At 51.6% G+C, this 132419-nt stretch overlaps 1 pseudogene; it reads right to left on the bottom strand.

Moving 5' to 3' along the window:
• Window positions 1–33251: 33251 nt before the first annotated feature.
• On the bottom strand, window positions 33252–114365 carry LOC132532257 (proton-coupled zinc antiporter SLC30A9, mitochondrial-like; annotated as a pseudogene).
• Between the last annotated feature and the right edge of the window lie 18054 nt (window positions 114366–132419).

The raw sequence follows: 132419 nt of genomic DNA, 5'->3' as shown, positions 1-132419 counted from the left end.
TACCCTGGACTGGTAACAAAGGCGTAGGAAGAGCTGAAGACAGGAGTAGGTGGGGCAACCCTGAGACAAACAAGAGCTGGCGCCCCAACCATCCTGGATGCTGGCTGAGCACGGGGAAGGTGGCCCCGTCAGACCTGGGGTTGTGAAGGAGGTGCTGTGCAGAGCCCTGGAATCAGGAAGAAGATACAGATAGAACAGGAGATGCCTTTCAAAACAGAGAAGCGGGGCTTCCCTGGTGGCGCAGTGGCTAAGAGTCCGCCTGCCGATGCAGGGGACATGGGTTCGTGCCCCGGTCCGGGAAGATCCCACATGCCGCGGAGCAGCTGGGCCCGTGAGCCACGGCCACTGAGCCTGCGCGACCGGAGCCTGTGTCCTGCAATGGGAGAGGCCACAACAGTGAAAGGCCCGCTTACGGCAACAAACAAACAAACAAACAAACAAACAACAGAGAAGCAGAGAGATACACAGGCTTCTCCCCTCACACCCTCCAACACCCAAACTGTCAGCATTTGCTGGACGGAGGTGACGCCAGTGGGCAAGGGAGCCTGGAGGCTCCGCCTGCAGGCCAAGCCCCTCGTGACACTGGGCAGAAGGACCATAGTGGACATGAGGGCAGATAGGTGCCCTTCTGAGCACGTGTATTATCCAATTGGTCCTCACGAGGCCTGGCTAAAAACAAGACGACCGTCCCCAAATGGAGTTGATTATGCTAAGCCCCACATCACCAAACTAAGACCTAATTTATTAATGGCTTTTGCTCTCCAGAAATGGGACCTTAAACCTGTGAACCAGGAATCACCAGATCAGCACCAGTTAGGTCACCTGCCTCTTAGACGCCTGTCACCTGCACAGGAAAGTAACCTTGCAGTAACCAGCCCATGTTCGGTCTAGTATGACTTCCTCGTTCCTCTTCCCTTCTGTCTATAAAAGTCTTTCATTTTGTACAGCTTCTTGGTGCTTCTTTCTCTCTGTTAGACTGGATGCTGCCTGATTCATGAACCACTGCAGAAAGCCAGTAAGATCTTTTTTTTTTTTTTTTTTTGCGGTACGCAGGCCTCTCACTGTTGTGGCCTCTCCCGTTGCAGAGCACAGGCTCCGGGCGCGCAGGCTCAGCGGCCATGGCTCACGGGCCCAGCCGCTCCGCGGCATGTGGGATCCTCCCGGACCGGGGCACGAACCCATGTCCCCTGCATCGGCAGGCGGACTCTCAACCGCTGCACCACCAGGGAAGCCCAAGCCAGTAAGATCTTTCAGGTTTGCTCAGTTGAATTTTCTTCTTTTATGGCCCCTTCATGAAGGTGCTCTGTGATCTCAGTCTTACCTGGAGATGTTTGGTAACTTGTCCGAGGTCACAGATCCCTGGCTGCCTGCCCCCCGGGCCTGTACTCCTGCCCACCAAGGAGCTTCATCTTTCCGTATAGACGTGTCTGGGTGTCAGTACCCACACGTTCACTGTCGACATGGCCTCGTATGGCCAGAGGGACTTTGCAGATGGGATTAAGTTAAGGGTCTGGAGTTGGGAGATTATCCCGGATCATTTGCGTGGGCTCAACGTGGTCACAAGGATCCTTGTAAGACGGAGGTGGGAGTTTGGGGAGCCGGCCTTGAATACAGAAGCAGATTGGAGGGACGCAGGCGCCTCTAGAAGCTGAAAGAGGTGAGAAACAGACCCTCCCCTGGAGCCTCCACATGGAACCAGCCCTGCCGACACCTTGATTTTAGCTCCTTTGAGACTCCTGACCTCCAGAGTGAAAGAAAATAAATGTGTTGTTTCAAGCCACTAAATTTGTGGCATTTGTTACAGCAGCAGTAGGAAGTTAATACATATGGTAACTCTGTATTTAACTTTTGGGGAGCTGCCACGCTGTTTTCCAGATGGCTGCAGCATTTTCCATTCCCACCAGTACTTGGCATGGTCCATCCCTTTGATCTTAGCCATTCTAGGGGGTGCGTACTTCACTGTGGCTTTAGTTTGCTTTTCCCTAACGATGAGTGTCTTTTCACGTGCTTATTAGCCATTCAGATATATTCTCTGGTGAAGTGTCTATTAAAATCTTTTGCCCATTGAAAAATCATGGTCTTGGGATTTCCCTGGCGGTGCAGGGGTTAAGAATACTCCTGCCAATGCAGGGGACATGGGTTCGAGCCCTGGTCCGGGAGGATCCCACATGCCACGGAGCAACTAAGCCAGTGCACCACAACTACTGAGCCTGCGCTCTAGAGCCCGTGAGCCACAACTACTGAGCCCGCGTGCCACAACTACTGAAGCCCGTGTGCCTAGAGCCCATGCTCCGCAACAAGAGAAGCCACCGCAATGAGAAGCCTGTGCACCGCAATGAAGAGTAGCCCTCGCTCACCACAACTAGAGAAAGCCCATGCACAGCAACGAAGATCCAACACAGCCAAAAATAAATAAATTTATTTATTTAAAAAAAATCATGGTCTTTTCCATATATCATGATACGCTGATTTGTTTCCTCCTTAAAGGTAGCTGTTCCCTGACTTTTATCATGGTAGATCAGTTTTGCCTATTTTTATGTTTTAGGTGAATGGGATGACGTTGCATGTGCTCTTATGTATTCAGTGTCTCACTCGTCATGTTTGCAAGTCCTCCATATCATGGTGTATGATTTCTAGATTTTTCATTCTTAGTGCTGAATAATTTCCCATTGTGAAAAGCCACCAGTAATCTATCCATTCTACTGTTTATGGCATTTGAGCAGTTTCAGTTTGGGTCAGTGCTGCTATGACCATGCTTGTGTGTGCCTTTTAGGACGCAGGGTTACACGCTTTTGCGCTGAAATCGACAGGTATATACCTAGGAGTGGAATTGATGTGTTACAGCGCTCAGCTTGAGAAGATGCCACCAAGCTTTCCCGCTGGGGGTGTACAGATCCAGACCAGGTTGCTTTTGTCATTGGACATTTTCACTGTGGGGACCACACCCAGGTGACACTGTTGTTGATCAGTGTGGCCCGCACTGTCATCTTGGAGCTGTGGAAGCACAGGTGAGTGTACAGATTGGAAACTAGGACTGGGCTGGGGAGAGACCAAGGTTGGTGTAGAGATGGGTTAGTAAAGGTCTATTCAGTGCCTACTCTGAGCCCAGCACCCCTGCAGGAAGCATCCAGCCCCTCATGTTGGGGGATTTAACTTAGGGACATGTATGATCTAAGTGTGTGCGGGTATACTGGTGATCTGTGAAACAGGTGCGAGAGCATTTAGTATTTTCTGCTGTTGCCAAGTTACATCCTTTGCCATCTGTCAAATGAGCCCAGAAAGAACAGAAATGGTGGCGTCAAACTGCCGTCACCCGGGGGCATCCGAGAACGACCCTGTCCTCCACCCAAGGCGCTCCTCCAAATCAGCGGCAGAAACAAAGTTGGAAAGCATCTCCTTTCCACTGAGACCAACTCTTGGTGGATTTCCTTCCACAAGGAGCAGGTGGTCTATGGAGTAGCTGACTTACCCTGTATTAAATCTCCCTTTTCTAAGCCTCGAAATTCTTACATCCCTCTAAAAAACAACCTGGTTCTTTACAAGTCTGCAAATAGTCTTTTCCTCTACATCGGGAACATGAAAGGGCTCAGGCATGTAACACCGATGAGGACGCCCCAGCGGGGAAGCGGACCCCAGCCCAGGGGAAAGGGACACTGGCCACACCCTGCTCGGACCTCAGCCCAGGGCCACCGAGGTGCAGGTGAAAGTCTGGGTTTTTATGTGAACGTCTGTTCCCCCTTTTTAAAGTGGGAAGAAGCAGGCCCCAATAAAACATTTTTCAATCTCTGCTTTACTTGCTTTTATTTATTTACTTATTTTTTGGCCTCGGCCCGCGGCATGTGGGATCTTAACTCCCCAACCAGGGATGGAACCCGCGCCCCCTGCATTGGAAGCGCGGCGTCTTAACCACTGGACCGCCAGGGAAGTCCCTACATGATTTTACATGTGATTTGAACCAGCAAAATCATACTTTAACGAAGGGGCTCCGGTAGGGGGGACCTTGCGGAGCTCAGCACTTCTCAGACCCCTGGAAAAGCCCGAGCGTCTGCCCTATAACCAGTCCCTCGGGCATGTCCCACAGGGATCCACTTCCTCAGGAACTGGGACTGCTCCAGCTACTGCGGCCGCCTCCCCAGGGGCTCCGGGAAGTGAGATGTCCTCCCGCCGTGCTCGCTGGGTGATGCATCCCCTGGGGTGTGTCCACATTTGAATGCACGGCTCTCTCTAAATTTAGCTCTCCGATCCCACTGAGACTCACTGTGGGCACCATCCTTCCTCTGCTCACCTGCCAGAGCTGTGTCATTTTGTCATTAGGAGAACCCAGTAGGGAGGCACGCATGCAGAGAAGGCCACGGGCCACCACAGGCACGGACAGCCTCTACAATCTGGGCCCAGTCCACAGAGAGCTGGCCTCTGCCTCCTGCTTCCCAGAGCCTGGGGTCGGTGGGAACCGCCTGCCTCCTGCCTACGAGGCTGGCAGCCAGGCGTGCGGCAGAGCATCCGGCCTGGCCGACCTGGAGGTGGGAAAGAGCAGCGGGGTGGCTGACCCCAGCAGGTTGGGTTTAGGAGGCCCAGAGGCGCGACTTCAGTGCTGGGACCGGTGCTCGGGAATCTACTGGGCTGGGCAGGCTGATTAGCCTACAGACGCGGCTGGTGAGTGAGCAGCGTGGAAATGATGATGGGCTGATTGCTGTTTCCTGTGCGGGGGTGGGGTGGGGAACGGGTTTGTTCCCAGAGAGTTAAATCTCAGGGATCACATTCACTGTCGAAGTGCTGGATAAACCTGTCTGGGCTCTCAGAGCCCTGCCCATGGCCCCGGGAGGCCGAATCAGGGTCGTCTGAGTGAGTGGGCCGGGGGAGGGCGGGTTCACAGGGACAAAACCCACCTGAGCTCTCCCTGGGCAACGCCCCCAAATGCCCCAGCTCCACTCAGCTTCTAGGTCTGAATTCCCCGTGTAAATAAATGAAAATTGGTGGATTTAGGGGACCTGAAGATTTGCAGAATTTGGGATATGTGGACATAGGTGGGTTTTGGACTAGAAAGGTCTCCCTGCCGCCTGCGGTCTGCATTCTGTCTGGAATGGGTCACGTTTGGTCCACAGAGGGTTTTCTTAAAAATCTGAAGCAATATTTATGTATTTGGAAACTTCTCTTGAAGAACTGGAATGTCTGCAACTCTGGGCCGCGATTCCGGGATTCTGGCATGTACATGCTGTCCTGGGGCTGGGGAGTGGCTGTCCCTGTGGACTCAGTGTGTCCCTCCCCTGCCCCTCCCCGACTCAGCCTTGCCAGGCGTTAACCACTCAGTCACCAGGTCCTGAGGAGGCTGGCAGAGAGCCGGGCGCTTGCGGGGCTTGGGGCAGTGCCTGTTCACCACGGTTAGAGACGTGTTCCCATATTTCAACACTAACAATTGTTAGGGCCCGTGAACTCAAAGCCACACGGTGGGGAGGTGGTGTCCTGACTGTCCCAGGCCTCTCCAGCTGCTCTGGCCTCTCCCTGAGTGAGTCTAACACTGATCTCGGAGGGGCAGCAGTGAGTGGTGGTGTAAAGTGAGATCTTAATTCCCTGCCCGGGAGTTGAACCTGGGGAGCCTGGATGAAAACCAGGAATCCCAGCCAGCACACCCCCTGGCTCTTGCCCCCCAGTGAAAAACGCATTTCTCACCGAGGCAAAACTGTAAAAACAGGTGCAAAGTTTATTGTTAGGGACACAGCACAACAACAAGTGGGAGACCACACCGAGAAACAGCTTGTTTAGTTAAGACAGAAGCAGGGCAGAGATGCACACCTGGAGAGCAAGGGTGTGGTCGTCCCCCCTAACGAGGAGGACCCCAGTAAAGAGGCAGTTAAGTCACTTATATAGGGCAGGTCTTCCGGGTCTCTGTTCACCTCTGGCCAATTATCTGGTTTCCTTCTCCACACCTGCCCTGCCCTAGGACCCTCCCTAACACGCGTGGGCAGCTTCTTTCCAAGATGGATCCCAGCCCAGAGGCCTATGGGACGGCCTTAGCATTACCTATTATGGGGTGGTGCCCCCTCCTTTTTGACCCCCAAGGAGCCTTTCTGCGCATGTGCAGTGTCTCCCTTGCCCCAAGGATGGGAGATGTATGGCCTCTTGATCTTTTAACAGGATTTAGTCCCACTCTGTTCCTGCCACAAAAATGTCCAATGTCCGATTATTTACCCTATTTCTCTTACTGGTTTTTATATCGAGGTGCAGATCTCGAAATACAGACAGGAGTCTAGTCATAAATATGTAGTCCTAGAGTCCGTTTACCTCTTGCTTCAGGAAATGTAAACAGGGGGCTGGTAATGAATGTCCACCCTGGAGCCCATCTTCTTCTCCCCCCAGGAAGTGTGAACAGGAGGCCGGTTGTAAATGTCTAGCCTGGAGCCCATCTTCTGCCTCAGTACCATCACGTGGACCCACGGACGTGCCCGTTGGGATCAGTGCTTCCTGTCTCTGGAGCAGACACGTGGTGCTTCTCCTCCTCTCTCTCCCCCATCCTCTGGCTCTGGTTCCACGTCTCTTTGCAGAGGAAGGAAAGAGGAAAACCCCAAATCACCGCCCTGCCCAGACCCTACCTCACAGGACTGGGGAGTAGGGTCCCGGCAGGGCCACCCTGCACCCCCAGAAGACACTCCTAATGCCTTTCCTCTCTGTCTCTGTCTCTCTTTCTGTCTCTGTCTGTCTCCCTGTCTCTGTCTCTCTTTGTCTCCCTGTCTTTGTCTCTCTATCTCTCTGTCTCTATCTGTCTTTGTCTCTCTCTGTCTCTCCATCTCTCTGTCTCCGTCTCTCTGTCTATCTGTCTCTGTCTGTCTCTGTCTCTCTTTGTCTCCCTGTCTCTGTCTCTCTATCTCTCTGTCTCTATCTGTCTTTGTCTCTCTCTGTCTCTTTCTCCATCTCTCTGCCTCCCTGTCTCTGTCTCTCCCGTAGAATAGTCACTGAGCTGACAGGGTCAAAGGTGATCATTAAAAGCCCATCATCTCAAAAGCGCCACTTCTGCACCCAAACGGGGGCTTGAAGTTGCACAAGGTCAGTGCATTAAGTCCGCAATCAAAGTGGCTGGAGCTCCCAGACCCCCGCGGCTGCCTCTGCGGTGAAGATGGTCCTGACTCTCCCATCGCAGGTCCCCTCGAGGGGCCGTTTCCGTTCAGACGGGCAAAGCCCTGCCTGGAAGGTTGTCGTAGGGGTTACTCTAAGTGTGTTTTCACCCACTAAGACCCGCGCTATCGCTCCGAGGTGACCGCTGCCACTAGTGTGGACGGAGGCGGGCGCTCTGCCGGGATTTCCCCATGAAGTGTAATTGTGAAAACCTTGAGAGATTTCAGCTGGGACACCCACCCCCGCGGCGGAGGCGCTGGGTGGCCCAGGAGGAGAGACCCTCTTTGCGCAGCCCCAGGCCGGCCCCTGGGGACAGAGCTGGCTCCCGAGTCTGGGGACTGGGGTCTTCACAGGGACGGCGTCCGTCTGCAGGGCCCCCGCGGGGCTGTGAGCTCCCTCAGCTGGGACAGCTCCCTCAGGCCGCGTCTCCCCTCGCACAGCTCTCTGTCCAGACGCCAGCACCCTTCCCTGTGCTGGGCGTGACCGGGGGGGGCCCAGGCACTGGGCTCAGAGGGAGAGCCCAGCTCAGTCCATCCGACCCCCCTCGTCGGGGGCAGGAACTTCCTCACGGTCCCCACCAGCATCCCGGCTGCTGCCCAGGCCCCATCCTCCGTTCTGGAATCCACAGGCCCCCAGGCGCACGGGGCATGTCTGGTCCACGTGGGGTGACTTGTGGGGTTAGGCAAACCCTCAGGACGCAGACGGGCATCACTCAGCTGGCGGCCAGTGGGGGAATCCGTGCCTGATGTGGACGGACAGGCCCAGGGGCTGCGGGCAGAAGGGAGAGGGCTCTGCACCTCACCCTGGGCAATGCTCAGGGTCACCTGGATGAGACTGGACAGTCGCTGGCCCCGACCCCACCCCCTGGGGCCCCTTGTGGGTGGTTTCAGTCAGGGGACTCCTCTGACCTCAGACTCTTTGACAATTCAGCCAGGGCTCTGCTAGCAATTTCTGTGCCTCTGTGCAGACTAGAAAAAGTTACCTGCTCCAGGGGACACCTGGATACCTGCGGAGTGGACCACAGGCTCCTCCTCAGCCCCTTCCTGCCCCTTCTGGGACCTCTGAGCAGTGTGCAACCTGCACCACCAGGCGGGGCAGCCCTGACGCGGCCTTGGGAAATGGGCTTGAAGCAGCTTCAAGGTTAAAATGTGTTTACCCAGCAGCTCCTTCTAGAAATTCATCCCAAGGAAGTATTCAGGGATGCGTGTGAAGATTTATGCTCATAGCGATGCTACTTATAATGGTGGAAAAATTGGAGACAATCAAAAGGTTTAAACACAGGGATCCACTAAATAAATTATTGTGCAGTATTCTCACAGCTCTCGAAGCAGCCATTAAAAATAGTGCTGGGCCTTCCCTGGTGGCGCAGTGGTTGGGAGTCCGCCTGCTGATGCAGGGGACACGGGTTCGTGCCCCGGTCCGGGAAGATCCCACATACCGCGGAGCGGCTGCGCGTCCGGAGCCTGTGCTCCGCAACGGGAGAGGCCACAGCAGGGAGGGGCCCGCGTACCTCAAAAAAAAAACCCAAAAAAACCCAAAAAAAAACATGAGGCAAGATGTCCCGTCCCACTCATCACCAGGCCTTGAATGCAGAGGTCTGTGACGTTTCTGCCCTCCCGATCCAGGCTAATGTGCTGTGGAGTGCGGACACCAGCCCGGGGACGCCAGCCCCACTGCTTTGCAGGGGCAGCCCCGACGCCTCTCCTGGAAACTCCCCAGGAGGTGGGCACATCAGCCTCGCCAACAAAGTGGCCCAGCGCCTGCCCGCTGGTGTCCACTCCTGATTCCCCCCAGCCAAGCACAACGGGAGCCGCTATCTCGGTGCCACTGCAGGAAGCAGGGTCTGCGACGTTAATGCGCCTTCCAGGATACCAGGCCCAGTGGGGCCCTTGGTACAGGGCTGGGGGACGGCCTGTGTCCCCTGCTTGCCTGCGGGACATTCATGCCTTCTGTAGAGGACTCCTGCTGAGGACAAGCTGGGAAAGGAGGTTTTCTAAAGGGGAGCTCGTTTCCTGCCTTCTAACCAGGGGCCCAGGACAGGAGGGGAAAGTCCACTTCACCAAGAACATGAGGTATTAGTAAGAATGCTATTAGTAACAGCAGGTACAGGGCCTGCTCCAAGCCCTGCCATTGCCGCGTCACCTTTCCTCCTCTCCCTGGAAATAAGGCACCATCTTCACCACCACCATCACCATCACCGTCATCATCCCTATTGCGCAGCTGCGGAAGCCCAGCCACAGGAAGCTCAGTGATCGGCACATGATAAAGAGATTAAATTTCTCCAAATCTCACGAGACCCCCTTTTCCCTTGGGGCCTCCTGGGCCCAGATAAGAAGCTGACCCAAGCAGACCGGGCCTCATTCAGCCAGTGGATGGGAAAAGTGGGAGGGGAGGGCTCCCCTGCATCCCCTCAGGGCGCGACCCGCCAGCCGCTCCCATCACCCCCCGCGTCCCCTCAGGGCGCGACCCGCCAGCCGCTCCCATCACCTCTGCTCACAGTGCATTGGGCAGAACTCGAATCCACTGGTCAGATGATCCCTGATTCTGCAAAGGCGGCCGGGAAATGCAGTGTGTGCCCTGGGGATGCTCGGGGTTCTGATGCACCGGAGGGGCCGATGCGGAGGAAAGAGCCTGGGAATCTGCATTTATAACGAGCTCCAATGATGCTGCTGCTGCAGGTCCAGGGACCCCAGTCTGAGTAGCAAAGCTTTAGGGGCTCAAACACCCCTGCGTCTTTCCCCGTGGGAGGCACCTGCTCAAGGATCCTAGAGGTCCCCACTCAGCCCTGTAACCCATCATCCCTCGGGGTCCTCTCCGCTGTGCCTCCTGATGGACCCGTGAGGACAGACCCCCGCGGTCTCCTCCACTAATTAGTGCTGCATTTCCTGCGATGGATTCTCCCCCAGAACGCGTCCCCGGGATACCTGGCGCCTGTGTTTGTTTTCCAGCATTGATCCGATGCATGTAATGAAAGCACAGAGCTGGCTTAGCAGAGGGCTAATTTCTCCTGTGGACATCAGACATACTCAGTGCATCGCCAATATTGCTCATTAAAATTCCACCTGCTTGCACAGAGGGAAACCTAAAAACACTCACCAGTCTCTCGCCGCCTCAAACTTCAGAGGGGAAGGCGTGTGCGGCCTTGGACCGGCGTGAGGAGACCCTGAGACTCCAGACAAGGGGAGAGGACCCCTGCGGCCTCCTGGGCGGGGAGGCTTGTCTTCAATGTGCAGAAGATGTGGGAGGGAAGGGGCCACGGTGCACCGGGCTGCAGCTCCCACTGGGCAGGACACACGCTCATCAGGGACCCTGAGCCGCATCTCCAAGGCCTCCAGCCCGTGTCCCTCGCTCATACCTGAGGTCCAGCGTCAGCTAATGCCCGTGAAAGATGAGAGAGTCCCACAAACCTAACTCCACAGGAATCAGCGTGGCGCAAACACTGACAAGTCAGGGTGCTGCCCACTAAGGTTCACCGTCCGCCCTGCGGTGACTGCCTTGTAGGACTTACAGACCCCTTGACCCAGCCTCACTGCATCACAGTTGGGGGGGGCAGCCGCACACCCCTCCTCCCAACCACAGTCTTCTACGCACCACTTTATGGCAAAGGGGTCAGCCCGGAACTCCCTCCCCCAGGCTTCCAAAGTCCAAGAACTGAAGCACCAGATTCCTCTGCATTGAACCAAGTCTCCATTGCAGGACGTTTCATTTTTTTCCTCCGAGCTCTCACGCCTTCAGGGAACATCGTGGTGGGTGTTCTCTTTCTCGCCTCCTTTGCACACGAGTGGGTGTTTCTCCAGGTAGATCTGGGAAGCGGAGAAGCCAGGGCCTGTGCGGTCTTTGCGCCAATAGATGCGCCCAGATCCCTCTCCGCAGAAGGCCCTTCAAAGTACGTTCTCACCAACAGCACGTAGGAATCCTGTTTCCGCACGTCTCTGCTGATACCCGCTATTGTCCGTCGTGCTCGTGTTTGCCAATCAAACAGGTGAGAGAGGACGTCTTGTTTTAACGAGTTTTCCCCTCATTCCTACCGAATCGAGCATTTCCACGCTTACTGGCATTTGTAATTTCTCCCCCATGAATCGTGTTTATATCCTTTGCCTGAATTTCCACCGTTGTTTCTTTTTCATATTATTATACGGAGATGATGGCATATTGTATCTGTGAATCCCTTGCTATGTATGGTGTGAATGTTTTCTCCAAGTCTGTGGGTAATATTTTACTGTACCGTGAGTCGTATAGGAATTTTAAATCTTGAGGTAGTCAAGCTTATGTGTTCTTTAGTTTAGCCTTTTGCATTTTCTGTGTCTTGTTTGAGGTCTTTTGTCTCTCCAGGTTCCATTGTCTTATATTTTTGTCCAATGTTTTTACAGTTCTGTTTTACACTGATGTCTGAAATGCACCTGAAATTACTTCGGGAAATGATGTGAGGTTGAAGATTAATTCTGTTTTTCTTCCGCAGCAGTAGAGAAGTGTCTCCGCACCATTTAGTGCCATCAATCCCTGTGGATGTGAAATGCGTCCTTTCCTGTGTATTAATTTCACATACGCTAAAGTCTCTGTGTCTGGACTTTTCATTACGTTCGATTGATCTATTTGCTCACGTCAGCTGCCCTCCCCGTTTTATACCCATTTGTTTTGTGCCCAACATGGGGAGAGAATCACCACCCCCCTTCCTCCTTTTCTTCCTTTCTTATCTTTTCTGGTCTTGCCCTTTCTCTTCAAGATGAATTTTAGATTCCGTTTGTCAATATCTCTAAAAATCTATTTTGAGCTTTTGATTGTTGTCTCACTGAACGTGTAGAGTAAAATGGAAGAAAGTCAGCCACGCACTCCTGAGGCTTCCTGTTTAGGAAGGTAGCAAACCTCTGCTCCCTCTGTCAGGGCGTCGCAATGTCTTGCAAGGATGTCGTACTGTCATCTTTGTACGGATCTCACACGTTAATTAGGGTCACTAACGTATGTTAAAGTCCTGCTGCCGTTGTAAATGGAAAATTACTTTTCTATTGAATCTTCTAAGCAGTTACTGCTGATAATTAGAACAATTTTGAATTTTTATTAAAAGTTTTTCTTTTGATTTGAATCTGTCCTTTTGATTTGTGATGTTGGTTTTGGGGTTTCTACTTAGACAATTATAAGTAGAATATACTTATATTCTACTAAACATGTAATTTCCACCTTCTCAATTGACTCCCTTTCCTAGCCATGGTAACTGGTCTAAGGCTGGACTGTTGACACCCACTGGACCAAATAATCAGGGAGGGAAGGATCTCGTCTATTATATATCGAGTCTCTGTAGTAGTCAGTGTGTGGGGGTCTGTGGGGAAAGTCACTGTGAGGTAAAGGAGTTCAACGTTTGCACACAGACAGAAACAGAAGATGGAGAGAGAGAGACGTGGCTATTTGAAAGTAAAACTGAGCGTTGACTAACACAATTGCCTTATTTTCTTGAGATTTCTTATTATTTCTCATTTATTTTTATTGAAGTATAATTGACTTATAATATTATACTAGTTTCAGGTGTACAACATAGTGATCTGATACTTTTATACACTACAAAGTGTTCACCTTTTAAATTCTATTTATAATCTGTCACCATACAAGTTATCACATTATTATCGACTTTACTCCTATGCTATACATCACATCCCTGTGACTCATTTATTGATATTTTATGACTGGAAGTTTATACCTCTTAATCTCCCTCACCTATTTCACTCATCCCCCCGTCACCCTCCCCTCCGGCAACCTCAAGTTTGTTCTCTGTGTCTGTTTCTGTTTTGTTGCATTTGTTCTTTTTTTAGTTTGTTTTTTAGATTCCACATATAGTCAAAATCATATGATTCTTTCTCTGTCCGACTTAATCCACTTAGCATAACACCCTACAGGTCCATCCATATTGTTGCAGATGGCAAGATTTCATTCCTTTTTTATGGCCAAGTAATATTCTACTGTACATATGTACCATATCTTCTTTATCCATTCATCAGTTGATGGACACTTTCGTTGCTTCCATATATTGGCTATTGTAAATAGTGTTGCTATTAACATTGGGGTGTATGTATCTTTTGACCTAGAGTTTTTGTTTCTTTGGAAAAAATACCCAGAAGTGGAATTGGTGGATCATATAGCAGTTCTACTTTTAATTTTTTGAGGAACCTCCATACTGTTTTCCATAGTGGCAGCACCAATTTACATCCCCACCAACAGTGCATGAGGGTTCCCTTTTCTCCAAGTCCTTGCCAACATTGTTATTTGTTGTCTTTTTGATGACGGCCATTCTGACAAGCCTGAAGGCGATAGTAGCTCATTGGGGTTTTGATTTGTATTTGCCTGGTGTGGAGCATCTGTTCATGGGTCTGTTGGCCATATTTATGTCTTATTTGGAAAAATATTTATTCAGGTCCTTTGCCCAATTTTTTTTTTTTTTTGCGGTACGCGGGCCTCTCACTGTTGTGGCCTCTCCCGTTGCGGAGCAGAGGCTCCGGCCGCGCAGGCTCAGCGGCCATGGCTCACGGGCCCAGCCGCTCTGCGGCACGTGGGATCTTCCCAGACCGGGGCCCGAACCCACGTCCCCTGCATCGGCAGGCGGACTCTCAACCACTGTGCCACCAGGGAAGCCCCTTTGCCCATTTTTAAATTGGGTTTTTTTGATGCTGAGTTGTACAAGTTCTTTGTATATTTTGGATATTAACCCCTTATGTGATGTATTATTTGCAAATATCTTCTCCTATTCAGTTGTCTGTCTTTTCGTCCTGTTGATAGTTTCCTTCACTGTGCAAAAGCTTTTTAGTTTGATGTAGTCTCATTTATTTTGCTTTTATTTCTCTTGCCTGAGGAGACATAGCCAAAAAAAAAATTACTGCTAAGGCCAATGTCAAAGGGCATACTGCATGTTTACGTCTAGGAGTTTTATGGTTTCAGGTCATATATTTAAATCTTCAATCCATTTAGAGCTTTCTTTCTCTTTTGCATATGGTATAAGAAAGTAGTTCAGTTTCATTCTTTTGAATGCAGCTGTCCAGTTTTCCCAGTACCGTTTATTGAAGAGGATGTCTTTTCCCTACTGTATATTCTTGCCTCCTTTGTCATAGATTAATTGACCATATGCGCCTGGGGGGATTTCTATTCTGTTCCATTCATCTGTGTGTCTGCTTTTGTGCCAGTACTATACTGTTCTGATTACTGTACATTTGTAATATACTTTGAAATCAGGGAACGTGATACCTCCAGCTTTGTTCTTCTTTCTCGAGATTGTTTTGGCTATTCAGGGTCTTTTGTGTTTCCATCCAACTTTTTGAATTATTTGTTGTGGTTCTGTGAAAAATGCTGTTGGTATTTTGATAATCATTGTGTTGAATCTGCAGGTTGCCTTCAGTAGTATAGTCATTTTAACAGTATTAATTCTTCCAATCCACGATCAGGGTATATTTTTCCATTTGTTTGTGTTGTCTTCATTCTTTTTCATCAATGTCTTATAGTTTTCTGAGTATCGGTCTTTTACCTCTTTGGTTAGATTTATTCCTAGGTATTTTATTCTTTTTGATGCAATTGTAAATGAGGTTGTTTTCTTAATTTCTCTTTCTGCTAGTTCGTTATTACTGTATAGAAACACAACAGATTTCTGTATATTGATTTTGTATCCTACAACTTCACTGAGTTCATTTATTAGTTCTAATAGATTTTTTTGTGTGGCATCTTTAGGATTTTCTCTAAATAGTATCATCATCTGAAAACAGTGACAGTTTCACTTCTTTCTTTCAAATTTGGATTCCTTTTATTTCTTTTTCTTTTCTTATTTCCGTGGCTAGGGCTTCCAATACTATGCTGAATAAAAGTGGCAAAGGTGGGCATCCTTGTCTTGTTCCTGATCTTAGAGGAAATGTTTTTCCTCTTGAGTATGCTTTTCACCCTTGAGTATGATGTTGGTTGTAGGTTTGTCATATGTGACCTTTATTATGTTGAGGTATGTTCCCCCACGCCCACTTTGTTAGGAGTTTTGTCATAAATGGATGTTGACTTTTGTCAAAAGTTTTCTTCCTGCATCTATTGAGATAATCATATGAGTTTACTTTTCAGTCTATTAATGTGCTGTATCACATCGATTGATTTGTGGATATTGAACAACCCTTGCATCCCTAGGATAAATCCAGCCTGATCATGGTGTATGAGCCTTTTACTATATTGTTGAATTTGGTTTGCTAATATTTTGTTGAAGATTTTTGCATCTATGTTCATCAGTGATATTGGTCTCTAATTTTCCTTTTTTGTGATATCTTCGTCTGATTTTGGTATCAGGGTGATGCTGCCCTGGTAGAATGAGTTCAGAAGCATTCCTTCCTCTTATATTTTTTTGGAATAGTTTGAGAAGGATGCATGTGAACTCTTCTTTAAGTGTTTGGTAGAATTCACCCATGAAGCCATGTGGTCCTAGGTTTTTGTTTGTTGGGAGTTTTTTTTTTTTTTTCAAACTGATTCAATTTCATTCCTGAGAATTGGTCTGTTCGTATTTTCTATGTTTTCCTGATTCAGTCTTGGGAGATCATACATTTCTAGGAATTTATCCATTTCTTCTAGGTTGTCCATTTTATTGGCATATAGTTGTTCATAGTACTCTGTTATGATCCTTTGTATTTCTGTGGTGTCAATTGTACCTTCTCCTCTTTCATTTCCCCTATTTTTTCCCCCTCTCTTTTTCTTGATGAGTCTGGCTAAAGGTTTATAATTTCCTTGAGATTTATACTGCTCATGGATGATCCTATTCCAAAGCTCCAGTACACTCTGGGAACAAAAGTAAATCTTAGATTAAACTTAACAGAGATATTGGATCATGATAGGAAACCATGCCCCACGTGAAGGTCTCCTGCTAACACTCTTCAATCACAAACTCTGCTCCAATAGGGGGATGATAGTGAGCTCTCAAAAAGCTGGTTTCTGACCACACCATTTATTTCCTAAATGTACCAGCTAGTTGGTGGCAGTTCTACAATACATGTTATTTCATCTTTAATATTCTTTTTTTTTTTGGCGGTGCCACACAGCATGTGGGATCTTAGTTTCCCTACCGGGGATCGAACCCATGCCCCCTGCAGTGGAAGCACAGAGTCTTAACCACTGGACCACCAGGGAAGTCCCTCATCTTTAATATTATTATATTGAATGTTGACTCCTTATAGATCTAGAACTCTTCAGATTTAAAACCTCTCCTTCTATCTCTTTATAAGCACCCAGATGCCCAGCACAGTGGGCACAGTGAATGTTGACTCCTTATAGATGTAGAACTCTTCAGATTTAAAACCACTCCTTCTATCTCTTTATAAGCACCCAGATGCCCAGCACAGTGGGTGATCAGAAGGGGTTTGGTAAACATTTGCTGAGTTGACTGATAACCCCTTAGCATTATTTCTACTGACATCTGTCTTATAGTCTGCAGACATCTGAATGGATTTAGAGACGTATGTGTCTCAGAATCTGTATTTCTGAGGATATTCAAGATAAAGCCACCATCTCCCCAGGCTTCAGCCCAGAAGCATCTTTTCAGACAGAAAATCTTTCAATTATGTATTTTTAAGCTGTTACCTGTTGGAGTTAAGGCATGAAGGAAATATTAAAATAACATTTAGTACTGCCACTGAATCCTCACATGTGTTCACCGTGGAACAGAAACACCAGCTCCATCCTGGCGTCCCAGCAGGTTTCAGAACCTTGGATAGGGCCAATGCCCAACTTGGTTTGGGAAGCTCTTCAGTCTTGGAGGGAGTTGCTAAGGACGATTCCACCTGGTGAGGTGAGGGGGAAACAGAGGAATGAAGTCGGCAGCTGAGGGACAGGAATATGGGAGAGAGATGGGAGGACAGAAGGGGTTGTGGGGGAGGAGTGTCTAAAGGCCACCACCTGGGGAAACGTGTCACACATGCTTTGGATGGCTTGTTCTTTTTTTTTTTTTTTCGATTAAAGATCTGATTTATTCAAGCATCTGAAAACATTCTACAATGAAACCTGCTATTAGCTGCTGCTTGTACTGTGCTAGGGACCACGCACATACTGCCATACTGTTTTCAGAAGACTTGAAATGCCAGTGATTGATAGTTTAAAAACTGTACACCTGATGGAGAAGGAAGACAGTTTAATGCTTCACCCGGATCCAGAGGTGCACAGATGAAAGGACAGCTCCAATCGGCAAACGGGTGTTTCATGATCGTATCCGAGAAGAATCGACTGGTGATGGACAATTCAGAAATGCTTCCCCAAAAGGTGTATGGTTCCTTAAAAAGTTTCAGGTCACAACCCTTGCAGAAAACACTGACGCCCAACACACTGATTCTCGGTCCAGGAAACCTTCCAGGTTCTACGTGGCTGGGTGCCCCTCATAATCACGTTTCTGTGGTGTAACTAAGAGGGTCCTTTGGACCGGACAGGGCGCAGGTGGGGACTGTGCACCAACAGTCATAGTGGATGGCAGTGAACAAGGCAAACGATGTCATAAACCCTTCCTTTGTGAGCTCCAACGTGCTGCCATATTTTTTGCGGTACGCGGGCCTCTCACTGCTGTGGCGTCTCCCGTTGCGGAGCACAGGCTCTGGACGCGCAGGCTCAGCGGCCATGGCTCACGGGCCCAGCCGCTCTGCAGCATGTGGGATCTTCCCGGACCGGGGCACGAACCCGCGTCCCCTGCATCGGCAGGCGGACTCTCAACCGCTGCGCCACCAGGAAAGCCCTACCACACTCTTCCTCATCGATCTGTAGGTAGTTGCTGAAGTAGAGGGTACAGGACACCGGCGCTGAGCAGGCAGAGTCCTGCTCGTCCCAAGAAACCTCGCCATGGTAACTCGCCCCGGATGACACCTAGGCCCACAGCAATGATCTGTCGGGACCAGTAGATCACATCTAAAATTTCATCCCTGTCCTCCCGGGCCGCGTTGCCCCGCAGCACCTTGCTCCAGACAGAGACTTTGAGGGCCCCGTTGGCCAGCTGCGGCTGAGAGGTCGCCTCCTTCCGCCGCGCCGCGCGGGCCGGGCCTGGGGCGCGCGGGCGGATCGAAAACAGGTCCGGGTCTGGGGTCGCGGGTCCCGGCGCACGGGGCGGGGCGGCGGCAGCGACAGCTCAGCAGATCGGTTCGGCGGCGCGCATGCGGCTGCCCACACTTAACCTAACACTCCGGCTCTGCCAGCTCTGCCGAGACCAGGAGCGCGCAGGGCGGAGCATCCCTGGATGGCTTGTTCTCGGGTACCAGGAGACAACTTGCCTGAGGTCAGGGATCCATCCACATTTGGGCAGATTTTCTCCACTGTCACTACCCACGCTCCTTGGTGGCCATCTCACACTCAGGCCCTACAGAGTCCCGTACACTAGACCTAAAACGTACACTGACTGAGCCATTGTGACACGTGGTCTGCGTTCTGACGCACGCCAGACCCTTATTACAGGAAGGAAAAGAAAGAGGACAGAGAAGAAATGTTAGCTCCCAACACCGGGCAGAAAGAATTTGTTAAACAAACAAACGAACGAACCTATCTCCCCTCTTCATTCCCCCCTCCGGGCAGTGATACGAACCTAGCTTCCCTCCCTGCAACCTCACTGCTTCTGGGACCTGGACCCTGTGCTCAGTTCACGGCTGCCAATTGCTCTGCTGGGTCTCATTTTACCTCCGGCTTTTCCTCTCTGAACATATGTGCACACACATTTATTATTTATTTACTTTTGTTTGGTGATCCAACTGCAGTTTACTTTAATTAGAAAGTTAGCCTCGGGCCAAGCATAATATACATTTGTTTTGTTTGACTACTTTTGAAAACAAAAACCCACCTAAGATCCCCCATAGCTAATTAGCTTGACAAGATTTGTTTGATAACAAAGACAGTGAAATGTTTCAAATGCATCCACCCAGCTTGGCAAGAAGGTGGAGGGAATGCCTTCCAGCTCTATGTTGGCCCAGGTGTGGAGAAAGATGGATACCCTGAGGCTCAGAACGTTCCTGTGCCCTTCCCGGGACAGGGGTGTCCACCCTGAAACCATGAGCGCTGGCTGCTTCGCCCCCTCCTACGACCCTTCCTTCTGATAGGCTCTGCTTCTGCTGAGCCGTGGACAGCCACAGCCAGTCAGAGGGGCATGGCTTAGCCTGCAGAGACAGAGCCTTGGTGCCTGCACCCCTCCTCCTGGCTCCTGCAGAGACAGAAAATATGCACCACGAGAGGCAAAGGGAACTCTGCTCCAGCCTCAGAAGTGGCCCCAGTCCCTGAATTATTTACAGGGACATGTGATTAGATAATTCCTGCCATCACATCCCTACCATCCCTGCTGCTGGCTCATCAGTCACAGGTGGTTACGGGTAATTAGGGAAGTCTTCACCAGGGAGGTCTATTTACTGTCACAGATGATTCATAAATTAACACTTCATCCTCAAATCTAAATCATTAAAATAAAAAACTAAATTTGACTACATCCAATTAAGATAATAATCATCTTACCTTGGAGTTATCTCATGCCTTATCCTGGCTAAGCCTCCAAGTCTTTCTGTGTTATTTCTTCTTATATCCCTAAAAAGTTCCAACTAGAGGAAAAGGGTCAGGAATTATTCTGCCCATTTTGCAGATGGATAACCTGAGGCTCAGAATGTTCCTGTGCCCTTCCCGGGACAGGGGTGTCCACCCTGAAACCATGAGCGCTGGCTGCTCAGCCCCCTCCTACGACCCTTCCTTCTGATAGGCTCTGCTTCTCCTGAGCTGTGGACATCCACCGCCAAGGCTCTGCCTGATGCTCATGGGTTGCGATGTGATTTCATCTGAAGTCCGCTCACCCACGTTCTTTGCCATCCAAGAGAAGGACATCTCCACTCTTCCAGCTGGTTACGCCCAAGCCTTGAACTGTGTATGCAATCTTTCAGAAAATCCTCACGGTTCTACCTTTAGAATATCTTTACCATCCAGCCACCTCCCTGCCCCACATGGCAATTCTCATACAGGACCATCACCTCTTGTCTGGATCCTGCATGAGGTCCACCAGCCTCTGCTTCCACCGAGACCCCTGCAGTCGGCTCCCCACGCAGCAGCCTGGGGGTCCCTTGCCCCCATATGTCAGACCATGACCCCCTCTGCTCAAACCCTCCAGGGTCTCCACCCATGCTGTGCTGTCCAAAATGGTAGTCACAGGCACATGTGCTGCTGAGAAATTAAAATGTGGCTGTGCGACTGAGGAACTCAATTTGCATATTACATAATGTAACTGATTTAAATTTACATAGTGACCCGTGCTTCCATGTTGTAGAGTGAAGATCTAGGCCCTGCCCACCTCTCCACCTCCCTCTTCCTCTGCTCCTGGCCACCCACCCATCTATCCACCAAACATCACTGTGCCTCTCTGGGCCTCAGTGTCTCCACGTGACCAGCGGGGGAGCAGTTCTACTTCCACATCCTCACAGGGAACGCTGGGAACGCTGGGAGAGTGACACGTCCCTACACACAAGTAGGGAAGCTGTGCAGCCGCCAGGGTGACAGGACGGATAGTCTGCGAAGTGGCAGCTCAGTCCAGCCTCCTTCCCACCCCCTCCCTGCTGCGAATCCCAGCATCCCTCACGCTCCCCTGGGCTCTGTGTCCCCCCACTTCCATTCTGAGTGCCCAGCTTAGTCTGTGAGCTCCCCACATGGTGAGTGGGAGGGTGAGGGCCCTGGAGCAGCTGGCCTGTGTGCAAATCCCAGCTCTGTCCATGCGCCGGGTGCCCTCGGGAGGGACACTTAACCTCTCTGGGCCTCAGTTTCCTGAGGACTCTCCTGGCGGGTCCCCTCATGGTGTCCTCTGGCCCCATCACAGTGGCCCCTCCCCATATCCCCCACTGCATCACAGTGACACCTCCTCATGTCCTCAGGACACATCACAGTGACGTCAGCATCACCAAGACGTGCAACGGGCAGTGCAGTGGCAGCCACCTGTGTGTGAAATGACAGCTCTCGCCTCTCCGGACGGTCGGGGAGTTTATTCTGGGCGGGGGGAGCAGGCAGAGGCCACACTGAAAGGTTCTGTGGCACATCCAGGGATGCGGCTCTCCCTGGGGCGGTCCCGCCCCAGCCTGCGGGCTGACAGGCGCTCACGGCTGCCCTCGTCCTCACGCATTCCTGCCTCTTTCTGCTTCTGTTTTCTGCTCCCTGCTCCGACTTCCCTGGGACCCACCTCTCTGCTCTGAGACGCCGCAGCTGTAAACGCCAGATGCACGAACGGGCCTGGGGACCAGTCTAGCCGGTGTCAGCGCATTTTCCACTGAGACCTTCCTGACTCGTGTTACCTGGGCCACGGGGACGATTTGAAAACACTTTCTGTTCAGTTCTGCGGCCGGCTGTTCTAATTCCAGATCCCCATGTAAGTTCACAGGTGTTTTTTCTTTGCTTTTTGCTGGAAGCATCGGAGCAATTTCCTCTCTGCGTGTTTCCCTCACCCGCCGGGCAGGTTTACACACCGAATATAAACCGTGAGCGTAAAAGTCAGGAGTCTGCAGGCCCCGTTCCTCTCAAACTGGAGCCGTGAGGTTTAACAGAGGAGAGAGGGCCTGGGGAACCACGGGCGACCACCGTTAGAATTGAATTCCCTTCTGGCATCGGACCCACCCCTGCGCCCAGCACCCCGCAGGGACAGGGAAGGCGGGGAAACCCGAGGTCCCCGCACGTGTGGACCCCGCGTTCCCCGGCTCTGGACGGGTCCTCGGTGGGCGTCTCTGCCCCGGACCCGGTGGCCGTCCGCTGTGTCCCGCACGAGCCCCTCCCGGCGTCCCCGGCCGTGCTCAGCTGCATGTGGAGGGATCGGCAGGTCAGGACCTGAGTTCCCGCCGCCAGCTGAGGGTGATGACGAGCGCGTCAGCACCTGCCGGGCCGTCGGTGCCTCGTGTGGTCACGACGTGTCTGTCCACAGACAGGCCGGACCGACTCAAGCCCAAAGGGGCCTCTATCGCTGTGGGCCTTGAAGGGCCGGGGGAGCTGGGGATTCAGGCGGCATTTGGACAGGGGAGGGCGCGTGCCGGGCCAGGGGTCAGGGCCTTGGGGTGTCCTCGGATGACCTGGTCACACACTGAGGGATGTCGGGAGGGTCCGAGCACAGCGCCTGAGGGTCCCCAGTGCCCCGGGTACGGTCCACCTCCCCACCACCCAGCATCGTTACACATGTGAGTGTGTTCCATCTCGGCTTCCTCTTCTTGAGAAGCGCTGCTCCATGTAGCTGGGGAGGTGTGGGGCTTTCTCATCCCACGGCTGCTGTCCCGATGCCCAGAGCCCATGCAGCACTGGGTGAGGTGTGAGTGTTCTGGGTCCTGGAATGGGGACTGTCCACCCAGGGTACGTCGGACTCGAGGGCTGAGACGAGCACCCAGGGTGTGCTCAGTGCAAGGGCACACGTGAGCTGGGGCACAGAGGAGTCGTGCTGGAGGCCGCTCTCTACTGGAGCGCTGTCAGGGTGCCAGGGCGCAACGCTGCTGAGCCCTCACCGTTCACAGTCCCCACGTAGACTTTGGTGGAAGAAGCCTCCCGCCCCCCCCCTTTTTTTTGGCTGCACCTCCCATGTGGGCTCTTAGTTCCCTGAGCAGGGATGGAACCTGTGCCCCTGCAGTGAGAGCACAGAGTCTAAACGGCACCCCGCCCCCTTCCTGATCGTCTCTCCGTGCCCCCGCCTCCCTCCCCCCCAGCCAGCGGGGGTCCTTGGTGGAGATGGGAGGGGGCAGGAAACTGTCTCTGAAGTGCACGTCTGACTCTTCCTGTTATACACACACACACACACACACACGCACACGCACACACACACACTCATGGTTTCTGAAATTAATAGCTGCTGTTTTCAGTTGTCTTGCTGTCTGTGCACAGAGGTGGGAACGGGGGAGACCCCCAGAGGGGCACTGGAGGAATTTATGAGCCCCCAAGTCATACTCAGAAGACACCCTGTCTTGTGCTGTGAAGAAGCTCTGCCCACGACTGGCCTTGGAGAGGGTGACCCAGTGACACAGCTCTGGGCCACGTCAGGGGTCACACAGAACTGTGTCGTCTCGCACATGTGCTGGGTGTCCCTGGGGCTGTGCACGGCTCCCCCCCGCACTGGCTGTCAGGTCAGTGCACAGGAGGGAAATGGGGCCCTGGGTGTGGGTGGGCAGGTCTGGTACTCGGCTTCCCCTGGGCTTCACTCTCCCCACACGTGCACGCCCTGTGTCCGTGTCCCTGTGATGAGCCATGGGTCACCTGTCCCTCTGGGTTACATCCTTCCCGGGCTCACAGCTCCCCAGGGAGCCTGAGAGGAGCAGCTGCTCAGGCCCCGTGTGGAACCTCCCACCAGACAGATGTTTATGAGTTGCCGTGACTGGTACAGCCTCCCCAGGCTGATGGGCAGATGGGCAGAGACAGGCCCCGAAGGCTCAGGCAGGGCCTCGTAGGGGGGCTGCCCACCCGGGCCCTGACCAAGCCCACCCCTGGGGAGCCGTGCCCTAAAGCAGAATGTCCGAAGCTCTCCGTGGATGAGCTCTCCGTGGATGAGCTCTCCGTGGATGAGCTCTCCGTGGGTGTCCCCGTGAGGGCATCAGCGTCTGAAAATGCCAGCCCAGGGTGGATGCACTGAGTGCAGGTGAGGGCTCAGCACTGCCAAAGTGTCTGGAGACTGAGTCTCAGCTCAGGCTCTGCAGCCATTATTCTAGAACATTCTTGCCCCCCGGCTCCCGGAGTGCTGGTGGCTGCAGGGTGTTCTGGGTCCCTCATGTCTGATGTCATTTACCTCCTATGCTCAGGTGGCATCATGTCCTTGTGTGACAGTGACCGTGAGCCTGGATGACCAGAGCTTCCGCCTCTGGATCCATTACACACGGAGAACTAAAGACCAAGCTGTCTTCCTCTGTGACGTGGGTGGGTCTGCTGGGTGGTGGGAGTGGGCAGAAGGGGGCAAAAGTTCAGCAGGAAGCGCGTTTGTGAGAGGGTAGGGGAGAGGGAGGACGTAAAGTGGTTCAATCCACAAGTTTAAAGAAATGAAGTCACAGAGTTATTTATGATTAAATGTAACTCTCCAAATCTGTCACCACTCAATGTAGGTGACACCAGATTTAGACAGTCTGTGGGCGTCTGCATGGAAGCAAATCACATCTGTTCGTTGCCAGGAAAGGTTGATCTGAAAACGGATTGAAGTTATCCGTGCTAAAAATGAACATTTCATGAAGAGTCATGTGAGCGAGTGGCAGCCCGAGCACATGCCCACCTCTCAGCTAGGGGTGGGGACACCATGAGGACAGCATCTATCCCCACCCCGCCTGGCTGTGTCCGGGAGAGGGTGGTCAGGTCTCCCAAAGGAAATCCAGAGGAGGGGGGAAAAAACAAAGAGAACAGGGAGGCAGGGTTGAGCCCCAGGCAAGGGGCAGCTGGTCCTAGGAGGCCACTCGGTGCTGGGACCTCAGAGACAAGGACTGTGTGTATTTGATATCTGTGCTTAATGACCAAACGGAAGTTTTGTGACTCCAAACAGGAAACCGAGGTATCAAGTACACATTTTTATCCTGAGAATTAGCAGACTGCTGAATATTGTAAGCATAGGACTTGGTGTATCCACCACAAATCATGCTGTCCCTGGATTTGAAACTGAGCAGGACACTGTGGGGCCTTCCTGGGGACAGATCCCCTGCCCTGTGTCCCCTCTCTCTTGTTTGTAGAAGAACTTTAGCCTCCTAGGCCTTCCCCAAGTTCCAAAGAGCAAATTTAATCCGAGAAGTGAGAAAATGCAGAAACAAAGGAAAAGAGTCAAGTAAGACAAGTTAATAATAGTTCAGCCATAAAGTCAAGGACCTTTTGTTCCTCCTCAAGGGCTGTAGATACTGTGCTGAGCCGTATCCTTGAGGTGTTTTGCAGATACCGAGACCCTCACCAGGTGGAGAAACTAAATGCATGCCGACCACCACCACGTAGACCCCAGACCAGCTGGAACCAGAAGGTTCATGATGTTGACTCCCAGAATACCACCTGTTACCTCACCACCAACCAATCAGAAGGATGTCCACAAGCTGATCACACACCTGCGACCCTCTCCCTCACTTTGCCTTTAAAAACTCTTCCTGAAAGCCATCAGGGAGTCCTGGTCTTTCGAGCATTAGCAGACCCACTGGTCTCCTCGCTTGGCCCTGCAGTAACTGCTGTACTTTCCGCCGTCACCACAACCTGGTGCTTTGCTAGCAGACCCAGGTTTGGTACAGTAATAGGTTTCTGTCTTTAATGCTTTTCTTTATTTTTTTCTCCTTTGAAAAGATCTCCTCCTTCCTCCCTCCCGTCACCTTCCCATCCCCTTCCATCTCCAGTTCTCCTCCCAGGCCGTGCCCCTCTCCGGGTCCCATGGGGACACATGCGTGGTGCCTGGGCATTCTCCCCCTCTCCTCACATCAGTGCCCTCGCTCAGGTCTAAACCAAACAGGGGCACTCCACACCTGCTGTGAGCTGGCGTCCTGGTGGGCCTGCCGTGCCTTCTCCACTGATGGCTTCTGGCTCTGCCGGTGGGTGCCCAGCCCGGGTGTCTCCAAAGCCTCAGCCTCGCTCACTGGCTCCCTGGCAGCTCTGCCCACCTCAGAACCCACTCCAGTGGACCAGGAGGGTCACGTGCACCCTCCCCAGCCAATCCTGCTTCAGGGATGGGGATATTTATGCTGATTGGCCAGGCCTGATTCCCTGCTCTCTCCTGAACCAATCACCGTGCTTGGTGGGGGAGGGGGGCATGCAGTGATTGGCAACTTCCTGAGTCACGTGCCCCATCTACATCACTCCATCTAGAAAGGCAAGATGTGACTCCCCAGAAAGAAAATGAGGCCACCTGACCAGAAGGCGCCCCCCAGAAAATGGGTGCAGGGACGTTGAGACAACAGCACCCACCCACTGCTCACACCCGAGAGAGCTTACCCTCCCTGCCGTTGCTTTGGTCCTAGGCCCCGTGCCAGGTGCTGGCCGTGCTCCTGCACTACCTCTTCCTGAGCGTCTTTGCGTGGATGCTGGTGGAAGGGCTGCATCTCTACAGCATGGTGATCAAGGTCTTTGGATCAGAGGACAGAAAACACCGCTACTACTATGGGATAGGATGGGGTAGGTGGGGATGGGATGGGATAGGGTAGGGTGGGATGGGATGGGGTAGGGAGGGCTGGAACAAGTTAGGTGGGGATAGGATGGGGTAGGGCAGGTGTACCTTCATTGTCAGGTCCTTCTTCCGACCCCTCTGCCCCCAGAAGGGCAGGAGAGGAAGGAGAGTTGGACAATTGATGGCAAAGACCTGTCGGTTTGTTTGTCTCTCTTTGTTCTTGTCCATCCTGAGGAGTCCTGGTGAGGACCTGAGGCCTCGTTTCCTGCGGGAGGGTCGGGCTATGTAACTGACACCTGGCCTTCCGGCATTTGCCGTAAGGAATCTACCAGCCGCTGGAGACCTGCGATTTCTTTCTGATTGTCTCTCAGTAGTTTTAATTTTCACAGTCCTCGTTATGCGAAGATAACACGTTTGTTTTATGCTTCGAGCTGGCAAATACTTCTTTGGTGAGGAATTGGAGGGAAAATACACACACACCCTGTAAGGCCAACGGGCCGAGGCAGGGGAACACAAGCAGATTCACAGGTTGCATCAGACCGAATTCTCCGGACCACCCAGTTCCAGGAACTGACCTGGGGACTTTGAACCCAGCCCAGCCTTCCCGCCTTTCGAGGGGCGGGACTAACGGTCCCCCAGGATACCCGAAAAGACCACCAAATAAGGAATACCCTGCGCCCTTCCAGATTCACCACACCCCTTTCCCTTCTTCCCCTATAAAGTCTTGCCCAACCCCCCCCCCCCCCCCCCCCGGCGCGACTTCTCTGGCCCCTTTCTCTCGGACCAGTGCACCCCGCCCGGGAGCGCTCCCTAATCTCTCAGACCAGTGCACCTCGCCCGGGAGCGCTCCCTAATGAAGCTCACTTGAAGCTTTCCTCTGTTCCGCGGTGCCGTTTGTTAAGATCCGACCTTACACACCCCACTGGTTTTCCTGGAGTGAATAGCTTCATTATTCCCCTGGGAGGATAGAAGAGGGAGAATTTGGACTTTGAAGGGCAGCTGTTGGGGGGGGGCGTTCCTGGAGGAGGGGCCACTAGAGAGAGAGGGAAACTCCTGGGAAGAAAGAAGGGGAGAATGGATGCAGGTAGATGAACTGTCTCTGCCTCATTCTGCATTATCTTATTGCTTAGAATTTTTATATCTTTTATTGAAAATTTGAATCTTCCTTTTGCAATAGATGTGCTCCTGACAAGGAAGGGGTTACTATGTTTTTTAGCAGTTGTATGATAGCCAGGACGGAGCAGGGTTATGAAGACGAGGGCCTTCTACGACCCTCCCGCTGGTCGCTTCAGCTGAGGACTCACTCTCAGTCAGGGGTTGCAAGCCCCCATGTCCACTGAGACCAGACACGGAATCGGCACCCTGTAAGACCTGGCACCCTGGACTCTGTCCCTTCCTGCTGGTACTTGGCTGGAGCTGGACAGCGCATGTCTCCTCCCCAGCCCCTGGAGGACCCCAAGCCTGCGGGCCTGGATGTGAGCTCCCTGCAGACAGAGCGCTAGGCTGGTTTCTAGCAGCCTCCATCCATCTTCCTGCCAGCTTCCCCTTAATGAATTTCATCAGCGGCTCAGGAGCTGTGTTCTTCGCTCTGAGTGGGCTAGACTTGGCTCTGGACCTAAGAACAGACAATCTGCAGGTGGCTGGCCTCTCTCTACCTGCAGTTATTAATTAGGAAGGAGGTGGAGGCTGACCCAGGGCCCCAGGAGGTCACCCTGCAGGGAGGGCCCCTCAGAGAGGCCGCTTCTCCGCGGATTTCCTCCCTGCTCTTACCCCGACCCTCAAACCACCTGAAGCTGGCGGGAGTGGCATCTTCAGGTGCCAGGCCCCGAGCAGGCGAGTATGCGGTGGGTGGAGGTGGATGACAAATACACCCTGTCTTCTAGAAAGTTCACGAGGAATCCAGGAGAGGACGGCAGTGGTGAGCACACAAGAGTTTCAATACCAGCACAGTGTACACCAGCCTCAGCTCCCACACTCAGGAGCGGAAGAGACGTGTGTGCTGTATTTTCTCGTGATGCTACCTTATTTCTTTCAGAAGCTCCCGTTCAGCTGGAAGGTGGAATTAAATCAGCCAATTCTGGATCCTACCAGGAAGACTCATTACACAGCGCCAAGGTAGCTGAAGGCGCGTCCCAGGCTGTATTGTGCTGCAATAGCGAATAACCCACAAAATCCTGGTAGCTTGAAACAGCCAGTTTTTTTCTCGCTCACACTTCATGTCTTTCATGAGAATCAGGAGGTTCCACTTACGACAGCAAAAATCTCAATGAAGAAAGCACAGCCTGATCCCTTTGAAAAGTTTCTATTTTCAAAGGTGGAAGCTTGAACCCCCCAAAATATATTTCATTAAGGTGGGACCAGGATTCTGAAATTTTATCAACTGTCTTGTTGGTATCTCACAGTTCAGAAGCTGGTAATAGAGAAAAAGGAAATGGGAACGCGAGGTAGTTAATAATAGTAGATTATTGTAGGGATTAGCTTCATGCCTTGAGTGACTTATTTTACATCCTGGAGACACCTCATTAAGTCCTCACAATAGCCTAATGGGGAAGGTATTCATTACCAGTTTTCACAATGAGAACATGAAGGCTCAGAGGGGTTTAATGAGTTCCCTAAGGCTGCACAGCTGGTCTGGGGCTGGGAAAGGAGCCAGGTGTTGCTTGGCTCCAAACCCACTCACTGTTTTCTCCATCCTGCTCCCACGTTCCTCATTCTGCCATCTGTGAACTTTTTCTTAACACACACACACTCATCTAGTCTCTGTAGCTTGTTCTGCAGCTGTGAGTTCGAGGAAAGATCATCCCAGTCTCTACTTTCTATTGAGTGTTTGCGCCAGTATTTTGCTGCTACCCTCAAAGCTGCAGAGAATATCTTCGTACTTAAGTAGGACAAATTTCAAGCACAATACCTGGTACTTGGTCCTCGATAAACATTCATTACATTGATATGTTTATCTAGGTCCAGGTGTCATTAGCAGTGCTACACATGCAGTTACATATTTTAGATGCTCTGTTAGTTTCTCCTTATTCTCATCCATCACCCTCCACATCCGTCACTTCATCACATCACCATCATCATCACCATCATCATTACCTTCGCTATCACCGTCATCACGTTTACAGCTAACATCTGTTGGGCACTGCTGTTTAGTTGTGTGCGTACTGGGCTGAGTTAAGAACTTTGCGTGTATTTTCTTATTGAGTCTTCCCCCATGATCACTTGTTGAATGAGTGAGTTCATTGACTCACCAATGATCAGTAGGGATCTTAAGACTTGGCTTACTTATCTTAAATACGATACATCTGATAATTCTTCCCCCTCCGTCATCCTCCCGCTAGCATTCACTGAGTGCTTATTTACCAAGAATGATAAACTACTTATTAGTTCTTATAGTGACATTTCGTGGTTAAGGACTGTTGTCACCCCCATTTTACAAACGAGGCAGCTGAGCCTCAGAGAGGTAAACTGACTGCCCAACGTCACCAGCTCTGGATCAGCAGAACCTGGGTTTCAACCAGGGAGTCTGGTCCCACATTTGGGATCAGATAGGACCATCCCACGGCCTCCCAGACACACAGGCCACCGACGTGCTGACCTGGCCTCTCATCCTTACACAGATTATCTTCCACGTATCCGGAGACACAGGAAGTAGGAGGGTAGTGGGACAAATTCATGGTCATCAGATCCTACTATGGAAGAATCTTGCATTTGTATGTGGTCAGAACTAGGGAAAATGTGTCTGGGCTGCAGACACACTCTGACTTGGCACAAAGCTGGCTGTTACTCAGAAGAGTCTGTGAGGCATCAGCTCCAGGCATTCGGCGCCTTGCCAGGAAGCTCTGTTTTCCGTTTCCCTTTCATTGCAATTTAAAATTTTTAATCAAGGTAGACTTGTGAGAGTCTAAAATTGTCCTCACTACAAAGGATGGGTGGTGTTCTAGACAGAGAGAACAGGAGGGACTGAATTCCAGGTAGAGGTAAAAGAAAGCTACATGTGAGATGCTCAGGCTGACCCTATAATCATTCTCAGCTTCCAGCAGCTCCAGCGGAAGCCCGAAGAGCAGCTGCAGTTGGTGCGAGTGGGGTCCTGACCTTCCCCTGCGGGTCCCGATGCCCTGATGCTCTGGAGCGCCCTGGGCTTCGTCTACGCAGGGTTTCTACCCCGCAGGAGCCAAACTAGGTGGATCAGTGAATGCCCAGCGTCAATGCTCAGCAAGAACAGGCGCTGGCTCCTCCAGGCTCCTGTGCTTTGCTCCAGAGGTGGAGGTCTCAGCACACTCAAGGCCTAGTCACAGTATTTCCAGAACCTGTAGCTGGGTCTGTGCTGCACCCATGGAATCCAGCAGCATCCACGTGATGGAGTCCTCAGGTTATGTTCCCCAGGAGCAGGGCCTCAGGGACATCCGCTTCCTCATGCAGAGGAAACTGTGGTCTCGGCTCTTTGCACCTGGTCAGGCACCAGCCCTGCCCCTGGATCCAGTCTCTTCACACTAGCCTGTGAATGCAGATGCACACCAGCTCTAGACCCTGGGCTGGGCTCCTGAGCCCTTCACTGGCAGAGGGAGCAGAGGAAGAGGCTGCTGTGCTCAGGGCGGCTGCGTCATTTATAGACCTTGGAGGAGGCACGACTTTCTGAGTAACTAGTGTGGGTTGTTTTCAGAAGTAAAGTCCGATTCTCAAGTCAAGATCCTCAGAATTCACCTGTGTGTGTGGAAGTGGAGAAAGTCCTATTTTCGATGTGTGCTCTCCAGGACAAACTCCCCAGATAACTGGGGTGGGGAATGCTGCGTATCTGCCTCCCTGTTTGAGGTCCATAGACATATTAGCTTATAAATGCCTCTAAGCTACACAGTGTCATCTGGAAGAGAAAGAGAAAGAGGAAGGTTCCCTATGGTCAGGCCAGATTTCCCAAAGCTCTTCTTGAACACAGGGCCCTTTCTTTGCGGAATGACTGGTAGCTGATCCAGAGTAGGTTTTAAAAACTTTATTCTCGGTATGAGAGCTTTCTTCCAACTCCCAATCCCCAAACAGACTGTGACATGGCATTGTAAATACCAGGCAGATTTATTCTGTCTTAATTCAATGTCAAGTGGCAGAAACTCAACTGAAAGTAGCTCATAGAACAAAAACACCAGGGCGATGTCTTCAGGCACGCTCGCTCTAGGGACTCGAGTGACATTATCAAGATTTTTTCCCTTTTTTCCATCCTGCAGATCTGACTCCTCCATTTGTGCCTTGGCTCTCCCTATGTAGTCTCAAGATAGCTGCTTGGATCTGAGTCTCACTAATATTTGCATCTTCTTAGAAAGCTCAGCTGCTTCTTTCTCAATCATTTAAATGAAAAACCCAGGACTGAGTCTCATTGGTCCATCCAGTGCTACACGTCCATTTTCGGGTCAATCTCTGGCAAGAGGTTTAATGATTTAGTAAGCTGGGTTTGGGTAACATAGCCATCTTAGACCCATGACAGGAGTCAGATAACCTGACCACATAGAACGATGATGGCTCTGAGGACTTCCCTGGTGGTCCAGTGGTAAAGAATCCGCCTTACAATGCGGACGCGGGTTCCATCCCTGGTCAGGGAACTAAGGTCCCACATGCCGCAGGGCAGCTAAGCCCACATGCCACAACTACTGAGCTCTCACGCCTCAACGAGAGAGCCTGCGTGCCGCAAACTACGGAGCCCACGCCCCCTGGAACCCACGTGCCACAACTAGAGAAGAGAAAACCTGCACGCCGCAGCTAGAGAGAAGCCCAAGCGCCGCAGCTAGAGAGAAGCCCGAGCACTGCATCGAAGAGCTGTGCACCCATGCGCCGCAACTGAAATCCGACGCAGCCAAAAATAAATCTTTGAAAAACAAAGCAAAAAAACAAAATAAAAAAGGATACAGTCTTCTTAAAAAAAAAAGAATGATGATGGCTCATCAAGGAAAATGCAGGCTCAGTTACTTGAAGAAAGTGGACCCATGGAGCAGATCTGTAACGGTGCCTGCAGACCCAGCAACACTGACAAATACCCATCATCCTTCAAGTTCCAGGTGACCTCACCTGCTCCACCTGTCCCCCTTCCCCCACAAGCCATGGCTCTAGACTGGCAGATTGCTTCCCATCACTGCAGGACCACACCTTTTCCAGGTCATCCATTTTGACATGGAATCATTCACTTCTTTATCCTCGCGCGCGCGCGCGTGCGTGCACAAGCATGTGAACACAGGCACCTACCTGTTTAGTTGCACCTAAGCTCTTAGGAGACTTGTATCTCATCTCACATCTGCCCTATGACCCCCACCTGTCAGATTAACCAGGGAGATGGTTTTGCACATATTTTCTCCCGTTCCATAGGCTGCCTTTGCATTTTGCTGCTTGTTTCGCTGTTCAGAGCTTTTTAGTTTGATGTAAGTCCACTCACTTATTTTTGATTACGTTGCTTGTGCTTTAGGGGTCATATTCAAGAGCTCATTGCCAAGACCCATGTCAAGGAGTTTTTGCCTGTTTTCTTCTAGTTTTATGGTTTCAGTTCTCATATTAAGTCGTTATTTATTTTGAGTTAATTTTTGTGAGCACTATAAGAGATGGGTCTAGTTTCATTCTTTTACACGTGAATATCCAAATTTCCCAGCACCATTTATTGAATAGACTGGCTTTTCTCCACTGAGTATTCTTGGCTCCAGCTTTGTCCTTTTTTTTCAGGATTGCTTTGGCTATTTGGGGTCTTTTGTGGTTTCAAATAAATTTATGATTTTTTTCTACTTCTGTAAAAAATGCCGTTGGAATCTTGTTAGACATTACATTGAATCTAAATGTAATTAAGATGAGAATTTAATTACATTACTAAAATGAGAAATTATGAATGATATAAGTAACCAAAATATTTCCTGTTGAAACATGAAAACATGATTTCCAAATAGATTCAACTTGTAATATGTCTCTGAGAAGTAAGAAGTGGTTTTAGTTTCTGTGGACTGTTGAATTGCTCTTTACATAAATATTTCCTCTATCTTAAAACAAACCGGAACGGCTTCTGAATGACATTGACCCCTTCAGCGTGGGAAGGTAGTCTTGACAAACTTGCTTCCAAGGCTGCCTCCAAGGTGATTCATTCCGTCAAGTCTATAGTATCTCCAAATCTACATGTCGAACTTCAGGATTTCGTTTTTTCAGTTCCTTCTCAAGTCTATCTACTTCATCTCCTAAAGTATCAATAATATTTTCTCCATGTTTAAGCGTAAAGGTCTCTAGTTCTTCAGGAGTCTTCACTTCTTGAACTTCTTGTAGCATTTAGTCAAAATCTTGTTTTTCCAAATATGATCTTGTAACAACTCGTCCATCGAAATCTACTCCTGCCTTAAATCTTACGTTCCCTAATCCTAGATCTGTGTCTTTAACATCACGAATTGCGCTTACTCATGGGTCGTTCTCCAGGAGTTCAAGTAAGAACAAGTTGTACTTGTTCTGGCTGGCTGGATCGCCCTAAGAGTGCTTCCCTGTTAGTGTAGATGAGGAACGCTGAGACCACACCTAATAAGGTGCCCACACCCAAAGAACCTAGGCTGTCGTACAGTGGATTGCCTGTTATAGAAGCAAGGCCCATACAAGTGGCTGCTTTGTCACTCCCAACGCTGCTGCAGTGTTCTCCAATAATATAACATTTGTACTAGGATCATGACTTTCCATTACACAATTGCAAAATGACATTTCTTTGGCCCGAGCGCACTTACGAAGCTCATTTGCAGCAACAAGGCTGGGGCAGGGGAAGCAGATGCTGAGAATCCTGGTTCCTGCTGAGGGGAGCCTCTGTCTGGGGGGAGGTCGTGGCTTTACTGCTCTGTGGGGTTAACTCCCTGTTCATTAAAATTAACCAGCTACGGTGAGGATGTGGGGAAAAGGGAACCTCCTACACTGTTGGTGGGAATGTAAATTGGTGCAGTCACTGTGGAAAACAGTATGTTATTGAATTTCTTGTTTCGGTACTTTGCATGGTATTTTTCATAAAATGACTGGTAATTTTTTTGTTTAAAGTCTGAGCCTACTGATAGGAATGATGATCTGAGTTTGAACCTTTCAGGTGATGACATGGGAAGCTTGACAATGACTTTAATCAAGAAGGCAGAACTATGTGCTAGAGACTGTGGTCCTGATGATGCTACGGAGCCCTGACTGCAGCTCTGCCTGGAATTGGTACTAACTAGTCTTTTCAAAAACGCAAGCAAAACAAAAACAAAAACAAAAACAAAAATGCTGTTTGCTGCTTAAGCGAGAAAGAATCAGGTTTAAGTCACTGGCAGCCAGGAGTGACCTAGAAAACTATCTTCTCCAAGCCTTTTGGAATTTTTGCCTCCTGTCTGGCACCTGTTACCATGACAACCGTGCATACTGTAATGAGCTGGTCCCACGAGTAAAGGAGGTGAAGAGGCAGCTTATGGTGTTCATCTCCTGAAGCTTTATCAACTGCAGTGTTTTGAGATTAGCTTCTCTAGCCATGACAGACTTCCAGATGTTTCAAAGATCCCGAATGACCAGATGTTACCCTTAAAAAGGACAGCCTATCTGAGGAGAATTTAAACCCCATGTGCACAGGGAGCAGTACAGGAAGAATCAGCAAAAGCGTGTGCACACTGTCCTGGGACATCTTCCTTATTTCCTAGGTGTGAAGACTCTGCTTTGGGATTTCCCCCTTATTCCTGAGGTGTCCGCTCTAGCCTGGGATGTCTCCCTGATTACCCATGTGTGTCTACCCTGACCTGTGGCCTCTGCCCTAATTCCCCACTTTGTCTGCTTTGATCTGGGATGTCACCCTAATATCACCCTTTGTCTCCCCTGAATAAGATTTCTCCCAAATCACCCAAGCATGTCTAAGCTTACCTGGGACGCCTCCCTATTTCCCCAGAAGCGTCTACTCTAACCTGAAATTTCTCCTTAATTCCCCAACTGCTTTACTCTTTCCGGGATGCCGCTCTAGTTCCCCAGGTGTGTCAACCCAACCTAGGGTGTTTCCCTAATTCCCCAGGTGTGACTACTTCAACCTGGGCTCTTTCTCTAATTTCCTAGTTGTGTCTACACTGACCTGATATGTCTCCCTAATTTCCCGGGTTCTTGCCCCATTTGAAAAATGCATTTCTCAAAGAGGCAAAAGAGGCAAAAACTGCAAAAAAAACAGGTACAAAATTTATTATCAGAGACATAGCACAACATGTGGGAGAGCACACAGAGAAACAGTTTATGCAGGACAGAAGCAGGGCAGGGAAGTGGTGTGGGCGTCCTCCCTAATGAGGAGGAGTGCAGTAGAGAGGTGGCTAAGTCACTCATATAGGGGCAGTTCTTCTGGGTCTTCGTGTACCTGTGACCAGTTATCCTGTTTCTTTTCCACACCTGACATGTCCTAGGCTCTCCCAATATGTGTGTGCGTGTTTTTGCCAAGATGGTCCAGCATAGAGGCCTGTGGGAGGCTTGACAACGCCTATTACGGGATGGCGCTCGCTCTCTTTTCGACCCCGAGGACCCTTCCTACGCATGTACAGTCAGGGAGGTTTCCTTGACCTCAGGAGTGGTAGATGTGGTCGTCTTATCTCTTTACTCCAGCAGGGCTCAGCTCCTGCCATTAGCCTTGTTCTTGGAGTGTCCGGGGGAAACAAAGCTCCAGTTCACTCTGCTTGACCAACACCAGCTTCTCTGCCCCGGGGCCCACTTACCTCTTACCTCAATTCTGGTTCCTCTCTCTAATTACCCTGGCGTGTCTATACTCACCTGGGATAGCTAATATCTGTCTGACCTAGAATGTGTCATTAATGCCCTAGGTATGTCTACAGTGACAAGGAAGACTCTAATTCCCCAGGTGCTTCTGCCCTGGCCTGCAATGGCTCCCTAATTCTTCAGGTGTGTCTACACAGAACTAGGATGTTTCACCAAATTGTCAGGTGCATCTATCCTAATTTTGATGCCTGCCTAAACATGCTTGTGTGTCAGCAGTAATCTAGGATGTCTGATTCCACAGATTTGCCTTCTATGAACTGTGATGCCTTTCTATTTCCCCAAGTGTGTCTTCCCCAACAAGGAATGTCTCTTCTGTTCCACTGAAATGTCAGTCATAACCAGGGGTGTCACCCTAACTCCCCAAGTGTAACTATTCTGAGCTGGATTATCTCTCTAGTTCACCAGGTGTGTCTACCCTTACCTGGCATGTGTCATTTTTTTTCTTCCCCGTGTCTCTATTCTAACCTCACACGTCTCTCTAAATCCCCAGATGTGTCTACACTGGCCTGGGAAGTCTCCTTTATTCCCCAGTTGTATTATCAATAATGTCTCACCTAATTCCTCAGGTAGGTCTATACTGAACTGGTATATCTCCCTATTTCCCAAGATGCGTTTACACTGATGTGGGATGTCTCCCTTATTCCATATGAGTTTCCATCTTGACCTGGGATGTCACGGTAATTTCCCAGGTGTGTCTCCCCTAACCTTTAATGTCTTGCTAATTCTCCCAGCTTGTCAACCCTGACTTGAGACCTCTCCGTTATTCCCCAGTTATGTCTACTCTGACCTGAGTTGTTCCCTTAATTCCCTTGGTGTGCCTACCTTGACCTTAGATGTCTCTCTATGTCCTCTGTGTCTTACCTCTCACCTGTGATGTCTCCCTAGCTCCTCAGGGATGTCCACCTTATTGTAGGATGTCTCCTTTGTTCTGCATGTTTAACTGCCCTGATCTGTGGTGTCTCCCTCCTTCACCTGATGTGTCTACACTAACCTGAGATGTCTTTCTAATCCCAGGTATGTCTACTATCAAAAGTAAATTTAGTGAATTTTTCTTTATATGAATATTTTATTGAGTGAGAAGCAAAGTTTTTGGAAACAGGGAAACATCCCAATTGAAATGGCTAAGAAACTTGACTCTCAGTAGCTCCAGGTAGCTTATAAAGCACGAACCTGCAAGTACATTCATTGTTTTCTGTTGTGCTTTGCTTACCAGACACTTAACATCTCTTTTCATCACATGAGCTTACTTGACTGTAGCTGATTAGCTTGAAAGCTGTAATGTCGTTCTGACATGAATAAGCTTGAGTTTTGTTCAAGATCAGAGTCAGAATTTCTGGACTCAGGACAGTTTTAAATTTTGGTTACATAACTATGGGTCTTTTTTAAAAATTGAAGTATAGTTGATTTAAATATTGCACTAGTTTCAGATGTACAACATGGTGATTCATTATTTTTATAGATTATAATTCATTTGAAGTTATTATAAAATAATGGCAATATTTCCCTGCACTGTACAATATACCCTTGTAGCTTATTTATTTAACACAGTAGTTTGTACCTCTTAATCCCCTACCCCTATCTTGCCCCTCCACCATTCCCTCTCCCCACTGGTAACCACTAGCTTGTTCTCTGTATCTGTGAGTCTCTTTCTGTTTTATTATATTAATTTGTTTTATTTTTTAGTTTCCAGATATAAGTCATAACATACAGTATTTGTCTTTCTCTGTTTGACTTATTTCACTAAGCATAATACCCTCTAGGTCCATTCATGTTGTTGTAAATGACATCATTTCATTCTTTTTTATGGCAGAGTAATATTCCATGCTATATATTTATCTATATACACGTATATATGTATATATATATATATACTCTACACTAGATATATATAATAAGTACTATAAATACCATATACATATATATATATCACATCTTTTTTATCTATTCATCTGTTAATAGACATTTAGGTTGCTTTCATATCTTGGCTATTGTAAATAATGCTGCTATGAACATTGGGGTGCATATATCTTTTTAAATTAGTGTTTTCATTTTCTTCAGATATATACCCAGGAGTGGAATTGCTGGGTCACATGGTAGTTCTATTTTTAGTTTTTGAGAAACCTCCATACTGTTTTCCATAGTGGTTGCACCAACTTACATTCACACCAACAGTGTACTGGGCTTCCCTTTTCTCCACATCCTTGCCAGCATTTGTGATTTGTAGACTTTTTGATGACAGCCATTCTGACAGGTGTGAGGTGGTAGCCACTGTGGGTTTGATTTTTCTTGCTCTGATGATTAGCAATATTGGCCATCTGTGTAGCTTCTTTGGAAAAATGTCTATTAGGTCTTCTGCCCATTTTTAAGTTGGGTTGTTTGTTGTTTTGATATTAAGTTGTATGAGCTGTTTATATATTTTTGGATATTAGCCTCTTATCAGTCATATCATTTGCAAATACTTTTTCCCATTCAGTAAGATGTCTTTCATTTTGCCAATGGCTTCCTTTCCTGTGCAAAAGATTTTAAGTTTAATTAGGTCCCATTTGTTTATTTGTACTTTTGTTTCCTTTGCCTTAGGGGACATATCCAAAAATATTGCTATGATTTATGTCAAAGAGTGTTCCGCCTTGTTTTCTTCTAGGAGTTTTATGGTTTCTATCTCACATTTAAGTCTTCAACCATTCTGAATTTATTTTTGTATATGGTGTAGAAAATGTTCTAATTTCATTCTTTTACATGTAGCTGTCCAATTTTCTCAGCACCGCTTATTGAAGGGACTGTCTCAAGGTATTTTCTGATTTCTTTGATTGTTTTCATTGACCCACTGATTTTTTAGTAGTATGTCGTTTAGTCTCCACATGTTGTGTTTTTCCCATTTTTCTTCCTGTAATGATTTCTAGTTTCATACCATTGTGGTCGGAAAAAAATGCTTGTTATAATTTCTCTCCTCTTAAATTTGTTGAGACTTCTTTTGTGGCCTAGCATGTGATCTATCTTGGAGATCATTCCATGTGTACTTGAAAAGAATGTGTATCTGCTCTCTTTGGGTGGAACGTTTGTAGATATCTATTAAGTCCTAGTGGTCTAATGTGTCATTCAAGACCACAGTTTCCTTATCGATTTTCTATCTGGATGATCTGCCCATTGAAGTAAGTGGGGTGTTTTTTTAAAAAAATTATTTATTTATTTATTTATTTTTGTCTATGTTGGGTCTTCATTGCTGCACGTGGGGTTTCTCTAGTTGTGGCAAGCCGGGGCTACTATTTGTTGGTGTGTGGGCTTCTCATTGAGGTGGCTTCTCTTGTTGCAGAGTATGGGGTCTAGGCATGTGGGCTTCAGTAGTTGTGGCACGTGGGCTCAGTAGTTGTGGCTTGCAGGCTCTAGAGTGCAGGCTCAGTAGCTGTGGTGCACAGGCTTTGTTGCTCCACAGCATGTGGGATCTTCTTGGACCAGGGCTCAAACCTGTGTCCCTTGCATTGGCAGGTGGATTCTTAACCACTGTGCCACCAGAGAAGTCCCATAAGTGGGGTGTTAAAGTCCCCTACTATTATTGTACTACTGGCAATTTCTCCCTTTATGTCTGTCAATGTTTGCTTTATATTTAGGTGCTCCTATATTAGGTGCAAATATATTAATAAGTGTTATATCCTCTTCTTATAAGGACCCCTCTATCATTTTATAATGCCCTTCTTTGTGTTTTGTTAGAGACTTTGTTTTAAAGTCTATTTTGTCTTATATGAATATTGCTCTCCCCACTTTCTTGTCGTTTCCATTTGAATAAGATAATTTTTCCCATCCCTTCACTTTTAGTCTGTGTGTGTCTTTAGTTCTTAAGTGAGTCTCTTGTAAGCAGCCTATAGATGGGTTTTGGTTTTTATCCAATCATCAACTCTATGTCTTTTGATTGGAATATTTAGTCCATTGACATTTAGAGTGATTACTGTTAGGTATGTACTTATTGCAGTTTTGTTACTTGTGTTTTAGTTGTTTCTGTAGTTCTTTAATGACCTTTTCTTCTTCTTTTAGCTTCTTCCCTTGTGGTTTGATTATTTTCTTTAGTAGGAGTATGCTTGAGTTCCTTTCTCTCTAGTTTTTGAGTATCTATTGTAGGCTTTTGATTTGTGGTAACCATGTGATTCATATATATTGCCCTAAACCTACTTGTTTTAAACTGGTAGTCAATTGAGTTCAAAAACATTCTAAAACATTCTAAAATAGCTACACTTTTTAAATTTAACTTCTTACACTTTTTTTTTTTAACTTGTTACACTTTTTTTTTTTAACTTCCCTCTCTGGACATCTGAAGATCATGAACCAGAATCTCAGTAGGTTCTTCTGATGATTCTTGTTCATGTAGTTTTTGTTGTTCAATTCACATGGAGATCATTTGATTAGTCAATGACTGCTGAAAAGCACTGAGGACACATGAGAAAATACAACACAAAAGGGATATTATTAATATGATTAATAGGAGGATAATATCAAGTGTTTTAAAAAATACTCCAAAGCCAAGATGTACATTTGCCCAAATTTAAACAACTAAAGTATCAAATGGGGAACTACCATACGACCCAGCAATCCCACTACTGGGCATATACCCTGAGAAAACCATAATTCAAAGAGAGTCATGTACCACAATGTTCATTGCAGTTCTATTTACGATAGCCAGGACATGGAAACAACCTATGTGTCCATCAACAGATGAATGGATACAGAAGATGTGGCACATATATACAATGGAATATTACTCAGCTATAAAAAGAAACGAAATTGAGTTATTTGTAGTGAGGTGGATGGACCTAGAGTCTGTCATACAGAGTGAAGTAAGTCAGAAAGAGAAAAACAAATACTGTATGCTAACACATATATATGAATCTAAAAGAAAAAATGGTTATGAAGAACCTAGGGGCAGGACAGGAATAAAGACGCAGACATAGAGAATGGACTTGAAGACATGGAGAGGGGGAAGGGTAACCTGGGATGAAGTGAGAGAATGGCATGGACTTATATATACTACCAAATGTAAAATGGATAGCTAGTGGGAAGCAGCTGCATAGCTCAGGGAGATCTGCTTGGTGCTTTGTGACCACCTAGAGGGGTGGGATGGGGAAGGTGGGAGCGAGACGTAAGAGGGAGGAGATATGGAGATATATGTAAGTGTATAGCTGATTCACTATCTTATAAAGCAGAAACTAACACACCATTGTAAAACAATTATACTCCAATAAAGATGTTAAAAAATATATCAAGTGGGTTATAATTGGATTCATTTTTTACTTTTCAAAGTCAATCTGCATTGTTTTGCATAATTTTTAATTGGCTCCTGATTTTTCTGAGTTATTTATATCAGCAAAACATGATGTATTAACAATAATGTATATTTCTTCCTGTTCAGATAGTAAATAGTCTGAGGCTATGCAATTATTTAATATATAACTCTGGTAAAGAGTTTATAGATTCTCATTGTAATTTTAGATATTTTGAAACATATAAGGTCACCCCTAATGAGTTTCAAGTCTTTAGTTAAATACACCTGGGGAATTCTGGAGAAATAATTTTTAAGTTTAGGCATTCCTGGGCAACTAGATCAAAACCCCAGTTTATAATAGAAACATCTTGGGAATTAGAGAGACATCCTCATCAGTATAGACACACTTGGGGAATTAGGCAGATATACCAGGTCAAAGTAACACACCCATGTTACAGGAAAACCTCACTGGTCAAAGTAGACACACCAGGGGAACCAGGTACATCTCCTAGGTAGGAATAGTAGTTTTGGGGTTTAGAGAGAGATTCTAAGTCAGGGTAGACATATATGGGATGTAGGGATCACACTGGGTCATATTAAACTCACCTTGGGATTATGGAGACTCCCCATGTGAGTGTAGACATACCTGGGGAATAAGGAATACAACCAAGGTCAGAGTAGACACACCTGAAAAACTAGGTAGACTAGGAATTAGAGACAATCCAATTCAGTAGAGACACACCTGTGAAACTGGAGTGACACCCAGGTCAGAATAGACACTCCTGGGTAGAGACAATCCAGGTAAGAGTAGTCAGATGTGGAGAAGAAAAAAGACATTCTTTGTAAATGTACACACAATTGTTTATTAATTAAGGAGACATATATGTTCAGGTTATACACACCAGAGTAAGTATGGAGGCATCCCTGATCAGAGTATAGAGAGCTGGGGAATTAGAAAGACATACAAGTTAAAAGTACTCACACCAGAGGAAACACAGACATTCTCAAGGTCAGTGTGGAAATACTTCTTTCTCCAAAGAAGACATACAGTTGGCCAATAGGCACATTAAAAGATGCTCAACTTTGCTAATTATTAGAGAAATGCAAATCAAAACCACAATGAGGAAAACCTCCCACCCATCAGAATAACCATCATTAAAAAGTCTACAAATAACAAATGCTAGAGAGGGTGTGGAGAGAAGGGAACCCTCCTACACTGTTGGTGGGAATGTAAATTGGTGCAGCCACTATGGAGAACAGTATGGAGGTTCCTCAAAAATCTAAAAAACAGAGTTGCCGTATGATCCATAAATCCTATCCTGGGCATATATCCGACGATATAGAAAAGATATATGCACGCCCATGTTCACAGCAGCACTATTTACAATAGCCAAGACATGAAACAACCTAAAAGTCAATCAACAGAGGAATGGATGAAGAAGATGTGGTACATATATACGGAGTGGAATACTACTGAGCCATAAAAAGAATGAGATAATGCCATTTGCAGCAACATGGATGGACCTGGAGATTATCACACTAAGTCAGAGAAAGGCAAACATCACATGATATCAGCTCTATGTGGAACCTGAAATATGATACACGTGAACTTATTTACAAAACAGAAACAGACTCACAGACATAGAAAACAAACTTATGGTTACCAAGGGGGAGGGGTGGCGGGAGGGATAAATTAGGAGTTTGGGACTAGCAGGTATGAGCTACGGTGTATAAAATAAACAACACGGACCTACTGCATGGCACAGGGAACTATAGTCAATAGCTTGTAATAACCTAGAATGGAAAAGAATCTGAAAAAGAACATATATATATATATATAAAACGGAACCATTTTTCTGTACACCAGGAACTAACACAACATTGTAAATCAACTATACTTCAATTTAAAAAAATTCATCTAATGAGTAAGGTGTGGGCTCCAAGCAGAACCCCATGTTGATACCCAGTGAAGGGAAAGCAAGTAACAACAGACGTCCCCCAGAGCCCTCTCCCAGCCTCAGCCCACCTCCTCTGCACTCCTGGGAACATGGGAGCTCACGGCAGCCTGGGGGCAGGTCTGTGACTCTGCAGGCAGGAACCAGGGAAGAGCAGAATGCAGCATGTGGGCAGTCGTGCTGGGACCCAGCATGGCTGATGCCCGGGGATGAGGGGTGCAGAGCTCTGAGGTCCCCACCCTTCCTGTGGCTCACCTCAGGAGTCTGACCCTCGTCCATTCCCTCCTCCCAAGTTGCTGCAGCGAAAATAACTGTGTGTTTCCCGCACGCTCACGGCTGCTTCCTGCTCATCTGCAGAACATGGTGCACCAAGATTCTAGCGCCCCTCAACCTCCACGGGGGCTGAGAAGCCCCTGCAGTTTGGAACTCGGGGGAATAGGCTCAGTTTGGGCGTTTACGCACCTGCCACGTTGTTTCAGAACCACTGAAAACAGCCCAGGAAAATCCACCACCAAGAACACAAAAGCTTCCACAGAGACCATTCTGTTACCAAGAGGAGCATTTGGGCGAGGAATCTATCCAGTGAGTGAAGGCTTTCGAGTGTAGGTTCCTTCTCTTCTGAAGGATGGTTCCGACCCACAGGGCCTGGGGCTGTTTCTCCTTGAAGTCTGGGCAGCCAGGATCTCGGGTGATGGGTCACTCTGAGCTTGAACTTGAGACTTTGATGAAACTTGTCCCATCTCCAGCCCATGGCGCCCTTCCTCCTTCACTTGTCTTGATCTCAGCTGGAAGAAGGGAGACTTGAGACATTCTGAAAACTGCAGTGTTTGCTTTGCTCATTCCCAAGAAAAGGGAGCCAGAAAAACTCATTTTGGGGGAATTTAGGAAGCTTGGCTGTTGGCTCCATCTAATGCCCAAAGCTCATTGTGAGTCTGATGAGGTGACAGGTTCGCACAGGTGACCACGGACCAGCCGCTCCAACCCTCCCCTGGCGCCCCGTCCCTCCTGCCCTGCAGAGACCTGGGTCTCTGCCTCCCCTCCGTGGGCTTCTCATCAGCAGTGCCTGAGAAAAGTCCATCCACACTGAACACGTTATTTCTCTGCCACACCCCTTAGCTACAGGCTACACTTCGTTCTCCACCCACAGAGGACCTTCCAGGGAAATGCGTGCGCAGGAGAAGGGTTTCACGTGGCATCTGAAGTGTGTCTCCTCCTGGTGTTCCTGTCGCTGTGGTCACCCCACCCGCCCAGGTGGGCTGCGTGCAGGGGCTCAGGGGAGCATCGCAAGCGGTGCCCCGTCCACGTGCCCAACCTCCTCCTAATAGATACCTCCGACCGTGTTTAGGAACAAACCCCATGGGGCATACTAAGAATTACTTGTTATTTATCTGAAATTAAAATTTAATTGCTCCCCAGCCAGGGGTCTCCTACCAGCCCAGGGTCTCTGGTTGGCAGGTGTGTGGGACCCTGTGGGCTGTGGGGAGAGCAGGTGGGGCATGGGCACCAGGTGGTCTCGGGGCTGGAGCACAGCCGATCCCTGGAAGGTGTGGGCAAAGCCCGGTCACTCACTTCTCTCCTGCCCTAGCCCTGTGACCTGAGGCCAGCTCTGTGAAGACAAACCTGCTACCATGGGTGGCACTGAGTAGCAGCTGCCCTTTCAACAGGGCATGAACTGCCTTCCCGATGTCCTCCCCCGTGCAGGGGTGCAGGTACTGCAGGACACCTGCCCATCTCACAGCTGGGTCTCAGCAGCTGGACCCCAAGTTGGGGAGTTTGCAAGGCTGCTTCCAATCCAGAGAGGTCTGGGTTGGATCCCGGCTCACTCCCTGTGAACACGGACTGTCCCTCCACCTCTCCCCAGGAAAGGGCTATGGTTGGTACATCTCCTGCCATGATGGGTTGGGGCAATCATGGCAGCGCACATTCTTAGACGCGGCTTTCAGACCCTGGGCTTGGGGCTTTATTGTACAATCCCATTCACCCCCTCGGTCCCCCTGGGGCAGGGGCCAGTCCTCTTCTCCATTCACAGCAGAGGAAACTGAGGCTCAGGAAGAAGGAGCAGCGTGATGTGCTGGGAGATACAAAGCAACCAGCTCTCCTGTAAGACACCCTGACTCACAGAGCTTCCTGTGTTCCCTGGGGTAAATACTCCCAACACATCTGATTTCAGCAGTTTAAGAGCTGGTTCCCCAAAACCCCAAACAGCTAACAATCTGTTCTCAGAGGCTGGTGTGAAAAATGTCATTCAGATCTCTGCCCGTTTTTTGATTGGGTATTTTGTTGCTGTTGAGTTCTCTATATATTTTGGATATTAACCTCTTATTGGATCTATGATTTGCAAATATTTCTCTCATTTGGTAGGTTATTTTTTCGTTTTGTTGATTGTTTCCTTTGCTGTGCAGAAGCTTTTTAGTTTGATGTAGACTCATTTGTTTATTTTTGCTTTTGTTTCCTTTGCCTAAGGAGACAGATCCAGACACATCCAGAAAAGATAACGCTAAGACCGATGTGGTGTATGTATGTACACCACACACAATGAAATACTATTCAGCCACGAAAAAGGTGAACTCTTGCCATTTGCGTTAACATGGATGGAACTCCAGGGTATCATGCTAAGTGAGATAAGTCAGATGGAGAAAGACAAACACTGCTTGATTTCACTCATATGTGGAATCTAAAAAGCAAAGAAAGAAACAAAACAAAATAAATGAACGAGACAAACCAAACCAAAACAGAAACATAGATACAGAGGACAGAGCAGTGGTTACCAGAGGGAAAGGGGTTGGGGGGGTAGGGAGAGTAGAGGGGATCATGTGTGTGGTGAGGGATGGAGACTAAAATTGTGGGGGTGAGCACACTGTAGAGTATATAGAAGTATAGTGTTGTACACTTGAAACTTATAGAATGTTATAAACCAGTGTTACCCAATAAAGCATAATTTTTTTTTAAAAAGCAGCTGGTGTGAGCGTCACAGCACCCTGGTGAAAGCCGAGGGCACACAGCCCGGGGAGGGAGAGCTGGAGCTCCACTCAGCTCCTTGGGACCCCTCCATCCCCAGCACCCAGCTGCCCCTGCACTGCTCTTGGGACATGGCCTGGCCTCAGGCTGCTGAGCCAGATGTGCTCATATCACAGGGGGGTGAAATGGCGTGAGGCCAGCAGATGCCAGCTTGTGAGAGCTGATTTTTACATCTTAAATTTTCAGGAACTCTATGAGCCAGTTGGTAGCTTAAAAATGAGTCCTGGGGGAAAATATCTATGCCACAGAAAACTGACAAATGCTATGAACGTCTCCCCCACCCCACAGGGACAGTTGTCAAACACTTAGCATCACGACTCTGCCTTTAACCGACGACAGTGTCGGGTGTGGGGTGTGACTGGGCTCCCGAGATTCCGCTCAGAGACGTGGTGACACTCCCTGCCCCGGTACGATCGCACTGAGGGCCACGTGGACACCACACTTTGCTCAGCTCTGTCCCCTCCCAGCCTGGCTCCTGGCCCCTCACCAGCTCTCCGAGAGAGCCTCTGACCGCATGGCTCATCCCCAGGTCCTCACCGCAGCATCTGCTCCTGGGGCCCAGGTCAGGCTGGCCTCCTGGACCCTACGGCCGTGCCCTCCACCAGCATGCAGCTGAGTGTGTGCCAGGCGTCTTTGCCATTGATGGTGATGTTTTCATTGTTCTGTGTGATTCTGGTTGGCTTCCCCCTAAGGGGGCACAGTCAACAAAAGCGAGAATATTGCAGCAAAACCAACAAACTAAATACCGTGTTCACAGGATGGCTGTAAAGACAGTGGTGAAGTTGGCTCCACAAATAGGTACAGAGGATGGATGGTATGAAACGGGTGGGGGGAAACCAGTTGTATAAACGGAGAAAGAAGACTAAGTCCCCACCCACACCGCTAGCAAAGGTGGGATCTAGGTGGATTACAAACCTACATAAGAAAGGAAATAAAGCAGCAGGTTATATAGGACGCTGGTGAACGTGGAGCTGGCAAGTATATTTTAAACAAATTTAAAACGTATCAGCCAGATCGTTAAATGATTAAGTTTCTTACATCTAAGTAAGGATGTCTGTTCATGAAGGAAATCATGGAAATTAACAGACCACTGACAGGTGGGAGAACACGTTTGTAATGCTTGAAACTGGTAAACAGTCAACACTAGAATGCACAATGTAACTGTGAAAATCAACAAGAGAAAGAGAGAATTCCCACAAATGGACGTGAAGCTATTAACAGATAATCATCAGCAACTGAAACCTCAAAATACTAACGAGCTTGTGTCAAGGTGCTCCAAATCGGTGGTCATGAGGGACATGCAAATGAACCCTGCAAAGCGATACCGTTTACACCTAATAGACGGGCAGCAGTTAGGAAACTGGCAACGGCCAGTGTTGCCGGGGAGATGGGGACACAGGCACTCCAGTGCCCGGCAGGCGGGAGGGTAGAGGGAGCACCCATCCTGGAGAGGAACCTGGCATTATTTAGTCAGACCAAGTACAGGAAATCTCTATTAGCAGGGGTCCCCCCTCCCCTGCCCCCAAGCATGAGTCTGGGGAGATGCTGACACAGGCCCACGAGGGACACGTAAGAGGATGTTCTCTGAGCGTGTGTGTGGTGGCCGGGAGTTGGAGGCTACCTGGGAACGTGGAGGGAAAATGTGGTGGGTGCCTGACCCCGAGCAGGATGCAGCCCGAAAAACAAGGCAGTCGCTGTGCACTTAGCGACGTGAGCATCTGGTCACAACATAACTATTTGTGGGACTTCCCTGGTGGTCCAGCGGTTAAGACTCCACGCTACCAATGCAGGGGGCCTGGATTCAATCCCTGGTCAGGGAACTAGATCCCACATGCCGCAAGTAAGAGCCCACATGCCGGGCTTCCCTGGACACGGGTTCGAGCCCTGGTCCGGGAAGATGCCACGTGCTGCAGAGCAACTAAGCCCGCGTGCCACAACTACTGAAGCCCACGCGCCTAGAGCCTGTGCTCCGCAAGGAGAGGCCACCACAATGAGAAGCCCGCACACGGCAACGAGGAGTAGCCCCCGATCGCCGCAACTAGAGGAAGCGCACGTGCAGCAACAAAGACCCAATGCAGCCAAAAATAAATAAATAAATAACATAAAATAACATAATTATTCATAAAAATAAAGTGTCATAAACAGAATGAAAATATATGCCCACAAAACAGCAGTGGACATTTTACAAGAACACATTCGAGTAAAAAGATAGTCATTAAACACAGTTCAAGGATGTCCTAGGAGTGAAATCTTAGGAAAGAGTCTCAATAAACACACTCAAATTAATAACATAAAAGTTTCATAAACATTAAATACCAGTAAACACAATTCTGTGATTTCCTAAGAGCAGAAGAGGAATGGATTAAAGGGGAATAAAGAAACAATCAAACCAGACGGAATCCACCTGCAGAAAAATGACACGGAATCTGCGCAGTGTGATTAGTTCACCACATTTGTCTTGAGGTCCGATAAAGAAGGTGAAGATGGAAGCAGTGAAAGAGGGGCTGTGAGACCAGCGGAGGCCCCTCCAAAGTGGACATCATTCTTTTTATGCCCCATCAGCACAAGAGAACAGTGGAGGCCCCCCCACCTCAGGCCTGCCCCGCCCTTCCACCCTGGCCCCGCCCCTCAGGCTTGCCCCCGCCCCCAGCCTGGCCCCGCCCTCATCCCCCCACCTGGGCCTTCCCCACCTTGCACACAGCACACCTGCCATGAGCTCAAATGATCTGGCAATGGGTGGGATGGCCTCTCCTTTGCGGGGTGCAGTCCGGAGACTTCACAACCCTGGGTCTGCACAGGCCTGAACAGGGGGTCCGAGGCCCCTTCACTGGTGCAAAGCCAGACCCTGTGGAGGTGGGCGGGTGTGCAGCTCTAGGACCCCGGGCATTTGCTCCCTGTGTCCACTTCCCCACTGTCCTTCCTCCCGTCCACCTGTAGGGAGCCCCGGGAAGACCAACGTCGTCCTGTCCCCCTCCTGGGGAGGAGCCTACAGGGATGGGGGTCCCACAGTTCCCTCTTCAAAGCCCCCAGCCCTGCACAGGCCTTCGTGCAGGGAAACATCAGGACATCGACATTCTGTGCGCAGAGACCGTTCTGTGGAGACTAAAAATGACGGATGGTGGTTGAAGCCAGGTCAGTGGTGTCAGCGATGTTTTTCTGCATTTCTCATTGTGTTTCAATTTTGCCTCAAATACAAAGAGTTTAGAGTCAGGATGATGGGGCCCCGTGTGCGGAGGTGGCCTTGAGAGAAGGCGAGGGGTCGGCAGGGTGGGCGCCGGACTGGAGGCGACTCCCTCTCCGGGTTTCCAGGGTGGGCGGTGCTGCGGGAGTGGTGGCGCCTCTGAACCTCAGGCGTTCCTTCTGTACGACCAGCCCGGCGGGGTCCACCTCCCGGGGCTCTGGGTGTCATGTCCTAAGCTCTGTGGAATGTGTCCACTTTCATCCATCTGCACTGCTACCCTCCCAAGCGCTGTCACCTTTGTCAGGTTACCTGCAGGCTCCTGACTTCCGCCCACACCTAACACATTCTCTGCTCGGCCAGAGTCATTAAAGACTGAACTGAATAAAGTCATCTCCTCGCTTAAAATCCCTTCAGTGGTTTCCCTCTGCTGCCAACCTCAAATGCGGTAAAGGCAGGATCTAGGCAGGAAAGTGGAGACTGGGTCACACCCGCGGTGGCAGAGCTGGGAGGGCAGGGGGTGGCTCGGGCTGGAGGGGCAGAGACCGTGGGTGATGGCAGAGAAGAGCCACTGCAGGGCCAGCTCCGCGCAGCTCCCGGGGCCGGGGGCCGGGGGGGCGGGGCCCAGGAGCAGCCTGGGCGCGGGACCACCGCCCACCATGGAAGGACCCCTGGGGACCCCAGCACTGCGGCGGACGGCACCAGCAGGGGTGGGAGCCCGAGGAGGGGGCTCTGCAGGGCAGCTGGGGGAGCTGGAGGGAGACCTCCTTGCTCAGGGGCCCCTCCCACCTCGGGTCCCGCGGAGCCCCGGTGGTCAGGAGCTGGCAGGGTCCTGCGCAGGGGAGCGCGTCCACGGACCCCAGCCCCCGATGCAGAGCCAAGCAGGATGGGGGCTGGGGCGTTGTGTCAGCAGGAGATCCAAGCACTGAGGCCGACAGGGCCCTGAGATGTCCCCCCGCCCCCTCCCCAGCACGGGCTGTGATCCGGCCTCGCTGGACCCTGTGTGTCCCCAGTCACCGTGTCCCTCCCCCTCAGGCCCTGGCCTCCTGCCCCTCTGCCCTCAAGCCTGCCCTGCTGTCCTGGTGGGCCTTCCCCAGCCCTCCTGTCTCTGCTCCAGCCTCCCTCCCCCGGGAAGTGCTCCTGCCCTGTGTCCCTGAGGTCACGTCCCCCGGGCTGTCCCCTCCTTCATCCCACTCAGCACAGCTGACAAGGTAACCTCTGGTCCATACTGTCCCCTCTAGACGCAGTGCTTGTGTTCAGGGACCACCCTTCACTGCTGCCTTGCGCACAGTAGGTGCTCATTAAATACTTGTTGGGTGAATGGGTAGTGGGTTACTGGGGTCTTAGAGCTGGGAGAGGGATCTGGGTCTGGCTGGGGCACCTGCAGCAGCCCCGGTGTCACCCTGGGCAGTCCCTGGGGGAGCCAACCCTGGCTACGCAGAAAGCCGCCTATGACAGGAAAGGAATAGACAGAGGGGCTGGCGCTGCTCAGGGAGCCAAGAAGCAAGTAGGGGCCAGAGCCAGAGCGACACTGCAGAGGCGTTCCTGCTGCGAGGAGCCCCGCCCAGCACCCGGGGCCAGCAGCTCATGGGCACTCCGTCGTGGCGAGTGTGAAAGTGGACCCTGCTCTTCCTAATGCACCTGGGGGCTGCCAGGGAAGTGGGGGGCACGGGGCTGGTGGCAGGAAGCATCTGGTCCACAGAGGACAGAGGATGGAGGGGGTCATCCATAGGTTACCCTCCCTCAGCCCTGGACAGGAGGGAACAGTGACGGGTGTCGTCCCCTCACCCCTCTCCACCCCCATCCCACTAGGGAGGTCTGATCCACGCTCCCCAGGTCCCCTGCTGCCGTCCTGGTCCAGGCAGCTGTCCCTTCCCACCTGGACGACCACAGTGGCCTCGCTGTGCAGTCGAGGCCGTCACACATCCACGTCGAGTTGTGTGAGTTCAGATACGTGCCCTTGGGAAGAAACCAAGAGGCGGTGCCGGTGGGGACGCTGCCCCGAGGGTGAGACGCGAATGGCTCCTCCCTTACATGGTGGATTCGTGCGCCATGTGGGCTGCGTCCCGGCACAGAGCGTGCTTGGGCAAAACTGCCTTTACAAACCTCTGAGATCAGCCATGAAACCCAATACCCAAAAGCTTTGCAAGACGCGTACAGAATAGATGCAAATGTATTCAGAATGCAAAATACATACTGAAACGAACAGCGTGTCATAAACAGTACATGTGTACATTTCATTTTACAGCTCAATTTGATTTCTCTCTTTTTTTTTCTGGCAAAATGCATATATTTGAATTCTTAGGAATTAAACGTGGATTTGGTGAGAACATAGTCGTTCAGTCTCGGAAGGGCCAGCAGAGAACAGGCTCCACTTCACACAGCGCAGACACAGCCCGGCAGGTGCACATCTCACATCAGGCACAGGAACCGGTGATGCTGTCACCTGGCCCGGCAGCTCCACGGGGGAAGCCCCATGCGCTGGGGCTGTCGTGAGCCGGGCACCGTCTGAGCACTTTCCACGCAAGGCCCACTCGACCTGCAGGACCCGCGGGAGGCAGGTTTATCGCTGTCCTGTCACAGACAGGATGCCGTGACATTCAGCTCCTGCCCCAGGAACACAGCCAGTGAGTGAAAGTGAAAAGTGAACATTAGCTTTATCCCTGCTAACCTTTTTTTTTTTTTTTTTTGCGGTACGCGGGCCTCTCACTGCTGTGGCCTCTCCCGTTGCGGAGCACAGGCTCCGGACGCGCAGGCTCAGCGGCCATGGCTCACGGGCCCAGCCGCTCCGGACGCGCAGGCCCAGCGGCCATGGCTCACGGGCCCAGCCGCTCCGCGGCACGTGGGATCTTCCCGGATCGGGGCACGAACCCGCGTCCTCTGCATCGGCAGGCGGACTCTCAACCACTGCGCCACCAGGGAAGCCCCCTGCTAACCTTTAAAGTTCAGATACTATGTTCCCAAACAATTTGTCATAAAAGATGAATAGCTTAGGGCAAAAGCCCCTTAAAACTTGCTAACTTTCAGAAAAATGAAAAATCAAAATTCAGGTAAAGAAATGTTGCTCTGTGTGCCCTGAGTTAGAGTGTGTACTTTTTTTTTTTAACAAATCTGGGGGCCGGAGGTCAGTTGTGGTAATCAATTAAGTAAAGCCTAGAGTCCCTCAGAAAAATAAACAAGGTGCTTTATGCTAGATGTAAAAATAAATCTGAGTGAAAAACCACAGTAGGAATAAATGATCAGCTGTTAATGGTCATGTAATAAACTATCGATATTGTCAGCTCTATTCCAGTCCGCAGAAAAACGAGTCTGGTTTGCAGCTAAACAAATCAAAAGAATAAATGAACACACAGGGCCTTGGTGCTGCTGCATTTCCCTGGTGATTTTCTTCTGCTGTGTGTCTGACTGTCATGACTAAAGACACTGAGGACAGAACATTCTAGAAGGTTCTGGCATGTGCCCAGCGTCGGCCGAGTCTGCCTTCCATCCTGTGCAGGGAGGGGCAGGTGGTGGCACTGCCCCGAGGGAGTCCTGCTGCATGGTGTCTCAGGATGGGGGCAGGAGGGTCTGTAGGTCCCTCCACAGCCCGATGCTGCTCCCGCCAGGTCGCTGCAGCTGCCCCAGCCCCCAGGAACCTCCCTGAGCCAGGTCCCCTCCCACCCTCTTCCCCTGCAGCCAGGCTGGGATGCTCAGAGACCCAGAATGTCAGGAGTGACATACAGGAAACCGTCACTCCCCTCTAGCTCTCCTTTCTGGGGCTTCTCCAGTTAGGATAACAAGCTCTAAAAGCCTTCGGAATCCTGCCAGGAAAGCACAGGGTGGAAACTTTACGTGCAAAACTGTCTATTTATTCCTGTAGTAGACTTATTATTTTTTTTTGAAGTGTGGCTTTGCTTGCAGTATAAGCCTAATTAGAACCCCGTAGCAATGCGTTCCAAACCACAAGGACGAGAGCAGGGATTCCCAATCTCTCTCTTGCCCACACACCCTCTGTACTTCTGCAGTTACCTGTGCATTTGTGGCAGTGGGTGAATGGTTATTGCTGATGAGCATTTATCAGGGACCCCAGGGCTCTGCTAGAAGCCAAGAAACCAGGAACATGTAAGGGAGCTCCTTCCCTCAGGGGGCCAAGCACAGTTGGGGAGGAGGATGGTCCCAGTATCAGAGAGATGTGAAGTTGGGCTGAGCACAGATGGCAGAAGCACGGGGGCTGGGGAGGGAGCTCAGGAAGTGTGCAGTCAGGAATGCCCTCAGAGATGCGTGAGGTGATGGCCGGGGACTCTCTAGGGTGGAGCAGAAGTTCTGCGGAAGGGTGTCCAGGTTGTGGGCACAGTGGGCAGAAGGATGCTATAAAGGTTTTGGTGCAAATGGCATTTCCAAAGTTATCGGTCCATTGATGTGGTGGGAAGGGGCTATGATGACCTGGTGCTCAGAACCTGCCTCTGCACAGCCCACTTATTTCTCTCTCCCAATTTCTCTCGGGCTCAGAAGAATGAAGTGGGGGTGGGAGGGACAGACATGGGTTATCAACTATAACTTTGTCAGTGACAGAACCAATTTCTAATTGGCTTAAAAAAGGGGGAGGGGCTTCCCTGGTGGCACAGTGGTTAGGAATCTACCTGCCAATGCAAGGGACATAGGTTTGATCCCTGGTCTGGCAAGATCCCACATGCTGCAGAGCAACTAAGCCCGTGTGCCACAACTACTGAAGTCCATGCGCCTACAGCCCATGCTCCGCAATAAGAAAAGCCACCACAATGAGAAGCCTGTGCACCGCAACGAAGAGTAGTCCATGCTCACTGCAACTAGAAGAAAGCCCACACGCAGCAACAAAGACCCAACACAGCCCAAAATAAATAAATAAAATAAAACATTTAAAAAAGTGGGGGAGTTATTGGCCCACTTCACTGAAAAGTACAGGGTATTGCTTTCAGGTGTGGCTGGATCCAGGCACTCTGGTGCTGCAGTCAGGATCTTCTCTCTCCTTCACACTGACTGTGTGTGTGAACAGGAATCCACTGGAGAACCAGCCCTGGGGAATGAAGACAGACCTTCTCTAAAACAGGATGGAGCAGGCATCTCAATGACCAAGCACAAGAAGTCCCTGTCTTTTTTGGAAACAGAGATTGGGGAATGCACAGCAACAGTGAGAGCATGGTGACACCCCAGCGCAGCTGGGGTCCCCAGTGTCCCCAAGCAGGAGAGCCCTTGACAGCCTTGAGTCAGGTCCTCCATCACAGAGAGATGTCTGGGGTGGGGGAGGTGTTGACCCTCTAGGTAGGGAGGGGTCGGCAGGAGGACTGAGTAGGCACTGACCTGCCAGCTGGGGCTGAGGAGAGACCTCCTCCCCAGAACAAGGTGCGATCAGGATGGCGAGTTCTGGGAGACCCTGACCCAGAGGCATCAGGTCTCCCAGGCAGCGTCCTACTCCATCCCCATCCTGCTGCTTCCTCCTCTCTCCAGACTTTCCTCAACAAGAGGGATCTACCTTTCTTTCTTTTCTTTTTTAAATAATTAATTAATTTATTTTTGGCTGCGTCGGGTCTTTGTTGCTGCGCGCGGGCTTTCTCTAGTTGCGGCGAGCAGGGGCTACTCTTCTTTGTGGTGCGTGGGCTTCTCATTGCGGTGGCTTCTCTTGTTGCGGAGCACGGGCTCTAGGCTTGCGGGCTTCAGTAGTTGTGGCTCGTGGGCTCAGCAGTTGTGGCTCATGGGCTCTAGAGTGCAGGCTCAGTAGTTGTGGCGCATGGGCTTAGTTGCTCCGCAGCACGTGGGATCTTCCTGGACCAGGGCTCGAACCGGTGTCCCCTGCAATGGCAGGTGGATTCTTAACCACAGCACCACCAGGGAAGCCAAGGGATCTACCTTTCATTCTTTTATTATTCGTCACCTCTGATTCCCCAGCGCCCCCACTCATGGAGCTGGACTGTAAGGGCTTCAAACCCGTTTCCAATGTGGAGCTTCCTTCTAGAGGGATGTTTTCAAATACACACCCAAGCTCCCCAGAGATGACTATTAAATGGTGGAGTCATGGACACGACCTTCATGTAAAGTACCTTTAACCGTAAGAGTTATACACACACATGCACACTCACACTCACACCTGTTTCTAAATATTTAGAAAAAAGTCGCAACCCTTGCCTTTGAAGGACCCCTGAGGCTTTTACGCTCTCTTACAGACTAAGTGATTTTGAAACACTCAGTAACAAATTAGCAGTGTGTAGAGCTATATTTCAAAATGACTTTCTATTTATTTAATTTGTTGGCTTTTATAACTTGCAGCTCTCACCAGGGCTCTGAGCTTCTTTTTGATGACTGAAGAAATTGTTGGTACCCAGTTTGCTGAGGGCATCCATCTTCACCCCTTTAAAACTACCTTCTCCACAGATTGTGTAGGATTTTACGAGGTTCACCATGACAAATTATTGTTCAAATGACAAAACGGGGCCTCTGAAATAAATGATTTCAGGTTCTAAGTGTATAATTATGGTGTTTTTACTAATTACATAATCAAGACAGGTAATTATGTCATTAAAATATGACATTTAATCCACTCTGCAGAAGCTGTTTGTAGCTGATTGTGAACTTTGCGGCTCTGAAGTGTGAGTGAGGGTCTGTCTGGGGGATCCTGAGACCATCACAGGCGAGGAGACGGGGATTTCACCTGATAAAGTATCTCTATGATTTCTGGTGCTCTGCCTGCCCCTGGGGGTGAGATATTCTAAGAGAAGAAATAAAACTGTCTCCATTTGTAGACAACATGATTCTCTATGAAGAATGTCTCAATAAATCTGCCAAAAGAAAAAGAAAAAGGGAAAACCCTCTGGTAACTAATAAATGAGTCTAGAATGGTCTTAGTATATGGATCAACTGACAGAAATGAATCACGTTCTTATGTACACGAAGTGCAAATCTGAACCACAAAATATAATTACAATTGGTCATAAAACATGTGCAGGATCTGTAATCTCAACACGACAAAATGCTGAGGCAATAAATCAAAGAAGAGGATCTAAGTATATGGAGAAACAAACCATGATCGTGTCTTTGAGTACTCAGGAGTTAGGGTACTCATTCTTCCCCCAATTAATTCTCTATGTATAACATAATACAATAAAAACTCTAGCAGGATTTATTTGTAGATAGTGACAACATGATTCTAAACTTCGTATGGAAAAGCAAATGAGGTAGAACAGTAAGAATAATTTTGACAAAGAAAAAAATTTGGAGGAACGTCCTCCCCAATTTTAAGAACTCGTATGAAGTTATAGTAACTAAGAGAGTGAAGTATTGATGAAAAGGTAGAAACTTACATCAAGGGAACAGAATATACAATCCAGACATAGACCCACAATAATATGGAAACTTATGTTTTACAAAGTTGAAAGACTAATGCAGTGGAGTAAATATAGTCTTTTCAGCTAATGATGTTGGAAAGATTGATATCCATATGCAAAACATAAAAAATAAAATAATCATCAAAGGAAGTCTTGTACCTTATACGAAACAAACCAAGCATTGATCATAGATCAACTGTAAAAAAGGAAAATCATAAAACTCTTAGAACAAAATGTAGGAGAAAATATTCATGCCCATACTTAGGCAAAGAATTATTAGCTATGAAACCAAAAGCGTGATCCTTAAAAAATAATGATAAATTCAGCAAAATTAATCCTTTTGTGCTGAAAAAAAAAGAAATTAATGGAATAAGAAGAAAAGCTACAGACTGAAAGAAAATATTTACAAATCACATAAGCGACGAAATATTTGTATCCACAATATTCAAGGAACTCTCAGACGTCAACATCAAAAAGCAGTGGTTGAGAGTCCGCCTGCCGATGCAGGGGACACGGGTTCGTGCCCCGGTCCAGGAAGATCCCACATGCGGCGGAGCGGCTGGGCCCGTGAGCCATGGCCGCTGAGCCTGCGCGTCCGGAGCCTGTGCTCTGCGACGGGAGAGGCCACAACACTGAGAGACCTGCGTACCACAGAAAGAAAAAAACAAAGAAACAAACAAAATTTAATAAATTTTGGGCAAAAGATTTGAACAAGCTACAACAATATTGACAAATGTGTATGTATAAATCATATATAATATATGTTACACATAAGTTCAGGATAAGATTCCCAATATCATTAATCATTAGAAAAATAAAGTGCTCAAGTGTGATACAGTTCCACACCTACTAGAATGACAATTAAAAAGATAATAACAAATTTCAAAAAGTGCGTGGTGGGGATGTAATGCACAGCGTGGTGATAGTTAACAATTCTGTATTGCATGTTTGAAAGTTCCTAAGAGAGTAAATCTTTAAAAAAAATTTTTTTAAGAGAGTAGATCTTAAAAGTTCTTATCACATCCCAGTTTGTAACTTTGTGAGGTGATGGATGTTAACTAAGTTTATTGTGGTGGTCATTTTGCAAGACATACATTTATCAAATGATTATGTTGTATACCTGAAACTAGTGCAAAGTTATATGTCAACTATATCTCAATAACACTGGAGGATATAAAAGAGAGAAGTACATGAAATAACTTTGATCCTCATGCACTGCTAGTAGGAATGTAAAGCGGTACAGCCACTTTGGAAAGCAGTCTGTCTTGGTTCATTTGGGCTGCTGTGACGGAGCACCGTAGACTGGCTAGGTGACTTATAAACAACAGCAATTTATTCATCACAATTCTGGAGGCTGGGAAGTCTAAGATCAAGGTGGCAGATTCAGTGTCTGTTGAGAGCCCAGGTTCTAGTTCATAGCCCTCTTCTCAGGGTGTCCTCACATGGTGGAAGGGGAAGGGAGCTTTCCTGAACCTCTTTTATAAGGACACTAATGTCATTCCTGAGGGCTCTACCCTCATGACCTAATCACCCCCACCACAGGCTTTGTCTCAAAGTACCATCACCTTGGAGACTAGGATGTCAACATATGAATTTTGGGGGGACACACTCAGACCACAACATAGTCTGTCAATTTTTTAAAAATAAATTTAATTAATTAATTAATTTTGGCTGCGTTAGGTCTTCACTGCTGTGCGTGGGCTTTCTCTAGTCGCAGTGAGCGGGGGCTACTCTTCATTGCGGCGCGCAGGCTTCTCATTGCGGTGGCTTCTCTTTGTTGTGGAGCACGTGCTCTAGGCACGTGGGCTTCAGTAGTTGCAGCACGAGGGCTCAGTAGTTGTGGCTCGCGGGCTCTAGAGCACAGGTTCAGTTGTGGTATGCGGGCTTAGTTGTTCTGCGGTATGTGGGATCTTCCCAGACCAGGGCTTGAACCTGAGTCCTCTGCATTGGCAGGCAGATTCTTAACCACTGCACCACCAGGGAAGTCCCATCTGTCAATTAAAAAAAAAAGAATATAAATTTATTACAGTATGATCCAGCAATTCCACTCCTAGGTGTCTGTCTGCCCGAGATAAACGAAAGCATTCGTGCATACAAAGACTTGTACCCAAATGCTCGGGGCATAACATGATAGTCAAAACCCCAAAACAATTAAAATGGCAACCAAATGGTGAATCATGAGACAAAATGTGTTATATGTGTTTACTGACATACTAATTGGCAATAAAAGACCAAAGCACCGAGGCAAGCAACAACTTGGGTGAATCGCCAAAACATGGTGCTAAGTGAAAGAAGCAGGTGTGAAAGTCCTTCTCAGGTGCCCTTCCATTCATGTGAAATGTCAAGTAAGAAGGCCCGCAGACACAAGCAGCAGACTCCTGGTCGCTAGAAGCTGGGGGGAGAACTGAGTGGAATATTTTGGGGGGCGACGGGAATGTTCTAAAATCTCACTATGGTGATGGCTGTGCAACTCTTTAAATTTACTGAAAACCACTGAGCTGTACATTTAAATAGGTCAGTGTTTTGGTATGTAAATCATACTCCAAAAAGGTATTTTAAAATACCACTGCACACCTTACTACAATGGACGAACATTAAAAGACGGACGGGACAGGGTGCTGTTGAGGATGTGAATCAACCATAGCTCTCACACGCGACTGGCAATAGCGTGAAATGGCGGAATTTCAGAAAATAACGTGACAGCTTCTTGAAAAGTTAGCACACACATACGTACGACCCAGTCAATCCACTCCTAGATTCTTCCCTACGAGAAATGAAAGCAAGTGTCTAAGCAAACACATGTGCACGAATATTCAAGTAGCTTTAGGTGTAAGGAGTGAAAACTGGATGTAACTCAAATGTCCATCAACAGTTGAATGGAAAACAATTTGTGGTCCATGCGTACAGGGAACTACTCAGCAATGAAAAGCTCTGTGCCGCCTCACGCATCTCAGGTCGTTCTGGATAAAAGAAGCTGGGCAAAATGAATGTAGATAACAGGATTCCATTCTATAAAATTCGAGAAAGCGGAAATTCTTTAGCGATAGCCGGCAGGGCGTAGGTGCCCGTCAGGAGGCAGGGGACAGGAGGGAACGAGGAGATGTGGGGTGGTGACACGCCCATTACTGTGACTGTGGTGATGGCTTCACACAGAGACACACGTCCAAAATGGTCAGTAAGTGCCTTTCATCTTGTGCCAATAGTAACTCGGTGAAGCTGCTAGAAGCGGAAATAAAGGCAAAGTGGAAAGTTCAGGGACTCCCCAGAAAAGTCAAGGCCAACCGCCCCAGCCTGTGTCAAATGTGGGCATTGGCTTCAAGTGAGGATCTTGGGATGAAAATGCCAAACCAGGGAGCATCTGGGGACAGACTGCTGCGCTGGCTTCCCCCCTGGTGTGCTGGTCTCAGGCGGCATAGGTGGTCTTCACTGTACAGGAAGTTCCGCCCTTGCGGGTGGCTGTTAGGAAGCACGCGCAGAGCGGGGTGATCTCTGCCGAGACCCCGAGTGCGGCGGGGGCGGGGGGGGACACTGATGCCTGCGTCTCTGGACGCGGGACGAGGACAGCTCATCTTTCACAAATTCCATGGTTAAAACTGGCGATCTTGGCTAGGTGTCCACTCTCGGGAGAAAAACTTGGGGAAGGGAGATTCATCCTAGTGTATCGGGAGACTTTTATTTGACGGGCGTCGAGCTGGAGAGCTGTCACCAAGCTTCTCCCTGACGGAGGCGGTGGGTCCAGGTGCTCCCAGGAGGTGACTTCTGGCTCAGCTCTGACAGCTCCCGGAGTCAGCCAGGGCTCCAGCCATGTGTGTCCCTGCGTCACTGTCACCCTGTCACCCCACCTGAGACCAGCAACGTGAACGGGGGATTCCGTGCAGTCAGCCCTGCAGCCAGTCTGTCCTGCAGGAGGTGACATGGGGACAAGCACAGGTGAGAAGGGCCTGCCCTCTGCCAGCCTGTGATCCAGGTGCAGAGCCAGGGAGACCCATGTGCGACCTTGCCCTTCAGGGTAAAGGATGCAGGGCAGGCTCCGGGGTCCAGGGCTCTCGGTGCCACGGCAGACAGCCTCTCTGTCTTAAGGACAAAGGGAAATCATGCTCTGCCCTCAGGGTTCACAGAACTGCCGGAGACCCAGAAAGCAGGCCCTTCTCCGGGGGCCAGGCAGCAGGGGCCCTGCAGAGGTCACACCCAGGCACCCCGGCCCATGCGCCCCACTGACCGCCGCGTGACCGCTCCAGCTCTGCTCCCCTCACTTGAGCCCCTAGTCCTGGAGCAAGCGCCCCATTGCCCAAACCTGGAGCATCTCCCCACCCCCGGGTGCCAGACATGGAGGAGCCTCACGTCTAAAAGGAGCCGCGCGGGGTCCCTGTGGACAATGAATACGCGGCATTTAACCTGCCCCAGTCCACGCACACCTCTGTGGTTGCTGGTCTGAAACGTCTATAAACACTCCAGTGAATGTTTTATTCATATACATGTACGCACGTACACACACACAGGTACGTTTACTGGACTAGTTTCCAGAAACGAAGGCCCCGTCGAGGAGGAGGGTAGATGGGAAGGGGCCAGGCTGCGTCAGGAGGCAGGCTGCAGGCTGAGTGTAGGAAGCTGTGGTTGACGATGACACGGTCCTTCCTCCGTGGGCACCGTGTCCTGTGCTCTGTGAGGGACGACGCCTAGCTCGATGGAGCGCCAAGGAGTCTTCCGCTGAGCAAAGGCTAAGTTAGAGCCCGGGGGCTTTCTGACTTCAGGGAACGTTACGGCAGCCAGTGCCCTAGTTTTTCCACAACTGTGCAGAAAAACATTTTTTTGAAAACTGGTGATGGGCGTTTCCTTCACGCATCGTGTAAGGTGGGCTCCTAGCTACCTTCTCCAGGGAAGATCCCACTGTGCCCAAGCGCACAAGGAGAACTGATGGAAACCAGACTCGTTTGCATGGTTCAGGAGGGTGAGCCGGGGCTCATCACCTGCTCCTGACCGGCGCCTGGAGCCCTGCTGGGCGCTTTCGGCTGAAGCCAGGAGGGCGAGTGGCCAGAGAGACTTGATAGGAAAAGGGAACCAGCCCAGATAAACAGGAGCGATGGGAAAGGTGACTGGCACCCATCAGTCACCAGGTATCGACTGGGTCTCCGTGTGGACTCGGCTCTCTGGGGGAAACCCTCAGCCGGCACACACCACGTTCATGGACGGGAGGATCAGGCAGGACGTGCTAGGTTACGCTGCAGTAACGAACAGCCCCAGGTCTAGTGTTCATGAGAACAGCGGCTAATTCTCCCTCATGCTTCATGCTCATCTCGTCTTGGCCGTGGAGTTGCTGCCCATCATTGTCACTCCAGGCCCCAGGCTACTGAGGCGGCTTCTACCTGGAACGCTGCTCTTCACTGCGGCAGGGAAACGAGTGGCACACTGGTTCCTAAAGCTTCTATCAGAGGGGACACCCGTCACTCCTGTCACATTCCATTGGTGCACATTCCAGGACAGAGGCAGGTGACCTCCCGCTGGACTTGAAGCTGAGAGAGTGTGAGGTCCAGAGATGCTGCAGTCATTCCACATTCATCAGGGAGAGTGTGTCTGAGAATGAAGCTGACCCGGAAGCAGAAATCAGACAGTGCGAGGGAGAGAGGGAAGCTGACCCGGAAGAAGAAATCAGACAGTGCGAGGGAGAGAGGGAGAGTGAGCCCTGGCAGCATCACCGGGTCTGCGTCCAGCCTTGCAAAGGCCAGCTCTGGCCCTAGCCTCTGGAGGAGCTTGAAGCTGAAACCCTCCATTTGGCCTAAAGCCGGTTAGAGTTGGGTTTTCTGTCCTTTACAACTAAACGAGTTCTAGCTGCACAGAGCACTTAGGGCTCTGCCTGGCCTTTCCCAGGACACAGGACTGGGCGGGTGCAGAGTCCTCTGGTGCAGGGTGGCCCCCTCACGGGCAGGGACTATGGACTAGCAGGACGGTCAGGGCCTCAGCTCTGGATTCTGACGGCCTGTAGTGAAGCCTGGCTTCTCACTTGTGCAACCTCTGCCTCACCTTCTCTGTGCCTGGATCGGGGACATGACAGAACGTACCTCATGGTGTTGCTATGGGATTATGGAAGCCAGACACGTAAATAGTAAATGCCTGGTGCCTGTCAGTGCTCAAGAGAGGTCAGCGGGGGTGTCTCTGTGTCCCCAGTACCCATCCAGGGTCTGGAGTGAGAAGTTTCTCGGGAAATGTGACAGGGCAGCGAGCGGGATGATTTATGAGCGATGACCCACATGGGGAGGGGGCCTCAGAGAACATGTGGGTGAGGGGGTCTCCCGCAGGAGGCAGGTCGGGAACTGATGACCATGAACAAGTGGGGTTCCTATGGGAATTGGGGGACCGGAGTGCAGACGCCCGCCCCACTGAGCAGCGAGGAGGACAGGTGGAAGAGGCCGGCTGGTGTCACCTGTGAGGGCTTCACATCACGAGGTGCGGGTAGATGGGTGAGAGTGGGCATGAGACGTTACAACACAGTGTCCAGTGGAAGAAGCAGGTTATGAAATACCACATGCCGTATTATCCTATGTTTGGTGAAAGAAAAGTTTTGCATACCTTTGAATAAAAGCAAAGGAGAACCATCAAAATATTAATAGTGAACATGAATTATTAGTTTTTTCTCTTCTTATTCTATAAATGGTTGTTTAGTCTTAATTTCGTAATGTCTGAATATTTACCTTGTAAGTATCTGAATAATATGTATATAATTTTTAACAAGTTATTTTATAGAGAAACAAGTTAAGGCAAACCACAAAGGACAAAAACGACTCTGCTTTCTCAGAGAAATCAACGACACGAAAAAGAAAGACTTATGAAGTAAAAAGGAAGAAGGGAGGGGCAGTGACGACAATGGGATGATGAGGAAGGTGCTGATATGAGGGCGATTATGATTGTGGAGAAGATAACGATAGTGGTGGTGACAACCTTAGTCCCGTCATTCACCAGCGTGTTTCCTTGGACAACGGAATGGACCCCTCTGTGCCTCAGTTTCCTCATCCAAAAACTGATGATAAACTATCCCCACGTCAGGGTGAGGACTGAGTGAACTGGTCCTGTAATCAGAGCTCCTCAAGCATGGCTGGCACTGAGTGAACATCGTTAACGTTGGTCTTCTCAGCTGCACATCGGTCAGGGGAGATTGGGGGTCCTTTTCCTGGGGCTGGGGTCTCAGAGGGGACCATGGCAGAGGCCACCCCTTCCTGGGCTGCCCAGGAAGGGGACGTGCTCACAGGGGGGCTGGCTTGCTCCTGTCAGCTGTCAGTGGGGAAGCCCAGTCTGGGTCTGTTACACATGCTGTTCTAAGTCCCTGTCTGCATCTTGCTACAGCAGGAAAATTGTGTAGGTTTAGAGGCTAGATTCTCTGTAAGGAAAGATAATGGAGTCTCCAGCAGGGAGATCAGATGAGAGTGAGTTCCAGCAGGGAGATCAGATGAGAGTGAGTTCCAGCAGGGAGATCAGATGAGAGTGAGTTCCAGCAGGGAGATCAGATGAGAGTGAGTTCCAGCAGGGAGATCAGATGAGAGTATCAGATGAGAGTGAGTTCCAGCAGGGAGATCAGATGAGAGTGAGCTCCAGCAGGGAGATCAGATGAGAGTGAGCTCCAGCAGGGAGATCAGATGAGAGTGAGCTCCAGCAGGGAGATCAGATGGGAGTGAGTTCCAGCAGGGAGATCAGATGAGAGTGAGCTCCAGCAGGGAGATCAGATGAGAGTGAGCTCCAGCAGGGAGATCAGATGAGAGTGAGCTCCAGCAGGGAGATCAGATGAGAGTGAGCTCCAGCAGGGAGATCAGATGAGAGTGAGCTCCAGCAGGGAGATCAGATGAGAGTGAGCTCCAGCAGGGAGATCAGATGGGAGTGAGCTCCAGCAGGGAGATCAGATGAGAGTGAGCTCCAGCAGGGAGATCAGATGAGAGTGAGCTCCAGCAGGGAGATCAGATGGGAGTGAGCTCCAGCAGGGAGATCAGATGAGAGTGAGTTCCAGCAGGGAGATCAGATGAGAGTATCAGATGAGAGTGAGTTCCAGCAGGGAGATCAGATGAGAGTGAGCTCCAGCAGGGAGATCAGATGAGAGTGAGCTCCAGCAGGGAGATCAGATGAGAGTGAGCTCCAGCAGGGAGATCAGATGGGAGTGAGTTCCAGCAGGGAGATCAGATGAGAGTGAGCTCCAGCAGGGAGATCAGATGAGAGTGAGCTCCAGCAGGGAGATCAGATGAGAGTGAGCTCCAGCAGGGAGATCAGATGAGAGTGAGCTCCAGCAGGGAGATCAGATGAGAGTGAGCTCCAGCAGGGAGATCAGATGGGAGTGAGCTCCAGCAGGGAGATCAGATGAGAGTGAGCTCCAGCAGGGAGATCAGATGAGAGTGAGCTCCAGCAGGGAGATCAGATGGGAGTGAGCTCCAGCAGGGAGATCAGATGAGAGTGAGCTCCAGCAGGGAGATCAGATGGGAGTGAGTTCCAGCAGGGAGATCAGATGAGAGTGAGCTCCAGCAGGGAGATCAGATGAGAGTGAGCTCCAGCAGGGAGATCAGATGAGAGTGAGCTCCAGCAGGGAGATCAGATGAGAGTGAGCTCCAGCAGGGAGATCAGATGAGAGTGAGCTCCAGCAGGGAGATCAGATGGGAGTGAGCTCCAGCAGGGAGATCAGATGAGAGTGAGCTCCAGCAGGGAGATCAGATGAGAGTGAGCTCCAGCAGGGAGATCAGATGGGAGTGAGCTCCAGCAGGGAGATCAGATGAGAGTGAGCTCCAGCAGGGAGATCAGATGAGAGTGAGCTCCAGCAGGGAGATCAGATGAGAGTGAGCTCCAGCAGGGAGATCAGATGGGAGTGAGTTCCAGCAGGGAGATCAGATGAGAGTGAGCTCCAGCAGGGAGATCAGATGAGAGTGAGCTCCAGCAGGGAGATCAGATGAGAGTGAGCTCCAGCAGGGAGATCAGATGAGAGTGAGCTCCAGCAGGGAGATCAGATGAGAGTGAGCTCCAGCAGGGAGATCAGATGGGAGTGAGCTCCAGCAGGGAGATCAGATGAGAGTGAGCTCCAGCAGGGAGATCAGATGAGAGTGAGCTCCAGCAGGGAGATCAGATGGGAGTGAGCTCCAGCAGGGAGATCAGATGAGAGTGAGCTCCAGCAGGGAGATCAGATGAGAGTGAGCTCCAGCAGGGAGATCAGATGGGAGTGAGCTCCAGCAGGGAGATCAGATGAGAGTGAGCTCCAGCAGGGAGATCAGATGGGAGTGAGCTCCAGCAGGGAGATCAGATGAGAGTGAGCTCCAGCAGGGAGATCAGATGGGAGTGAGCTCCAGCAGGGAGATCAGATGAGAGTGAGCTCCAGCAGGGAGATCAGATGGGAGTGAGCTCCAGCAGGGAGATCAGATGAGAGTGAGCTCCAGCAGGGAGATCAGATGAGAGTGAGCTCCAGCAGGGAGATCAGATGAGAGTGAGCTCCAGCAGGGAGATCAGATGGGAGTGAGCTCCAGCAGGGAGATCAGATGAGAGTGAGCTCCAGCAGGGAGATCAGATGAGAGTGAGCTCCAGCAGGGAGATCAGATGAGAGTGAGCTCCAGCAGGGAGATCAGATGAGAGTGAGCTCCAGCAGGGAGATCAGATGAGAGTGAGCTCCAGCAGGGAGATCAGATGGGAGTGAGCTCCAGCAGGGAGATCAGATGAGAGTGAGCTCCAGCAGGGAGATCAGATGGGAGTGAGCTCCAGCAGGGAGATCAGATCAGATGAGAGTGAGCTCCAGCAGGGAGATCAGATGAGAGTGAGCTCCATCTGATGATCAGATGAGAGTGAGCTCCAGCAGGGAGATCAGATGAGAGTGAGTTCTCTGCTGTGGGGCAAGACAGGCTTCTCTGCTGTGGGGCAAGACAGGCTTCTCTGCTGTGGGGCAAGACAGGCTTCTCTGCTGTGGGGCAAGACAGGCTTCTCTGCTGTGGGGCAAGATAGGCTTCTCTGCTGTGGGGCAAGACAGGCTTCTCTGCTGTGGGGCAAGACAGGCTTCTCTGCTGTGGGGCAAGACAGGCTTCTCTGCTGTGGGGCAAGACAGGCTTCTCTGCTTCAATCTGATTTCATTCAAATTCAGTATCTCTCAGTTGCCCACGTCACACGCTTACATCCAGAGCCGGGGGCCCCACGCTAGGGGGGGAGCAGCAGATGCCTGTCAAACCCGAATGATGCCACGGCATGTCGTTTCTGTGGGCTGTGATGTGAGGACATTGAGAGACCAGGAATTTCAGGTGATAAACATCTCCTCCCTGACCCAGTGCCATCACCAGGGCTAACAACAGGCTGTCCCTGGACATCCTGGGGGGGTGCTTAGGGCACTAGAGTCTATCCAACTGGAGACCTGCCTCTGTGGTTCTCAGGACAGTGCTGCAGGGGGTCCGTGTCCAGGGGGGACAGCACAGCAGTGTGAGTGTCTGGGGCTGGGGAGAGATGCTAGCAGGGGCTTCATGAGACGATGGACCAGAGGGAAGTCTGGAGGATGAGCACATTGACAAAGGCTTAGGGGCAGGGAGGGACATTCTGGCAACAGCTGAGGTGAGGACACAATCCCAATGATGGAGAGCAAAGACCGTCGAGGGAGATCGAGGGCGTGTTGTGCAAAACAGAGAGTGGGTAAGCGCGTGGATGTCAGACCAGGCTGGTGGGTCTGAGGCCAGACTCTGCAGCTCACTACCTATTCAACATTAGGTGAGTCTCTTAACCTCTCTGTGCCTCAACTTCTTCACCATTCAAATGGGGATGGTGACACTATCTTATGGACGTGTGATGATGTTAAAAGAGTAATAGATTGAAAGCACTTAGAGCAGTGCCAGGACTTGTGAGTACCACATTCAGTGATGGCTGTGATCGTGACGATGACGATGATGATGGTGATGACGACAGTGATGTTGGTAATGATGACAGTGATAATAATGGTGGTGATGACGACAGTAACAGTGATGAAAGCAAGCGGCCCAGAATGGATATAATGTCCTTCCAGAATCAAGCCCTGAGACTCCCAGAGACTCTTCTAGAAGCCCCTGATGGCGGTGCTCAGTTCCAGACACATCAGGAAAGAAACCACGCTCAAGGACTGAAACACAGGACCTTTAGAAACACAGCATTCCTCATAAGAGCAACAGGAAATGCAGTTAAGTAATCAAAATTAAATCTCTTTCAGTCTAGACACAAATAATGAGATTTCATAAAATTACAATTTGAAGTGCAATATACTATAGAATGTCTGACTACCTCTCAAATGTGATTTTCTTCCCTTGTAATTGATCAGTGGGATAGAATCACCACGGTATGAATACTGTTTACAGCTGATCGTGGACAGACGCTGATGTCCCCAATGTCAGAACACCCCGCGGATGCACAAGTGATACGCACCAGGTCACCAACCAGGGGTCACAGCCCGTGGCTGACCCGCTCTGCCCTGTGGAAGGCAGCACACGCTGCCCCGGTTCAAGGCTGTCCCCAGCTAAAAAGCCATTAGCATCTGGTCCATATTGATCTGCAGCCATGGGGTCTCAGCTCAGTGATCCTCCCTGAGAGAGGCAGGACCACAGGCATCTCACCTGGCCTGGAGCTGGGACTTCTCATCACCGGATCCAATCTCCCAAATCAGTCTCCCGGGGCTCAGGGATATTTAATTCAGTTGCAAGGTTTTCTGCAGCACGAGGGGAGCAAAGCCAGGCAGGCTTAGTTCATTCCTCTGGTTCTAGGGGCACGAGACAGAAAAGCAGCTCTGGGGCCAGCACCCTCACCTGTGTCTTTGTGGGTCTGTGTTCTCTGTATAAATAGGGATGTTTCTGAATTTGCGCATGGGAGTCTGTGTGTGTGAGCATCTGTGATGTGTGCGTCTAAGTTTGCAGGTGTGTGTCTCGGTTCTTGCACAGGGCATGTGCCTGTCTGCCTACCTTGTGACAACGTGTTTTCTCTGGACAAGTCGTGGCCCCCTGGCCTGGCCTCCCCTCCGCCCCTCTTGAGCCCAGCAGCAGGACAGACATGGAAAGGATAAACCAGAGCCCCTCACTCCCGGGTTAAGTCCTCCCAGGGCTTCTACATCATCAGGGCTGGTAGCTGTAAGGACAGGAACCCCTGCAGCTGGGTGAAGGGGGAAAGGAGCACGTTTCACCGCCCCTGAGCGTTCACGTGCGCGCAGGTCTGGGCGGGGTCTGAGCCTGAGCATTTCCAACCGCCCCAGGTGAAGCCGCCAGGTGGGCGGCCAGGGCACATGTCAGGAGGCGCTCAGGCCCCTCGTGGGGAACAAACGCCTGCCCCACACCAGGGCCACTCAGCCAGACCCCGCCGCGGCCGCTGGCCCCGAGAACTGGACCTTTTCTCTCCAGCGCTCCCCACCGAGGCCTGGCTCCCGCCAGCGCCACCGCCTTCACCGGTTCCGCCAGCTCCACCTTCTCTCTTCCGGAGCAGAGGCTCACGGGAGGCTTCGGATGGGTGGGCCGGGGTCACATGACTGGGCCCCGCCGCAAGGGAGGCTGGGAAACGGACCTCCGGTTTCCGCCCTGGGAAGTGAGACTCCTGGTGAGGGAAACGTCCCCTGGGAAGGGAGGTGTCACAGCCAGCCAGGGGCTGCAGGGCGTCCACGCCAGCGTCTCCCACAGCCAGACCCCGGGCCGCAAGGCTCACAGGCCCCGCCGTCCACACCTCGCCACGCTCTGCACAGACCCAGGGTTCCCCCTGGGAGGACGGATCCACCGTGTTGAATAGCCCTACGGCGTGTGAGCCGCTGCGTGGGGCTGTGTGTGCGGCTTCTTCTCGAGGTCTCGCTGAAGTGCCCTTCCTCTGACAGCGTGGAGGCAGTTCTCGACGCCAGCATGTAAAAAGCATCGCATGTGATGGTACGACGCTGAACTTTCACTTAAATGGCGTTTTTAAAGCGCCTGACCCTCCGCCAACACGTGGACAGTATCTCAGGTCGTGGGGATGGAGGGGGGCGGGGTGAGCGGAGGCCACAGCCTCGCTCAGGTGAAGGGAAGGTAAGCTTGGAATCGGGTGGGAGCCGAGAGGACGCAAGCCAGCGACGGGGGAGGCAGAGACGGTGAGAGCAGGGCTGTCGGGGGATGGAGGAATCAGTGTTGAGCAGAGCGAGCTGAGAATCAAAGCATAAAAGAAAAATCTCTGTTCCCCAAAGTAAGGCTCTCTTTCCTCTTCCTGCCTCTGAGCAGAGTAGATGTCTCTTTAGCTGGTGTGGTTATCTGAATAAAGGGGAATAAGATGTGGAATCATGATAAAAATAAGACCTATACTTCTTGAAAATATTTTTTAACATAAAGTATGTGAAGGTACAATTGTTTGCTAATATTTTGAGTATGGATTTGATAACTGGAGTTGGGCTTTCTTTCCGTTACCTCAGCACAGGCATAATATAGTTTTTAGGAGCTATAGTTCTAGGGTTTTGTTTTTTTTTTTCAAATGAGATGATGAAACTTACAATCTCAGTACAAAATCCTTCAAAGTTTTTACCCAGTTCTCTACAGTTGCTTCACCCATACTTAATTCGAAAGGACTTTTTTTTTTTTTTTTTGCCGTACGCGGGCCTCTCACTGTTGTGGCCTCTCCCGTTGCGGAGCACAGGCTCCGGACGCGCAGGCTCAGCGGCCATGGCTCACGGGCCCAGCCGCTCCGCGGCACGTGGGATCTTCCCGGACCGGGGCACGAACCCGTGTCCCCTGCATCGGCAGGCGGACTCTCAACCACTGCGCCACCAGGGAAGCCCCGAAAGGACTTTCTAAAGCATCTCTCTTTATTAGGTAAACCTAAGGCTTTCAGTTCAGGTTTCATAGAAAGAACGCTATTTTGCCCTATTATCTTATTCACTTATGATGATTTATTAAAGTATCTAAACTCCATAACAGATACAACTGGCATGAGCAGGTTGGGGACAGACACACTGATTCTTGGTCAGTCAGCACCTCCCCCAGCAGGAGCAGATGTGGCAGGGACTGGAGAGGGGCTGACCCAGCCCTTGGTCATCGTGTGCAGAGGGAACCGGAAGTCAACGTGGGGAGCTCACTACGTGGATGTCAACCAAGGAACCTTCTTCCGAGCTATGGTGCGGACACAGCGGGATCCTGGCACACGCTCATCTAGCTGTTAAATTCAGATATATACACTCAACAACGGGGGGGGAACTGTGTAAACCATTGGGGTCATTCCTGTCAAGGAGTCCACACCCCAAATGCAGAGGAGTCGGGGGATGGGCATCTGCTGTCCCCTCATCTGTCTCCAGGGGGTGAGTATCTCATCATTCTGACGTGAACCAGTGTTTAAAATTATGTTTTCATTCAAAATGGGCCTACAGACAGGTATGTATTTCATCTTATGTTCAACAGAGAGAAAAAAAAAATCCAGCTGTGATCTGTTCCAATACTGGTTAACTTGTAATTTTTAAAGGAACTCAGTTTACATCTAAACCTCGAGTAAGGTAGGACTCGCCCATGTTGTCATTATTTCCGTGGCCCCTGTGTCTTAGGCGGCTCCCCCCACACCATGCTCCATCCTGGGTGCTGAGGGCCCACCAGCTGGGAGGGGAACACGCTTGCGTGGGGTCCTGGTCCCACCCCTCCCTGGTTGTGTGGCCAACTCTGTGACCCCTCTGTGCCTCAGCTTCCTCGTTGGTGGGTGTGGGTGAGAGCAGAACCTACCTCACTGGGAGAGGATTGAACGAGCTAATCCGTCTGAGCCCCTTAGCACAAGGCCTGTGGCCCAGGAGGCACCCCATAAATGTGGTGGTTATTAACGTCACGTTCACAGGATGGACTTTGCAGTAAACGGTACAGAAATAATTTTGAAATTTGTCATGCTATATTTCAGGGCGCTTGTGGATGAAGTACTAGATTTCAAAGGCCTTTATCACATGCTTTCTCATATCTAGGACCCTGGACTCAAATATTGCTTCATGTGAACGTATGTATCTTTTTCCTCGCCTGGCTGCCTCAACCCATATTTCTTATCCCTTCAGTCCTAATGCTTAAGCCTAGACTTTAGGAGAGCAACAGGAACAGGATATAATAATAATGTAAAAATAATACCATTGTATTTTTTTCTCTTAGATCAAGATTGATTTTCTGGTTCCCTATAACCTCGCCTTTCACACATGCCTGTGGGCTGTTAAGATTTAGTCAGAGCAACCTTTCATTTCCCACCTGTCATCTGGAAGGAGAGAGTCTCCCTGAGTTGAGTCCACTCACTTGAGATGATTTTCAATTTATACCCGAGGGAGAGCTGACGTTGTTCAACCTTGTCAGCATTCCCTCGGCATCACTGTCAGTCAGTATCACCTCTCTCTCTCTTTCTCTCATTTCTCTTTCCCATAGTCACGCATACAAGGCAAACCACTCAACTGACCCCAGATGCAGTGGGCCGTCCCTCTAGGACTCCTCCAGCCTTACAGCAGGGCGTCTCCCCTTCCCTGGTTTCCGGGTGTACCTCACACTTACTCTCCCACCTCCCACCATCCAGGACGCCCTGCTCTCTGAGCCCTCAGATCTCTCAGGAAGGTCCACCCCCTCCAGCCCACAGGACAGTGCTGCTGCTCTCCCAGAGCCAGGGAGATGCCAAGGATGAGGCCTGCAGCGACACGACACAGCAGAGGTTTGTCACATGGACAGTTGAGAACGCAGCCAGTCTTCTGGGAATCCAACTGATAATGTTTGAGGTGAAGCCAAGATGACCTCCCTCCTGGAGTCCACATGGTGCAGGCCTCCTCTTTGCCCCTCGCTGTCTCTCTCCTGGAATCTCTGACACGGGGGTTGACCTGCAGGGCTTGGTCTTTCCACTGCTACTCACCCCCAGCACCCAGGGAGGACCTGGCCCACGATTCAGAGTCAGCAATGCCAGTAGAAAGAGTGAATGTCGGGGAGGGGGCCAAGGTCCGGGGTCTACCATCCACGTCCTGGTCGTGCCCGTCCCTCAGACACAGGCTCGGCGGCATCCTGAGAACTAGCTGTGGGTCTTAGAGGGCAGTGGTCCCCTATTACAGCCACAGAGGATGTTCTGGGCTCAATACCAGTGAAAGGCTGTCATATTTTAGCCACTGATGGATTAGATTGGGCCCACATGGATAATGCAGAATGCACTCTGTATTTCAAGGTCTGGACCCCTAATCCCATCTGCAAGCCCCCGTCTCCCAGGCAAGGTAACACAGCCACAGGTCCTGGGGATCAGGGTGTGGACGCCTTTGGTGCCTTTATTCTCCCAGCCACGCCATCACGGACTTGAATCAAGGTTCTCCCCCTCCGTTTCCCTGATGGGATGCTGTGCTGTGATTTGAACTGCTTGTCTGTCCCCATCCTCTGACTTGAGGGTCAAACCTTCTCAAGGTCAAGAAGGGTCTCACATTTCCAAAGGTCCGTTCAGTGAATATGAATTGATGCAAAGGTGAATCCTCAGGACACCCACGGGCAGGAGGTGACAGGAAACTACGGACCAGGAGGGCCTGGGGCGCTGGTGAGACTGTGCCCCACGAGGGGGTGTCCTCCGCTCGGCACCAGCCGCGGCTGCCGTGTGGGATGGGTCTCAGGGATCAGCCGTGTGGGATCTGAGCTCTGACTGCTCAAGAACATGCAGAAATGAGCACTTTAGGCAAAACTTCTTAATTTTTAAGCGTTGGACCCTAACTCAGATTGTTTCAGCACTGACCAGGTTAAGCAAACACCTGGAGATCGCCCAGCCTGTGTCCTGCAGTTTACAATCTCTGCTCTGGGAAGTTTCGTTTCTTTTCTTTTCTTTTTTTTGTCATATATGGCCTTTATTATGTTGAGGTAGGTTCCCTCTATGCCCACTTTGTTGAGAATTTTTATCATGAACATGTGCTCAATTTTGTGAAATGCTTTTTCTGCATCTCTTGAGGTGATTGCGTGGTTCCTATTCTTCATTTCAGTAATGTGCTGTGTCACATTGATTGATTTGTGGTATTGAACCATCCTTGCATCCTGAAATAAATCCCACTTGATCAAGATGTTTGATCCTTTTCATATATTGTTGAATTTGGTTTGCTAATATTTTGTTGAGGATTTTTGCATTTATAGTTATCAGAGATAGTGGCCTGTAATTTTCTTTGTTGTAGTATCTTTGTCCAGTTTTGGTATCAGGGTAATGGTGGCCTCAAAGAATGAGTTTGGGAGTATTCTCTCCTCTTTGATTTTTGGGAATAGTTTGAGAAGGATGGGTATTGACTCTTCTTTATATGTATGGTAGAATTCTCCTGTGAAGCCATCTAGTCCTGGACTTCTGTTTTTGGGGAGTTTTTTTTGTTTTTGTTTTTGTGGTACACGGGCCTCTCACTGTTGTGGCCTCTCCCGTTGCAGAGCACAGGCTCCGGACACGCAGGCTCAGCGGCCATGGCTCACGGGCCTAGCCACTCCGTGGCATGTGGGATCTTCCGGACCGGGGCATGAACCCATGTCCCCTGCATCGGCAGGCGGACTCTCAACCACTGCGCCACCAGGGAAGCCCTTTTGGGAGTTTTTTGATCACTGGTTCAATTTCAATGCTAGAAATTGGTCTGTTTAGATTATCTATTTCTTCCTGATTCAGTCTTGGAAGATTGTATGTTTCTAGGAATTTATCCATTTCTTCTAGGTTGTCCAATTGCCTGGCATACAACTATTCATAGTATTCTCTTATGATTGTATTTCTGTGGTATCAGTTATAATTTCTCCTCTTTCATTTCTTATTTTGTTTATTTGGTTCCTTCCTCTGTTTTTTTTTTTTTCTTCATGAGCCTGGCTAAAGGCTTATCAATTTTGTTTATCTTTTCAAAAACCAGCTCTTGGTTTCATTGATCATTTTTATTTATTTATTTTTTGGACTGTATTTTATTTATTTCTGATCTGATCTTCGTTATTTCCTTCCTTCTGCTGAATTTGGGCTTGGTTTGTTCTTTTTAAATTTCTTCAGATGGTAGGTTAGGCTGTTTGAGATTTTTCTTGTTTCTTGAGGTAGGCCTATATTGCTATAAACTTCCCTCTTAGAATTGCTTTGGCTGCATCTCATACATTTTGGAAAGCTGTGGTTTTATTGTCATTTGCCTCAAGGTATTTTCTGATTTCCTCTTAGATTTCTTCATTGACCATTTGGTTTTTTAGTAGCATGCTGTTTGTTATCCATGTGTTTGTCTAGTCCCAATTTTCTTCCTGCAATTGATTTCTAGTTTCATACTGTTGTGGTCAGAAAGGGTGTTTAATGTAATTTCTATCCTCCTAAATTTGTTGAGACTTGTTTTGTGCCTTTGCATGTGAAAGAAGAAGATACCTTGAAATTCTGTCTACAAAACAAAAATCTTACAGGATGAATGGCTGCCTTAGGGAGATTATTTAACCTGCAAGTGCTCTGAGAACAAGGGGGATATGTTATGAATAATCTGTGTACTTTGAGTAATAGCATATTGGACAAGATCCCCAAAGAAGAAGATTTGCCAAACCTACTAATTTTTTTTTCTTGTGGTGTTGCACATTTGGGAAAAAAATGGTAAAGTTCCCAACCAGAATACTTTTGACAATTCCCAGGTATGCACAAGCATAAAGTTGTAAAAACCCATTTGTCAGTTACCAGTGCACATTCTGTTACTTTGCACAGGACTGAAACAAATGTAACTGAATTCTGCAGTGAAGTCACCATCCAGTGGAGACCAAACATGGAAATTTAATTCCTCAGAGGAAACTTAATAAAGTCATGTGTGGCTGAAAATGAGACGGCTAATGAAATTATTTCTGGGACAGTGTCTGAACTTTTTACCCAGAAATGAATGGTTCTTGTTGGAAGCTATTTGAATAATCCATTGCTGATAGATGATAAAAAGAAGAATCCTCTAATGTTCTAAGGCAGACTTGAAAAGACTCACTGGGGACATCAGGAGTTTAAGGCTTTTGAAATTCTAGAAATATTCACAGCCCTTTATCCTGTGGCTGCTAAGAAGAGTTCAGATAGTGTCACCATCAAGATTTTACCGGCATGTCCCCAGTTATGTAATGGTTCTTTTTAATATAATCCACATCTCTGTAGCAGTGCTGCCTTCATGTTCAGGTCAACTACTCAGGCTTCATCCATGATTTCTCTCTTTGCCTCACATCCCACTACTAATTTAAGTCCTGGAGGGTTTACCTCTAGTATATGTCATCTTAGTTTACATCCCCCCATAAGCAGATCTGGAGCAAACATTCAAGGTCAAGCTATTTGGAGGTCAAGTATTTGGGAGAAGGCTTGAGAAATGCTGGTAGGAGAGGGGTGAATGAGGCTAGACGGGGGGGGTGGCAGGTAAAGAGTGTGTGTCTGAAACCAAGAGAGGCAACTGAAGCACAAACAGATACATTAAAAGATTCAAAGCCTGATTAGAAATGATAGGAGTAAACCCATTAGAACTAACAAATAGATGTATCAGATGTAAATAATAACTAAACTCTAATCCTTACAGAAGAGGATGTTCCAGGAAATGTGTGTTCCAGCTTTGAGTTCTGGAATGCAAGATACCAGGGTGAAGCCTAAGCCTGTGCAATAGAGAAGCTAAATGCAGTTGTGTAGGGACTTCTGTCTGCTGTCCAAGACTCCCATTCTATTACAGGAGCTGCTTTTGACTAAAACACACAGAAGTTTTCAGCAGTCACAGAAAATCCCCGAATCTCAGTGACTGGAAACAGCTGTCCATTTCTTGCTTGTGCCACACGCCAATCATGGACTGACGGGTGCTCTGCTCACCACAGTTGCCCCAGGACCCAGGCTGCTGCAGTCAGTCACCATGTCAGAGTGGGGAGGAGCTCCACAAGGACGTCAGATGCTCTGGGACAGAAGTGAGCATGACCTCCATCCAGCAATCCCATTACTCCAGGTGGGTGAGACGAGCTCTCTAATGGGGCTCCACCCTGTGCCGCGGAGGCTCAAAGGAAGGAGCATCACGGGCAGACTGGGGTCTGGGAGGGCTTCCCAGGGGCTCAGGAGAGGCAGCCTCGCCCATGAAGAGGAGGGCGGGAAAGGCTGAGCCTCAGACGTTTCTGGAGGCGGGTGGTCTCAGCCTTTGCCTCTGGCGGTTCCTGTTCTTTAACTGCGGCTGTGAATTCTCCCCAGCAGCACCGAGAGCAGACCGCAGAGCAGCCCGTCTGGGCGCTGTCTCCACCTGAGGACAGGCCGCCACCACGGGAGTGTGCGCACCTCATCTGGACACACGGGCTGTTGTAGCCCCACCTTAGACCTTACTTCTGGGAGCCGTTCCCGCCAGAATCTCCCGTTCTGATCCTAGAGCTGTGTGAGCTGTGCATCGCATTAGGCGGCATTTCTGGTTCTGAATCGGGTGGAGAATCCCAGGACTGGCACTAGACACACACATCCACAGTCGGCAGCTCGCTGTCGCCTTGAAACGCCTGTGGATGGTTCATCTGCTTCCGAGTTCATGAATCAGGTTAACATTTCAAATTTCATTAGAGCCTCAAGACCTTCCAGAGCTCAGTGTAATTCATATTCGGTGAATGCACAAATCCCCCAATCTTCACACTGATACACTCGGGTTCTAAACCTTCAAATATGAAAGTACCGTCTAAGGAGCACATTACAGGTGGGCTCAGAGAGGCGTTAGCCCGTGGCTGGGCTGTGGGGAGCCTGGCAGGGAATCTGCAGGGCCAGAGAAAGGGCAGGACGTGGGGCGGGGCGGCCGACCTCTGGCCAGAGCTGTACAGGAGGCCATAGTCCCAGCAGGTCCCAGGCTCTGGCCGAGGTCAGCGGGTCTCAGAGATTCGTGTCCAGGACCAGAAGTGAGGACCAGGCTGGAATCCCTCCTCTCTTCCCTGCAGGGTCGGCATGCGGGGGCAGCTGGGGGCCTCCGGGGCACTGACCCAGATTCTGTGCTGGACATCTCCCAGCATCCACCTCTCCTAGGAGCGCCCCAAGTTCCATCCGGGAATCCACCCGCTCAGACCCGTCATCCAGGCAGAGCACCCTTGGCTCCAGTTGGGGCTGTGATTCAGGTCAAGTCAAGCCCTGCCCTGATTGCAGTGATTGGTCCAGAGCTGGTCACATGACATCAGCATGTCCAATCAGAGTGAGCATCAGGACTTGTCCCAGGCGGACAGGAAAGGCTCTTACCACGGGCTGTGTTCTGGCTGCAGTGATTGGTTCAGGAAGGTCACATCACCTTAACATGTCCAATCAGAGTGAGGTTTAGGGTTTGTCCCAAGTCAACAGGAAAGGCTCTTACACTTTCCACTGGCTGTGTCCTGGCTGCAGTGATTGGGTCAGGGATGGTCACATGACCTCATGCAATCCAATCAGAGTGAGTGCCGGGCCTCGCCCGGGGCTGACAGGAAAGCCTCGGCTCTGAGAGGAGGTGAGCAGGACCTCCGCTGCCATCTCGTCACCGTGGAGGGGCCTGAAGATGCCCGAAGGCAGAGATTGGCGCCTGATAACAAAGCCAGGCTGAACGAAGGCAAAGGGACGAGAGGGAAGAAAGGACTGAGTTCTGATGACGTCACTGGGGCCCTGGATCCAACCGCACCTGAAGCTGGCCCTGCCCTGCGGAGACCTCAGGTCAGGAGTGCACCAGCCCCACCCCTGCTTTCTTGAGCAGATGTGAGGTGGGTCCGTCACTTCGCAGTGAGGAGGCCTCGTTAGTGCAGAGGGCACGGAGCAGATTCTAGGGTCGTGATTGTGCAGATTCCCGCCGTGCGGTCCGAGCCCGGACCCTCCGGCCTCGGCCTCCTCGTCTGTAAAAGGAGGATGGAGGGTTAATGTTGCGGTGAGTAGCCCGGAAACAACTGACGTGAGTAGGGCGCATATAGGAGTGCGTGAAACACCCAGAGCAGCGGGCGCGGGAACAGGGAGGAGGGTACACAGGCCACCGGGGGGCGGTGCACAGTAAGAGCCCACAGCAGAAGCTTGTACATGAGGCGGATGCGGACCAGGATACGGAGGAGACTCACGTGGCAACACAAATAAGCACCAACACATGCAAGTGACACGCACACGCACAGGATGCCGCCACATCCAGGTAGCACAGGTGCGTGAGTGTAGCACAGGTCACATATACAGGGATGACATCGGATAGCAACACGTGGGAAGCAGACGATACAGTCACTGGGAACACACGTAAGAAGCGCACGGAGCACAAGAAAACAGCTCGTGCGTGACACGCACAGCATCGCAGATGTAAGACACACACCGCTATAGCCCATAAGTCACACCTTCGGGCGATTGACGTGGGAACCAGATAGGTGAGTCTCAGGCAGCCCCTGCAGGTAACAGAACCATCCCCAGATGCACACCCATAGATTAGCCACGTGGGTGGCACACCTGCAACACGTACACAAGCTGTCTCAGGCCCATACTTGGTCATAATATTCGGTAAGAAGTAGATATGGGCCCAATACCTCCCTCTAGCCTGAGACCCAGATCTGCCTGGAGACAAAACATGTTTGGAAACCAGGGAAGGGATGCAGAAGGGCTGGCAGCTGTGGTGCTTGGGCCTCTGAGAACGGTTGGGGTGCTATAGCGGTGGTCTGAGTACTTGTTTGTATAGCATATATCACGATTCTAAATCATCAGCCTTCAGTCTTCCCCAGAGAAAACCGTCAAGATGTTTAAGTAGAATAACCCTCGTGTGTATTTCTTTTCCAGCATCACAGATGCAGTAAATACTTTGCAAAGAGGCCTTTATCTCTTAGATAACAAAGAACTTGTGAGGACCCTTGACGTACTCCACAAATCTTCCCTGGTTCTGTCCTGCTGCCTAGGCTCTCCCAAGAGCCCCTCTCGTTATCGGAAGTGGGGCTTCTTCAGGACGTTGTGACTGCTGACAGGCTCCCAGGTCGTCGGAGGCCCTGAGCATCTCCAGGAATCGGGCTGCGCCGGCGTTAGATGGGGGAACACAGTTCACTGCATCCACTCTGACAGCTCAGAGAAAAGACGAGGCCAGGGACCCTCACGAGGAGGTTGTTAACGCAGCGATGCTGCACTTGGACTTTCTGTCCTGGGAGCACTTTTATTCTCCACCTTTAAAGGGACGCGGGAACGCTCTCCCTGCTGTGGGCCGGCGTTCACGAAGCTGTGGATAACTTGCCAAGGTGGGGCCGATGGAGGAAGCCAATCCTGGCAGGTGGTGTCTTCTGCCGGGTCCTGAGGGGAACTCCCACCCAGGGTGGGGTGAGGGGGCTGTTTCACAGATGTCACTTTAAGTCCGCTTTGAGCCAAGCTCCTCCCCCCCTCCTTCAGGCAGCACGCATGCACGGGGTAGCAGGAAAGAAGAGGAAATTCTTCAGATCAGGATGAAAATCCATTGAATTTCTAAGTGTCTCCAAGTTTTCTGGTGCTTGGCACTGGTCAGAGTCCAGGTCTGTAGCCTGGACCCAGAGGACCTTGACCCTTGCCTGGCAGAGACTGTGACCCATGAACACAGCACAGCCTTGGACCCGGGTTCCTGGGGAGGTGCTGTACCCTTCTGCATCATGGAGGTGACTTTCAGCTCAACCACGAAAGGACTGGGACCCCTCACCCTCTGCACCCAGATGCCCACAGTGCTGCCCACCGTGGGACAGGCTTGGGGACTGGACCATCTCATTACGACTGTTGTTCAAACTCATGCTCCGTCCAGCTCCCGGCATGTCACTGGTCCCCAGTGCCCCTGGAAGAGCCTGGAAAACGAAGAAAAGAGTCTCTGCATGGATTAAAAATGAATTGGGGCTTTGAAAGACATCAAAGCCAATTCCAGTTTTAAGAACAAAACACATTTCATGAAACATCATCGCAATTACCTTGCATTATCCATGCCCATCCCTCTTAACATCCTCTCCATCCTCTCACTTCTTAGGTATGATCTTAGCAGAGTGACACCTGCCTCAGTTTTAATTAAAAGCGAATAATGTCGAAATGTATTTAGAAGGAGAAAAGGACACAGATCCCCTCTGGAGCCCATTTACCGCTCTTCACAGCGCGTTTAACCCCCCCCCACATGCCTAGTGCAGACCTTCCTGGGGCTTTGCAACTGCAGGTGCTGAGCGGGTCCAGCGATGAGCGCTCTCTTGATCAAGTGATCGAGAATGTGGACCCTCTAGTGTATAAGGTGTTGAGCTATAATGCTGTACACCCGAAGTTTGTATAGAATAATAAAAGAATATGGGCCATCTATAGCTTCGCGCGGGTCAAAGGGTGTCTCTAACCCCCACTGCCACAGCTCTGAGGGCTTGGACTTCTCCTCCAAGCCTGAGCACCGGGGTGGCCCTCAGCCCTCGAGTCTCTCACATTTTCCCTGTGAAGTTGTCCCTGAGTTACCAGACCATTCGATTCCTCCCTCCCTCCCTCCCTCCCTCCTTTCCTCCCTCCGTCCCTTCCTTCTTTCCTTCCAAATGTATTTTCTGAGGGGCCGGGCTCTGTTCTCGGTATTGAAGCCACAGACCGTGGCAAACCAGATTCATCACGTCTTCAAGTTCACGGTCTAGACAGGGATACGGAAAAAGAATAGTGCTCTAACGACATAGAATTGCAAACTTCAATGGATACTGGGAGAGAAAATTACAGGGACCCTTGGGAACATAAAACAGGGACCTTCTGGGAGCTGGCATCTGAAGGAGGTGTGAGCAAAGTAGATGGCATTCCAGGCAGAGGGAACAGCAGGTGCAAAGCCCTGAGGTGGGAGGATGAGAAGCCCCTTAGACACACACACCATTGTTATAGCAAGAGCTGACACTGACACAGGCCTCACTGTGCCCACACACAGTTCTGCTTTAAATACACCTCCTCACTGCATCCCGAATCCATCCTTATGAGTACAGACATCTATGAGCACAGTACCATCAATATTCCTGTACTTGGGGTGAGGCTACTGAAGCACACGTGGATAAGCAACTTGCCTGATGTTACGCAGCTCTGAGTGGCAGAACCAGGATTGGAGCTGGGCCATCTGGATCGCTGTACTGAGCTGCTTGAAGACCTTTCAGTGTGGCTTGAGCTCCGAGAGGAGACGGAGCGTCGTGTGCCCAGAGGCTGGGGGTGAGCAGGGCCAGAACCAAGTCATGAGGAGCCGCGGGCCACCTGTGTGTGTCAGGATCGTCTACGTCGTGAGCAATGAGAGCAAACCACCACCAAACCACCTTGAGTGGAAAGAGGTGTTAGGTGCGCCTAGCTGGAAACAGGATAGGTTTCAGGCCTGGCTTGATCCAGGGGCTCAAGTGACGTTACCAGGGTTCATTCTCTCCTCGCTTTCTCTGTGCTGGCTTTATTCTCAGAGCACCTTTGTTCAACAGCTCAACCGTAACATCCCCCTGTGCCCCCAGTTCATGACACAGAAGTCTCAAGAAAAGTCAACCACCACCTCCCAGCCATTCAGCCATAATTTCAGGGCTTCCCTATCTGAGCCAGAGAGTCTTGCTTGAGTCACATGCCCATCCCTGAACCAATCACTGTGGCTCAAGCCAGGATGAATAGCCCACCCTCAGGACACCAGGAGCAAAGACACATCTGGGCCACAGGGGAGGCTACGAAAGTGGGAAATAGAGGCTGCATGTCCAACACGTGAATGTCATTCTTCAGGCCCATCTAGGACGTTGGCCAGGGAGGAGGGCTTGGCCAAAGAAGAGGGTGTGTACTCTGGGATCTCTGGCCAGCAGAGACCATGGCTATGAGGAGAGAGGACAGAGGATGGCTTAGAGGACGCAGCAGCTCCAGGGGAGCTTGAGAATGCCCCCGAGCTCTGCTCACTCCCCACTCCGCCCTGTGCCCAGGCTTGGGTGGGACAGAAACCTCCAGAGCCCAAGAGGGCTGGAGGGGCTCTAGCCAATTGTTCCCAAGATAGCCGCCCACTGAAATACCGGAGAGGCTTTCGGAAGACTGGATCCTGACTGCCACCTTCAGAGCTCCTGGTGTAATTGGTCTGAGGCACAGTTTGGAAATCAGGATTTTTAAATCTCCCCAGGTGATTCTTATTTGTGGCAGATACTGTGATCCACGGACTGAGTCAGTCCCCGCATGAACCAATAGTGCCTCCATTCCCCACATACAACCCGGGCAGCCGCTCTATTTAGTTCGTCTCAATTTAATCTATCTTGTAAGAAAACTGTCAGTTCCATTCCTCACCTTAAATTTCTATCGATTTTTTTCCCATCCTCCCTGGGGCTTCTTCAGAGTAACGGGAGAAATCAATATCTGACCCGGACAGTCCCTGTTTCCCTTTGCTGTGCTGATTTGCTCAAACATTTTTTTGGGGTAGCGAGCCTGTAGGTGCGTCCTCACCTTTCTAAGGCTGGCCAGAGAGGAAATGACTGAGAGAGAGAATCACAGAACCAACCTCCACGGCAGCCCTGCAGTGGGGCTTAGAGGAGAGGGCTCCAGGTACGTCGTACACAGCTGTTCAGGGCTACCTCTGTCATCCACCCACCCACAGGGACCAGTTCATGACGGATGCCTCTGCAGACGTCTGTGAGGAGGGATCCAGGACCCCGGTGCATTCAGACCCACCCCTCCCAGGAGAGGGAACCGAGCAGGTCCAACCTTGCTGTGACCGCGCTTACTTAGAATTGACTGAGATCAGATGCTGTGCCATCAGTCATTTTGGATGAAGAAATAGAGATGAGGCTGGTTTCAAAAAAATGGTTCATTTTTTCATCTTTCAAAATTTGAACCAGCTGCAGATTTGGGTGGCTGGGGGATGGTTCTCGGAGACGTGCTGCTGCTGCAGGATGAACGAGAGCACCAGATTGCTCTCCCCGAGCAGGTTTATGTGTGGCTGGAGAGGCAAAGCCAGGGTGTGCGTCATTGAGGGTCCAGGTCCATTAGCACTGTGCCTGAGACAGATGTGCCCAGTAAGTCCTCAGCAGTGACCTAGCAACGTGAATGTACACAGTAAGCCACTGGCAATGGCCCTTGGCACTGTGAGTATATACAGCAGGTGCTCGATAATGACCTGACCTCATGGATGTATGCAGTAGGATGCAGTAGGAACTCAGTAATGGTTTGGTGGGTCATCTCCATGCCCAGCTGATGGCCAGATGCAGAGAGGTGCCTGAAACCCACAGCTGGTGACATGACTTCCAGGTAAGTTAGAGGTTCTAGAGATGCGACACCTGCAAGAGCAGAGGTCACCTGATGAGGTGTCAGCCAGATACCTCAGGGGCACTTCACACACCTGCACCCTGTGGTAGGTGACTGATAACGACTGGTAATGCGCTCACTGGACGCCTACCTCCCTGGGTGGCGCCTCTTCCTAGGACGTGGACCGCACCCCCCTCAAGCCTGTGAGCAGGTGCTGCGCTCGCCCACATTCTACAGCTGGACATCAGACCCAGGAAGAGGTGCAGTGACCCGCCCTGGGTCCCACAGCTAGAAAGTGACGGAGCTGGGTTTGAGGCAGCAGTCAGGCTGCAGACCCCCTCAGCCCACAGGGTGGGTGTCGGTGTCATGGGCCCAGGATTGTGCATTTACCCAGGCATGCCCGGTGGTGCCTCTGATCCCCGACCCAACCACCGGGAATCCCAGTGACCTGTGGGGGTGAGAGACTAACATTTGGGTGCTGGGAGGAGGGGGTGCCTGGGCTGCAGGCAGCTGCCTTGCTGCCACACAGGAGCGTGAGGCTGGAGGTGCCCAGAGGACAGCAGAGCCCAGAGGTGGGGAGGCAGAAGCAGCTGAGCCCCTGGATCAGCTGCGCCTGCAGCCTATGGGGAGCCTGCGCTCCCACATTGTCCCTCTGTGCAACCTGAGTTGGGTTCTTGGGCTTGTGACCTTCTGCCCTGCATGGTACAGAGCCCCCTGCAGATCTGACCTCACTGTCCCTCAGCCATTCTCCTGTCACTCCCTGCCCCAGGCTCACAGGCTCTTCCTGCAACACTGTGCCTGCCCCATGCTGCCCCTCACCTGCAATGCCCTCTGGAGCCAAAGAGATAGTCATTTCTTAAGGCCACATAGCTAATACATGGCAGAGCCAGGATTTGAACTTGAATCCGCCTGACAGCAGGACGCAGGTTCTTGACCACCTTGCAGGGTGGTGGACCTCTGAGGAAAGGGTGCTGAGGACTGTGGGCCCCCAGCGCAAGGTCGCGGTCACAGTCCCTGAGGCCCCGCCCTCCCGTCCAGGCCCCGCACCTTCCCCAGCATTGTTTTCAGTGAGTCTGTGCAGGAATCCCAGGGAGGACGGGCGGGGCTGGAGGGAGAGTGACCCTGTGGGTCCAGGCAGACCCACGGTCGGGAAGGGCGTTGAGCGTGCTCAGGTGTGAGTGACATAATCGGGGCTCCTGGGCTGCAGCCCCTGATTTCTAACCAACCTTCGGAAGACAGAAGGGGAGCCACTCTGAAGACCCAGCAAATGGCTCAGAAAACCTGCTTCGAGGATTAAGAAAAGCATGAAACTGTTAACTCGTCCTCTGGACCCTTCCTGGGCCTCTGATATCACAACGATGCCCCAGCTTCCTGCTGTGGAAGGAAGGTTGCAGGGGAGGGGAGGGGACGTGTTTCCTCTACGACCCACATCACTGCAGAGGCCCTGCTCCCCGCCAGGCCCATCACATGCAAATCCTCTCTGCTGACTGCTCTTCTGCAGCAGCTGCTGTTGTGGGCCGAGCTGGACAGGAGCTGCCCTGCATGGGGCAGGTGAGAGCACCCAGGCCGAGACCCGTGAGGCAGATGAGTTCTAGGCCCCAGGTGTGGTCAGGGAGCTGCAGCCTGGCATCCCCTGAGATGTGGGGAATGCAGAATCCCAGGCCCCTGCCCTGGCCCAGGAATCAGCATATCTGCAGTGCAAGCAGCCCCGGGGACTCGTGAGCACGTTGTCCTCTGAGGAGTCGGAGGGCAGCTGCTCTGTCCAGTCAGCACAGGGGGCAGAAATGCATCCATTGTGGCTGCATCGGGTGGGGCAAGTCTGCTGTGAGCGGCTGCAGACCTCAGTCCACAGGAGCTCACGTGAGACAAGCTACTCTCTCGCACAAAACCCAAGTGTGGAGAAGTGTGGTCCAGGGCTGGCATCATCATTCACAGTCATAAGGGAAGATCGCTCCTCTCTCTTGCTTCTAGGAACTCCTCGGTATCTGATTCTTCCTCATGTTCCAAAATGGCTGCTTGAGCTCCAGCCCCCACATCTACATTCCAGCTGCCTGAGACAGGCAGGCCACTGTCCTTATCTGACTCTACTCTCCTGAACCTCTCCAGCTCCTCCAAGTTTGGGGACCAGATTCACACAAAGCCACGGCAGCTGTGAAGAGACCCATGTCTTGGGATGAGCACTGGGAAAATCAGAGGGATTTTTCACTGCCGGGACACGGTGTTCGGAAACAGCACTAAAACTCCAAGGTAGCGCACGTGTTATAAGCGGATCTGCCCTGCAGAGGCAGGGTCACCTCAAGGCCCCAAGGGCAGGGTGGCCCAGTAAGCCCAGGCATGGGCATTCTTTGTGCCCTATGCTCTCCACTGCCACGTGGAAACAGCCTGCACCGTGGAGACCATCTAAGTGGTAGACCCAAGGACAGAAGAAGTTGGCTCCAATTAGCGAAGGAAAAAGATCTCGCAAAACCCAGGAGACCTGTGAAACCAGGAATAGAACCGAGGGACAGGGCCATTTGCAAACTAACAGACAAATGCAGCTTGTTCAGCTAATAAAAGCAGAAGAGTCTGCAGGAGACCCAACCACGTGAGCAGGCAACACGGCACACAGGGGCCACTTATCTTGAAAGACTCCATTAGGCCCATTCTTCCTTGACTAAATCTCCTCGAAGGATATCTGTCCAGTGAGGGAGAGAATAGATACACGTTGGCCTCCAGGGAGAATGGAGGGCAGAAGGTGGTGCCCCTCCCACAAAGCCACGGCAGCTGTGAAGAGACCCATGTCTTGGGATGAGCACTGGGACGCCCTCCCAGTGCTCCCACTGCACGCCCTCCCCCAGCCTCCTGAGCAGGGGTGGGCGGGCTTCGTCCCAAAGCCCCGCCCTCCAGCCTCAGCGATGTTGCCACTTATGACTCCTCCAACTCAGGGCTCATCCTTAGTCTCATCTTCATTCTTTCTGAAGCCTTTTAGATGACGGACCGGTTCCTTCACTGTGAAAAGTTGTCACTGATTGTTTTACTGCACTTCTCAGTTTTCTCCCTGCCTGGTTCTTTATCTGCCTCCACCATTGTCTCTCCTCCTTGTGACCCCTACATGCAGACATCCCCCAAGGCTGTTTTTAGCCACCTTCTCTTGTAAACTCTTCCTTGGGATTCCGTGGTCCACGCACTATGTGAGTAACTTCCATCTCTGCGTCTCCACCCGACTCCTTCCCAGACTCCATAGCAAGTCTCTGATGTCTCTAAGTCTCTAAGCTAAGAAGGAATCACGAAGCGGGATCTTATGAACCAAGCAGACCGTCAGATACACTACACGGCCCCTCACTCAGTCAACAGAGTCCACATCTGTGCGAGCTGGAGAAGGTAATGGGGCTGCTGGTGCTGGGTGATGGGGGACAAATTCCCCCGATCGTCAGCTGATGGCTGTGATCCCTCATCAAGGAAATAAGCGGCTCAGAACTGCACCCGGAGGATAAAGGCATTTTTAGCAGAGCGGAGCCCGTGTATCACAGCCCAGATTTACTTACAGCATGAGGCTGGCCTCATTCTAGTGGCCCATCTAGTGGCCCATTTAATCTGAACTAAATTGTTTCCAAGATAAGGGCAAACACCCCATTGCCCTGCTGCCCCCTCTGAGGAGAGCCCAGAGGCTCCATCTGCAGTAGGAGAGGCCGGGGCAGAACCTCAGAGCTCTCAGCTCCCTGTCTCTGAGGAGGCCAGACGTCATCAGGATAAACTGATACTAATAGGGACGGTTCAGTGTGAAGAAATCTTCCGGGAGTTGTTACTCCAGAGATTCCCAGATGTCAGCACGGGCATCACCCAGAGGGGGCTTGTTGAAACCCAGGTCGCAGGGCCCCACGGCCAGGGCTTCTGCTCGAGCAGGTCTGGAGGACGTCTCCAGTGTCCATGAAAATAGTCAATCAACGATCTATAATAAGAATAGAGAAGGGTTTTACTTGAGCCAGACTGAGGACTCTAGCCCAGAAAAGCAGCTGCTCAGATGATCCTGAGGAACGGCTCCCGAGAAGCATGTGTTTCAGCACAGTTTTATGTCTTGTCAGAAAATAAGAACGTCAAACACGTCAAAGATACATTCCTTCAAGGTTTCAAAAAGAACAGACCAGAGCATACACCGAGTCAGTGTGACCTTGGCACCTGGGAAGGGAGTCTTATCAGTGAAGAAGGACCAGCCCTGTCATCCCGGGAAGGGAGCCATTTATTTTTAACACGGACATTCTTCTGGCCCGCGTGCGCTTTTCTTTAATAGTGAAAAAAGCAGATGTACAACGTGTGTTTAATAGGCCATAAACGAGCTGGCTTTGTTCGCATAAAATCAAGTTAACTCGTGCACGAGGCGGAATGACTTCCCCACGCCTCGACGCGTGAACGTTTCTTTGAGCGCTGACGAGTTCCCAGGTGATGCTCGCGCGGCTGGTCCAGGGCCCCACTCTGAGAACCAAGGGCTTTGACGCCAGAGGAGCCGCGTTCCAAGACGGCACTGGACCCAGTGCCGTGATCTCCTCGTAAAGGTCAGATCCAAAGAGCAGGTCCCGCAGGGCTCTCACTGGCCTGAGGCGCTTGTGAAGCGTTCCTGGGAGCCGGGGCCCCGGTTAACCTGTGGGCAGAGACGCCCCGGCCAGCGTCCCTCTCCCACCCTGTGCCTTCCGCTGGCCGAGACTCGGGGTCTTACCTGTCTGAAGCACGTGACCCAAGCTGCCATTAGCGTTATTTAGCGTCACGTGACTCAGTCCCCACATGTCGGTGTGAGGCTACTTCCTGCACACTCAGTTGACGGATTTGTCTGGCAAACTGGATTATCTTCAGATCTCCCTCATCCTCCCAGGCACACGCTTCACATCCCTCCCTCTCCCTCCAGGACCCGCGACTCTGTCTCACACGTCACACGTGGGGCTCCTCTTCTGGCTTCTCCAACCCCTTCGCTGGACTGGGAGCTCCGTGAGGGCAGAGCCATCGTCACTGGTTTCCTTTACTGCTGTCCCCACAGCTGGATCAGTCCCTGGCACATAGAGGCGCTCAGTGACCACCCGGCGAACGAACGGATTTCTCCAGCTTCTAAAGCCACGATTGGACCTCGTTCCCGAGTCAGACGTGTGCTTTCAGGAGAATGTCACGCAAGTCCTCGGCAAAACCAAAGTGGACAGGTCCTGGCAGAACCTTCTTGGTCTCCGTGCTGTGGCCCGCGTGTCCTCCGAAGGGTGGTAGACGTGCGTTTTAGGTACAGTGACCACCATATAGGGCACCTACCCGGCACGTAGCAACCGTGTGCAGATGTGCTCAGGAAACCATGGAAATGCGCCAACAGGACCCAGCCCGACGACGGGGGAACATCTGGGCTAATAGCACCCGCGGCACGTGTGTCTGAGCCCCAAGAGAAAGAGACTGGAGCCAAGCACGGTGTGTGCACCCTACTCGGCCTCGCAATAACCCGTGACACAGTTTGCAGATGAGGAAACTGAGGCTCGGGGAGGCTGGTCACACACGTGCCTGTAGACCCGGGGGCTGTTCCCACGCATCAGCTCTCAGGGAAGCTGCAGCCCGAGTGTGTTCGTGACGTTAACACTGTTAAAATAAAACACCCGAATCTGGGAAAGAGCATGTCATGAATTATTCAGCTTCAGTCTTTAGATCCTAGAAAATCCAGATTTGAAAGGAGCAGCTGCTGAGGGATACGTATCAAATGTGCAACTTTTAAAGTGACGGTTTCTTTAAACCAAAGTAAAGCAATGAATGATAAGATTTTGGGAAAATTCCTCTAGTCGAAGCCCTCTGACGACTCTTGTTAACAGGGCCAGAGCTGTCAGGTCCCTTGCCAACGGCAGAAGGAGCGGGGTCCCTGCAGGAGAGGAACACGAAGCAGGCGGGGGACGCCGTCCACATGCAAGAGACTCCCCGATGCCGGGCCTCCTCTCCCAAGGCTGCGCCCGTGGGTGTGCTGCCGGCTCCTCTCACAGGGCACAGCCCTTGAAGGTCTTGAGAAGCTGAAAACAGCCCAGATGGGCGAAGGCCACTTGTCACCTTACTCCCCAGGGTTTGGAATTCATTCCAGGATAATTATCGATTTTACTGCAGACATGTTTACTGTTTTTCCTTTTAGATCCAAAAAGATATGACGTAACTAAAGTGAATTTAATTGCGCCAGGGCCGGTATTTAAAATGTTTTGAGTTTAAGTTCTGTAAAACGGAAAAGACCCTTCGTGACAAACTCTCAGCGCGGTGGAGCCAGTGTCCTGGGAAGTCACGCCCTGTCACCACCCCTCCCCCAACTCCAGCCCCAGGACAAGGCTCCCCCGTGTGCTCTGTCCCCTGGCTCCAGGGCAGGTTTGCCCACATGCCCCCTCTTGTTCTGGAAGGAAAGGCCTCATCCTGGGTGTGACGTCCACTTACTTGTCGTGCCCACCAGCATCGATGCTCTGAATGTTCACAGTGGCCCCCAAATTCCCTGGGAGGAACCAGCTCCCCCTCAGCTTTCTGGCACTGTGGTTTGGGGGTGCTGACTGTCCCTCAGAGCCAGAACGGACCCTGTGACTCAGGTCCAGGTTAGCCGGTGACTTCCGTCCACTGTGCCTGGTTCAGGGGTGGGCATGCGGCCGAGGCTGAGTCACCAGGCAAAGGGGATATATATGTGTATATTCAACCAGAGCAAGCGTGGCGTCCAGTTTGTTGGCCGGTGCCCTACTGGCTTCAGAGTTGGCGTCGATCACCAGCCTCCCCTGGCGGCACCTGCTGGAGACCCGGCCAAAGCGCAGCGAGCCGTGTGTGCCGAGCAACGCCACAGCCGCTGTGGAGGCCTGGGTCCCCGGGCCACCAGTGTGACCTCACGCCGGCCGTGGGGACCTTTGCTCACTGGGACGTGGGTGACGACTCGGCTGCCCATGGGAAAGGCTCTGAGGAGGCGGCCGTGGGCTCTGTGCAGGAGCGCTGAGGAAGACGGACAGGAGTCCTGGCCACCATCCCCTTCGGCCCTGCAGCCCGCCAGGCTCAGCCCCAGGGGCGGCACACTCGCTGACGGGTGTTAAAGCTCTTTGGTTACACGGCTTCACGTTCAGCTGGAATCATGTCTCACTTTTTCATGTGCACTTGTAAGGTTTTCCCATCATGTCTCAAAGTAAAGGCTTTAAGAAAGAAAGAAAGAATGGCCAACAGAAACATGAAAAGATACTCAATAGCACCCATTATTAGAGAAATGCAAATCAAAACTACAATGAGGTACCACCTCACACCGGTCAGAATGGCCATCATCAAAAAATCTACAGACAATAAATGCTGGAGAGGGTGTGGAGAGAAGGGAACACTCCTGCACTGTTGGTGGGAATGTAAACTGATACAGCTACTATGGAGAACAATATGGAGGTTCCTTAAAAACTAAAAATAGGATCCAGCAATCCCTCTACTGGGCACATACCCTGAGAAAACCATAATTCAAAAAGATACGAGCACTACTATGTTCATGGCAGCACTGTTCACAATAGCCAAGACATGGAAGCAACCTAAGTGTCCATGGACAGAGGAATGGATAAAGGAGATGTGGTACATATATACAATGCAATACTACTCGGCCATTAAAAAGAATGAAATAATGCCATTTGCAGTAACATGGATGGACATAGAGATTGTCATACTAAGTGAAGTAAGTCAGACAGAGAAAGACAAATATCATATGATATCGTTTATATGTGGATTCTAAAAAAAATGATACAAATGAACTTATTTACAAAACAGAAATAGACATAGAAAACAAACTTATGGCTACCAAAGGGGAGGGGGGGAGGGATAAATTCGGAGGTCGGGATTAACAGATACACACTATCGTATGTAAGATAAACAAGGACCAACTGTATAGCACAGGGAGCTATACTCAGTATCTTGTAATAACCTGTAATGGAGCAGAATCTGAAAAAGAATATGTACATATATGTGTATGTGTGTGTGTGTGTGTGTGTAACTGAATCACTTTGCTGTACACCTGAAACTAACACAACTTTGTAAATCAACTATAGTTCAATAAAAAAATAGATTAAAAAAAAGAACATGATTCTGCCTAGTGCAGTGCCCGTTTCTCCTTTCTCGCCCATTCCAAGGCCGTGGATTCTCGCAGCAGAGGGCTCTTCATCTTACACCTAACCGTCCCTCCTCGCTGGGAACCTGCTGGGAGGCTCCCCTTGGGGGTGGGGGCTGGGAGGCTCCCCTTGGGGGCTGGGGGCTGGGAGGCTCCCCTTGGGGGCTGGGGGCTGGGAGGCTCCCCTTGGGGGCTGGGGGCTGGGAGGCTCCCCTTGGGGTCTGGGGGCTGGGAGGCTCCCCTTGGGGGCTGGGGGCCGGGCGGGGGCTGTGAGGGTCTCTGGCAGAGGCTCCGGCACAGTGTCCCCTCCCGTGGGCAGCTCTCCAGGGTCCTGAACAGGAGCCTGACCAGGCAGGTGACAGCAGGGGAAGCGAGGCCCCGCCATGTCCTTCCGCTACAGGGTCCACAGCTGGATTCGGGGCTGTGCTGTATTCGGGGAATTTTAGTTTCTGAAACATCCGAGGTCATTTGGAAAACCTAACTTGTTTCCTGTGAATATCTCAGCAGTGTCCTCAGGGACAGGAGGAAAGGAGATTAACCGTGAGAGTTCTAGTGATTCAGGAAAGGGAATGGAGAAACCACAGAGCCTGGGACCTAGGAAATAGGTGGCCACTCGTGACATATATATGTATATATATTTATGAATGTATATATGTGTGTGTGTGTGTAATATACATAGGGAGAGATGGAGAGAGAGGGAGCGGCAGAGAGAGATGGAGAGACACAGACTCGAATACTCTGCGTGGCCCCTGAAGCCTCATCACAGGCAACTCTGCAGGGGAGCTCCGCGTTCTCTTCATAACAGCCTTTGCCCCTGATGGCCAGGAAACTTGCCTCTGCCCCACCTCTCATTCAGCTTGAACTAGATGTCTTGTTAAACCAGTGGATTATACAGATTTCTGTACATAGACATCTGTGATGGAGCCACTGAAAAGAATAATAAATTACAGCAAAGTATTTTGCAAACATGAAAGTGTGCTTCCGTGATTAATAAGGGACTTACAGGTCTTTGGTTATTTCCTGGCCTCTCTATCTAAGACCCAGAAGAAAATGCTTTAATAATGGTTAAGCTGTTCGCGTTACTGACGGTTACAATTCATCATCCTGCCGATCTATCCAGGGATTTTGCTGTGTTTTATTTCTCTACCTTGCGCCCTCTCTCGCCTGGGTCTGTCTGGTTTCCCCTGGCGCACATACCTCCTCACCGTGGTGGGACAATCACATTAGCTGTGACATTGTGAGAGGAGGTGCAGCGGCCCCCGGGCTCCAGCCCCGCGTCAGTGTGTGATTAAGAGGGACAGTGGCTGTAAGTGAAACCAACCTAGTGTTTTAGGAAAATTCAGAGCAGAAGCCGGCCTGCCCCTCTGCTCTGTTTCATGCGTCCCGCTCCTGGCATCCTGGCTGGAGGTGCCCCCCTGACCTACTGCCCATCAGAAAAGCTCCGGGTGAGGCTGTATGAATACCATGGGTATTTCACCAAGTCAGCGTCTTCCTGTTAGAACTGCCCGTAAGCTACTTATACCAGATGTGGAATAAATCACTGGAAGAATAATTCAGGGGTTGCATTGCAACTCTAGGTGAAAATGAAGACCCCACTGCCTTGGGATGCTGGAACATTGATAAAACATGGCATTTCTATCTGTCCAATTATTTAAACTAGATAAGATCCTTGTTTTTTTGTCTTGTTTCCTCATCTCATCAAAAGCTGCTTTCAAAACTGTGTTCGGAATTATGGTTTACGTTCAGAAAGGTGGAGAGCAGACAAGCGTGTAGCTCCCACCCAGACAATACGGAAAAAAGCCGGACAGACTGCAAATCAACAGCTTTTCCTGACTCCCTTAAAGAGCTGAGATTTCACAGCAGACAACTCACCTGAAATGGAGAAAGAGAGACAGACAGACAGACGCTTGCAGAGAGAAAAGGGGCCAGCACTTGGTGAACTGGACAGTGCCAAAGGAAGCTGGTAGGAAGATTAAACTCAAAATTAAACAAATTGCTAAGAGTTGAGCGTGGGAAAGTTGAAATGCACGACAAAACAGTGCACCAGGGATGGCGGAGAGGCGCCGGGCATATAATGTTACAGCGTCTCACACTTCAAGGGAAGCCCTTATTTGAACTCTTATTTGAACATGGATTCAGATAATTTAAAAGTGAAAAATTACAAACCATAGTTCAGCCACGAAAAATATTTTTAAATGAGGTATAAATAATGTCAATTGAGGAGATAAAATGGGATAATAACAAATGTTCAGTTAGACTAAAGAGAAGGCAAAAAAAGAGGGAAAAAAGAAGGAACAAGAGGAACAGACAGAACAGCTAGCAAGACAGCTGCTATGAATCCCACTCTATCAATCGTCGTTTTTAATGTGAGTGGTGATAGCTCACCAGTTAACACCCAGAGATCGTCATAGTGGATAAAAATAAGCAAGAACTGACTACAAACCATCAAAAAGAAGCCCACTTTAAACATAAAAACATCTCTCTGTTAGGAGTAAAAGGAGGGAGGAAGGTATACCACGCAAACAGCAAACAAGAGAGAGCTGGAATGAATACCCCGATTCCAGGCAAAGTGGACTTGAGAACAAGGACACGTCCAGGGATGGGCAGAGGCCATTACAGGGCGATAAAAGGGGGCGCTCTCCTAGAAGACATACCAGTCCTAAACAGCTGTGTGCCTAACAACACGACTTCAAATTGCACGAAGTAAAAACTGATAGAACCGAAAGGAAAAATTGGCCAACCCACAGTTAGGGTAGGAGACGTCAGCACGCCACTCTCAGCCGCCGTAAAACAAGGAGGCAGGAAAGCAGTGAGGATACTGACAACCCGAACAGCGTCGTCAAGAGACTCGACTTAACAGACGTTCCGGAACACTCTGCACAGTAACGGCAGGATAAAGTCGTTCTCAGGCGCACACAGAACCTTCACTGAGTCAGACCATAGGCGGGCCATGAAAATTAGAGACTGTCAGTCGTGAAAGGACATTCTTGAACCATTATGAAATTAAACTAGAAATCAATATCTGGAAAATCCCTAATATTTGGAAACTGAACAACACATTTCTAAAGAAGCCACGTGTCAAAGAGGAAGCCTCGAGAAGATTAAATCCACATGTATATAATATCATGCACACACGTATGAAACCATAGACACACACACACGTGAAAATTGCATTTAACGCAGGCACTGGGGGGTTCCGACCGTCACAAGCACACAGTGAAAAGAAGAAACTGTACTGGCTGCCCCGAGGCTGAGGCTGCAGACTGTGAGGGACGGGCCCTGGGTCTCTGCAGGGGGCGGTGAAATGAGGAGGGGTGGGCACGTGAGTGCCTTTTGTTATCTGTCCATACACTGTTCACCGAGGGCCCCCCATGCTTAGTGTCCAGACCCCCTGGTGAGGAAGACGCCGTCTCTGGAGGTGGGAGCCCATCAGAATGTGAAGTCTCCCCGCTGACCCCTCTGCAGAGGACCCAGCGGCTGTTGTCCCAGGTGATGGATGTTAACCCCTTGGGAGCAGGTGGGGCGGGACAGAGGTAACGCCCCCTCTGGAAGGACAGCAGGGCTCCAGCGAGCCTGCAGGACATGGGATGCGGGGACCCTGCTGCTGGACCCCTCGCTGTGGTGGGTGGTAGGGAAGGATCCAGGCAGGGCCGCCTCGGATCCCCCGCCGTCACTGACCAAAGTCAGAGGAAACAGCTCAGCCGGGGCGTCTGGGAGCGGGCGATGCTGCTGGGCCCTGCAGACCTGGGGGGTTAAGTCAGCCAGAGAGACAGCAGGGCGAGGCCTTCCACACTCACTCACTTACTCCCCTTCCACCCCTGCCACTGCCCGCGCTCTGACCAGGAGGGTTGAACTGGCGGGGGGACTGGAGTCGGGTCTGAGCCCGAGCCTCCGTCTGGGTGACGAGGCGAGTGGTCCTCCCGGACCCCAGGGGCAGGAAGGGAGGGCGCCCCGGGGTCGCCCACGGGAGCCTCTGTCACCCTGTGAAAGGCCGGGTGGGAAAGTGACGGCAGATGGCCCTCACGCGGCCCTGGGACAGGGCACAGCCTGGAGGGAGAGCTCAGGGACGTGTCACCGCGACAACGCACCGCCTCCCGCAGCTGAAAGCAACTGATGGAAGGACCCGGGCCTGTACTCAGAGCTCGGGGTTAACGCCAAGGACGGACGCCCTGAGACCACAGTCCCGTCCCTCTCCCGACCCGGCAGCCCTTCCCGGAGGAGGCGTCCTTTACAGAGCCGCTGTGCCATCGCCCCGGCTAGCACCGCCCCTGCCCTGCGTCCAGCTCGTCTCAAGCTCCTACCCCCAGGAAGCCGTCCTCATTCACGTCCGTCCCCAGACGCTGGCTCTGCCTCCAAGGGCGGGGCCAGGCCATAGGAGTCCAAGAGCAGCCACAGTGATGGGACTGCCAGTCAACAGGGGACCTGGGCCAGGGGAAGCCTTCGGCCGGGCCCCGCCCAGCTGCCCTTCTCCACCTGCTGCCTCGGGGCTTTGCACCCAGGTTGGGGAGTTTCTACCCCATCGCTCAGCTTCTACCAGCGTCATGTCTAATCAGCACCGGATGTTGCTGTGATTTTATCAGCACAGTGAACCCAGAAGCGGGTTTCTTTGGGTGAAAAGTCTAGCTTATTAACTAGCACCCCAGGCCTTAGAAACGCGTTCTTACTGGTCACGAGGGGACTGACTAACACATTTTGGAGACCCCCCCCCCCAATCTGACACGTACAGGTAAAGGGAGCAGCAGGACAGGTGGTCTCTGCACCCACGGTCCCTACGCAGTTCTGGGTCCATCTGGTGGACCAGAGGATGCTGTGGGGCGGTGCTGAGCAGGAAGTAAAGGCCCTGCCTGTGCGATGTCAGGTCGGCCCTGCCTGCAGGGGAGGCTGGATCTCCAGCAAGGAGATCTGGGGTTTTCACGGGCTCTCAGGAGGGCTTGACCTGGGCCTTCAGTGTCTGCCCCCAAGGAAGTGTGGGTAATACACGACCATCTGCGTGTCAGGGTTGGTCTGGGCCTGGCTTCATCATAACCTGGGAGGAGGGCTGTGTGAGAGCACGTGACCCTCATCATCTCAGACTTTCTGGAAGTAGCTGTCACGCATCAAAAAAACCGAACCCTTGTCCATGACCAAATGGGCTCAGATCACGTCACAACCATCCCAACTCCCTGAGGCTTTCTGCAGGCTACTGGCAGTCCGTCCCCACCTCAGGGCGGCAGGAAGCCGCAGGAGGGGCTGGAGATGTGCTGCTCCCTGAGGCAGTGGCTGTTTAGATTCCTGAAGACGGTTCCGGACGGGGAAGGTGGTGGAGGATTTGGTCTGAAACGAGATTGCGCTTAACCATCGACAGCTTATGAGATGCAATTCCAGGAACTCAGGCAGGACTACCATCTTCCTCTCCAGAGCATCAGAACCGCCAAGAGCCTGGGGTCCCTGAGACACGTCACCTCCCTGGATCTGGGGGCAGCCCCGGGGGCCTGGCACACCCGCCAGGATCCGGTGAGGCGCACGGCGCATCCTCACGGACGCAGGACGTGGACGTCCCTGCGGGGCCGCCTGGTCACTCACTCACACATGCTCACCCAGCGCAGCCCCCTGACAGCACAGCACCGCCCCCCGTAACCCCACGGCGCCCCTGAGGCAGGCGCTGTGATGACCCCACCCTGCAGAGGAGGAAGTTGAGGCCCAGGGACGTTCGGGGACCCCAGTCCACGCCTGCACCCTGCCTTGCTGCCCGCGTCCTCCCCCGAGACCTCCTGGACCAGGAGACACGAAATGCCCCAGACAGGTGACAGCGCCTGTAAGAGGCTCGTTCCCGTCTGGAACCCAGAGCCTGGAGAAAAGAGCCTCCCGTCTGAGGACGTGGCACTTAACATGGAAACACACGGCGAGTCTGGTGGTCCCTCTGCGAAGGGGCAGCTCCAACCCAGGCTCCCTGGGAGGGTGGGGATTCTGCAAGAGGAAGCCTGTGCTTTCCACCATTTTCGTGCAGAAGGTTAAGTGGGTGAGGACCTTCAGATCCCCGGCCCTCCCCAGACACTCAGTGAGCTCCGGGACCTTTGCTGGGTCAGACACAGACACAGACCCCGGAGTCCAGACAGCACGCGCTTGTGCACGGCCCGGAGGCCACAAGCTCCCTACGGGATAAAGGGATAAAATGGAACAAATGCCATTGAGATGTGTCTGAGGAGAACATTCTTCTTTTAATTAGCGCCTCAACTTTGGAAACATTCCAGGACTGCAAGGAATGGGCGAGAACAATGGTTGTTTAATCCTTCTTGTTTCAGTTCGCACTCGGCGCTTTCTGTAAGTGCTTCAGCTCCAGAGCATCCTTTCCTTAGAGCAGAAAAGGCCAGGTTCCTCCTATTTTAGCAATTCATCCGGAAAATGATCTCTTCCTGAAGCTGTAACAATCGTTCACTCCCTCTCTTTTTAAATGCTTTCAATGATGCTTCATTGTTTCCTCACTGAGAAACTCTCATCATTGTGATTCACCAGCTTGTCTGCAGAGAGGGGTTAGCTTCTTAAAGACATTTGAGGCAAAATCTTAAAAAAAAAAAAAAAAAAGAAAAGAAAAATGTTCTGGTAATGAATAATTTCTCTGGGTCTTGGAGAGACCTGGGCCCACACCACCATCCCATCTCCTTTCTGATTCAACATTCATAAGCTATATTTTCAAAATGGCAGCAGGAGATGTCGGACCCTATTAATTCCGACCCCATCCCACCGAAACAATGGGAATCCTAAGCCCCACCTGCCTGTGGCTCAGCAAATCACATTCCTCTGACTTATTCACTTGACTGTAATTTATTGAGCACTTATTGTACACCAGCTCTGTGCCGACCACCCCAAATCAGCGACAGGGTCACACAATTGTGTGTGACCACACAATTGTGTGTGTGTCTGAGCTGGACTTGCCTCCCAGTCCTCCTGGCCCTTCCTGCCCAGGGCTTGCAAAGAAACACAAACCAAAACAAAAGAAAAAGCAGCCTTAAATACCCCGCAGCCATCCCCACATGGAACGATGCTCTGGACCAACACAGTGGACATCCAGACCTGAGGTGACCTCGCCCACGGAGGTCACGATAGTCCGCAGGGTCAGGCAGCACATGGGTCCTCCTGCCTGACTTCACACCCTCTCTGCAGCTGTCCCAGGCCGACGACGGGGACGTGCTACAGACCAAGACACGAGAACCTGCAAAACGTCAGAGCAGGAAAGCATGTTGGCCGACTCAGGCTCCCTTCCAGTCCTCCTTCCGTCCATTCCTGAAGCACGACCTTGACACTCGACAGATGCAGACATGATGTGCTAAGAGCTGGGGTCACAGAGCAGACGTGAGATGAGACACAACCCTTCCGAGAGCCCAGAGTCTAACCACACAGACACCACGCGCGCACCCCAGGAGCCGTGTCAGCGTGGATGGCCCGGGACAGCGGGACCTGCAGGGGGGAGGGGGGGGCAGGAAGCAGGCCAGCCGGTAGGAGGCCTGGGGAGGAAGGAAGGGGCAACGACGGGCTGGACTTGAAGGGCGACGGCCACCTGCTGGTGCTGCTGGGTCTACACCAAGTCCTCCTCCTTCTAGAAGCCGAACCTGCGTTCTCCTCGGTGAACCATCACCCCCATCATTCCGTGCGGTGGGGGGGCTGGATCCCCTCCCGATCTAAGACAGCGACGTGACCCGAGCCCGGATAACTGCCTCATCAGATCCCCCTGCCAGAGATCTCCCCAGGGATAGGCATGTAGCAGTGGGTGGACCAAGGAGACACAGTTCTGGAGTTTTCATTGAAACTGTTGAGAAAGAAAAATGCTGAGCTTCTGAGAAGACGCAGGTGCTAGTGAGACTCAGACCCAGGCAGCTATCTTGGTACCATATGCAAAGCAGCAAAGCACAAATGGAGAAATCTATGTGAGACAGCAAAAAGAAGACAAAATCTTGAGAACGTCACTTGAGCCCCCAGATACGCTGCGCAGCTCAGAGGCTTTTATGAGCTAACGTGAATCTCAGACAGGGAGGCTGAGAGGCAGCGGTTCCCGCCCCAGCTGTCGGGGGACTTTGTTCTGGAGAGCACACATCGGAAACTCACCTCCATCCCCACCCCTTCCACACGCACACGTGGGCTCTGAGGACCTTGACTGAGAATCTGGCTTATTTCTGAAAACAACACTTGCAGCTGCTCAGAAAGCAGCGGCGCCTGCCCAGGGCCTCTGTCCGATCAGCGCCCTGAGCACAGCCTCTCCGTCTGCGCCCCTGCAGGGAAGTGGGGGGGAGAGGAGACAGCAAAGGGTCCCTTTCCACCCACTGACCCTCCCCTCCAGAGGGTGGTCAGGAGAAAGGGCTCCTGACCAGGACACTGCACCTCTCAGATCCCTGGAAAAAGGAGGGGGACAAAAGAAACCCCCTGAGTCAGTACTTGGGACTATTTGTGCCTCAGCGGCCAAGGCTCCCATCTACCAGAGCATGTGCCTGGGGAATCTCAGCTGGTCCCTCCAGGCTAAGGGAGGAGGAGGAGGGGGGGAGGGGGGAGGGGGAGGGGGAGGGGAAGGAGGGGGAGGGGGGGAGGGGAGGGGGAGGGGAGGGGGAGGGGAGGGGGAGGGGAGGAAGGAAGGAAGCTCCTGGCTCCAGGGGCCCTGGTGGCACAGTCAGCTCCACAGGCCCTCCTGACTGCCAGCTTTAATTAACCACCTTCCTGGAGAGCTGGCCTGACTCTGCAAGGCTCCTGCTATACATGTAGGACAGGGCAGCTCATTACAGGAAGTCTGGGGAAGTCAGGAGAAAGGTGTCCAAAATACCAGCAGCACAGCACAATAAAATGTCATTTTGTCTGTTGCCTCTCAGTACTTCTTTAAAAAATTAATTTTTTAAAAATTTATTTTGGCCGCACTGGGTCTTTGTTGCTGTGTGCGGGCTTTCTCTAGTTGTGGCGAGCAGGGGCTACTCTTTGTTGCGGTGCACAGGCTTCTCATTGCAGTGGCTTCTCTTGTTGTGGAGCACAGGCTCTAGGTGCACGGGCTCCAGTAGTAGTGGCTCACAGGCTCTACAGCGCAGGCTCAGTAGTTGTGGTGCACAGGCTTAGTTACTCTGCGGCATGTGGGATCTTCCCGGACCAGGGCTCGAACCCGTGTCCCCTGCACTGGCAAGCGAATTCCTAACCACTGCGCCACCAGGGACGTTCCGACAAACAAACAGAGTTTTCTGGAACAGAGTGAACTGCTAATGTGTCCAAGCTCGCTTGGCCCCTCAGCAGCAACCCCTCCCTCTGCTCGTCCGTGGCTCAGCTTCCGTGGGATTCCGGAACCAGCCTCCAGTGCCCCTGATGCGCTGACTTCAGGGATGTGCCCCCAGGATGAAGGATTTGGGAGGCTTTCCCCAATCTCCCTCTGGACAGATTGCTGGCGCGGCAACAGGACTGGAGGCGGATGGGGAGGCTGACTCTGGTCTGCGTCAGCAGGGTCCCTCACCTCTTGTCTGGCTGCCACTGCTCAGAAGCCAGACCTTGGGAGGGGCCCAGGGAGGCCCCACAGAGCCAGACCCACCTCCTTGAGGGCTCTGGCAGGCCCAGATGGTGCCTGAGCTGTGTGCATGGGCCCTTCATTCTAAGGGACAGGACACCATTGGAGATCAGAGTTGCAATGTGCCCAGCTATGGAACTACATTTCGCAGAACCCCCTGGCCACATGCTGGTCATGTGACAGAACTCTGACCAACGAAATGCAGACAGGGGAAGAGGATGCCTTTAAGGGGTGGACTCGGCTGGCTGATCCCTTCTGTCATCTACCCTCCCAGTTCTTCTCGCCAGGAATGCAGCTGTGATGTGGGAGGTAGGGCAGCCCTCTTGTAACCACAAGACAGCACAGTGGTGCCCCAGACACACACCACAGCAGGTCCTGAGGGCATCGAGAACTGTCACACCGGCCCTGAACCGCCTTCCTCGGATGTCTGACGAGGAGGAAAGTAAATCCCCATCGGGTCAGGCTCTCGGTTGTCTCTTCCGTTTCTTGCAGCTGAGCACGATCCTTAACAAGAAGAGAAAACACAGAGTTTTCACCCTCCTAATGATTACCAGGATCATTAAAAGGGAAAGAGAATGTCAGGCTCTGACAGAACCTAAAGCTATGTATTAGGTCATTTCCTAATCAGGACGCTAACAAGATGCCTTCTCCAGAGACCTGCATCCAGGGAAGGAATGCTTGTGGAGAGCACCGTGGGCCGGCACAGCCTGCAAGGGCGGCTCTGAACACGGCACACACCCTGACGCACCATCGCCCTGGCCTGGCAGGGAGGGGGTCGCATCACCCTGTTCACGGAGGACGCTGGCCAGAAGCTGAGTGCGTGCCCTGGGTGCCCAGAAGGGTCTGGCAGAGTTTCCCTCCAAGGGGCATTCTCCCAGGAGCCATTCTGGAGCTCCTGGCTGCGAGAAGCCCATGGCCCAGGAGATGCCTGTGCACCTGAGCAGAGGCGGGAGGGGGAGTTGGAGAGTACTACTGGGTTCAGAGGTCAAATCACAGCCCCAGACTGCACCACGGTCTCTACTTGGGTGACCAGAGTGGAAGCGCCCAGCAGGCTGGAGCTGGGGCCCAGACAGCCCCACCCCCTCCACCAAGCGTCTCTTTGTGCCTTCAGGAGGTGATTAGGTCATGGGGTGGAGCCCTCATGGGTGGGGTTAGTGCCCTCATTAAAGAGGCCCCAGGGAGCTCCCTCGCCCCTTCTGCCACGTGAGGGCCCAGCCAGAAGTTGGCAGCCTGCAGCCCAGAAGACAGTCCTCCCTGGAACCTGGCCAGGCTTCAGCCTCCAGGACCCTGAGAAATAAATGTCTGCTGGTTGTAGACAAGCAGTCTGTGGGACTTTGTTACAGCGGCCCAGGGGACTAAGACACCCCATGATTCCTCTGATCCATGAGGCAGCTCCGAGGCATCCAGTCCATCCCCAGGGCCGAGAGAGAGGCTCCCTGCACAAGCCGCAGCCGGTGAGGGGCGGGCTCAGCAGGGAGAGCACGGCCAGCTCAGGGCAGTTGCCTCGACTTCAGAACCGCTCACGTTCGGGTGTCACGGGTTGGCCTCTCCTGGTTTTATCCAGCTCCCCTGACAGCTGGGGGGGCCCTGTCTCACTCGGGCGTTCTCCCTCCTGCGTTCACACCCAGCCACGCTGGCTCCCACCCGGACTCGCGCGACACCCCTCAAACCTTAGGTTCGGCCTTCTGTCCCCCAGGCTGGCAGCAGCATCCCCTCCCGTTGGCTTCCGAGGCGCGTGCTCTGGTTTTACTGCGGAACAGACACCAGGCTGCGGTCTGAGCGGGGACCCAGGACACAGTCATTTCACCCAGGGCCCATCCAGGGCCTCCGAGGTCCAGGGGTAGATTCTACTCTCCACCCGCATCAAAAGCGTCCCGGAACTGTTGGCTCTGGACCTCCTTCTCGATTGTTCCTCCAGGTGCCTCTTGCCCGTGGAATAAATCACTCATCCCAGACGCCGTGGGTTGAATTTCTCCAAGGCCTTCTGCAGGCCGCATATCAACATGTTATTCATTCTTCACATGAGAAGAAAGGAGCTGAGCTCGACCTTTTCACACCTCCACCTCGCTCTCTCACTCCTGACTTGTTGGAGAGAAGCCGGGACTCCAGGGACGCTATGAGCAGCTGGCTTTAGGACGGTGTCCTTTATGACGCTGAAGGGTGAGCCACGCCCCTGGCCCTGGCAGTTCTCATGGGTCTTGTGTCCAGGGGTCCTTCTCAGGAGACACAGGTTTTCCATAATTAGAAAAAACCTCCTTTCTAAGTGACTTAACTGCTTTACAGCGTATGTCCAACCAAAGGAGTTTATAATCAATACAGGTAATCTCTCCCTGTCTGTCTCTCAACTGGTCTTCGACTGGGAAAAATACTGTTTTCAATAACACACACCACAATGCAGACCTCCGAACACACCTCCTTGGATGGAGGATTTGCAGACAATGGTTCTCAGCCGGAGGTGCGGCCCCCAAGGGGATCACATCGCACCCCCCAGGGAGATGCTGCTTTCATTTCTGCGTGGTTTTGTTTCTGCCAGGAGGCAGCGGAGTTTAAGATGCTGTGAAATGCTGATCTGCCTCACGCCTGGCCCGAGGGCTGAGAACGATAACAAGCGCATTTGTGCTCTAACACTTCTCACCGTTTTCCTCAAAGATGCTCAGTCCCACTCAGAGTGGAAAGGGGGGTTTGGGGAGCCCACCCTCTGTATCCCAGGCTGCCTGGGAAGGTCGTGACCCCTGAACCGCTGTGACCCTCACCAGTATGTACCAGCTCACATTTCTGTCCTCTCCCTTGTTCCACTCTGTTGGAGAAGCTCACAAATAAGAAAGCGAGCCCACCTCCCTGGCCTTGGTCGCAGGAAGATCTCGCGGCTTAGCACCCACTGGCCTGCCTCCTGGTTCACTGGGCCCTGGCTTTCCTGGACAGCACCGCCCCGTCACGTGGGTCTCAGCCAACCACGCAGCTGGCTCCTGCCACGGTGCGGCCGGGCCAGCAGCGACACCATCAGGGCAGATAAGTGGCAGTGAGACCTGGGAAGGCTGGGACAGGCCCTGTGTCTCCTGCTTGGTGTGAGCGAGGTAGGCCTCGGCCTGGTGACTGCTGGAGGCCACGCTGCCTGAGCACAGAGTCAGCGCGGCGACACAGAGCTGAGCGGAGATCCGACTGCGGCATGTCAGCCCTGATCCAACCTGCCCCTAGCAGGTCACAGGGGCCTGTGCGTTCCTCTGTGGATACTGCAGGTTGGGTCAGGCTTGCTTCAGAAAGTCCTTACGGATGCAGATGAAAGAGAAGGGGAGGGGAGACCCCAGCTCTCTCACCCGTATCCTTAGGAAGGGAGCGTGTCACCGCTGGGATCTTCAAAGCCATCACCCCCAGGAAAGCCCTGGAAGCTCCTGTGTCTCCTCGATGGCCATGAACCGGGGCGGTCACTCCGCCCGCAGGGAGAGCAGCGCTCCTGCCCCAACGGAAGGTGCGCTGAGTCCAGGCGCAGACGAGACGGCTCAGAGACGTGAATGAGGGGTGACCACGGCCGTCGGTGGAGCGGCTGGAGGCCGGGCAGGAGCCCCCAGGACGGCTCAGGGCCCTGGCCCTGCGGGGGCTGAGCTCTGTGCAGTCTCAGGCCCTCCTGCGGCCGCAGCCCCAGCCCGTCCTCCTCCAGCCCCTGAGCCAGCGGCTGTGACACGGGGGCCTGTCGTGAAGACACAGGCCTCCGTGGAGAGGGCGGGGCAGGGTTCCCAGGCTGCTGGGCCATTTGAATCCATCGGCAAGGGCGTGGCGACTTGTCCACACGTTTCAACAGGTGGAATAAAAATCACGGAAGAAAGGAGTCAAACCGCCAACTGATGGAGTTAAGGAGACCCTCAGTTATGAAAATGCACCCACAGCTCCGAGAACCTGATGCAGGTGAGACAGGCACAAGCCCAGATCACACTCGCCCCACTGACTTCCGTGTGTGTTTGTTTGTTTTTAACATCTTTATTGGGGTATAATTGCTTTACAATGGTGTGTTAGTTTCTGCTTTATAACAAAGTGAATCAGTTACACATATACATATGTTCCCATATCTCTGACTTCCGTGTTTTTAGAGCACAAGTATTAAAAAAAAAAATCAGACAAATAAGGAGGCGGTGGGTACACTTTAATGATACAACTTAATCTGCGGGGGATGTGATCTGGTGACTCTCCATGCGATAACCCTGCCTTTCACAATTATAATTAACGGTGAGAATAAAAAGCTTGTCTACATTATAATTACTGCTTCTTAAAATGTATGTATACTTGTAACAACTAAATGGTTCAGTGTCTCGAAAAATAAATATCTTTTTCCATGTTTTATTGTGAATTGCAGCGGTCCCTCAGTATCCACAGGGATTGGTTCCAGGACCCCCCCAAGGACACCGAAATCCACAGGTGCTCAGGTCCTTTATAGACACTGGCATAGCATTTGCATATAACTATGCCCCTCCTTCCATGCTTTAAATCATCTCCAGATCTCATAAAACCTAAAATGAGGTACAAGCCGTGTACACAACTGTAGATACATTTTAAATGCTATGTAAATAGTTGCCTTGCAGCAAATTCAGGTTTTGCCTTTGGGAACTTTCTGGAATGTTTTCCCCGGTATTTTCGATCTGAGGTGGGTTGAATCCATGGACAGAACTCACAGACATGGAGGGCCAGCTACATGTTAATCCTGTTGTACACATTTTCCTTAATAGACAATAACAGACGATTTAAGTGACTGACCTTCGCACTAGATTTATCTTCAAATCTCTTAAAACAGTAGCTGAACCAGACTGTCTGATGGACGGACGTCTGTGCTCATTAAATTACCAGCTCAGCAGCGCACTGCAGTTCCTGCCCGGGGCGTGAACACAAACACGGGGCAGAGGCAGATGAAGCCCGGCCTCGCCCTCGGAGGAGACACAGAGCAGCACCCTGGCTCTGGCGTCTCACACCGGGACTCGGGTCCTGCAGCCACCGCAGCCGCACTGTGTCAGCAGCCTTTTCTAACCTCTGATTTCCATTTACCAAGGACTATTATCTGTACTTCATTCTATACTGTAGATATTCGTTGAGTCCCTATTGTATGCCGTGTGCTGTGCATTCCATGATGAACCCAAACCATGAGCTGACAGTCTAGCAGAAAAGAGCAACAGGAAGTGAGTGGCCACAGGAGGCGTGTAAGTGCCAACAAGGAATGGGGGACAGCGCAGGGGCGTCTCCTGGCCCAGGAGGGTATGACAACAGAGCTGAGGCACGGGGCGGCCAGCAGTGACCAGAGAGGGAGGAGAGGGCTTTGGGCTGGGTGAACAGCGTGTGCAAAGGCCCAGTGGCTGAGGCAGAGACAGAAAAGGAGAGTGGTACAGGAGGCAGACGACCAGACTTGTTTCTTCAAAAAAGCACTCGATCTGCCACAGGGAGTGCAGAGGGCAGGAGTCCAGCTAGGAGGCTGCGCGGGCACCAGGCAAGAAATGGCACTGGGTGCACTTGGGGGTGGAGGCCGTGGAGACGAGGAAACTGGGTGGATTTCAGGGAATTTTGGACATGAAATCAACAGTTAGCAGTGAGCTGGATACGAGGAGAGTCAGGGAAAGGGAATACAAGGAATGGGTTCTCTTGATTCGTCCAGGTCAATGGACTGTGGTTCAGTTTAGCAAAGTGGAAACGCTGAGCGAGGTCTGAAGTGAGGGACCGGAGATGACTTTGGCCTGTGGACGCTGCCCTGCCCACGAGACATCCAGATGCAGACATCAAGGAAACAACTGGACCCATGAATCTAGAGCTAAGAGGTAGGAATATTCTAGAGACATAACTTTGGGATCCATCAACGTACAGGCAGTTTCGAAGGCCTGGGGAATGATAAGGTTAACTACAGAAAGAAATACAGTGAGGAGAGAAGAGACCCAGGAGGCACCTCTGCGGAACGCTTAACTTGCAGTGGGGAGGCTGAGCCTGAAAAGGAGACCGAGAAGAAAGGGCCGGTAAGGTGGGAGGTAAGCGGGCAGCAGCGCGCTGTGACGAGTAAAGGGTGCGGGAGGCGAGACGGGCCGCACAACGTGCTCCGCCTGCCTTCTGTCTGTGGAAGAACTTCAGCCAGAGAATAAGTTTAATCAGAGAAGTGAGAAAATGCAGAAGCAAAGGAAACCAGTCAAGCAACACCAAGTATTAAGTGCGGCCACTAAACAGAGTCAAGGTCCTTTAGTCCCTCCTCAAGGGCTGTAAGTCATATTCTGAGCCACTGTAGGCGGCTCTTGTCAGGGACATGGAAGATGGTTTTGCTCAAAAACTCTATTACCTTTTTTTTAAGGAAAGCTGAGAACCCTGCTTTTCTCACTGACTTTCAACAGAAAAGCACGTCTGCAGTGGGGCCCCAGTGTGTAGCACCTGCCACGGGGCCTGTGGTAACGAGGAGGGGTGGCACCCCGCTCCCGTGTGAGCCGAGGGAGGCAGGTCCCTCCCGTCCCTCTAGATGCTCACGTCCCACACTGGCATGTGCTTCTCCCAAGAGCACGGAATGCTGCTTCTCTGAATCATTAATGACACGTATTAAATGTTAAATGTCTTGACAGATCAAGAAGCCTCATTAACAATGCACAGACGCTTCCCCCACATGCGCCAGCAGGTCCTGAAGACGTTCACCAACGCCGCGGCGCTTCTGCCTCTGGACCATGGGGAACCTGCCAGGACGAGGAAGCACTCTGCCCCCACTCACGCTTTCCCATGAGCATGCATCGTCCTCCAGACACAGGAAATGTGTCCTCATGACACCAAGGCCCCCCCCGAAATCCTGGAGGGCAAAATCATTGCGAATCACCGATGAACCAAGACCTGTCAGGTAAGTGCCTGAGGAGCAGATCTCTCCCGCGAGGGCACAGCGCCAATCATGGCGTTTCAAATCCCTGCAGGACAAGTCACGGCCTATCCGTGGGCCCCACCTCACGTGTTTTTCCAAAGGTGGTGACGCAACAGCCCAGAAGGCACATGCCTGGATCAGTGAATGCGCTCCACTCCCCTTAAACAAATTCAAATGGATTTTGATTTGCAGACTTGGGCGCGCTGCTTGCCGCTGAGCTGGATGGTCTGAAATGAGGAGACATGAAGAAAAGACCCGCCTTTATCTTCTCTGTCTGATGAAACTGCAAGTTTGCATGTCACCCTTGGTGGAAAGACCAGACTCGTGGCTAATTATCCAAATGTAACGCGCCAGTGTTGGCTGCCTAGCCCCTTGTGTCAATATGCTACTGAGGCTGGTGGGTTGGAGTACGTTTCTGAAGCTGATGTCTGGAACCTCCTACTTTAATGAGGAAAGACAGAAGAAATTTTCTGCTGTTAAAAAAGGTCTCTTCTCGGGCTTCCCTGGTGGCACAGTGGTTGAGAGTCCGCCTGGTAATGCAGGGGACAGGGGTTCGAGCCCTGGTCCGGGAAGATCCCACATGCCGCGGAGCAACTAGGCCCGTGAGCCACAACTACTGAGCCTGTGCGTCTGGAGCCTGTGCTCTGCAACAAGAGAGGCCAAGGTAGTGAGAGGCCCGCGCACCGCGATGAAGAGTGGCCCCCGCTCGCCGCAACTAGAGAAAGCCCTCGCACAGAAACGAAGACCCAACACAGCCAAAATAAATAAATAAATAAATTTAAATCATGTGGGCTTCTAAGAAGACCTCTGCTTAAAAAAAAAAATAAGTGGACGGTTCACATACACATTAGCAGTAACTTGGGTACTTTCATCCATTGAAAAATAAATTCAATGTAGAAAAAAAGTAAAGTTAAGATGCATCAGGGCAAACTTAATGGTGTGTTCTAAGCTCTCAAGTGTGTTTCTCTCAGGCAGAAGGCATTCCTTCACTTGCCATTGGCTGTTACACAAGACCACTGAGAACTGGCCAATTTATCCCCACTCCCCACAAATCACATCTCCCTCCCCCTAAAACACATTATTTCTATTCATAGAAACATTCCTAGTTGCTATAGCACAGTGTGAAATCTTCAGTTTGGCCTCAGATGCCTTTTACCTGTTAAAACCCTGAGATCAACCCTCATTGCCACCGGAGGAGCTTTTCTGCTACAGATCAAGAAAAGGAAGGGGCTCTTGGGGCAGCAGAGTGCCAAGTCAGGCCACCACACTACTGAAGACGCTTTCCATGAGCATGTGGACAAACAACCGTCCTAAATGCTAAACCAAATCAAAGAAGAGCACCTCACCTGTTTGTGCATGAGACGGATGACGTGAAGAGAAGCGCCTAACACTCCCTGGGAGAGCCAGGGGTAGTGATTCCTCCAGGGAAATATGGTAACTGGCTGCAGGCCTCACGGAGTCTTTGAAATTCACTGCTTCAGCGATCCTTGGAAATAAAAGGGACATTATTACAAAACGGTAAAGGAAGGCATTCAGCTAGAAGATGGGTTTGAAATTTAATATTAAACTTCAAATTATTGAGACAGTGATCTTTTTTGGAAGAATTTTTTTTTTTTTTTTTTTTTTTTTTTTTTTTTTGCAGTACGCGGGCCTCTCACTGCTGAGGCCTCTCTCATTGCAGAGCACAGGCTCCGGACGCGCAGGCCCAGCGGCCATGGCTCACGGGCCCAGCCGCTCCGCAGCATGTGGGATCTTCCCAGACCGGGGCACGAACTCCGGACTCCCAACCACTGCGCCACCAGGGAAGCCCCTAGAAGAATTTTTCAATTCTGTTACTGAACACTACTCTATTTAAGACTTTATTCTGCCACCTGTAGGGACTACCAAGATAGCTGCAGTGTAATCTTGGACCACAAATAACAACCTAGTTGAGGCCCAGGAAGCTGTCAAATAACAAAGACTCAAAACGACTGGGCATAGACTCTCCCCAATCCCACTTAATCGCTATGTAGCCTTGGGGAGATCACTTACATTGCCTGAACTTTAGTTTCCCTAATTATAAAATGGTGCGATAAACAGTAGCATGGTGGATGAGAGGAAGAAACAAGTTGTTTTCCTCCACACATCTTAGCTTCCTCGGCTGGAGCCCTGGACGTCAGACTGACTAGACAGACTAACAGAAGAAAAACCAACAGAAGTTTATTAACATGTGCGTCAGAGTACTCGGCGATGAGCAACCCAAAAGAGCCGTTAGTACCTGGGTTAGCACCTAGCCTCTTAACTGAAGGAATGATGAACTTTCGGAGAAGTGACAGGGCTTTGAGTTTCTAGGGTGGCAAACTGTGGAAGGCAGGCCCGTGGGGGGACTGATGGAAGAGGAAGAATAGTCAGTGAGTTTTGTTACATAGATTCCTCCTGGGATGTCGCTAGGTGATAAGGGTCTAGGTTTGTCTCTGGTTCTTCCTAGTTAGAAAGGGGAGCGGAAGACAACTTTATAAGTGTATGCCCCGCTTTTAGGAAACAGGTGGAGTCCAGAAAGCTTTTTTGGTGTCTGTTTCTTCAAGTCTGCCTTCAGGATAAAAAACAAAACAAAAAACACGCGCCCCCCCCGAAAAAAACCCAAATAGAAACAAAACAAAAAACCAACCAAACGAAAAACACCAACCAAACAGAAAAAGACTGCCTTCAGCTCAAAATGATCCTTATGACCAAGTGGCATACTTTGAGGTGGCGTACTTTACTCCACTTCAGTGGACATCTGCTGTTTCGCCTCTCAGCAGCCCTTCATTCTCCTGTAAAAGTCTCCTCAACTTCCCTCCAGGTGACCGTCTCCTTCCCCACTGGCAGCCCATGTAATTTGAAGTTGACTCCATCCTGGGCTTAAAGGTAAACCCTACTGGACTTCCCTGGTGGTGCAGTGGATAAGAATCCGCCTGCCAACGCAGGAGACACGGGTTCGAGCCCTGGTCTGGGAAGATCCCACATGCTGTGGAGCAACCAAGCCCGTGAGCCACAACTACTGAGCCCTCATGCCTAGAGCCTGTGCTCCCCAATGAGAAGCCCGCGCACCGCAATGAAGAGTAGCCCCCGCTTGCTGCAACTAGAGAAAGCCTGCGTGCAGCAACGAAGACCCAACGCAGCCAAAAATAAAATTAATTAATTAATTAAAAAAAAAGTAAGCCCTGTTATTCAGGCCCAAATGAATCAGTGCACTGTGTTCCTCAAGGCCATGGTTATTGATCAGGGCTGAGCACACAATCCAGTAAGATCCAGAAGGGTGCAACACGATGAGGTAGAGACGCTGGTTCAAAGATTCTCACTTCTCTTCACTAGATGTCAGCCCGGAAAGATGAGGTCCTGGGAGCGACTTTCACACATGAGGAGAGAAAGTGACTGAGAAGGGAGCCCACCTTGCGAAGAGAGCCGAGAGATTTCGCCAAGGGACATCAGCTGGACGCTGGATGAAGCTGCTCCTGCAGCTCGTGTATCCATGGACCTTCCAAAGCACACGTGCCAGGAAAAATACACTTTTGATGAAGACACTTTAGGTGGAGTTTTTTGTCATTTATAACCCAAAATACCCTACCTGGCACATAGAGTACTTGTCTCATGGAGGTCTGATGCAGACCTGAGGCGGTATTGACTTGGTATCCAGTAGGGGTACTGTAACAGGCGTATGGTATCCAGTAGGGGTACTGTAACAGGCGTATGGTATCCAGTAGGGGTACTGTAACAGGCGTATGGTATCCAGTAGGGGTACTGTAACAGGCGTATGGTATCCAGTAGGGGTACTGTAACAGGCGTATGGTATCCAGTAGGGGTACTGTAACAGGCGTATGGTATCCAGTAGGGGTACTGTAACAGGCGTATGGTATCCAGTAGGGGTACTGTAACAGGCGTATGGTATCCAGTAGGTGTACTGTAACAGGCGTATGGTATCCAGTAGGTGTACTGTAACAGGCGTATGGTATCCAGTAGGTGTACTGTAACAGGCGTATGGTGTCCAGTAGGTGTACTGTAACAGGCGTATGGTGTACAGTAGGTGTACTGTAACAGGCGTATGGTGTACAGTAGGTGTACTGTAACAGGCGTATGGTGTACAGTAGGTGTACTGTAACAGGCGTATGGTGTACAGTAGGTGTACTGTAACAGGCGTATGGTGTACAGTAGGTGTACTGTAACAGGTGTATGGTATACAGTAGGTGTACTGTAACAGGTGTATGGTATACAGTAGGTGTACTGTAACAGGTGTATGTATACAGTAGGTGTACTGTAACAGGTATATGGTATACAGTAGGTGTACTGTAACAGGTGTATGGTATACAGTAGGTGTACTGTAACAGGTGTATGTATACAGTAGGTGTACTGTAACAGGTATATGGTATACAGTAGGTGTACTGTAACAGGTATATGGTATACAGTAGGTGTACTGTAACAGGTGTATGGTATACAGTAGGTGTACTGTAACAGGTGTATGGTATACAGTAGGTGTACTGTAACAGGTGTATGGTATACAGTAGGTGTACTGTAACAGGTGTATGTATACAGTAGGTGTACTGTAACAGGTATATGGTATATAGGTGTACTGTAACAGGTGTATGTATACAGTAGGTGTACTGTAACAGGTATATGGTATACAGTAGGTGTACTGTAACAGGTATATGGTATACAGTAGGTGTACTGTATACAGTAGGTGTTCAGTAACTTACTGAATGAGTTAGAACCTCAGACACTGCACCAATGCCCCTGAGACGCAGGATCATCTGCCCCCCAACATGGGTCCCTTACCATCTACTTGCTGCTTCTCTCCTCTGGACCCCATGTGCCTCCCAGCTTAGCTCTGCAAAGCAAGGACTGAGGTTTCTGCTCAGTTACAGATGTCGGCAAACTCCGACCCCCGGTTCCCATCTGACATTTAACAAGCCCCTGGGAGCTGAGTGCACCATATTCTCCCTCCTTTGATAACTGGTTTTCCCTAAATAATAGTCTCAAACACAGTGTTCAGTGACACTGTACTGATGTAGGGCTGGGGGGGCACACGCAGCACGCTCCCCTGCCCCAAACACTACATGGTTTTCTTACACACTTCCTGGATGAACAGCAGGCCCCCAGGAAGCATGCAGGGACGTCCCACTGCGAGGACGACTGAAACCTCCCGGGCCACTTGTCATTAGGAGACTCTGGCCAGGACAGGAGTAGAACCCAGGGCTCTGAACAGATAAGCCCCTAATCCAGCCTTAGGAAACCCTGATAAGGGGGCCTGGAAGTGGCCAACGCCATTTACTAAGCCCCACAGAAATCCCTTAGCATTAAATTGGGCAAATAGGAGCTTTTCCTCAGCTAACTGCCTCCCTCCTCCCCTCCCCTCTCCAACCTGCACACTCTCACACAGGCTGAGGATGGCCCCCCACCGTCTGGAAAGGGAGCCCAGGACGGTGCCCTCGGGGTCCCCGCCGGCCTTTTCAGTCAGGCCCAGCACTGTGGGATCGTCCTGAACATCAACAGAAACACTGAAAATCAAACTTGCTTCAGAACCACACCAGCTGGATGCACTGAATGCACGAAAACAAACTACTTAGGGTTTGGGCGTTGGTTTGTTTTGCCACTTTACGCTGAAGCGCGCAGAGGAACAGGCAGCATTTCTTGTGCATTTCCTGTGGGCCAGGGCCTGTCCTCACAATGACCAGAGGTGGTGGGTGATGCTATATCTCATTTCTCAGACTGGGAGGTGACCACACAGAGCTCACACAGACAAGCCAGAGAGCTGGCCCGCGTCACCCAGGCCAAGGGGCTCCAGGCCGTCTAACGTAGACAAGGGGCCACTGAGAGGCGCAAGCCAGGACAAGGTCCCAGCTCCACTCCGACCCTGGGAGCTGAGCGTTGAGACGGGACCCTCAGAGGCTGCACGGAGCGGGGATTCCCTGAGTCACTGCATGGAGGACGCCCCCGCTGACCATATGGGACTTGGCAAGAAGGAGAAGCAAATGTCTATTTGGTATGGCAGTGACAAGGGGGGCGGACTGGCAAGACTGAAAAACAAATGAATCCCACGATCCAACGCAGACACGGGCTGGGGAGCACCCGCCTCAGGAACAAGCGCAGAGGGGCCTCAGCGCCCGCCCACCCCCGGGCTTGGAGACAACACACCCACACGGCCTCCCACCAAGCCGGCGCCCATCTGGCCTGGGCCCGACTCCTGCTCGCTCTGCCTTGGCCCCAGGTCCTCCCGCAGAAACCCCGGTTCTCCCGCCGGCTCTGCCTCTCCCATTTTTCGATTCCCCGCGCCCCGCCCCCGTCCCCCCGGACCTCAGCATCCCCGGTTCTATCCCCCACGGCTGCACATCCCACCAGCCTTTGAAAGTAAGGGGAGAGCCAGATGGGCAGGGCTTTGGGGCAGGTTTCTCACGGTGGGCTTCAGACCCCCCTGTCCCGCTGGACGGGGGCTCCTGGAACATTCTTTTCTCTTAACACCCATCCCGAAGTGCTTCCCATGGGGAGCCTGGAAGTGCTCAGACACTGGTAGCCTTGTTCCCACCCATAGCTCCTTATGATTGGCTGAGCCCTTGTGCCACTTCTGCCCCTCTTGGCTAGTGATTGGTCTAGAGTGGTCATGTGACCCAGTTCTGACCAATGAGCTGTGAGGGAATATCTGCAAGGGGAACCATGGGGAAGATTTTACCTCCTTGTTAAGAGGGAGTCAGCCCCAGCCCTGAATTCCCGTCCTGGCCATTGTCAGTGCAGTCCTCACCGTATTCCCACTGCTGCCATTAGGAAGCAGAGCAGGATGTGGGAAGCCTGATGTCCAGGGTTTGCCTGGGACTGAGGCATTTCCCAGGACCCTGGACTGCCAGTGCTAAAACCAGAATGTTCCAGACAAACTGAAGGACTTGGCTACAGCATGGCGGCAGAGCCAGACCCACTGAAGCCTGACCGTGCAGTCTGCCCGGGAATCGCCTGCCCGTGGGCTTCTTGTGCTGCGTAAATGTCCTGTGTTCTAAACGTGACTTAGGTATATTACCCTGTTACTTGCAGCCAAGAGCATCTTACGGACAGAGACTTGGGTCATCTAATTATCCCTGTGTCACAGATCGGGAAACTGAGGCTTACGGAGGTTGAGTAACTTGCCCAAGAACACAGAGCTTGGGGCCGTACCCAGGCTTGCCTGATTCCAGAATCACTGGGCTGCCTCCTGCAGCTCAGCACATCCCCTTGTAGCCTTTTTCAGACCCTCTTAACCCAGCCTCTTGAAATCAGTGAGTGGTTCTTGGTCATCCTGGATCCCCAGAACCTAGTTTGTCCTATGAGTGAATGAGTGAAATCTGAGAATTCCAGCTGGGAAGCATTGTCAAATGAGTAATAATAACTCTTCTTAAGTTATACTGTATAGGTAAATATTATTAATGCATGAAATTATATGAAGTTCCTAAAATTTAAAATGCCATGGTGTGTTGTCAGTCATGATTGCAGTTATTATCTTAAAATGTTCTATATCAGAAATGGCTCAATTTCCTTGACAATCACATTGTAATCAGGTTTTTAAGCATGCTTTTTGAGTCTTTTGTCATTTAGAGACAGTTATTGTCTTACTGTCTTATTCTGATGCTTTTACAAAAATACTTGGAGATGACTTGCTTTTATGCTGAAGACTCAGTAGCAAAAGACTTCCACTTTGTATGAGGGTTATTTCAGAAACAGCTCTCTCGTGTAAGGCTACTGAAGAAATAGTATCAATAATAGGGTCTCTTTTCACTATGTATATCCCACACTCAGTTGAGTCTCTCCTAAGCTCTCACCACACTCAGCTGACTAGCTTCTCATGAAGTATTGTTGCTTTCTGCACTGAATACTCCCTTGGTTCCAGGCAACAACCCTAACCTTGCAACTTTGCTTCCAGCACTACAGGAAGGAAACAACCACGGCTACATTTTGTTAACAGATTATTTTCTTGCTTCCAGGAATGACTTACAGGAAGCCCCTATCAATAAGGCTGATGGGATTTAATTTACAGATGGGTCCTACTTAAAGGATGAACAAGGACATTATTGAGTTGGATATACAGTAACACCCACAGTGGACATCATTGAAAACTTTTATTTATCAGAAACAAAGTCAGCATAACTGGCCAAATTAATTGCCTTAACTCTAGCTTGTCAGCTAGCTAAAGGCCAGGATAACAAATATCTATACTGACAGTCGCTATACTTTTGAAGTGGCACGCAACTTTGGAACGCTGTAAAAACAATGATGTTTTTAACCTCCTCAGCACAACTTATAAATTTAAAAACAAAACAAAACAGGTTACAGATATACAGCTGCCAGAACAGTTAGCAATTATTAAAACAAGAGGGCATTCCAAATCTGACACCATGGAAGCTAAAAGAAATCAGCTCGCTAATGCTGTGGCCTAACAGGCAGCCTTAAATATGCTTCCTGTCCAGTCTTGACTGTCCACTGCTCTCCATTAACCTTGCTAACCCTATAAAAGATTTCTTTCTACAGGCTCAAGAGGTCCCCACTAAAAAAGAGACACGGATACGGCAACAAAAGGGGGAATTTTGATCCAACCACACAAATATGGCTTAGACCTGATAAAACAAAACTTAGCGTGTCTGTTGAAGCCCAATTGCCATGACCCCAGCAGGTACATTCTTTAACACACTGGGCATCTAAGAAAATGGTTTTATGAGGAAAACAATATTTTGGAAATTTGCACCCATTTTGGTTCGAAGGAAATCTATTACGTTATTGACAGGGTCTTGTTGAGACACTTCCAAAAAAATGGTGACTACTTTTACAGTGAGCTCCCAGGAGATGAAAAGGATGATGGATTACAACCTAGAGATTTTGTTTATTGGAAAGGACACAAATAAAGGATGATTTACACACATGATGGAGAGAAACTTATCAGGTATTACTAATTTATGTGCAGCCGAACTGAAAGACATCCGTTCATGGATTCACATGGCTCATCTGAAGAAGCGTCCTCCACCTGAATGGGCTTTGACCCCTGTTTCTAGCACCCAGCTTCAGCTAGGCCAAGCGTCTCCAAGCTGGGAGAAGCAGATGACAAGAGTAACGGACAGCTGACCCACGAGCCCCCAGGACGTGTGAATGTTACAGAGCCCTCCGCAGCCAAGCAAAGAATCAATGTCACCTTTACCAAGCGTGGAGGGCGAGGTGAATTTGCACCCATGTGATTCAGGCCCTCCCCCGGTGGTGCCTCTCCGCTCAGAGGTAGCCGCCTCCCTGGGGATCCAGTTCAGCTCATTGTGAAAGTTTTGGGGGAACAGAATTGCCAGAGAGAGAGAAGAAAAGTTCTCCAAATATCTCAGCTGCTTTTAAGAATTCTTGTCACGCCATTCAAGATGACATTCTGTCTGGGCCAAATAGCTTGCTGTCCTCGAAGAAAAATTAATTTTTAAACATGAACGGTGGAGTTAAGTGATGATGCAGGGCGAGTAATGAAATCCACAAGGAGAGGAGAGCAGAGCTCACGTCGCCTTCAGCCCAAACTGCAGAATAATTGCTTCTGTTGGAGCAAGGGCTTCGATTTCACCATCAGCTCAGCTCCGCCCCGCGCCCTGGAAGGAACTCAGAATCAGCTCTGTGATTGGAATTTTGAGAAACTTTGCTCCCCTCACTTTAGGGATCCTTAGTATTGATACAAAGAAGACAACAGATCTGATAGAAGGAGAAGTAAGTGCCGTCTTCAGAACTTACTTCGATTTTAAAAACTTGTATTAAGTGTTTAATTGAAGTTCACCCAAAACCAAAGTGAGAGAGGGTTTTTTTTTCTCTGCGCCTCAAAAACATCGAGAAGTCACAGAAGAAAATGTTGGTACAGTTGAGTCCCGAGAGCCTTTTTGCTAGAGCCGACTTGAGTTGGGGCTTTGTCGTGGCAGAGCGGGCAGTGGCCTTCCACCATCAGGAGAAGGTGAGTCCTCGCAGCCCCAAGGCGCCCACACCACACGGTGGTCTCCTTGCTTCCGCCCCCTCCCCCATTTTGTGATTTCCAGAAGAGTGAGACCTCAGGAGCGAGAAAGCAAATTTCCAGCACCACTGACGCAAATACAAACCCCTTAGCTCCAACAACAGCTCTCACTTCTCTTTGCCCCTCTCCCACCCCAATGGGATTGTTGAAGGTTCAAAGGCACAAAACAACAACAAAATCACCGTAATCTCCAGGGTTGGTGTTTTAATGTTTTCTGTTATTTTCTTAGAACTTTACATACCTAAGATTTTCCGCCTTTTTCCATAAGGATTTTACCCCAGATTTCCAGACAGAAGCATGCAAAGTGGTAGGTCTTTTCTGCTGGAAGTGACACTGTTGGAAATACTATCAAGTTCCCTTCCCTCTGGGTCAAGGTCTGACTCAGAAGGACATCTGTGTGTCTGATGGCAGCGCCCAGATGGACACACTGACACTGTTGTGTGACCCAAGGACGCAGCCCTGAAGCTGGGCCCTTGTGCCTTCATTTACCAATTGCAACTGTTCACCAACTTCTAAAAACTGTTTTCCCTTCAGCAAATTATTCCATCATCTTCTCTCAAATGTGGTGTTACATCCCAGTTTCACTCTGGGGTGTAGCACTCCTGGGTTCTGTAATCCCAGTGGGGTCTTTAGGGCACATTTGGGTCAGAGGGTGCCTGAGCCTGGCTCACTCTATGGAGTTAAGAAGAGATTATTTGTACCAAATCTGCTGACAATGACTGGTGCCCTGCCTTGGGTCTTCACTGTTTTGAACTTCCTTTACATTTGTTTTCTTTAAGACATGTCAGTGGGTCAGTTGCACGAAGATTAGCTGTCCCCTGAGAGTCTTTCCAATTCTAAGAATCTGTGATAATATTTATTATTAAACAGGCTTGTGGGCAACCGTGGTGAATGGGGAGGTGTTCTATGAAACATCAAAATACAAATGGAGGTGGGAGATGAATAATTCAACCATCATTGGGTCTTGTCCCTTCAGGTAGCGTGGAAGTTCCTCAGGGAACATCGCTTGTGGTATTAGGTCACATTTTCCAATGTACGTTCAGTACAGGAACCGTCGAATCTTACTTTTCACACCCTGGCCAGTCAATGTGGGCATCCAGGGATCGCACCAGGTTGGAGATGGTCTTCAAGGGATCTCCAACTGTTTGCAGAAGCATCTTCTTCTTCCCCATGCACATTGTATCTTTCCTTCCTCACCCACGTGGTTCAAGTTACCCACCTTCGAGTTCTGTTCTGTGTGTGTGTGTGTGTGTGTGTGTGTGTGTGTGTGGTGCTGCAGAGTCCAGGAATGGTGAATCACGTCATGTTACAGCATCTGTGTCAGGCAGTATGGAGGGTACCACGAGCTCCCCAACCATCAGGTCTTTAAGTTTTGTTTTTTTGAGGGGAGGGGCTGATTGTCGTTTATGCTGCCTGGATTACCAGTTTATTATGCTTTCTCTCAGTACCAGTAGCTTGTTTTGTTGATGTTTGTTGCTTTTCCATTTAGCAAAAGTCTCTGTAGGATAATTTGTTATGGCGTTTTCATATGCCCAGATGGCCTGACATTTTTGTTTTCCTATAAAATTCACTGGGTGAAAACTGTCAAGGGAGAAAGAATCTATTAGATACGTTTAGCAAAGATCATTAAATTAGATGAACACAATTTCGAAGATTCTCAGTTAGTAGCATTGCAGTCCTAATGCAGATTTTCCCCTGGATTCATGTCTGAGATGGGTTGTTTCTAATTAAAAGACCATTGGGATGGGGGGATTTTATTTCCCTTCAGTGGCATAGGATATAGGTTTTGTTTTAATTGTTTCACAGAGATTCATTTAAAGGGACAAATGACACAGAAATAAAAGCAGATTAGAGACATTTGTTTTTGCCATGTGACCGTTTTAAGCAGTGCTGGGAATAAACAGTTTTAAATCTACTTAGTTTAGAATTAAACACATACCTTATATTTAATGTTTATTGCCTCATTGTAATTTCTGTGTTGTTTCTAAGAAACCATACGTAATTTATGATGAAATGCAACACTGTGTGTGATTTATTTTTTAAGCCTACTTTTGAGTATTGCCTCATGTACCCAAATACTTCCTCACTACTATTTTGTATTTGGTGTAGAGAAGGTATTGGCTAATGCAGAAACAATATTAGGGCAATTTCCATGGTAGGTAGTGCAGGTGTTTTCCTTTGGGAACGTCTGCATTTAAGTTTTGGATGGGGAATTTCTTGGTGGTCCAGTGGTTAAGACTCCACGCTTCCAGTGCAGGGGGCCCGGGTTTGATCCCTGGTCGGGGAACTGGATCCCACCAGCTGCGTGGCGTGGCCAAACAAACAAAAATCAAAAGTTTTGGATGAACTGAGCAGGGGTCCCCAGGTTCTGGCGCGTGGATTGGGGGGCTTTGCCATGAATGGAAACACATATTTCAATGACTGGCCTCCAAGGGGAAGTCAGAACTGTCACAGTCTCATTCAACCTGCAAAAAGTGTCCCCATTGCCAAGGGACAAGGTGGAGATTACATGGTCTGTGATCACAAAGACCCAGCAGGAAGATGCCCGCAGCCAGTGTCCTTTCTGAGGAGGGTTAGCACAGCTAATTAATACATCATCTGAAGCCTAATAATTGTCCTGTTGCCTCGAAAAGCAGCAGCTGACGTCAGGGGTGAGGGCAGGTGAGACAGGCCGCGAGGTCCTGGCGGGAGGGCGGTCCCGAGCCTCCGCACTCACGCTCGGTGTGGGCAGCGCAGGTCTCCCGCCAGGAGGGGTGGGTGGGGAGCCAGTCATGCAGGTACCTCTGATGATGAAGGACTCCGACTTGGGGCCCATCAGGCGGCGGCTCTGGCGACTCGGCTGCAGGGACTTGCATGTGGGCCTTAAGGCGCTGTGGTCACGCGAACAGCACTAGGAAGGAAATGGCTCTGTCTCCCCTTGACTGACGGGCAGGGCATGAGGCATAAAAAGACAATTGTGTAACGTTGCTGATGGAGGTCCTTTCTGTCAGTATCCGTGAGCGGTGAACTTCTGATGGTCAGTTTCAGAAATTAACCCTGTGCCTTGTGGGACCACAGTGAGAAATGAATGTCCCCGCTGTTTCTAAGGCTTGAAGACACCCGTGGGCAATGCTGGGATCTGGTCCATCGGAACGGGGTGGCCGTAAGGAGGACTCTGCTCGCTCTGAGTTGTCTCGGATGCCCAGGGTCTAGAACACGACCCCTGTCTCCAGGGCACAGCCAAGAACACAGGGCTCCCAGCCCCCAGTCCCCCCAGCCTGCAGACTGTGGACTTGCTTCCCAGGAGGAGCGGCCTTCAGACTTCTCATCCCGCCCCCCAGCTACCTGTTTCAGAGGCTAAGCCCCTGCTTGTAGAACCGAGGGTCCCCTTGGAGGCGCCACCATGAGGATCCCGGGGCCCTGATCGCCTCCCCGCCACTGTGAGGTGGTGTCTTCACAGCAGCAGGGCAAGCCCCGGGGGCTGCAGCCGCTCCCTCCACGTTCCACGTGTGCTCCGCTGCTAAGGCAGGGCCGCCGCGCAGAGGAGAGCTTGCCGTGGTCCCAGCGTCCAGCTCCAGAGCTGAGACTCAGAGATGATGCCCGGGAGAGGGTGCGGGGGCTCCAAATCTCGTCTGAAAGGAACGGACTCATTTGCAACAGAGCACGGGGGAGGGGAGGCCCGAGGATGCTCTCAAGAACAGGTGGCAGCGAAAGGCGATTCTGTAGAGGTTGGTAGCTGTGTGGAGACAAGCTGTAGGCGGTGCTTCGCTGGGCCGGTTCTCAGCACAGGAGCATCAGGGTGGGCTGGGAAGACGCCCCAGAGGCCTGCTCCAGGGGGAAGCAGCCTGCACACCGTCCACTGGAGTGCGTCTGCGAAAGGGCAGCACGGGGCCTGGCGCCCAGGTGTGTACCGTGAGGATGTGAGCTCAGGAAGGACGGAGGGAACCTCCTGGCTGGGAAGCAATGAAGATGCCATTGCTTCAGCTTCACTCGTTAGACAATAATTCTGGGTTTCAGTTCCTGTGACCAGCCAAAGTCTTGGTGTCCTGAGTTGTCTAGGTGTTGGGGTCTAAATGAGCTGCTGTTATGGCAGGTCTAGGTGTGTGAGGCCCAGCAGAACGGAGACCCAGAGTCTGTTTGCTCCTCCCACGGTCTGGGGCAGGGACGTGCGGTGGCCCAAGGGGTGGATAAGGGCTCTTGTATATCCCAGTCAGGAGGCCTTTGCAGTCCAGGCCCAGGGGTATGTGGGGTGAAGCCCAGCTTGCATTCAGCCCCCTGGCCATGGGCTCTGATCAGGGCTGCACCCACAGAGGGTCCTTTGTGCTAATTCATCAGCCCAGCAGGGGCCGCCTGCTACTTCTGCCCCAGATGGGCCCAGGTGGGTGGAGGTGGCCCTGGCTCTGCTGTCCTGCCTCTGTCCCCCTCTGCATCGCTACATGACCCCCATATTGCATTTCTGCACACGACTCTTACATGTCCCTCCGCTGTGCCCACCCAGTGGTCTGCCAGCCCTAGAGGACCCCGGAGCCCATGTTCCTGAGCAAGACAGGGGGAACCTGGGGTACTGTCAGGACCCTGGGCCATCCTATAAGGTGGGATCCCCGCCGGGATGGAATGGTGTCGGGGTCCAGCCACTTCCCTCCCCCGCCCCACTCCGACTCCCTCCTGTCAGCGTCTTGAATTATGATATTTTCCCAAATTAACTTACTTTGCCAGAGGTGCTTCTCTTAAAAGCCAATTTCTCTAATTGCTCATTTGGGGATCTGATCTGATACTCCACCAACAGGGGCCTGCGGCTAAGGTGTTGGCAGAAATGAAAATGTCTACATCTCTAGATCCTATCCACACACACTCAGACACACACACACCAAGTGTCTATGCTCCTGCTGCCTGGCCAGTAGTTCTCATTTCTTGTCGGTTTCCTGCTGTCAGAATCCTTTCAGGTTTTCCTCTCCCTGCCTGGGTTCAGCGGAGCCACGCCAGTCTGAGGAATAATAACATTCTCATTACATTCAGGGTCACGTGGCGGATCCACGTTGTGCTAATAACACAGGGGCCGCGTGCCACAGGGCAGGCGTGTGACAGCCCCCAGTGGGGCTGGAGGTGGGTGGCTGCCACAGCCCCCAGGTGATGATGGTTCTATGGGATATGGGTCCAGCGTTGCTAGATGTCTCAGCATGTCGAGAGCCCCCAGGAAGCCACACTGTCAGCGAGACTCCCTGGTTCACACTGGGCTCTGCACTGGTGTTTCTCTGCCTGATTATGGGGGGAGAGCAGTGAGTGGCAGCTTGAAGCGAGATCTTAGTTCCCTGAATGGGGATCAAACCCTGGTTGTCCTGGTGAGACCTCATCACTAGACCACGAGGGCCAGTGACTAGGGTCTGGGCCCCAGCTCTCGTGTGCTTTGAAAAAGAAGGAACTTGACAAAGAGACGGAAGGTAGAGAGGAAAGTGAGGTGTTCATCAGAGAAGCAGAGTACTTGCGGACAGACGCATGGGTGAGCTCAGAGAGCGTCGCGCCTTTGGGAAGTTTAATCATTTATAAGGGGGCAGTCTTCCGCGTCTTTGTTTTCCTCTGCCAGTCGTCTTGCTTTCACCCCACAGCTGATTGGTCTCAGGGCCCTGCCCTATGTGCGTGTGCATCCTTTAGCCAAGATGGATTTCAGCGCGAGGGGCTTTGGGAAGATAGCAAGACTGATTACGGTCTGGCGTCCCCTCCCTTTATGATCCCCAAGGAGCCTTTCTGTGCATGTGAAGTCAAGGTCTCCCTGATCCCAAGAATGGGAAACATGTCACCTCTTAATCTATTACCCAGGCAGGGTTTAGCCCCTCTCTGGCCTGGCCATAACTGTTATCTGAGTGTCTGCTGGAGACAAAGCCCAGCTCTTTACCCTGTTGTAATTTCCATCTTGAAGTATAGACAGGAGGCTGGCTGTAAATGTCTAACCTGGAGCCCCTCTATCTCCTGCCTCACACGCGCCACCCTCCACCCCTCTCTGACCTCTGCCCAGAGGCTGCTAGGGCGGCTGCAGTGACAGTAAATGCCTGATAGGGGTCAGACGTGCATGTGATGCCCACCGATGACCCAAAGCTGTGAGTGTGACTGAGGCCCCTCGGGAGGGACCGGGCAGGGAAGAGGAGGCAGGCCCTGGGCCCTGGGGACAAGGGCATGGCTCTGCCCAGCTCGCCCCCCAGGCCTGAGCCTGCAGGTCCTCCAGGCGTACAACCAACACGGCCTCTGCCCAGCGATGTCCCACACTCACGCACACGAAGGGGACAGCTGGCTTTGCTGCTCCTGCAGGCGAAGGAGCCGTGGACAGCTGAGTGCCACCTGAATACCACCCGAGCGAGGCCAGTTAGACACGTCTGCGCTGCCCGGAATGTGCAGCCATGTGGAGCCTTCCTGAGGCCTGTCTCTGACCTCACTGGTCCTGGGTGCTGTCTCTGAGGTCCTTGTCACTTCAGGGTGGGCACGGGCCAAGAACAACATCACCAGGAAGGTTCTGCAGAACCTCGGGCCCCTAGACCTGCTGGATCAGAACATGCATTTTGAAAACACCCCGGTGATTCACACAAAAAGTAAAGCCAGAGTTAGCGCCACCCTAGCTGTCGCCAGGAGCCCCGTCCCCTCCTGAGACCTCAGCGCGGCCTTGAGGGTCTCCGGCTCCGAGTCTCTCAGGATGCAGTGGGAACACCTGGCTGGGGGCACAGACTGATGCCACCCGCTGGTCCTCCGGAGCACCCACTGAGAAGGTAGTAACGGGACACGGAACAGGTGTTAACCCAGCAGGCAGGGCAAGGAGAGGTCATAACGGGAAGCTCCCGGGAAATGGTACCTGACCATCAACGCCATGGAACCCACCCTGGGGAGGTGGGAGCGCACTTCCTGCCCTTAGAATCTGGCCAGGCCACGAAGAAAGCCCCACGGGCTCTGGCATCAGGGATTTCCCAAGGAAATGCTCCAACGAGGCCCAAAGGCCACAGACGACAGCACACAGCTTCCCGCGAGCTTTTCCCTCCTGCGGTTGGACATATGAGCCCAACAGACAGAAAAATGTGGAACATGGAAGTGGAGACTAAAAATAAATAAATGGGAGGGAAGCATGGTGTTTATGGAGAGAGAAGACAATTTCAAACCCACAACTAGTAACTAACATCCTCGGGGAGATAAAAGAAGACACTACACCCATTTAATAAGAAAGGGATTTTATTAAAAAGAGCATTAAAAATGTGATTGAAAAGGCAAAAGTTGGAAAAATACTGGGCTACGAAGTAAAGGAAATGTTCCTGGGAAAGAACAGAAAAGACAAGATGGGGGCAGGAGAGGAGGACCAGTGCAGAGTGTCTCCAGCCATCCCTGACCACAAAGCCCAGGCCGAGCCTCTCGCCCGCCCTCGGCGTCACCCACGTGCCCGCCCCTCCTCCGGTGTGTGGTGGGTCTCTCAGGACGTGGGTTAGGCTTGGACCCATTGGTTACCTCGGGGAGCCCCGTTCACTGCTGAGCCAGGACACAGAAGGCGATAACTTTCTATTTTCTGAGTATTTCATTTATCCTCAAGTTGGAAACCATCTTGTTGATTCATTTCCTTTATTATCAGAAATTAAACCCCACGTTCTCCAGCAGTTGACCAAACCTCACCTCCAGACATCCCAGCCCCCGCTACTCTGTGCTCCCACTTCCCGAGGGGCTCCCACGGATCCTCTGTCCTGTCCCGTCTGGGCTGAGTACCCTCTGTGCCCACAGCCCATTTGCCCTCCAGGCTGCCCCCGCCCCACCATTCTGGCCAGGTCCTTCCTCTCTGTCCCTTGACGGACCTTCCACGTAGATCACGGTGTCCCTGGAGCCCCAGGGCCTCAGGACACCCTTTTCCATCTCCCTGGGGACTCCCCTCACCCTGCTGGACCTTTTGCTCCTGGAACACCTCCCTCCCCTTGAGAACTGCTGACACCCCAGGGCCCACGGGGTCTGCGTCTCGGGGACACACTGAGACTCTGGACCCTCTACAGGTCCACTCCTTTGGGACAAGGAAGCGTGGCTGCCCTTGTTCTGCCTGCCTGGGCCCAGAGTGCTGAATCCATCCTCCAGCAGTCCCAGGTCTGGGAGCCAGGGACGATTTGGTGTGGAAAGCGGAGTGTCTTCCGCTGGCCTCTCTGAGTCTCCTGGGAGAAGCTGCCCAGTGAAATCCTGTGGCCGGTGCCATGGCCTGAGCCTGCGGGCTGAGCCAGGGGTGGGAACGCGGCTGTTTCGTGATTTCTGTGTGGCAAATAAGTACAGGAAAAGTCCCTTAGCATAATTTAGTGGGAGAACTCCAAGTCAGTCACTGGATTTCAGTAAGGTTCCCCTAACTGATAGGAAATGTCTTCCAGCTCTTATTCTCAAAGCTGTCCTCAGAGGGGGGATCCACTGGGCTTCAAATCCAGCAACAGGGGGGAGGGAGAGAGAGAGAGAGAGGTGTTTTCTGCTTCTCTCCTCCTTCCACACCTTCCGGATTCACCCTGATCTTACCTTACACATTCGGCCTCTCCTCACCCATCAAATGAGCAAACCCACCGATGATCAAGGGTTTAATGAAAATTGTTCTTTCCTGGAGCATCTCTGGTAGGCAAATGAATGGAGCCAATAAAAATCTCCTTCTTCCTGGTACTGATTGATAACTTCCTCCGGCCCCCAGCACCTGGAGAGAACGGCACGCTGACTGCACCCGCTCTCGCTCTAAAGCTCCTCGTTAAGAGAAGCTGTTTATCACCGAGTAGTTGGCCCGGCCCCTGGCGGGTCTCCTCATGAGCATCAGTGGTGCGCGAGGACGGTGAGGGGGGAGGTGCGGTTCCCCAGAATGGACTGTGCCCTCGGGTCCCTCTTTCCACCCAGAATAATGAAATGTTGACTCAAACCTGCATCGTGTGCGGGGTCTGTCCTCCTGATCTGCCAGTTTCCCAATAGCTGGGAACCAGAATGTACCATATCCTTGCACTATTCAGTGGGTCCATGACTGGAATCCTGAGCTGTTCATTTCCGGAGGACACACAGCCCCACCCAAGGCCCCATGGGTGCTGAACCTGTCTCGGGACCAATAACCGAGACTCCCATCGACCAACCTGCGCAAAGCAAACTCGAGTTCCGTCCCATCTCCTCTTAGCCTTCCCCATCAGGGAAGCGCGTCCGACATCCACTCTGCTGCTCCGGGCGTCCCCGGGACTCCAGTCCAGTTGGGCATCCTGCCTTCCCCACGTCCGGAACGTGGCCTCCTTCAGCACACGGTCCTGGCCTCTCGTTCACTGCGGCTCCTCCACGCCTAGTGCGGGACCTGCACAGAGCAGGTGCTCAGTGAGTGTTTCCGGATGAATGAATGAACCCTCTGGTTACCAACCACCCGGCTCCTCTCTGGAATCCCGTAGGGAGGGCCTGTGGGTCAGTGTTGCTGGAGTCTCACAAGCAGGCTTCGGGTGCCCAGCTTGTCCTGTGCACCCCTCACGCCGGTGTCCTTTTCCCCCAATGCCTCCGACTTGCTGGGAGGCAGATGTCTGGCTGCTATGAATATTCGATGGGCCCGGCTGTGCAGGAGAAACTCTAAAAGCCGTCCATAATTAACCACGCGCACGGCAGCCTCTGGCGCTCAGAGCAGCCGCCTGCGCAGTCAGCAGCCTCTCGAGGGTGGAGAGGCCTCGGGGGCTCATGCTGCGTCACGCGTGCAGGGGCCAGTGGCCCGAAGAGCCTTTCAGCTGCGCTGTCAGTGAGGCCTCGACAGCCTCTGGTGGCCCCCGGGTTCTCAGACGCTGCCACTCTCAGACCACCTGCTCTGCCCTGCTGGCATCACCGCCTGGTCCAACCCTCAGACTCCCTCACACTCCCTCAGGTGGCCCTTGGATTCCCCGTTTCCCGTGGGGCCCACACTGACACCCCGTCTTCCCACTGGAGCATGGATACCACGAGCACCAGCCTGGTTGCCCCAGTCACTATGTCCCCGGCACTGATGAATTAGATGGAGGAAGGAAGGAAGGAAGGAAGGGGGGAAGGAAGGAAGGAAGGGAGGAAGGAAGGAAGGAAGGAAGGAAGGGAGGAAAGAAGGGAGGAAGGGAAGAAGCACGTCTCCTGCACGGACCCCACAGCTCTTCCTACAGCACTGGTCCTCACACGTTAGAGACACGTGAACAACTGGGGAGCTTGTTAAAATGCGAGTGCCTGGGTCTCTCCCCCCATATTCTGATCCGGGAGCCTGGGCTGGGGCCCAGGAATGTGCACTATTCTCAAGGCCTTTAGGAAGCTTCTATTCTCAGGTGCGGTCCCCACAAATGCAGCCTCTCGAGGAAGACGGTCTTCCCAGAGACCAGCGTGGGCAAAGCAGAAGAGCGGCGTCCCTCCGGCTCCTCCAGGGTTGGGCTCCTGGGCACCCCCAGGAGCTGCGCTCCACTCTCCCCACCCTCTGCTCAGGATGATGCTGGAGAGCAGATAAGTGCAAACTTCTCCCAGACAGAGGCTCTCGTGATTTCCCGCCGGGAAGGAGATGCCCATTGGCGAGGCTGTTTCCTCAGCAGCAGGGGGGTCGGCAGGGCTGGACCTGAACCTGAGCCTCGGACGCCAGCAGGTGGCACCTTGGACTCTTACCTCCCTTTGCTCTGGGTTCATTTAGTGCCGGCGTCCGTGCTCTACTGCCTGGTGCCCAGGGCGGAGGTGGGAGGAGCTGGCGTGAGAGCCCAAGCTCAGTGCCAGGCGAGCTCGTGGGCGGGGCCCGAGTGGGTGGAAGAGAGAACAGGGTGCTCGCCGACCGCAGGGGTGGCCGGGGCCGACTCTGCACCTCAGACACAGACCAGCACGCGTGCACACACACACATGCACACACACACATGCTCATACACAGGCACACATATATACACGTGCCCACGCAGGTACACAAGCACACCTGTACACACACTGACACGCACACACAGTGCGGGAAGCACCAGCACCACCTCTCCATCCGCTTCATGCACTTGAAAAGGACTTTCCGTCCCCGAGTTGGTCCCCATCTGCCTCGTTCTGCAAACCTCGCAGATCCAGGCCCCGCTGGGCCGGGACCGGCTCTGCTCCTCCAGAAGCAGCTGCCGCCGAACCTCCGGAGCCTCGGAGGTCACCGTCCCGAGGGCCTCCGGGGTCCTGCGCAGGGGGAGGGCTCCCGGGACCCTGGAGCCCAGGACGTCACAACTTTAAGACATTCCGGAGCCAGCTTCCCCCAAGATGCAGCCACAGGACATGTCCCCCATCGTGTCAGGAGACTGAGGGCTCAGGGGCATGTTCCAGAACCTTCTGGAGGAGCACGTGGGGGCAGCTGATGCTGGTGATGGAGCTGGACAGGCCTGAGAGGGACACGATGACCTAGAGGAGCTCTGGGGACACGGCGGCAGGTGGACAGCGCGCCCCGATCTGCTGTCCTTGAAGGCCTGGCCTGCTCAGAGCAATCATCGCTAGGCCGCCTGTCCACCCGCCGATCCATGTGTCCATCGATAGGTGATCGTGCGCGCGAGCACCGCCAGCCTGCGCGGCCGGGAAGCGGCGAGGGCGGCCCTCCTGCGACCCTGCGCACCGCGCCTGCCTCCAGGGCCCGGTCTGCGGGGGTCCTGGGAGGAGGGCAGGAAAGGGGCCCCTCCCGGGGCGCTGACACCACCGCGGGCTGTCATGGGCACCCGCAGGGTCGGCCTGAAACGGAAACCTCCGGAGCTGGACGCCCTGGCGCAAGGGCAGCGGCACGCGCAGGACACTGCTCGAGGCCGCCGTCCTGCCCTGTTTCTCGCCTTCCCTTTTCTCCTCCCTGTAGGTTAGCAGCTGCCAGACCCTGCGCCCCCGACAGGCCCTCACCTGGGAGGGGCCCGGGGGTAGGAGGGGCTGCTGGATAGCTGTGGGACCCCTGGGCGCTGGGCTCATCCTTGGGCCCGCTCACCCCGCCCCGTCTGTTCTGCCTCCTGGCCTGGCGCCGGGGAAGGGACCCCCGGTCCTTGGAGGCGGGGCTGCGGCTGCGGGAGGCGCGATGTTGAAAGGCCCTCCGGGAGCCACACAAGGCGGCCGTGTTTGGGACCAGCCTCCCAGGCGCCGATCTCCTCCCTCCTGAGCAGGCAGGCGGCCTGGCCACGGTGGCCGGATGGCCCGCACCGTGTGGGGTCGCTGTCGGGCTATTTCTAGCTCGGGTCTCTAGCCTCGCAGACACAGGGGCATTGAGTGGAGCTATTTGTAGCTTGGAACATCCGGCCCCAGGGCCCTCCCCGCAGCTGTGACCTCACCAAGGGCAGAGGTGACAGATCTCAGGGCGGGAGGGGTCAGAGGGCCCAGCTGCGTGGAAGGATGTGGATAAAGCCTCCACAGTGGCCAGAGGCCCCCCGGGGATTCTGGGGCAGCCTGACCTTCCTCTGCGCCCTTCCCTGGCTCCCCGTTCCTCTGGGGCGAGTCCAGGCCCCTCCTTACCCAGGCACGCCTGTCATGACCACCCTCAGGGGTTCACCACCCGCCTCCCCCGTCTCTGGGTGGAGACCAGGAGCCTCCCCAGGGCAGGGTCAGCAGAGCTGTCCTCTAACCTCAGTGCCCAGAAGGAGACTCAGCAAAGACCACAGTCGGCAGACGGGCCCAGGCGGTGCACAGGCTGAGATGACGGTGACCCCTGCCCGGGCACGTGGTGAGCACTGGACCAGGGGATGCGGGGGGCAGTGGGCGGCCCTGAATGGTCAGCTCAGGGTGGAGCCACTAGGTGACTCAGCCTCCGATGACCTGAGTCAAACCCCCTCCAGGTACCAGCTGGAGAGCCAGTGGGGCCACTCAGCCTCTCTGAGCCTCGGTCTCCTCATCTGTAAAATGGGAGTGAAAGTCACAGCAGGGGAGCCTCGCGGGGCTGTCTTGAGGGTAAGTGAGTGAACAGGTGGGAATCCTTCAGCCCCCGCCTGGCGGGATGAGCACCATGGTGTTCAGAACCCTCACTCCAGGTCAGTGATAAGCACACAGACAGTCCCCTCCCTCCTCCCAGTGAGCAAATGGTCTCTGGGACATAAAGGGAAAGAGAGAGGGCAGGCCTGCTCCTGCGAAAACGTCCCCCGAAAATCTACAGCCCAATTTATGGATGACAAAATAACGGGCCTCCAGGGTGTCTCTCCTCATCTTTTGTAACGAGGAGGAAGCCCCGTGACTCAGCCTGGGAACCAGGAGCATCTCTGAGGCTCCAGTGCCTGGACTGTCCTTGCTGGGAAAGCCCTCTGGCATCAGTGCCCCAGGAGGAGGCCGAGGGGCACAGAGCGCCCCCTGCGCTCACTCAGGGCCCCAGGAAGGAGCAGCAGCTGTTGGAGGCATCACAGCTCTGCCCTCATGTGCCTCCCTGCTGCTCCTGGGGCGACTTCCTGCGGCTACACGGGAGTCCACCCGGGCTGAGAGGAAGGAGGGGCCGGTGGGTGCCTGGGGTCTCTGCACCCCTGCAGACCCTGGCGGAGATGCCCCCCATCCCTGAGACCCGTGTAGCGACCATGATCCTCGCTGCTGCTGCTGCCTCCGTCAGGTCAGGGTGGGGACGAAGCTCCCAGTGACGTTAGGTCAGAGAGGGGTTAATGCGGGGAGCTGGGTGCTCACAAGGCTGGTAGGTGGCTGAAGGAGCCAGTGCAGGGGAGCCCCCATGGTGACTTGGGGTCCCTGCAGACCCGACCCCCAGGGAGCCACCTCCCCTGATGGCTGGATGTAGACGCAGACCCTCTAGACCAGTGGGGTGCGCTCCAGCCTTCTCTGTTCCATCTCCACCTGCCACCTGTTCTGAGTGGCTGTGTCCTGATTCTCCTCCTGTGAGGAGGCCCCTGAGACAGACCCTGACGGGGACACCTCTGGGTCCAGCAGAGATGCCAGGGGTGGCAGGGCTGCTCCTCACAGGGCGTCTCCTCCCCTCCCAGCCCCCCACAGCGGACCCTGAGCTGCAGGGCGCCCTGAGGACAAACTGGTGGGGCGTGTCCTTGGGGGAGGTGACCAGTGGTGAGGGGGCCCTTGGCTCAAAGCAGCAGGGGGAGGGGCAGGGACATCCCTGGGGCTCAAACCCCAGCACAATGTTGGGGACTGAGTGACAACCTGCAGGGGGCAAGGCAGAGCCAGCTCAGAGCATCAGGACTGAATGAGTGAGTCATGAGAAATACTGCAGAGGCTCCCAGAGATGGTTTTGGGGACCAGCCCCTGATGGGTAGCAGGTCCTGATGTCTCACAGGTGGGCTTATGAGCCAGGAATGAGAAAACACCCAAGCAGGCCCAGGCATAAGACAAGTGTAATGAAAAGCTCAGGATGCAGGATGCCTGAAGGAGCCTGAAGGAGCAGCGTCAGGCACAGTCTGATCCAGCAGCTCAAACACTGACTTTAGGGCCTGACCC

Source organism: Lagenorhynchus albirostris, chromosome 14 (genome assembly GCF_949774975.1).
Source record: "Lagenorhynchus albirostris chromosome 14, mLagAlb1.1, whole genome shotgun sequence".
Taxonomy (NCBI): Eukaryota; Metazoa; Chordata; class Mammalia; order Artiodactyla; family Delphinidae; genus Lagenorhynchus; species Lagenorhynchus albirostris.
This window is presented reverse-complemented; position numbering and strand designations above follow the sequence as displayed.